This window comes from Heloderma suspectum, chromosome 2 (genome assembly GCF_057233095.1).
Source record: "Heloderma suspectum isolate Gila_16-S chromosome 2, 16-S_ref, whole genome shotgun sequence".
NCBI classification, from domain to species: Eukaryota; Metazoa; Chordata; class Lepidosauria; order Squamata; family Helodermatidae; genus Heloderma; species Heloderma suspectum.
The window spans coordinates 211,392,076-211,518,609 of NC_139459.1; the positions used below are offsets into that span (position 1 = coordinate 211,392,076).

The 126,534-nt window shown below is 43.1% G+C and overlaps 6 protein-coding genes across 22 annotated transcripts; 4 read left to right on the top strand and 2 right to left on the bottom strand.

The window, feature by feature from the left end:
- Positions 1–7,033: 7,033 nt before the first annotated feature.
- On the bottom strand, positions 7,034–15,414 carry CCDC137 (coiled-coil domain containing 137). 3 transcript variants are annotated; one of them, XR_014788205.1, is made up of 7 exons: positions 15,272–15,414; positions 13,677–13,807; positions 12,859–13,054; positions 11,740–11,822; positions 8,818–8,897; positions 7,701–8,517; positions 7,034–7,191 (listed from the first exon to the last, which is right to left on the bottom strand). XR_014788205.1 is itself a non-coding variant. In XM_084837584.1 (6 exons), exons 1-6 carry the CDS (start codon positions 15,340–15,342, stop codon positions 8,305–8,307), a joined length of 774 nt encoding a protein of 257 aa, XP_084693710.1. In that variant the 5' UTR covers positions 15,343–15,414; the 3' UTR covers positions 7,034–8,304. The 3 variants fall into 3 exon arrangements, 1 of the variants encoding a protein (XP_084693710.1); XR_014788204.1 differs by having other exon boundaries at positions 7,034–7,143; positions 7,585–8,517; XM_084837584.1 differs by having other exon boundaries at positions 7,034–8,517.
- A 170-nt stretch (positions 15,415–15,584) lies between these two features.
- On the top strand, positions 15,585–19,267 carry OXLD1 (oxidoreductase like domain containing 1). The gene is made up of 2 exons (XM_084837588.1): positions 15,585–15,701; positions 16,433–19,267. Exons 1-2 carry the CDS (start codon positions 15,630–15,632, stop codon positions 16,883–16,885), a joined length of 525 nt encoding a protein of 174 aa, XP_084693714.1. The 5' UTR covers positions 15,585–15,629; the 3' UTR covers positions 16,886–19,267.
- PDE6G (phosphodiesterase 6G) lies at positions 16,431–35,901 on the top strand. 4 transcript variants are annotated; one of them, XR_014788209.1, is made up of 7 exons: positions 19,202–19,293; positions 21,552–21,665; positions 24,506–24,712; positions 27,513–27,553; positions 29,234–29,299; positions 33,875–34,014; positions 35,589–35,901. XR_014788209.1 is itself a non-coding variant. In XM_084837591.1 (5 exons), exons 3-5 carry the CDS (start codon positions 24,567–24,569, stop codon positions 29,308–29,310), a joined length of 264 nt encoding a protein of 87 aa, XP_084693717.1. In that variant the 5' UTR covers positions 16,431–16,512; positions 21,552–21,665; positions 24,506–24,566; the 3' UTR covers positions 29,311–29,567. The 4 variants fall into 4 exon arrangements, 3 of the variants coding, with proteins under 3 accessions (XP_084693717.1, XP_084693718.1, XP_084693716.1); XM_084837591.1 differs by lacking the exons at positions 19,202–19,293; positions 33,875–34,014; positions 35,589–35,901 and adding an exon at positions 16,431–16,512 and having other exon boundaries at positions 29,234–29,567; XM_084837592.1 differs by lacking the exons at positions 33,875–34,014; positions 35,589–35,901 and having other exon boundaries at positions 18,590–19,293; positions 29,234–29,567.
- On the bottom strand, positions 31,279–95,069 carry TSPAN10 (tetraspanin 10). 6 transcript variants are annotated; one of them, XM_084837586.1, is made up of 4 exons: positions 79,155–79,230; positions 38,948–39,007; positions 36,120–36,269; positions 31,279–32,715 (listed from the first exon to the last, which is right to left on the bottom strand). In XM_084837586.1, the coding sequence occupies exons 2-4, from the start codon at positions 38,971–38,973 to the stop codon at positions 32,346–32,348; spliced, it is 546 nt and encodes a 181-aa protein (XP_084693712.1). In that variant the 5' UTR covers positions 38,974–39,007; positions 79,155–79,230; the 3' UTR covers positions 31,279–32,345. The 6 variants fall into 6 exon arrangements, 3 of the variants coding, with proteins under 3 accessions (XP_084693712.1, XP_084693711.1, XP_084693713.1); XM_084837585.1 differs by lacking the exon at positions 79,155–79,230 and adding an exon at positions 44,158–44,245; XM_084837587.1 differs by lacking the exon at positions 79,155–79,230 and having other exon boundaries at positions 36,120–36,706; positions 38,948–38,998.
- Positions 44,437–111,997, top strand: NPLOC4 (NPL4 homolog, ubiquitin recognition factor). Of its 7 annotated transcripts, XM_084837580.1 has the most exons (20): positions 44,437–44,525; positions 46,651–46,741; positions 48,100–48,120; positions 49,953–50,091; positions 50,623–50,703; positions 52,799–52,911; positions 59,704–59,883; positions 62,572–62,620; positions 63,516–63,610; positions 64,452–64,575; positions 66,644–66,823; positions 74,549–74,635; positions 76,691–76,762; positions 79,181–79,307; positions 85,220–85,380; positions 103,182–103,253; positions 105,051–105,146; positions 106,449–106,565; positions 108,233–108,335; positions 108,832–111,438. In XM_084837580.1, the coding sequence occupies exons 7-20, from the start codon at positions 59,714–59,716 to the stop codon at positions 108,987–108,989; spliced, it is 1,611 nt and encodes a 536-aa protein (XP_084693706.1). In that variant the 5' UTR covers positions 44,437–44,525; positions 46,651–46,741; positions 48,100–48,120; positions 49,953–50,091; positions 50,623–50,703; positions 52,799–52,911; positions 59,704–59,713; the 3' UTR covers positions 108,990–111,438. The 7 variants fall into 7 exon arrangements, with proteins under 7 accessions (XP_084693706.1, XP_084693700.1, XP_084693705.1 ...); XM_084837574.1 differs by lacking the exon at positions 49,953–50,091; XM_084837579.1 differs by lacking the exon at positions 48,100–48,120.
- Positions 111,998–114,818: 2,821 nt separating this feature from the next.
- On the top strand, positions 114,819–119,874 carry LOC146353902 (uncharacterized). The gene is made up of 4 exons (XM_084837589.1): positions 114,819–114,895; positions 117,060–117,166; positions 118,145–118,274; positions 118,802–119,874. The coding sequence occupies exons 2-4, from the start codon at positions 117,067–117,069 to the stop codon at positions 119,085–119,087; spliced, it is 516 nt and encodes a 171-aa protein (XP_084693715.1). The 5' UTR covers positions 114,819–114,895; positions 117,060–117,066; the 3' UTR covers positions 119,088–119,874.
- The last annotated feature ends 6,660 nt before the right edge of the window (positions 119,875–126,534 follow it).

Genomic DNA, 126,534 nt, shown 5'->3' on the forward strand with positions numbered 1-126,534 from the left:
AAATGAAATTGTAATGAGTTGTACAATGCCTTGCACAAGCAAAATCCAAGTATTGGATCTGACACTTGTGTAAGGATGAAAATATGGTTTCTGCAAGAGGTAGAAGCTTTGCACTAGTGGAATGATACCATTGGATATAACTCCAGGTCTCTACGCTGGGTCTTTGAGACTCAGTTCCAAGAAACAGCAAATGAGGCGGTAAAGCTGTTTCCAGACTGTACCACTTTGAACAGCAGATGAGGTTCATAAGTGATTGTTTTCCATAGCAAAACAACCACCCTGCACATGAAAAGCTTACATGTCAGGGAGAAAGGGTGTTCTTTGTGAAGGTAATTGGGAGAGTGGGTATAGAAAAACATGCAACTGTGATCTCCCGCAGAGAATACCCCACATTCTAGAATATGACAGCTTCTCCAAACGTATGTATGCCTGGATTTCAAATTGGCCTTTCTCAATAAGCACTCTGTAGACAGCGTAGAGCAACCATCACAACTCAAATGTCACTTATTTTTGAAGTGTTGATTGGGCAGCTCTATCCATATGTCAGTTGTCTGTGATACCAGAAAAGAGAAAACAAACCTCATCTACCTTTCCATGCCACTTATCAATTTCATTAGACTCATGCTGATTTAAAAAAAAATAAAAATGGAGTTATACACCTCTTCCACAAGGTGAAAATCCATAAGAATTTCCATTCTTATATTGTACATGTTTTACATACACACAATCTCACAACAATCCTTACAGTGTTGTTCCAAACATGTCCTCAATCACAGCCTCAGTTTAAAAAGGGATAGGATTTGCACAGACTGAAAAGGGAGACAATACCTCCTCCTTGAAGAGAGCATAAGAGAAATTACACAGAACCACAGTCCAGTAAGCCAGACTGGAAAATAGCAAACAGGACACTTCCATGGCTTGTGCAAACAGAATCTAACTCAGAAACCCAATACTCAAACAAAACACATTAGGAAAACAGCTACTTTGAAAACCTCCTTTTCATATCCGCCCTAACCTCTTCGCTATTATCTCAGACAATGGAAGAACTAAAAAAGAACACCTTCAAATATTCAGGTCTAAGAAATTCTGCAGCTCGAACAATGCAGCAAAGAAGATGACATAACAAAGAAAAAACAACACCACATGTCCAGAAAACCTTGCTAAAATGTGTGAGATTCATCCTAAGCCTTAGGACAGAATGCATTGCTAAAATATAAGTGAATGATGCAGCCTCAGGATACATATGATGAACCACTTGTTTGAAACTACCTCTCCCATCTACAAAGTGGTTTTTGAACTACTGCCCCCTGCCCCGCCCCGCCGCCATCATTCATTCTGAAACTGGTACGATCACTTGAGTGGCTGCCCCAGCACCATTCCAGCATAATCCTGCTGTACTAATAGCAAACTCAATTCTCCAAGTACCAGTCTCGACAAAGCCAAAAAAACCCACATATGAGAGGGAGGTAACAGCAGGCTTAGGGGAATGCCATGATTTGCAAAAGTATAAAAAAATTAGTGGGGAAGCCCCAGGGGAGGGACCACCAAAACAGACAGATGAGGACTAAGCATGCTTAGTGGCGAAGAATGCAGACTGTTGGTTGAGGGGGAATGCCAGAAAACTGGGGGAGGGGAAATGGAGTATCCTGGGGGAAAAAGGCCAGGCTGGGTGGCTGGCTGGCACATTGAACAGAAGCACTCACACTGCAACATTTGGTTGCAGACCCCACTTGTTGGTTCTAAAGCAGAATTCTAAGGTTTTTACCAGAGACTTGCATATTCAGTTGCATCAACTATGAGTCATAGGTCCTACCACTCCTTTTAAAAAAATAAAAATAAAAAATATGCAGTATACAATAAAAAGCCTGAGCAATACAGTTAAAACAGAAACGTACACACAGATATAAAGCCGTATTTAACACCAGCACCACAAAGTGAGAGGTGGGGAGAACCTTTAAACTAGATACTAATCGACTACATTGATTAGTGATTAAAACATTTAGAGTTGAAAATTGTCAACAGCTGCCTGGGTTAGAACTGGAAACCCATGACTTTGTACATAGCTGCTCCTGTGTGATGAGCCAGCAGGCCAAAACATTTCCCTTGTCAGCAAAGGGTTCCTGGATATGAAGTAACTCTGCCCCCTGGCTCTCCCCACTAAGAAGGACTTTTTAAAAACAACACCATCCTCCTGTTCAGGATGGCTCCAACTCCCAGCTTGGCTTTCCAGCTCCTGGTCAATGGCTCATCTCCAAAACACACACACACACACACACACACACTTTGAAATCCCTGCTCTGTGGAAAACATATGTTCCAGTATCAACAAAAGAGGACCACTGTTCTTACATTTCAGCCTGTGCCTTCGCTCAGATGAACCACTGCAGGTAACTGGCCCATTTCTGACAACACTAGAGCCTTTATCAGCCATTTCTCGCTTGATGGAATTTTGGGAAATTGCCAGCACTTTGCAATCATGATTTTAGCTGCCACCAAAAGATTTATGATCAGATCTCTCTTCTCTTAACTCTGTACTCAATCATTTAATGTGGACACCATCACTACCATCCATTTGGTCAACCAGAAATTGTACCCCATCATTTTAAAAAGGCCATTTTAAGAATCCTCTCCTCCAGTACTTCAAAATGACAATGGTGCTAGATCCCATTCAACCTGTATGGTGGTAGATACAATCTATAGAGGGCTTTGTATAGTGCTTCTCAAAGGTTCAAAAGAAAAATGAAATGGTTACTTCGTATGCATTCTTCCAGGATCCTTCCTCATCCTTTGATGCTTTGATCTGGAGATCTTGAAAGACTGCATATTTTTGGTGACCATTTAATTGGCCTAGTAAAAGTATTACACTAATATGGCTTTTGGATTATTTTTTTTGTCATGGCCAGCAGAATTACTCTTGTTTTTTGTGTTACCTGGAAATAAGTCCCACAGAACTCAAGGGGACTTACTTCCAAGAAAACTTGAAAAGACAGCTCCTGAGGTATTTAAAGGGCACCCAGTGTGTATCGGAGTGTCTGAACCCACTTGCAGAAGTAATTTGCATGTGGGGAAAGTATCACGGAGATCACACATTTGGGGATATAAGTAGTGATGAATGGATTTTGTTAAATCCATTCTGTCTGTGTTTTGTGGGTTGCCAGGAGTATTTCATTCTGTCATCTGCTCAGTGACTGAGATTTTTTAAACCAGAATTTCATTCTACTTGCATTAATTCACATTAGCACAAGTGCATTAATGCACATTAATGCAACACACCCCCCCCCACACACACACACACAAACACACACAAAGTGGAAGAACGGTCCACAAGTCTAGTCTGCTGCAGAATCTGCAGGTCAAATTCATAGAAATCTGAACATCTGAATCCATTCCGGATTTCTCTGACATCGCTAGACATAAGGAATAAGGAATAAATAATAGACATAAGGAATAAATAGCATGCAACACACGTAATAACATAAACAATAAACATAAGGAATAAAATAGCATGCAACACACAGGGTCCTCCCTGCTGGGCCAGGCACACAATCCTCTCCCTCCAGCAGGGCAAGGGAAAGAGCAGTCAGCAGCAGCACAGTCAACTGCTTGGGGAAGGAGTAGAATGGGTACTACTAAGGACACATGTCTGCCCACTGCCCAAGTCTCTGGGAAAAGCCAGCATCTTCTCTGGTCTCTCCCCACCTTTCTGAATGAGCTTGCCACAGGGGAGCTGCTTCCAGTACCTTCTACCACCAGTGGGTCAGGTGTAGTTACATTTTGGAAAAATTAAATGCACTGGAACTTGTGGTGTCTCTTCTCTGGAGTGGCCATGAAGAATATCTGGCTGCCAGATGTCGGAAACAAGACACAGGCATCAAGTATGTTCTATTGCATTGTGATAGTCCGGGAAAGAGGACAACTTTAAAGGAAAGGCCCTTCAGGCAATCCTAGCAACCATATAAATTCAAGACGTTTCAGACACTGGCATTCACCAGGATTTTGTTTTGGGCTCCATATCAACACCCCCATATCAGCCTGCAGGAAGAGCAAAAGAAAGAGAACTGGCTGCATTGCTTTAAGGAGGAAGTGTGTCTGTCTGGGGTGAGGGGCAGGCGGAGTAAGAGAACAGTAAATGAAAGAGGTTCCTGAAAGCCAAAGTGTAGGAGAGCTGAAGAATAGATGCTAGGCTTGCTGACTTTTACTGGCCCTTTCAACAGCAGCTTGTGATAATGTTTATTCACCATACCTTACAAAACTTCAGCTGATTTCTATAGATCAGACTGCTGCTAAAGGCACAATAGCAAGCCAGGAAGTTTTCTTCTGGTCAGCTGGCAATCTCCTTGCCACCCTACTCCCCACCCATCCCCCCTGCAAGAGCTGCCCCACAAGCATGGCGTTTTGGGGATACTATCTCTGCAATTCTTTACATTTAGTTAGCCCCAAAGAAGGAGCAGAGAGGCAAATGTCTTCTATGCCATAGGAAGAAAAAACTACTGGAAGTACGTTCCAAAGCTGTTAGGGATGGGACAGATGTCCTTGGCTCAAGCTGCTTAGCTGGGGAGGGGGGTGGGTAATTAAAAACAATTTGAGCTTGTTTGCACAAATGATGACACTGTGGGTGTACTGTCCTCAATTAAGAGTGCTCGTAAGCACAGTTAGCTTCTGGGATGTACAGCCGACGTCTTCCTCTAGCATTACATAACCCCCATTGTGCTATGGGAGAACTCCCAGGAGAGAGTTCTGTATATTTTAACAGTAATGCTTTCATGTGGGGCATCAGCTCTATTCATCTGGAATAGTCAGAGCATTCCAGATATTCCAGTGCCTTCAAGTTTGATCCCCTTAGGATTAGCTAAACCTGCTGACTGCAGTAGTAAACTCAGAATATGCTGTAGGCTATAACAATATTTGTTCTTCAAACCTGGGGTAGACAATCCTACATTACTGTGAACAAGTACTCGAGATATGCCTTACTAAAGACAGTGGCTGGCCTAGCACTTGACCTTTTGAAAGTTAATCCATTGAAACTATGACTTCAAGGCAAGCCGAAGTCAGAGGATCAGAAATTGTTCAACTGATTTATATTCATGTACATCCAATATTTATTAGTAGGACAGCAAACTTTTAAGATGGCATAACATCCCTTTCAACGAAAGTTCTGCATGGGTCAAATACCCGTGCATTTTACTAACATAGCCCACTTAAAAGCATCATCTTAGCAATTTTGGATCTTGCTGTTCTTTGGAACAAGCTGAGCATCCATTCTTCTATTTTTAGCACAAAACATATTTTACAGTTGAATCTACTCCAGACATTGTGACACCATCTGGCAGTTATTCTACGACTGCTACCTTAGACATACTTCCTAGGGTGTCTGCTCCACTGAACACAGTGGGACTTACTTCCAAATAAGCATGTAAAGGAATGTGCTGTAAGGTTACATTGTTACGCATACTTACTCTCTAGCAAGTCCCACTGAAGTCAGTTGGACTTGCTTCCAAGTAAGCATGCTGCAAAGTAGATATAATCATGCCTCAAGGCGCTCACCTAGGTGAACACGACTGAATGAGATACATGCCTCTCTCTCATTTTTTCCCCCAAGTGGTCTTGCAGTATCTACAGTTTAGAAACCTCAAAGATAACCTGCAGAAAGCTAATGAAACAAAGTGAGCTCAGCAACAGGTAACTGAAAGCAGTGGTGGGTGGGGATTAGAGCAGAGTAAGTGCTTCAGGAGGGCATGTACCAGGAACCCAGAAAGCCTAGACCAATATTGCATGCTACACAGTTAAAGGTTTATGCATGGAATAACCTCTGAGCATCAAGCACTGAACCAGCAACTACAGCCCAATTCTACCTGACGTCTAGAAGATGCAGGGGGAATCTGTGTGAGTACCCAGAGATTCCACTATATTAACTTAAAGACAAAAAGAGCCTCAATGCAAACAAAGAACCTGCCAAGCCAAGGCGGTTCCCCATTGCTTGTGTGCACATCCTGCCACCTATTGACAAGTCTGTGCTACATGGTAGAAGATGTTGCTGCCACACTTTCCCACCCATCTTTCCTTTTAGGGTCATTAAAAAATCAGCCCAATTGTTTTTAATGCCATTCCTATTAAAAAAAAGTAAATTTAAACCAACTCCTGGCAGTGATTGAAGAGGATGGAAATCTTAAAGGAGCCAAAGAACAATATTGTATGCAAGGTAACTGCAGGGCCTTGGCACAGCGCAGTAAGGTCCATCATCATTTTTGTGCATAGAAGGCTTAAAACGTCACCCTACCATCGCAGTCACCTTCATGTACTGGCTCTTGCTTACTTCAGTTCTGACCAAGTACAATCGGGGCAGGATTTGGAAGGGGGAGAAGAAGGAAATAGCCATTGTTTTCCCTTCATAGCAGTGGTGGGCAACTTGCGGTCCTCCAGATCTTTTGGCCTACAGCTCCTATCATTCCTCACCATTAGCTGTGCTGGCTTGGGCTGATGGGAGTTGTAGGCCAAAACATTTGGACGGCTACAAGTTGCCCTTGATAGCCTCAGCCTTGAATCAAATGTTTTCAAAGCAAGGAACATGGCTTCCTTGTTGGGTTAAACACAGGTAAGCACCTCATGACAACAACCCAGGAAAGCCCCTGGGTTGTTTCTGAAAGCTGATTCAAAGTGGAAGTAGTGAGCAGGTGGCACAGCTCCTGTGTGGCCACACCAGTTCCTGGGTTGTTTAATCCAGGGACTGGCATTACTTGCAAACAGAGTCGATAGAAGGTTGAGTGTATTTTCCCACCTTGGAAATTCTGCCAAGAGAAGGCACTTCCAGATTTATCCCACGGGTATTCCTATCCCGGGAGACTCCCATCCAAACACAAATGTTGGCTGGTATCAAAGGGAGGCCTGGCTAAAGCTGCTCTGGAGCAATAGTTCATTTATTTTCAGTGGAGAAGAAATTCTTTTCCACTAGAACAGGAGAGCAGAGGAATGGGATGAGACATGCCCCCTAGCTGTAGGGAGAGCAGAGGTAACAGATCAGCCTGGAAGCAATATTTAATGCATTTATTTATTTATGTATTTGTTGTGGAAACGTGTTTGATCCATTTTTGCTCCAGAACTATGTAGCAGGCTGAACAGGGACAGAATAATGCCTTAGGGAGCAATCCTATGGCTGCTAGATGGCCACAGAATATGTTGTTTTCCGGGAACCGACCTCAGAGCCCGCGCTCCAAGGTCGGTTCCCGGAGAACTGACCTCCCCCCACTTCTGCACTGCCTCAGAGGCAACGCAGAACAGCCACATCCTCCGTGCTCGCAAGAGGAGCATGGTGTGGCCAGAAAGGGGCATGGCTGGGGGCGTTCTGGGACAGGGAGAGCGGAAATGCCTGTATGTCATAACCTATGTGTCGTACAGCAGCCTCCTTCCCCGTTCCCTCCTCCCGCGGCTACACAGCCACAATCAGCTGTCTAGCTGAAAAAGCAGGGCAGGAGGAGCACGGAAGGAATTATCCCCTTCATGCTTCTCCTGCCCTGCTTTGGATAGGCAGTTGCCTCCGAGTTCGGAGGCGGCCACCTATCTAGATAGGATTGCTCCCTTAAAGGATCACATTTCTTAAACAGAAGAGACTTAAGAGAATAATAGTATAATCTTGCATGAGACACTAGCAGGAGGGCTAATCATCCCAGCACATCTCTAGAGTCTTTGGTTTTGAAATTAAGGAACAATACTTTAAAAGGGGGGTCCAGCTTGAATAATTGTCTTCCCATCCACCTCAGCAAAATTATTTTTCAGTCCCTCGCATTCAGACTTTCTGTCTGTAAGCTGGAGGGGTAGGGTAGAAAAAAAAATGTGCAACTCAAAGAAATGCAAACCAGAATATCACATTTAACAGAAGAAAAGTCTCCCAACCACTATTCTAGCCATGGCAGAAAGGCTTCTAAGGAACACCAAAATGGACGTGAGATGGGGTGGGCTGACCACAAAGTAGCTTCCGTTCTTGAGCCCCAGAAACAGGAATGCTGATCCACTGCAGGAAGCAATCTTGGTGCTGCTAACATTGCTGGGGATGCAGGTCCAAAGCTGGGCCAAGAAAAATGCCTTGAAAAAGCCTCAGTTTCTAGGAGCAATGGACGTAGACCCGTAAACTACGCCACCTGTCCATCACACATGAAACAGGTTTATCTGCTTGCCCAGGTGGCCGGATAAACTCATCCAAAAGGGGACCATTTGAATGCATGACAAGACTTGGCTGCTGTTCTAAAACTTGGCTGCTGTTCTTGCACTAAAACAGCTGTGTTTTCTGGAAAAGCGGAAGCACTCGAACAACTCAGACTGGCTTCTTTAGTTTGTCCATAGCAAGTTGGCTCTCGATCAATAGCTGCTGCTTACGTTTCTTTATGTCCCGGTAGGCTTGGACAACCCGTTCTCTCTCCTCCTGCACGATCCTCTGGCGAGCCAGAGAAGCATGGACCACTTCCTGGGTGGAGGGTGTTCTACCAGAGCCCAAGAGAGACGTTAGCAGAAGCTGCCTCCGGCCAGCCTGGAACACAACAGAGAGACTGGCTGAAGCTAGAGAAGTTTGAAGAGGAAAGGGGTTATGGAGTGAATCCAGAATATGACCATCAGCAGAGAGCCAGCTTTAAGAACAGGGTCTCCAATACCCAAACTCTGGAAACAGCTTTATGTCAGTGGCCTCCCCTGAGTTTTGCTGCTAATCAAGGAAAATATTTCCAGGTCATATAGCAAGGGCCAAGGGCTTTGTTGTTCAGTCGTTCAGTCGAGGGCAGGCCACCATTAAACCTAGGAGACAGCAAGAACAATGCACAGCATAATTATTTACCGTGTCTTTGATGATGCTCTTCCTAGGTTTTGCTGTAAGGCTTGGGGGCTGTAAAGCAACTTCTCCAAACTTCACTGAGTCTGAAAGGAATGGGGAGGAGATAAAACTGCAAGTCAGATACTTGTGGAAATGGAAGCAGCTCTAAAATACACTCAACCTTCTCCTATCAACCCAGTTTGCACGTGATGCCAATTCCTGGATTAAACAACTTAGGAACTGGTGTAGCCACACGGGAGCTGTGCCTCCTGCTCACCTGCTCTCCACCTCCACTTTGAATCAGCTTTCAGAAACAGCCCAGGGGCATTCCTGGGTTGTTGTCGTCAGGTGCTTACCTGTTTTTAACCCAACAAGAAACCATGGCTTAAAACTCTGGGTGGTTCAACCCTAAAGAACCTGAAGTGCCAGGTTCGTACATAATGGCAACAGGCTAGGAAAGGGGAATGCTTGGGTTGCTTCCAAAAGAGGAAGCGGGTGAACTAGCAAGAGCCAGCATGCTCATTCGCACTCAAAAAGAACCCATTGCTTGTTAACCATTGGTTGTTTGATTGTGCAAACCATACTATGTCCCAGTATTTTAGCATTTTAGCTTTTTAATCTTTTAGCTCTGGTGTTTTAAATCTGTATTTTAAATCTCTGCATTGCTGCTAGGTTTTATTCTAGTTGTACTGTTACATTGTGGTTTTAAGCTTTTATACTTTATATTGTTTTATGCTGCACTTTATGGTTTTAATTTTTGTGAACTGCCCAGAGAGCTTCAACTATTGGGCAGTATAGAAATTGATTGATTGATTGATTGAATAAATAAATAAAATAAATAGCAAGCAGACTATCCACTCTGAGGTCCAGTCTAGAGTCCAACACAGACTTTTCCTTTTGTTGTGGCATGGCCTGGGCCAAACATTGTTCTAGTCTGCAAAGAAAGGGGCCAGGCTCAAAAACAGCTCCATCCTTTGTATATCATCACAATACACTGCAGCAGATACTAATGCTCCAATCCAAATGCACCAGGCCCTATCACAGGATTTGGCACAATGCAAGTATATAGCATGATAGCTTCCCTTCCAGCTATGATTTTTGTTACTTCACAGATGAAACACTTCAAGAACGGCAGTACTATCTTCAGAGGAGAAGCTGAAACCAGTATCCAACTGCCTCTTACAGATAGAGGCAGGTCAAGATTTGCCTTGTGGCAACTACCAGATTTGCTAAGAGTTTGACGTAGGGATGTCAGAGAAATCCACAACGGAACCAAATGAGTTTACGTTTTTATGACTCTGACCCATAGATTCTACAGGAGACTGGCTTTTCTCCTGTTGGGTGGATTCTGTGGACTTGCTTTTCTAACCTTCAGGAATTTTGCACAAATTTCGTTTGTGCAAAATACACTTTTTTTTTAAATGGCCAAAACGCACCTTTCCCCCATATGCTAAAGAATGAAAATGTGCATTTTGGGGGGATGTGTGCATTTGGGGGGTGATTTGACCATTTCTGCACGTGCAAATTTGCACAAATTCACATTAAAATCCAATTCTGTTGATGGGCAGACAACAGAATGGAAGGTGCCTGACAACCTGTGAAACATAGACGAATGGATTTTACACAATCCCTAGTTTGATAATGCAAATACTTTTGTTTTCTGAACCTGGCGCCCTCCAGAGGTGTTGGACTATAACTCTCACCATCCCCAGGGAATGATGGGAGTTGCAGTCCAACACCTCTGGAGGGCACCAGGTTGGGGCAGGCTGGTTTAACCCAGCCTTCCCCAAAGTTTGCACTTTGACATGGTACAGCAGATGGGCTACAGTGAAAGGGTGCCTCTATTCTTCCAACCTCATGCTACACCAGTGATGCGCAGGAAGGTGTTACTGTTTCACAGCGTGCACTGGTTGGAATACTCTCAAGTTGAGATAGCAGGGGGTGGGGGTTAAAAAACAAAAGCACAAAGAGCCAGAAATAATTTAGTTAAACTGTTTTCTGAACAGAGTACACAACAACCTCACTCGATAATGAGGAGTCCAATAAATCACATCATCCAAAGCCACTGTGTGCTAGAATTTTGACAGTTTTACCTGGTACGAGCCTCATTACACAAATTCTTAAGGAATTACAATGACTACTTGCTACTGGGCCCAATTCAAGGTGCTGATTATCACATTTAAAGCCCTAAATGGATTGGGGCCCATATTCCTGAAGTAATACCTCCTCCCATATCATCCTGCCAACGCATTAAGATATTCAGAACAGACCATTCTCCAAGTACCATCAGTGGGAGAAAAACATTATGCTTTTACAAAAGAGGCCTTCTTTTGTCATGGCACCTCAACTTTGGAATACCCTCCCAAGGGAGATAGCAATGGGTGCTAATCTTGCTTTAACACCAAATCAAAGTGTTACTGTTTACCAAGGCATTTTAAAATTTTAACTTTTTTAATTGATTGATTCGTTTATTTGTTTGCTGGTCGAATCATTTTTATGCCTCTTATAGTAAACAATGATAATAATACATTTAATTTGTCTTGTTATCGTGTTATGTACATGGCCCTAGGATCCCTTCTGGATGAAGGATGGTTTATACATTTCAAAAATAAACAAGCCACATACCGTAAAATCCACATTGTAATATAAGCTCATGCCCCTTCCCCTATATATGAAATTCTGATTATTCAGGTATTTGGGTTGCTCCAAATCAGTAGAAGGGTATTTGATTTTGGATGAGCTGCCACCCAAATCATAAAAAACACTTTCACAGCAGCACTTGGGAAAAGGGGCGGGGGGGACACATGAAGGAAGCATCCAGAAAGATGTGAGTATTTTAAACTATCTAGAGTTCCGTAGCAGAGTTTTGCATTGTTCTGGAACTGCAAAGAAGGTTGAATAGCCTACATTGAAGAATCGAATCACTGAGCAAAAAAAACCTCCTACCTTTGAGGAACTCCTTCTCCAGCATTGCCACTTTTTTCTCCTCTTTCTGCTTACGGATTTTGTTCAGCTTCTTCTGCTGAAATCTAGAGAGAGAGTTTTGTTGAAGAAAGGATACAACAAGAGTTGTACACTTGCATTTCAAGGGAGAAGAAAGGGAAAAGAATTAAGACCCCAACTAGAATGAAAAGGGATACAAAACACGTGCATATCATGTTATAAAAGACCCATCATGCCATTTAAACCCATTATTTGAGAGCACATTCCATTGAACTCGGTGGAAATAATTGCTGGCTAAACCTGCACAGGATCAGGCAGAGAATATACATTCCAGACCTGCCACTCCCAAACAAGTATACTGAGGTGGGTTGAGGAGGAGATGACCATCACACTTGCCGCTTCGCAACTTCCTTGGTCTCATGGGAGACCCACCTGAGCTTCTAGTATCTCCCCAGTATCTCAAATTTTCATATCTCAAATTTTGATAACTATATCCGCCACACTGCTCATTAGCTCTTGCTGACTGTTGGTTGCCTGTAAGTATGCCGAGGTACTTGAGCTCTTACCAAAACAAGACAGTCCCATGACATTTAGGGTTCCATGTTTTCTGTCTCCTTGTTTAAATCTTTCCTGCTTACCTGTCCACTATTTCTCATCCATTCTGGTGTTAGGGGCCTGAGACAAGATGGAGATTCCGTTGGTGTACCAACTACCCTGCTGCCTTGCCTGAGGTGCTCTCGGAAGTAGTGTTGAGGAATTCAAGGCTTTGAGCCTTGGGGGGGAATTACATCCACACCAACGATGGCCGATGGACATGGTAGGTGGGAATTATGGGAGCTGGCAATCCACCGCATCTGGAGGGCACCAGTTTTGGGAAGGCTAACCTAGACCTAAACATAGTGTTCAAGGCCACTTGCATTAATATACATACATATTCATTTACTATGGCATTAAATATACTAAACCTCTACTGTTAGGGAGGTTCTGCAACCATTCTCTGAATCCTCTTCCACCCACCAGCCAGATGAGGCTTCACTGTGTGAAGGCCTCATCTCAAGCGTCATGCTCTTGGACTACAGTGGCTCTCTTAGACAAATGTGGCACATTAATCCACAAGCTTACTCTCTTTTCTTCTGGGACTTCGCTTGGACTGGCTCTTCTTTCTCAGGCTCACGCTGCAGCTGGTTTTTGGTGAGGAACAGCACATGCTGCGTTTCCCGCTCCATCCGCCAGACATAGGAAGATTCCTCCTCCCCTTTTCGCCTCCTGAATTTCGGTACTGGTATGTCACCCTCCGGCCTAGGCTTCTGTTCACTCGCTGAGACAAAAGCATAAATTATTAGTCTTATTCTGCCCAGCAACATTCAGAGAGCTGAGAGGAGACAGAAAACCTCTAACCCCCTTCCCTCTTCAGCTTGGCTCTCTGCAGAACACTTGTCCCTAACTGAGAAAGCACATTGTCTATTTGGCAGTGGTCCAGGCTGGAGAAGTGCATCAAACCAGTTTTGGTGACCTGTGGGACACAAGTGAGTGTTACAACTTATCCAGCCACACTGGATTCCCCCGGGCCAAAAACATCATGGTTCTGTGCCTAGCTGGGAGGACTGGATAGCAATCAAATGTAGGATTAAATTACACTCGACTCCATTAACTTTCAGACTGCTAATGAACATATCTCTTATTATAGAACATCTTATAGCAGGTATTTGGTAACCCTCTGCCAAAAGTGTGTGACTGGACTGTTGTTTGTGATAGAGTGGTCTGTGTTATGGCAGCACGCTCTGTGCTGTTACTACTTGCCCATTCCTCCTGCCCCAGGCTTAATGACAACACAGAGCAGCAAAACTCTACAGAGGCATGTGTTTATGCATGTACTATTACAGCAGAGGGACAATCCATAATGCATATATCAAAGAACATGGGTGGGGACTGCTTTTTACCCGTTTTCTTTCTCTTCTTGCTCTTAGGGTTCTTCAATTCATCACGGCTCCTCATGATTTCCCGCAACCGATATGGAATTTCTTGCTCGTTCAGGCATTTAGGTTTTGAGTTGGTTTTCTTCTTCATTTGGCTGTGTTTTTTTTTTAAAAAAAGAAAGAGGGAGAAGTGTTGGCAAGGCCCTTCAGATTGTCTCAGCGAACACAACAGTTAGCATCAATTATAACTTCAATACGCTTTTTGCTAAAGTATCAGAAGTGCAGCCTGAATCTGTGTAGTGTGAAGGACCAGCTCCAATTATATGATTATTGCAACCTTCCCCAACCTGGCGCCCTCCAAATGTGTTGGACTACAACTCCCATCATCCCTGCTGGCTTGGGATAATGGTGTTGTAGTCCAATGCATCTGGAGGGTACCAGAGTGGAGAAGGCTGCATTAGAGTAACTGTCCATCATGCAGGCAGCCTGCAGACCACAATCTCCCCTCATACTTTCATAACTTGCTGGACACTAGAGTTTCAAGAATTACACCATGTGTACAGGGCAACTGCAGCAGCAGCACCAGCCACCCACATTACTCTCAACCACTTATGCAGCCACTCCAGTGTTTAAGGTGACAGATTATTTATTCAACAGCTTTACAACATAAGATGGGGGACTTGGACTGAGAAACAGTAGTGCGTCCACCACACTGCAACAAGCCTATTGCTAGGCTGATCACCTGAACCCAAATCTAAGCCCAACTCTGTGTGTATGGGCCTTGCACAGCCCCCTCCAAGCATCAAAGCACAATTTGGGGCACGAGCTTTTGTAATCTTACACCTCCTTCCAAGTGCAGCACTGGCATGCTTAGTGCCAAAAAATGCATGTTCAACTGCCATCTCTCTTAAAACCAAGTAACAGCACTTATCTCTGTACAGAAGGGAGTGTGAGAGGGAGTAGAATATGGTACCTAGATACTACTGCTTTCCTAACAATTTAAATACCCTTTTGGTGCTGCTTGTTCCTTACAGAGCTAATTGCAGATAAGGCTTGCAAGGCCCCATCTCTTTAATGGCTCTCGCACATTTAGCGGCTGCATGACCCACAAACACTGAAAAAGTTACGCTTTTCCCAGCATAGGGGTGCAGCAGTGGTGAAGAGTGCAAATGTTTTCTCCATTCTGCCTGCCTGAGGGGCAGGATAAGAGAAGCAAAGTGTTGCAATCCTGTCTACTGGGCAGTTTAGTATGGTCATCTTCTCTTACTTATCACGAGGATAAACTATGGGAGCCTCCTGAAGATCCCCAGAATCGGCTGGCCCACCCAGAAAAAGCTACAACCATCAGAAAGAGAAGGCGACCTAGTAAGGCAGGCAACGAGAGAGACCTGGGGCTCCGAATGAGGCTTGCGAGCCAGGAAATACTCAGCCGGAAGCTCACATCAACCACTGGGCAGCCTTAGGGAAGGCAATATTCTTTCTGCCTCCGCCCGACACCTGAGCTACGAGGAGGAGACTAACACTGGCCTACCTTACAGGGTGGTTGTAAGGATCACTGGGGCAGTGTACACGGAGCGCTTTGAAAGCCCTGACATATAATGAACGGGACGGGCACTGACCTACCACCGGCCGCAAGCCCCCTCCGCGCGGCAGCGGGCGCCGCCGGGGTCCGCGGTCTCGACTTGCCCATCGCTTCCCCAGGAGAGCAGCCAGGCGACAGCCACGCGCGGTTGCTCCACTCCCGCCCCACTCACGTCCCTCCAATGAGCCACGCGCTCTTTCCCCCGCTTCCGCTTGACGCCCCGTCAATTTCCCGGCCCAGAATCCCTTTCATTGGTTCGGTCGTTCGAGCTGGCTGAACACGCCTGCTTGTATCGGGATTACGTTTAGTCGGAACGGCTGCGCCTATTGGGTGAGGCGGGTGTCAGTCTTGGGGTGGAAGGGGAGAGGGGGCTGTTAGGGCAGCTTCTAGGGGAGATGCTGTTATTGGGCGCTGTCCGGTGTAGTCGAGGGCTGGTGGGGTCTCGGGGCACCACAGCCGCTGGGCAGGTGAGAGATGGAAGAGGGGAGAAGGTCAGAGGGCGAAGTGAGCTCAGACGCCGGGGTTAAGTGTCATGCTGGGAGAATCAAAAGATGCCCTCCAAGCGTGTTGGACTACACGTTCCATCATCCTCAGCCAATGCGGGGATGGTGGGTGGTGTAGTGAGTCACATCTGGAAGGCGCCAGGTTGGGGAAGGCAGCCAGTAGGAGAGGGGAATTGTCTTCACGGCTGGTTGTTGGGAAACAGGATACAGGACTAATCACTGAGAATGCCCTGTCTGCAGTGGCCACCAGCCTACTAGCCATCCAGAACTAGATCTTAAAGAGCAAGGGGGTACATATGGAAGAAAATACTCGTCAAAAGATGCCCCGAAAGCAAATGTCTGCTGAGGTCTGCCAAATTCAGAATCTTGGCCCTTTTAAATGGACTTTAGACAAACTTTTGATGTTTAATATGACTGATTGGTTTTATTTGGTTTTATTGGCTCCTGTTTAGTCTCTGCTCGCTGTTCTTTTTGATGGCTTTATTGTAATATTAAGTTGTTATTTTGTTGCTCTCCACCTTGAGAATTTTGTATTAAAATTACAAATGTCCAGAATAAATAAATGAAATCTAGCAGGCCAGATCCTGGGTTGCTTAGACTCTGGACCATGGGTTGGATATACTGGAAATAGAGAAGGGGGGTATAGAACATTTTTTATCAGTACTGAAATTTAATTCTGCTTTTGTTCTTGCTAGGAGTGCTTATATCTGTTCAGGCACCCCCAGGATAGTAGTACTACAGTTCCTTCACTCCTGGACAGATCCTGTCACAAGAGGTTAGTTAATATGTGGAAGCCACCTGCAGTGCTGATAGACAGTGGACAACGTGACATCCATGCAGATGCCCAGGGTACTAGTTCCCAAAATGCCACCTCCCTGATGGACAAAGAGTCTAGCTCTAAGGAGGAGGCTGCCTCTCCAAAGGACAAAGAGCCTCTTTTTGCCATACCGCCAACACTTCTCCCTCCCACAAATTGTTGCATGAGTGGATGCCACAACTGTGTGTGGATTGCTTACACTGAAGAGCTTCTGAAATATTACCAGGATGGTGGAGATCAGGCATTAGCAGCTGTGGAGAAACACATACAGGATGAGAATATAAAGATGATCTTAAAGATGGAAATCAGATTCCGCATGAAGAAAGACTGAAACTGTTTAGCTTGTGCAGCTACATACCTCACACATGGCCACAGCAGATTTTGAAGGAAAATACATTCTATTTATTTCTGGTCCTTTCTGAATAAGAAACTGCAGGTTTTTGAAATATTTATGAGTTCTAGAATTCTCAGACCTATTGGTGGGATACACTAATACGAGTCCATAATATTCTGCTTAAATTTAAACTACTGTGCTTAAAATGATGTGGCTCCTATGCTATATAACTTGTCAACTATATTTTGTTACTCGCATCATTTTGCCCTGCAGTATAGCTAGATCACATTGGCCTTGTGGATGGTATTGAATTGTAGGTAAGGAATCCTGATTTCAGCAGGGCAGCCAAGGCCAGGTGAACTCTTCCTGTGTCACACCTTTATTTATTACATTTATATCCTGATTTTCTTCCATAGAATTCAAGGCAGTGTAAATAGGATCCCCAGAAGATCTCCGGTCCAGGTATTGACCAAGTTGTTGTATAATGTGTCTTCAGACCACAGCCCTGGCTTTACCCATAAAGCCCTATAGCATTGGATGAGCCCTTAAAGATCAATTGGCCTCTTCCCCCTATCAGTAACTAAACCATGAAGGCTCCTGGGATTAAGGTACAGGTCACATTCATACACAGGTCAGTGCTATGAATAATAGATCACAGGAACATTTCTGTGCAGCAATCTAGTGTGCACTTACTTAAGAACATAGGAAGTGCCCTTATACTGAGTTAGACCTCTGGTTCATCTAGCACAGTTTTGTCAGCACTGAATGGCAGCTGCTCTCGAGGGTTTCAGGCAGGGGTCTTTCCCAGCCCTACCTTGAGATGCCAAGAATTGAATCTTCTACATGCAAAGCAGGTGCTCTACCACTGATCCACGACCCCTTTTACTTGGAGTAAGTCTCTTGAGCTCAGCAGAAGTTACTTCTGGGTAAACAAGCAGCGATCACACTCAGTAAGCCAGATACATGGTTCATTTAGCTAAATATCTTGTCTTTAGCAGCACTCCAGGTGAACGGACAGAAGCACAGGCTTCATGGTTGCCCTGGGACTGCGGAGCTGAAGGGAAACATACTCTGGGCTTTGTCACTAGCCATAAGACCACTGGAAGGTTGCATGCCCCGTCTCCCAGGAAGAACATCATGGCAAGGGGAAGACCAGCCTGGATTCATCCATCATCCTGTAAATGGGCAGCAGCAGGGTGCTCAATTCCTCCTTCCATGCTAGAAGGAATACAGTGCTCCAGCTACCAGACGGCCTGGGCCTGCAGACCTGAAAGGAGGTGCACTCTGGCCTCTGCCATCAGCCAGAAGACCAAAGGCCACTGTGAGGCTGCACTCCCTGCCTTCCAGGAAGAACATCATGGCAAGGGGGAGAACAACCTGGCCTCACCCATCGCCTAGTGAAAGAGGAGCTGCTGCGATGCATGCTTTCCTCACCGTTCCTTTCTCTTTTTGTGTCATGTCTATTTGATTATGAGGCTGCAGGGAAGGATTGTCTTATATTTTAATATCTATATAGCACGTAGAAAATGTTAAGTGCTTTTATAAGTAAATAATACCAATGATCACAAAAAGCAAAGGTAGCCATGCTTGGCCATAGGAAACATTCCAAAATCCGTATTAGGGCCATACCTTTATTAGGCCAACTGAAGATCACAGAATAGTATGCAGGCTTTCTCCAGAACACTTTCAGGAGAACTCAAAAGCTTGCACAATATTTTGTGAGCTTGGGATGTTCTAATAAAGATATTGCCTTAATAATGGAGTTTGGAATAATAACAATTTTGACGTACACTGTACACCACTTCCAGTTACTGGCTACATTGCTTTGTTTTGATATCTGGATGTAGCTATTGACTCTCATCTTTTGTCAGATCACGATTTGGGCACACTTGAGCATGAAATCTCATCCCCTGAATACCTTAGCTATTAGTTGTTGATGTTTCTCTTCCTTATAAATTGATTGGGTATCATTATTTATGTAGGGGCATCAGTGTACATGGCACTTTATACAGAAATATTTGTTTTATTTATATATTTATTAATATCCTGCCTTTCCTCTAAGGAGCTTACGGCGGATTAGATGATTTCCCCTCCCCCTCCCACATTTTATTCTCACCACAATCCTGTGAGGTAGGCTAGCCTGAGAAGGGTGACTGGCCCAAGCTTCCCCAGTGAGCTTTATAGCTGAGCAGGGATTTGAACCTGGGTCTCCCCAGTCATAATCTAGCACTACCTCTATACCACACTAGTCTCTGTCCTGAGGAACTTACAGTCTATTAGGAGTTTGTCTACTTCTTTCTGCACCCCTACATTACTTGTTTTGTTTTCCCTTCTGCACATTATTAATAATAAATCAATGATACTGCATTGATACAAAGCACTCTTCATCGATGGATTTCAAAGAGGTGAAAAGATGAACTGTATTTTTGATGTGCCTGGGGAGGAGGGGGTTTATAATGGCAGAGCACCAGTCAGTAGGATGATGATGGTATTTGTATAGTGCTTTATATATGGGAAGTTCAAAGCAGTAATCCTTACAGCTACCCATAGACTAGATCTGGGATAGGCTATAGAAGTGAGTGGCTGGGGACATCTGAGGCAAATTTTGCGCTCACTTCCAACAGTGCTGTCAATTGTAGCTCCTTTACTTTTTTCCATAGAAATGAAGGGCTTCTATTGATTTCTATGGGTGAAAGAGAACTTGCATCAAAAGTAGGGGTGGCCATGTATCCTACTTTACAGAGGACTGTTGTCTATTTGGAGATGTCCTCTGTTTGAAAGGCTGTCCAGTCTCAGTCCAGTTTAAAGATAAAGAACCATCAGAGGGGAGAAGAGGGAGGGGCCTTGAAGTTGCCCATCAACTGGACAGCAGACTGGGCAGGTTACGGGGTCACAGTCTTCCCCACTATAGTAAGATTTATTCTATTTCTCTTTAAATTAGAGTAATTATTTTTACATTTGCATCTGCATATATAAATTAGTATCTGCATATTGTATGCAGAGCTGTGCCCAATTTTGGTGATGTGCCACATAAGTGGCACCCTAACCAAAAGTGTGCATTTCCTCTAGGCCAAAAGGGATTGCATGCTTGAAACTCCAGTGTATCAAAAGACATATATTGAATTGGGATTTCTGTATAAGATGGTTGTTGGGGAAAAATGCCTGTTAATGTGACACATAGAGGAAGAGCCTGTAGAACTCTAGGCAGCAGTGGCTGCTGTTTATGGTTACCAACTAACCAGGAAAAAAACTGTCATGGCCTGCTCTTATACCTTTAGCAGCAGCCTGATGGGCAGAAATCAGCAGATAAAGCTTTTCTCGAAATGAACAGAAACGTGACTCCTATTAAAAGAACCAGCTGAAAAGCTGGGAATCCTAAGGAGGGGAAGTTTCCATTTGGCTGAGAATTCATCAAGGTCAAACTAACTAACAATAGCATTTTGTCATCTGTGAAATCCATGAACCCCCTTTCAAAGTGTGGAGAGAACATGTGCAAAATGTTGCATTTCCTCTGGTCTTTCCTAGAAAAGCAACGTGAATCACCCTTGTCCTCTGCCTGCCAGAACAATATCACTTGCTATCCCTTCCTAACCCCCTGCGCAGAAGCAGTTCTCAGACAGCCTAATCGCAGGTCACTTTAATGGAACTGCTGAACCTTCTGCTAATTACAGCTAGCTAGACTTTTGCAAATAGGATTAAGCTATGCTAGTTCTATGCTAAATCAGCCCAGGTGGCTTTATAAAGAAACCCTTCTAAAATTTTGCTTTGTGTTTAATTTGGTGCAATGGCATAAAACAGGGTACCAACATTAGTTGGTGGGAATGTTAAAAACCAAAAAGGAACACCAGAAATCTTTAATCCATTTTCCTATGTGGCGTTCCCGCAGGCAGCCCTTCGTATGTGAGCCTTCTTGCACAACGTGTTCAGATACACCTATCCTGTAAGCCAGGGCTGGGGAATGTGTGGCCCTCCAGATGTTTCACCCCAATTCCCACCATCGCTGACTATTGATTATACTGACTGGGGCTGATTGGAGTTAGAGTTCAACAACATTTGGAAGGCCCACAGCCCTGCTTTAAGGTTTCAGCTAAGGTTAACAACCTTTTTACCCTTTCCTATAGCTGTGCCTCTGACAGCAACTTCATGGACAGATATTTGCCAGTGAGTATGTTTATCTTCATGCTATGAAAAGCTCCATATGCCCATTTCTACACATCAAGCTGCTGTTAAAGGTGCAAACACAGGTCAGACTGCTTGCTTTAAAAAAAAAAAATCTGGTCAGAGGGCAAGACCACTAAGAATATGTTTGCCTTGTATTATCTCTTCCTCCCCAATGGGGGAAGAATGGTTTGCAAGCCATACAGAGTAAACTTAAAGGCGGCCCTTTTGCTTAGGAATAAGCCTACTAGTGTACTAGCATTGGGACCCATAGCTGCCTTGGGCCCCTGTAGCTTGCTATCTCCTGTCAAGTGACCACTGCTGTGGTAAACAGCTGGTGATTAAAGGGAAGTACTGTGTGCATCATCTTGCACCATTGTATGATGCCTCAAGAAGCCCTGCCTGCAGCCATAGCCTCCGACAATCATCCCAGTAGCTGGTTGTTGCAGACCTTTTTAGACAACCCCCTGCTTATTTCTTAGCCACCTCTTTCCCAACTAAATAGATGCACCGGAACTTGAAGTCTGGATTACTCTGCTAGGTGCTTCCAACTTTCTTGCACCGAGTCTTGCTGTTCCTGCCAAAACTGAATTGGATTATATCAGCAGTGCAGATATAGGTGAGTATAAAGTGAAGACACAGAGATAGGATTTACATTATTTTATTGCAACAGTGTTGGAGTAAGTAACAGAGTCTTGTGTCACATTAAAAATGAACAAATTTGGTATGACATAAGCTTTTGTGGGCTACAGTCCACTTCATCATTTGCACGAAGTGTTATTCTAAATTATCAGGTAAACCTAATTGGAAGGGGGGGGATTTCAAGTAGTGAGATCAAGAGGAAATATAAAAAGTACAGACAGTGACAATTATATTAATACATGTAGCGTGATAAAACCTGTTATCCCAGTTCAGGCTCCAGGTGATAGAATGGAACTTCCTGGTAAATTGTAATGCAGAAGTTTCATGCTTCAGTCTCCCTCTGTTCAAGAATGGACCTTTTGAATTCAGGAGTAGGGTGTCCTAGGAGGTTGAAATTTTCCCTCACTAGTTTTTGAATATTGCAGTTTCTGAATACTGCAAGTTACCCCCCTGGAAACTGGCATAAAAGTATTCAAACCTTCCAGAACCTCATAAGGCATACACAGTGACATGATGCTGTGGAAGTAATATTCTGTACTGGCTCTAGAGACAACGGAGGCAGATATTTTACCCTATCACAATAATGTTCAAAATGTTTCCCCTACATTTAGACCTCCAACCCCTTCCCCTACCCTGAACACACAAACCATAAACAATGTACCTATCATTGAGGATGACACTGGATTAAAAATAAGAGTTATAATCCTATTATGAGAGCTCAATAAATCTAACAACCCCTTTGAAGAGCTTCTGCAAGCTAGAGGTACACATGCTGGTAACTGTTAAGGCTTGCTACAGTGTTTCAAGGGAGTGCACCATCTGTATCTGGTAAGTAACAGCTTCTTTACGTTTTTATTTGGCTTATAGTCACCAAACTGTCCAGCCACCAGCCAGCTTCAGCTTTCATCTGGGCCCACTTGTGATTTGTTCCTTGAAATGCATATCCAGCTGTAGGAGGAGCCTCCGTGGGTGCAATGGAGTTGGGTTTTGCAAAAATATTTGCTTAGCCTTGGGATGTCTTAGGACAAGTCAATATCTCTCAGCCTAACCTTTCTCATAGGGTTGTTAGAATGAATGAGATCGATGCTGCAATGCTATGCAGATAGATCGATAGACAGACAGACAGACAGACAGACAGACTGGTCGAATTGAACTTGGTGGGACTTCCAAATAATATGTACCAGGATTAGGCTGCAAAAACTGTACAGCTTTTTGTAGTTTGACAATAGCTATTGTCAGCAATATATAACAAGGAAGTCAATGGATACTGGAGCATGGAAGTAGATGTGAAGGGTTAGACTAATTCTGCATAATTAAAAAAATAATGAAGTTAATTAATTTAAACATTTGAACCATCGCTCACATTTGATTTGAACCATGATCTTACAAAATGGCTTCATTTTTTAAAGTACTACAAGGAAACCATTCTCAAAACAGCAACTGAGCTGGCAAAGTCTTCTTTTTTTATGAAATATAATTCCCTGATCTATGTGATTCTAGTTGGAAGGTTTAACACTGCTGATGCTGGGAATTGCAGAGGTGATCTTATTTTGAAGGGAGATGCAGCAGTTTTCAGAGGAAACAAAAAGGAAGTCCTTCTCCCTCCCCAATGATAATCTTACAAGCAAGTGTAAATATTAGCAGAAGCGTTTTCAGGGTTGGAGGATATGGAGGAGAGAAAACCATTAATCAGATTAGCATTTATCAGTGTGTTTCAGGGTGAGCATAAGAAATGCTACACTGGATCAGACCAATGGTTGATTTATCCCCATGTCCTAACTCAGGGATGGGGAATGTGTGGCCCTCCAGATGTTGTTGGATTGCAGCTCCCAGCATCCCTCACCATTGGCTATGCTGGCTAGGGCTGCTGCCCAACTACATCTGGAGGGCCACATGTTCCCCACCCCTGTCCTAACTGGATAGGAGCCACTAACAAATTCAGGATTTCCCAAGACAGAGCCCTGGAGCTGCTGAGGGCATGTCTGCACCAAAGCAAATTCAGCCACTCATTCTGTCTGCATTGTGATGGTTGCTGCCCCATCCCCTCTCTGCACTGTAGTGTGCCAAGCATGCTGCCTTGCCAGGTGCATCTGTGCTCAGTCACAGGAGCAACCATGGGGCTCTCTGTGCAACATCATTCTTGTCTCCGTGTGCACTATTTGTCTCACTCCAATTTCAAGTGATGAAAGCTGGAATAGAAAGCATGAGTTGTCAGTACAACAGAAGAAGGCTTGCGAAAGGCCGTGCCTTGACATGGCCAAGTCATCCCCCGCTGATATTTCCTGAATCCCACCCCAAGTTGCTACTTTTGACTGGCTCCAAAAATTATAATCTGTATATTTTCAGATGGAAGAACTCGTCTTTCAGCATCAGCCCAAGTGTGCAGAGCCAGCCCAGCCCAGTCACATGAGCTAAAGCAAAGGAGTGTGTATTTGTACCTTAGAAAGTTGAAATGGCTGTAGCGGAGCAGTGGATTGGAGTGGTGATAGTGGGGAAAGTTTATCCCATGTACTAACCATTAGTTTACCATCTGCTCCTTAGTCTGTGAATGATGATGAACCCAAACCTGCATGTTTGGAGGTCTATAAAATGGTACACTCTAGTAAGAACTATTAGTAAGAACTAGAAGGGGAAAGCTCTATCCTGGGATCAAAAATGTGCCTCCTCCTAATCTAGAATTCTGGCTTCTCTAGTGATCTCCATTGATGACTGGAATATGTCCTCTGGGTGATGGGATCAGAGTTCAGCAGATCACATATTTTTTCTCTGCCCCGTGTTAGACTTGTGCTCTAATTATTTCTCTCTTCTTCATAACAGATTAAACCACAGGAATCCACAAGTTTGTGGGGGGCCAAGGTGGCATTCCTTCACCACAGCAATGAGCCTTGAACCTCCCAAGCCAGAGATCAAATCAGCCACCAGAGTGACTGGAGGGCCTGTCTCCCCCAGGAAAGGGCCACCCAAATTCAAGCAGAGGCAAACCAGGCAGTTCAAGAGCAAGCCACCGAAGAAGGGTATCCAAGGGTGAGAGATGAACTGTTGCTTGGGAGAGGAGGGTTGATTCCACTTTCCTCCAGAAGCAAATATAGGCTTCTTTATCCACCGGTGTTACAGCCACCTTCCCTACTGGTCCAGGAGCAGCTTTAAAGCCAACATTTTAGGCCCAGAACTCCGTACACCAAAGCCAGTTGTAGAAGACACCCCACTTCAGTTCTCCCCTCACACAATTAGAATCATGTGAGGGGGGAAAGTGGGGCTGTGCTCACTGGCCCCATCTCCATTGTTGCATCCCCTACCAGCTCTGCTTCTCCATTGTCCACATGTTGGGGCTGAAGATCTGAAGCAGGGAGCTTGGCTCGACAGCCATAGACTTCCTGTTGGATTTAGAATCCTCTTCAGACCTTCTCCCTTAAATCGTGCAATGGGGATGCAGTGGATGGGGTAGGGCCATCTTGAGTGTCCCTTCTCTCACCCTCATGCAATTGTAATCATGTGAAGGACTGAATGCCCCAATGGGGCTACACTTAGTCTGTAAACTGATGCGTGGGTCATGCATTTGGTTGGGTTTTCCCTGGCAAATCTGAGAAATATTCCTTTCTCCCCACCCCCATCCCACTGCAGCCCAAATGGCTCCAAATTTCCCTAGTATAGATTGCCCCAAGTGCAATAATTTTTAGGGATTTGGACAAACCGGGGCATAGGGTTGCCAAAAGTAAATGTGAAAATCTTCATGGTGGTAACTGCCATAAAAATGTCAGGTTGACAATCCATGGAGATGCAGTGCTCCATCTGATTCTACCAAGAGAGCCAGTGTGGTGTAGTGGCAAGAGTGTTGGACTAGGAGCTGGGAGATCCGGGTTCTAGTCCCCACTCGGCCATGGAAGCTCCCTGGGTGACTTTGGGCCAGTCACAGACTCTCAGCCCAACCCACCTCCCAGGGTTGTTGTTGTGAGGATAAGATGGAGAGGAGGAGGATAATGTAAGCCGCCTTGGGTTCCTTGTGAGAGGAAGAAAGGCGGGGTATAAATGCAATAAATAAATAAATAAATATTCCCAACATAACATTCTTTTTCCAGGAGAAGGCAAAGCTCTCAAGTTTGCAACCACACAGAACAGAATGATTTCTTACGAGTTAGCCTGCCAGCCTCCCATGTGAACCAGAAGGCTGGAGTGCTTACTCATGAATCAATCTGTTGGTTGGGAAGGCTCCATCCAGCTGTTGTAACACTCCTCTTTGCCAGCAAATCTGGCTGAGAAAGGTTCCTGTACAAGCAGTAAATCTGATCCCTCTCCATCAGTGAATCTACTCATTTGCTTACTTAAGAACAAATTTTCCTCATAAGAACATAAGAAGAGATGTACTGAATCAGAACAAAGGCCAATCTAGTCCAGCATTCTGTTTACACAGTGGCCAACCAGCTGCCCCAACCCCCCGTGCCCATGTTCCCCAGCAACTGGTACTGAGAGGCATACGACCTCTGATACTGGAGGTCATATACAGCCATCATGACTAGTAGCCATGGATAGCAGCCGTTCATAGCCTCATCCTCCTCGTAATGACTCTTCCATCATCATGGAGAAGTGCATTCCTTTTTAATATGGAACTCACTTTCCTACAACCAAACTCAGAAATGCAGCACTTATCAGTGATGTGGCACAAATTGTACCAAGTTATCCCAGAAAAACTGCTGCTGTAAAAACCCCTTTAGGCTCCAATTCTTACGTACACTTACATAAAAGTAATCCCTATTGAACTCAGTGGGATCTACTTCTAAATAAACATGCATAGGATTGGGCTGGAAGAGTCTGGCCATGTCTACACGGAATATATGTTTATCTCAGGTTGATGTGCATCTGGCAAGCCCCTGCACCAGGGGAAACAAGAGCTGCACCTTGAGGAAGGGTCATGGTTCAAAGGTAGAGCACATGCTCTGCGTACACAAGGTCCTAGGCTCAATCCCTGACATCTCCAGGTAGAGCTGTGGAAAATCCTGGAGAGCCACCACCAGCCAGTGTAGACAGTACTGAACTAGATGGACCAGTGATCAGACTCTGCATAAAGCAGCTTCCTATGGGTCTACAATGCACTCTAGTATTCATCTGTCTTGTGTGCTGGCATTGCAGCAGCTAGAAATCAATGTGGATGTAGCATGATGGCATGCTACAGTGCTTTTCTTTAGGTAGCAAGAGCACAACGTTTGAGAGTCCCAAGCATGGTCATAATTCTGTCACCATACAGCTGGCCCTCCCTGTTTCTTATTTAATTTGTGCATATGCATATTCTCAACATACACACGTCTTAAACTTTAAAAAAGAAATTAAGATATATATATTTAAGATATATGTTGTTTCTCTTTTGCTTTTACCCTGATTTTTTGGCTATATAATAAAATTAAAAATATGGGGGGGGTGCTGAAACCTAAGTGAGTATACCACACATTCCATTGGATAAAACTCTAAATACTGTATATAATAATAATCATTATAACTATTAGTATTACTAATGCAGCTAATTTTGTGTTAGGCACTGTAGAAATAATGCAAGTGTAGCATTTGCATTGTGTGTAGGTTGTGTTGCTCAAGGAGTCTGTGGTAACGTTGCCCACCTCCCTTTGGTGAGCATTGTGCCATGCATGAAGATTATTGCAACCAGTAGTTGACCTGAGACGTGGTAAGCTTTTGAATGGAAAAACAACCATTCCCCTTAAACCACCCACAGGGAGTTCCTTAAAGCGGTTATATTTCCACAGTTTGGAGTAATGATCCACAAATGATAAAAAGCCAAAAATTTAGAGGAATGCTTCCTCTCTCTCTTCCTCTGCAGATTTGGTGATGACATCCCTGGCATGGAAGGTTTGGGAACAGGTACGGAGGAATACTATTTATTTATTGTCAGCGTATGGATTTATCGCAATAACTGAAGATATGCTATGGCAAGCCTTAGTATAAGCAGGCTCCTTGCAGTTTACCCTACAGCCTGATCCAGCAGTTTTAGGCCTGGATCTTTGACATGATGCCATGCCTCTGTCTTCCCGACTGAAAGCATTCCTACTGCCAGTAGCTCTCCATTTGTGTCTGGCCTTTTCCATGTAGGTTTGGCAACATTTGATTTTTAAAATTCTGAATGCTTCTTGGGGCTGGAGTCTGGGGCAGGTGAGGGAGCAGGGCCACATGGAGAAATAGGTGTGAGAAGAACCCCCACAGCTGCCCCTGCCACATCACCACGTTGCACTGCTACTATCCATCTTTCCTTCCTCGGCTCAACAGAACTTATGAGGGAAGCTATGGAGAAATCACATCCATGCACCCTGCATTCTCACATGTAGCAGTGTGTAAAACAGTGGGCAAGGGCTGAGTTCAACAACCTGGCACTCTACTATGCATGGATGCAGTACATGGGGTGGTGGAGGAGTGGGGAACCTCTTTCAGCCTGTGGGACAAATTCAATTTTGGAAAAGCTGTCTAGGGAACCCCAGAGGGTCTGATTTAGCTCCCAAGTATGAGGTTCCCCACCTCTGCATTATATAGTTTAAGCATGTTTACTATGTGAAAATGAAGCTTCTTTTTACTCCCCCCACCCCAAAAAAGGTAGCTCCATTTATCCAGTATGTAAACAATGCATCCTCAGATCTTCAGGTACCTACTACACAGTAATCCTTTTGGACAGGAATACTAACCTAGAACAAGATAGAAATATGAGTATGAACATAGTTTTTAATAAATGTGTAATATTTTGTGAACAATGGAAACTAAAACACAGGCACTGTGTTGAACGTTATATTTTTATTTTACTTTATTTTGTCTTTTGCTATTATGTTTATAATATATATTGTACAAGTATATATGCTTGTTATTGAGCATATATGCAAATAGAAAGGTTTATATTGCTATATGCAAAACTTTTATTTAAAAGGCAACTGCCACAGGGGTTTAAAAATCATCCAAGCTGGTTTATTTCCTGGGGTGCTCCCAGACAGACAGCTCCTAGCACTACCAATCAAAAGGTGTTGTAGAATTATTCCATCTTTCCTTCCTTAATGGATTTTTTGTGGGAAGAAAAAAGACAGAAGAAACAGGATAGGGGTTTAAAAATGGAAGATATCATCTGCCCCCTCCCTGTTAAAATTCCATGAATGAAGCAGGGCGTTTGCAGAATAAAAGCCTCATCTGGAAGCACACCTGGTTTGTTGACAACCCAAGATCCATGTAACTGAAGGAGAATCTCTGTCCTCAGGGGTTTTGAGCAATTGGTAAAGAGCTGACCTCCCTTTTATAGCCATGCCAAAGCACTGCTCTGGCCATAGAGCCTATGGCCATAGCACATGCAGTGGTTGGTAGAGCAGCTGCAGTCAGGTGTCTCTTTCTCTCAACACCGCTACAAGACAGCTCAAGTGCTTACTTAAAATTAGCTCTGTTTATGATTTTTACACCCCCACAATTGCTCGCTCTAGCTTTTGGGGCAGATTCCACCTCTGGAGTGTGATAGCTTTTGGCAATAAGTATATATGGATTGCTTTGATACTAGCCCTTCTCTCTTTCTTTCAGATATCACTGTGATCTGCCCCTGGGAAGCTTTCAGCCACCTGGAGCTCCATGAGCTGGCACAATATGGTATCATCTAAACACACAGAGACCAGAAATGGGTCTGCATGTGTATGCTTTCCCTTCAGCAGCAGGACAGCTTCTGTGATCTTCCTTTTATCTATGGTCCTAGCTCTGCAAATTAATTATCCCCGTAATCATCAGCTCTTGTCTTCCAGCAATTGATAAAGCCAAATGAATAAACATTTGGCTTGACTTCATGCTATGGCAGCTTTGATTTAACTTTCCCCTCCTGCAGTAAAATTGAAAAAAAAAAAACCTATAAGCTCGAGAAGTGACATCTGAACATGTACAGTAGTTCCCCATTTTACTGTGACCATCTCTTCTTTCTTATCTGGGTCCTGCATGATAAGAGCTTTAAAGCCGTGGATGATCTCAAACAATGGAAACTATTGTAAGATTCCTTATTAAGATAAAACATAGAAGTGGGAGGGCAGAGAGGAAAGGTCAGGGAGACTGTAGTTGCAACAGGGAACTTTTAAGATTCAGAGGATGATAGGATGGGAATGCTGAAGTGGAAAGCAATAAGACTGAACATGTTAAGATGTCCCTACTGTGGATATAGGAGAGGAAATAGTTTCCATAGAAAGACCGTGGAATAGCCTCAATAATTTTTCAAAGTAGGTTGGATACGTTTTCATAAATGTGGTGGGGTTAATCATGTCTTTCTAGGACACATGTGGACTAGATGATACCTTGGGATTTTATCAAGCCCCATGGGTTTTTAAAAAACAAATAAAATTTCAGCTGCTCTCTAACAGAGCGACAGTGTAACCATCTAGATGTTTACTCAGAAATACATCCCACTGGATTCAATGGGGCTCACTTCCAGGTAAGTGAGCCTAAATTCTTCTCCATACAAATGTCATGTCAACATTAACTGGGATTTGGTGACCAATCCCAGCTAACTTCCAGTGCTCTTCTGGTATGGTGAACCTTCTCATCCTTCAGTGCCAGAGGAAGCCCAAGGGGAGAGGCAATGCATCTCTGTGTAAGAGACACCAGGAAGGGAAATATTCCAAAGTGCCACTGAATATGATCTATAATAATTGTTTATTCATGTGCTTTTTTTGCACATAGCGCCTCCGTCTCAGTTTTCCAGTGCATCTCTGTGTACCTTTTCCTTGCCTCCTCACATTGGACCTAGGGTGGAACAAGCCAAGCAACACTGGGGGAATGAGATCGCTCCCTCTCACTTATGCAGCCAAGCCTCTGCCCCCCTTTGCACTAACTTATCTCCTCAGAGCTAGCCTGGGCACAAAGGGGCAACCTGGGCTGCACCTGAATGAGCTTGCTTCCTGTAAGGCAAGCATACTGTGAAGGGAGATGGAGAGAAAAAAGACATCCTCTTACTCCCAGTGCAAGCTGTCCTCTGTCTCCCTTTGTGCCTGGCATTCTAGGAGCCTATAGGAGATGAAGATAAACACTGACTGCATTCTTCCCCTCTCTTCCACCCTGTTTTTGGGCTGTGATAGCTACAGGTCAAAGTGACAGGCACTTCCTCCATGTTCTTAAAAGGGCTGTTATTCTCCATAATGTCATTTTCCTTTCTGCTTTCAATACCAAGTGTTCCCTATGCAATTTGTTTCAAAACTACAGACAGTTCTGGGAGATGCAACCCTTTGGTAGCATGTCTAAGAAATACAGGACAGCAGTTTTGATTCCAGACAAGAGGGCAACCAACGCCTTTTAAATGGGGAAACTTTTAGTACTGTGTGCCACGAGTTATTGATTGGAGTGGCTAGAATAGGAAACTGAAAGGACTCAGGGAGCAGAGTCCATTGCTCTAATGTATAATTAATGAGAAGCAAAAAGCTATTATCAAATCAAGGAGAGCAGAGTTAGGGGACCAGCTCACCTCTTATGGCCAAAGAGCTAGCAAAGGACTGTTCATCCTCAAAGGGCTTGGCCTCCAAGAGTCAAAGAATGACACTCTGCTAAAGTTAAATACAAGTTGTTACTAGAACAGAATGAAACGTGATGAAGAAAGGAAGGTATATTTGTGCACTGTGGATACAGCTCTTCAATGCCTTCACACCAGTAAAAGTCAAAAGCCTGCCTCAACGTGCCAGTATAAAATACACTATCTTATTAGTGAAAAGGCATTCCTCAAAGCCCACTATAATATGTTTTCACTGCCCATTGTGCAGGCAGGGATGCACATAGGTAGAATTCCTCTGGGAGGTTGTTCCATAAGCTTTGCTTCCACTGTAGAGAAATGTAAGTTGGAGTAGTCGCTTTGGGAAGGTGGAGGAACACTGTCAATGGGCCAGTTCGCACTATCAAAAAGCCCACCATGGCTTATTATTTATTATTACTTAAGCCATGGGGGGTTGCGGTGCATGCCAGCAGCTATTTTGAATATTCAAGCCACAACTGTGGCTTGTCATGTCACCTGAACCCAGGGCCCATGGGTTATGCGACTGTTAAACATAACCCTAAAACAGGCCAAGAGTTCTGCAGGGGTTGTTTAACCCTCACATAGCCCATGGTCCCCAGGTCTGGATGATCCAATAACCTTGACTATTCAGGTTAGCGCCTGTAGGCACCTCAGCTCACTGTGGCTTAAATGAGCCACAACAAGCTGCTGCAATCACGCGAACCTGGCCATTCCTTCATCTTTTCCTGAAGCCAGTTCAAGGGTTGGAAGTTGTTCCCACACCCAACTCAGAAACTCACTTTGAAAAAGGGCTACAGAAAACCAGTTGCCGGATTTGTAGGGGAGCTGGCTAGGTATATCGCTTTCCCCCAGAAATGAATGCCAGGTCTTGACAAGCTGCTCTGCAACACTCTCTCTCTTTCTCCAGCCATACTTCGAAGCACTGAGTGAGGGTGTGTAGAAGAAAAAGATGGTACTGATGGAACAGGATACAGTTGGAGTGGAGCTGGGGAATGAGCTCCAGCAAGGGACAGTGGGAAGAATGAGAGAGAACCGGGCAAAAGCTAGAGAAATTAAAGTGTAAAGGGGCCCTCAGTCCTCCCTCCTACCCTGGGTATTAACTAATATAAGATAATAGGAGTTTCATAATACCCTGGATTTACAGTCTTCAGAAGATTATGAATAAAATCCCCTTTGTTTCTGGTGATAGGCGGATAAGTATGTTTGTTCCCTCCCACTGTAATACCGAGTCCTAGCAAAGGCAATGCCTGCTAGGAGCTTAGTGGCTAGTAATAAGCTCCCTACTTCAATCACAATCAGAAACACAAAATAGAAGGCAATTGCTCCTGCATGATTATGAAGCCATCTGCTCAGCTGGGGAACGCAGCCTCCAAGATAGATGGTGCTTTGGGCCACAAACTCCTCCAGGACCAGGGCACCAAAGCCACACTGGGAATTTGATATCGTGCCATTTTCCAGTGGATCCAGGCAGCAGGAAGCTGGAACACCACAGGCTTGCACACCTGGAGAACTGCAATTAAAATACCTGCAAGTTAACAACAGGAACAATAGTTTTACTTGCCAGTGCAGCACAAAATCCTGTCATTGCTAAGGTTCTTCCAACATCCACTTGTTTCTCCACACATACATGCAGAGGATCCCTATACAAAGAATGATGTCTCAGCTAGTAAGGCAAAGTCATGCATGGCTCCCTTTACTGCATTGGAACCTGTCCATGCGATGGGACCTGTCCATGCAAAAGGAAAACCCACATCTAGCACCTGGAGCTGCTTGCACAGTGATATCCATACATAATTGAGACTGTGCATGCATCGGCTACTGAGCTGACAGCATGGTCAGCTTCAACAGTGCTTGTTAGGACTCAGGCTGCAGCAGTTACAGAACCTGGGAACTGAGCTATCACAGCTGCAGATTAAAGTTGTGCACCACCAACCAGCTCAGGCCAAACGAGGCAACTGCAGTGAGACCAGAAGCACCAGCCAAGGAAGTGTCTTCTTAAAAAATGCACCAGAGCAGTTCACTGGTCACTCCTGTGTCACTGGTATGAGCAGCACAGAGACTATGCTCCTTGGGATGGCTACCCACTGTCTTGCGCCCAACTTGAAAACAGCCAGGCCTGGTAGTACCAATCATGTCCATGAGGTAGGAGGGGTTGTGGTGGTGGTCTGAATTCAGTCCCCTCCTTCTGTCGTTGAACAGGCGATTGCTACTGTTTAAACTGACCTTACTAATTATCTGTTCAGTGGGTACACACACAAATCCTATGCAAAGCTATTGAACCTGTTGGTGAAAATTGGTTATTCCTGCCTATGAATAAAAATGAGAATAAACTAATAAAGCAAGTTAGAAATTCTCCAGCGCTTCTCACAAATAAAGACAGCAAAACACCACAGTAAGCTATTATAAAGAAAAAAAACATTAAGGAGAGCAACGTTGGCAATGCAGACACCATACAAAAGATTTCCCCTAGCACTGGGTTTTTCTTGCACACATTGGGCCCAGTCCAGAGAAAAATGAGTCATGCTTACATTATTTGCAAGTAACTTATCCTAATTATTTTAGAATAGCTTTTTATCCTGCTATTGAGATTGGTTACTCATGGAAGTTTGCGGGTCCTTTAGATGACGTCGTTCACCTCCAGGGCATCTCCCGCACCAAATGACCTTTATTCCATTTTTTTAAAGATCGGAGATAATGAGCTATCAAATTACAGCGCTTCAGTTCTGTTTTGAGTTCCCTCATGAAAAGAGTAAAACTTGCAATAAGATGAGCTAGACCACAGCCCCATCTAGCAGCTGTATAATGAAACATATGGAAGACTCAGGTAAGGGGGAAAGGAAGGATGTATAAAGGGAGTCCATCCTGATCTTGCATTTAAAACGGAAGCAGAAAGCCCTGTTTTAAATGTGGGATTTTAAGGTGGTGTAGAGATGCTCTAACTTTCTGGATTGGGGCCTCTCAGGAAGATTCTGGTAGGAAATGAAATCAATTAGGCTTTAATCAGTCTAAAAGAAGAGCTAGCAAGAAGATAAATACAGATTAGTAGCCCAAAGAAATGTGGAGACAGTATTGGTGAACCATGATAGGAAATGGATTACATTACACTGGCCCTTTGGCCTTTATCTGGCTGACAGCAGGCAGATTTGAGCAGAACATCGGAATATTTCTACTACAGATATGGCTTCAACCATACAAAGTATTGCTAAAACAAAAATAGATGTTTTATTAGCAATTTTAATAGGGAGATGATGATTATTAATGTAATGGCATCAATGTATGTGTTGCTTTACAGCAGGAGTGGGCAACCTGTGGCCCTCCAAATCAGCTCCCATCAGCCCTAGCCAGCATAGCCAATGGTGAGGGGTGTTGGGAGTTGTAGATCAAAACATCTGGAGGGCTACAAGTTGCCCATCCCTGCTTTACAGAGAAACGTAAGGGGAAGGGGAACAGGTCTGTGCTACAAGGGAACTTACAATCTGAATTTCAACAATTGTGGAGATTAAAGTGGATATGAGGCAAAGGTAGATTAATAGCCCAATTCTATCCGTGTTTACTTAGAAATAAGTTTCAATGAGACACATCCTCTAGTAAGCAGTGGACCCAAGTATTTGTTGTTGTCTGTTGCTGACAAAGAGCTGTGAAGCAGTAGGTTGAGGGGTGGGGTGGAGATTTCAGTTGCAGAAACACTGGGGGATGGGGGTTGAATCCTTCCTCCACCTGCCCCCCTTTTCCCCGCAACTCTTCCCCCAGCTGCTTCTTTCTCAGCCAGTCTCAGAGATGAGAAATAAATCTAGATGGTGGACAAACAGCTTAAGGGCGCAATCCTATCGGGATTCCCGTCAGCCTCTGAACTCGAAGGCTGATGGGGATCCTATGCAGAGAGGGAGCAGCACAGAGACGATTTTCGCCTCCTCACTCCCCCCGCTTTGTATTTCAGCTAGACAGGTGTTTTCACCTGTTTAGCTGAGGTGACGGGGAGGGACAGAGGCTGGGGGAGGCTGGGGACAGCTGGTATCCCTGCTTCCCCAAACCCCTCCCCTCCCCTCCCCACCCACGGGAACTCCCCCATTCTCTCCTCTCCAAGGTTGCAATTGCAACCTTGGAGAGGCAGCTGACATGTTTATCTCCATGCTGGCTGCGAGGGGGAGGGGGTGGGGGAGTTCAGACTCCTGGGTCCAAGGCTGGAGCACTGTCTCTGACCTCAGATCCAGGAATCCTAAGAATCCTATGGCCCCCTCAGATGCTGTCTAGGGACCATAGGATTGCTCTCTAAGGGGAAGTGTGTATTTGACTGTCTCTCTCTTTATAAACTGACAGATGAAGAAAGGGTTCAGCACCTCCTCCTGCCTCTCTGCTGGAAATTTTATTGTATTGTATTTTTTTTAAATTAATTTCTAGACACTCCTCCCCCTGAATCCAATCCCCTACTGCTGCTTGGTGGTGACCTGTTTGGAAACATGGATCTCCTGCCATCATGTGCAGTATTGCAAGACTACAGCTGTACAGCACTCCTATTTTAAGCACGTTTACTTGTAAGAAAGTTCTACTCTAAGTCTACACAGGCTTGCTCCCATAATATTTAATCTATATTTGATAATTTAGCAGATTAAACACTGTTTGACCTGACAGCATTTTTGCATTCAACCTATAGTCAATTGTTATATTCTGGCTCTACAAAACCAAATAAAGTTTTTGTCTGATACCAAGAAGCAACCAGAGAATTGGTGATGAGTAGGATGTTTGGAGAGCTGGGCTCTGGGCATTGTCAGAGTGATAAGAGCATGTTGAATTATCAGCATTTCAGAGTTTCGAACAACTCCCATTCCAGAAATGTCTGTAATTAAGATCCACTATATCAGTGCTCTCCCATCCTTCGTAGTTAGTCACAGAACAGGGCAAGTGGTATACTCCAAGTAGGTTTGTACTCACAAATTTGTTTTCCAGTCTAGGTAAGACTCCACTCCACAGCACTGCAGGCCTGTCTGAATTTCATCCATAATGAATTGGAGATCTGGGTCATCCTGGTACCGTAGCACTGCCATCATGAGAGAATCTTGCAAGGAGGCCTTGATTTGGTGTCTTAGAGAAAAGAGAACAATTCCACCCAGAGCTTCCAAAATCACAAAGATGATGATTCCTCCAGTAAAAAGCTTCAGGAGGCAGGTGTTTTCAAAGAGAGCTCCTGTGCAGCCTAACAGAGACATACTACTAGCTGCTAGACCCACCAATAAAAAAAAGAGCATTGGGTCACTGCCCAAATAAGATATCCGCTCACTTGCCAGTGATTCTTTGTCAGAGAGACCCCAGATCCCTATGGCCAAAATGAGCAATCCCGTAATGGAGAATGTGAGGTTCCAAACAAAGGTCATATATTTAACACAGCAGCTAAGTGAGTCTAGAGGGTGATGAGAAGACTGATGGAGATGCCGTTGTCCGGTCTGCTTCGTAGGGCCACCAGTTTCTTCTTCTCTGCTGGGATTTTGAGGAGAGCCTTGTGTGTTAGATGGACAAAATACCTCAAGTTTGTCTGTCTGATCAACAGAGGAGAGAACCAGAAAGTGCAGATTGAGTGTCAGAGATTGGGAACGAAGTAAAAAAGGAAGGTACGGTATATCTTATTTCCTGTCTTGGAATATCCTGATGTACAACTGAAAACCCCTGGCACGAGGGTAGGGTACAGAGCAATGAGGAGGGTAGAGAAAAGTTTTTTGATAAACTTATAAAAATGGGAACATTCTGATGTTATGGCTGCGCTGCCATAATGTCAGTGAAGACTAATTCCTTTATGGCTCCACCTTAAATGAGCTGGAGGCACAAGCAAGGAATGGCCTGGTTTGCATATAACATTAACCCATGGTATGGGTTGTTGAATTCTGGGTTGTGATGTGTGAACGCAGCTGCGCTAATAAATAGATGTGCACCGCTTTGGCCTGAAGCCCAAACTCTGAGCTGAAGTGGGGTGCTTTGTGCCACTTCATGCCACTTCTGAGGCGGGGTGGAGGGGGCATGAAGCAGCATAAAGTGGGTTGGGTCACTCCAAAGCACTTCAGTGTGCTTTGGAGTGATCCGAAAGCCCAGCTGTACTGCCGCTGCCCAGCCCCTTACCTGGGCCCTCAGAACGCACACTGGAGCCGTCTTCTTGTTCCAGGGAGTCACCATTTTTTAAATGGCAACTCCCCATATTTCTGGAAATAGATCCTGTGCAAATGGCTGCTGTCAAGCACGCAACATTAATCGACATGGCAACTCCCTGGAAGAAGAAGACGGCTACTGGCATGCATCCCGAAGGCCCAGTTAAGGAGCTGGGTGCTCGCACAGCGGGGTTGTCTGGGGGGGACCAGGATTCAGCTATCCAAATCCCACTTCAGCTCCAGATGCGGAAGTGGGTCCCCCCCCGAATCTGCCCAAAGAGGACTGGCCCATCTCGGAAGCCCCAAACTGGCATCCAAGGCAGATCAGGGGGTCCCTGTACAGCCCTACTAATAAACCATGGCTTGTTAACCACAAACAACCCAGAAAGAGAACCGATGGTTTGTTGCTGGGTTATGAACTCTGGGTTGTTTAAACCATGGGTTGGTGTTATGCATGAACCCAGAACTGTGGGTTGTTTTGCCAGGTGTGTATGGGAAGACAATTTTGTAAGAGGCAGGGCCTCCACTGGTCTGGGTGTACCAAGTCTTGGCAATGGATGGTGGTAGAGTTCTAAGAGAAAAACCTGGTGAAGGAATATAGTGAGATATTTATTTTAAATATTTGTACCGCAGCTCTCAACAATGACTTCCAAGGTGGCTCATAACAAAAATTGAAACAGTATCTTTATAATAAAAACACAACTACAAAGATTAAAAGAAACGTTAAAATTAAGATAAAAACAGGAGCAAGGTTAAAGAAAAAACAGTTAAAAGCCTGGGTGAAGAGCAACATATTCAGCTAGGATGACATGAAAGATATATGAGCTGACTGGCCGTGGTGTGGGTTTTCTGGAAAATTTTGAATTGGGGAATTTTCCACTGCCCTAAACCAATAGAGATCTGATATTGGTGTTTATTTTAATTATGTTTAATAAACACAACTAAAAAAATCCTATGTCATGTTAATTTTACCCACTGTGCAATATCTGAAAAGTTTTTTTCCAATAGCCAAAAGCAGTTCAATTTAATTATTTGACTAGGGGGAGAAATCATTTGAGAGCACAGTGTGATTGAAATATCATACTCAAAAAAATCTAAAGCTTTTCCTGGAAATTATTTTTATTGGAATGTCTGAAATATATTAAGATATGACAACTCAGTAGCATACACTTTGCTTGCAATATTTAAATTTTAATAGCGTAATCCTATGCATATTTACTCAGAAGTAAGTCCAGCCTAGCTCAATGGGGCTTACTTTCTAGTATGGGTGTATAGGATTGTGGCCTGGGGGAAAAAATGGAAGACTGAAAACTGTTAACATACTAATCTTAGTGTGCCTGAAGAGCTGTGTATATAATATATGTGCTTCCTAGGGATAGTCACCTGAAAAAAAAGTTAATTATGAGTTAGATTTTAGATTCGACTAGTATTATATCCATTCCAGTTGCCCAATTTAATTACCTTCAGAAAATCATCCATCCCACATCACTGCTGAGAAGTCATGGGCAGGAGGCAAAATTATGAAGGATACTGATGGAAAGGACAAAGTGTATGTGATCGATTCAAAAGGAAAAAAGAGCAAACTTAGAAACAAAAACAACACACAATGCAAATCTTGACTATTACCTTTGGTAGCAAAGCTCTGGTTTCATCGTCTCCCATCTTGGAGCCCTGGAAGGACAGCCCCTGCAAGAAAATATTTTAAAATGTACTAAGTTTCTTTGTCATATTTCCCAGGCTGTAGTGTGATTCATTTGAAATAATTCTGCACTTCTCCTGGCTAACCAAGCAAGAAAGCTACTAACGTCATACAGGGGAGGGGAGCTTTAGGACAGACCCCCACAGTCATACTTATCATGTGAGAAATCACATTTCTTGGCTTAAAGAGTACAGCTTTGTCTTGCTTGCTCTGTGCATATCCAATAAGTAGTTGCTGGTTATATATCCATGATACCACACAACTGAATGCATTTCATAGCTATATATACTTCAAGAGTTACAAAGATATGGGTTGCTGCTGCATTATGGCCTTCTGTGACAGATAAATAACAAGAGGATTGGGTGTATCTTATTCTGAGTATTCACTGTGTTCTTATATGGACAGAAATCTAACTGTGTTCTTGGACAAGAGGCATACTGAACATCAGAAGAGCATTTTACACCAGAAGAGTGTGCAGAACTCCACATCTGTATTCCAGTGACCAAGGGCTGAATTCAGACCTAGGACTCTATAGGGGTTCAAATCCCAACTCAGCATTGAATTTGCTGAGTGACTTTAAGCAGGTTGCTAACTCTCAGCCTTGGTTTCCCATCTGTAAAATAGAAATACTAATGACCTACAACACTATTGTGTGAAGATCAGCATGGCGTCAAACGTTCCTTACTGGAAAGGCCCTATATTTATAATAATTAAACTGCCGATTGAATATGGAATGAATCTCTCCAAGGATATACTGCATTACTAGGAAGCAAGATAAGTCTTCCAAAATCCTCTCCTTAACCAGCAGGTCTACATGATTCAGGAGATTGTGAGGCAATGGATATAGTCCATTCTGATTGGCTCTCATTGCTGTGGCATATTACTAGTGATGGCTTTTTGGACATTTACCTAGAGAGCTCAGAAAGCACCTGCAGACATGTCAAAGAACATACACCAGAGCTTTCAGGTAAGCTGTCACCTACTTGCCCAGACCAGCCTACACAAACCCAAAATATTGAAAATGCTAATCTAGCAAATTTATTTGAAAGGGCTATTGAAACCGGTCAGATTATGGTACAAGTGTAATTTAACAGTGGGGATGCCTATATCAAAATCAAATGTTGAAGTTCATCAGGCAGGTTAGGGAAAACACACTGGATTCTGTGGTTCGAGTAAGACAACATATATGCAATGCTCCCTAGGATGGTTTGGAAGACTGGGAACAGGCTTATGATTTCCATCCTTCTGTCTCCCAAACGTATTCCCTCCTTCTTTTCCTAACCAAAGCTTGGTTAACCATTAACCTATTGCTCACAATAGTTTCCAGTGGGTTTGCTGACCATAGTTTAGAGAGGCAATCCTGGCCAATGCCAAATATAATTTGCCCTAATCAGATGCCACAGCAAATGATGGCTTCAGAGAACCAGAAAAGGGAAGAATAAATTGTTTCATGAAAGATGAGTGGAGAGGAAAAGGAAGGACTGCACAAGCCAGTCACATGTTTCTAATCTTCCAAACCATGCTTTCGGGAATCAGTGATCTGACATCTGAATTTAGCTGCATATATGTGCCTGTGGTACATGAGAGAGTGATGTAATTGGCATTATGTCTGATGGCTTTTTATATTCTCATACAAGGTGGAATTCTTAGGATTCTTATGGTGGCATCTTATGTACACTTAGGGCACAATCCTATGGGTTGCGCACCCTGGATACTCCTAAGCCCCCGAATTCGGAGGCTTACGAGTATCCTATGCAGAGAGGCAGGTGCTTCCCATGCTGCATTTTAGCTAGATGGGTGACTTTGCCTGTCTAGTGGAGGCTTCGGGGAGGGAAAGAAGCTGGGGCAGTGATAGGAAAAGGCATAAGCCAGTCGCCCTGTCCTCCTCCCCTCTCTGCCCCCAGGAATGCCTTCTTTCCCGTCTCCCTGCTCCATTTACCTAGCGTGGAGAGGCAGCTGGCAGGGTTCTCTCCATGCTAGCTATGAAGGGCAGGGGGCAGGGAGAACAGTTTCCTGGCTCTGAACTCAGAGCGCTGTCTTCAAGCGCAGAGCCAGAAAATGGAAAAATCCTGTGTCCCCCGATGCTGTCTAGGGGCATAGGATTGCTCCCTCTGGGTTGTATCCAATATTAATCTGACTTAAGTCCCATTCATTTTGATTTGTCTACTCTAAGTAGGATTAACATTGATACAACCTTTAAAGGAAACATTATTGAATTTAATGGGGGTCCCTTCCAAAGCAATATTTCAGCTCCCACTAGAACATTAATTCCAGTGACAAAATTAACATTGGTTTATACAAGGAGTTCTATCATCTCCTGCAGTGCAACACTTTTACCTTACTAACATAGCAGTTTCACCCATACCAAATAATCCAAATGTAAAACAATTCTACTTGGACAAATCATAGGTTCATTTTCCAAGACTGCAAAAGATATCTACAACAGAAATCAGAGCTACTATTTCTAATAAAAGTGTTTCTCAGTCTGCAGTGAGCAGCGCCAGCTCCAGGTTTTTGAGGGCCGTTGAGTAAAACACTGTCAGTAGGCTCCCTCCCCCGGTGAGCCTACCTTTGAGCAAGTAGGCAGTGGTATCTGCTCCTGCTCCTCATTTTATGTATGCATTTATTTGATTTGTACCCCACCTTTCTACCCCCCAAAATGGCACTCAAGGCAGTTTACAATCACAAATAAAACTTGATTAAGACAGTAATAAAAACAAATACATTAAAACACAATAACAACAGAATAAATTCTGCATCCAACCCAACAGACCCGCTTACATGCCAAAGCTTGAATAAAAAGGTTTTTGCCTGCCAGCAGAGGGACAGCAGAGAGCGAGAGAATCGACTTCCCTTGGCAGGCAGTTCCACAGCTGGGAAGAGGCCACTGAGAAAACCATCTTTCAGGTCACCACCAAACATGACTCTGAAGGTGGTGGTCTCAAAAAAAAGGACCTCTCCCAAAGATCTTAAGACTCAAGCAAGATCATATGGGAGGAGGTGGTTTTTTAGCTAGCCTGGTCACAAGCTGTATAGGGCTTTAGAGGTCATAACCAGCACTTTGAATTCTGCCTGGAAACAGACTGGTAGCCAGCCAGTAACAACGGAGGCACATGCTCCCTGTAACCACAGTCCGGCCACAGTATTCTCAACCAGTGGAAGTTTCTGAACAGTTTTTGAAGGCAGCCCCATGTAGAGCATGATCCAGTAGTCCAAATGGGATGTAACTAAGGCATGCATGACCATGGCCAAATCAGACATCTCTAGGAATGGGCACAGTTGCCACACTATCTTTAGCTGGGCAAATGCACTTCTGGCCACCACCGAAACCTGGACATCCAGGTGCAAGGCTGAGTCCAGGAGTACACCGAACCTGCAAGCATGAGCCTACAGGGAGGGTAAGCCCATCCAGCACAGGTTGAATCCCTGTTCCCTGATCTGCCTTTTGACTAACCAGGAGCACCTCTATCATGTTTAGATTAAGCTTCTATTTGTTTGCCCTCATCCAGTCTATTGTCAACATCAGACACTAGTTTAGAACTAGAACAGGTTCCTTGGATTGGGATGGAAAGGAGAGATAGGGCAGGTTCGCACATCACACTAAGCCACTCTGCGAATATATCATGGTGGCTGGTTGTTCGCTGAACAATCCACGGTACACCTGACAGACTATTGGGTTTGTTGTGGCTTGTTCTTCCCCTCCTTCCCCCTTAGTCCTCCAGCTGGCTCTGGAACGTATCCCAGGCGCCTTTGCAGCAGAACCCATCTTGTCTCCTTGTCCCAGCCCATTCCAATCACTACCCCTTTTCATTCCCGTTTTTTCGATGCCTCAAAAATGCACAAATGGAGTTGTAATTATTATTATTATTGCCAGTCTTTCACAAATGTGCACTTATGGCTGTTCACAATAATAATAATACAACCCCATCTGTGTATTTCTGTGGCACTGGGGAAAAAAGCTGGGGAACGAGTGATGGTCCTTCCAAAGTGCCATTTTGGCATCGGTGGAAAGGCAGTCACTGGTGAGGGGGCTGGAACAGTGGCACAGGGTGTGTGTGTGTGCCACTCTTGCCAAGTGGCTCTATAGTTGATCCTGGGAACCCATGACAAAACCGGTCTCCTGGGTTCAGATGACACAGCAACCCACAATGGGCATGAACAACCCCACATTAAGTCATGCGTTCTCTTGTTTGTGAATAATAATCCACCCCATGGAAAATGCACTGGGTTCAGAGGACATGACAACCTACCATGGCTGGCTGCCCATGATGGGCTGTTGTGTCATGTGAACCCAGACACAGAGTTGGGTGTCATCAGCATACTGGATACACTAAATCCCCAGACTCTGGAAATCTCTCCCGGCGGTTTTGTGTATATGTTAAATAGCATGGGGAAGATGGAATCCTGAGGGACACCACAAGCCAATGGCCACAACGTTAAACAGGAATCCCCCAGCACTACCTACTAAGATAACCCTTTAGCCCTACCACCACTGGTTGTCAGGGCCAGAGCAAGGTGAACAAGCATGTTGCAATGGTTAAGATGGGACGCAAGTCCAGGAGGCGTTGGTTAGTGGGCCCCTGCTGGGGTGTGGGCCCTCAGTAGGTGCCCCACCACACCTACCCTTGATACCAGTCCCAGCAGTGAGCAATTCTCAGAGAAGGGAACATAATGCATTGTGTTAGAGAGTAGCTTTCTTTCTCTCAGTGGATATTTTGGAGCAACTTTGTAGATACAATTCTTGGGAAGTACAGCTACCTTTAAACTGGCAAAAGCTCTGGCAAATAGCCGTGGCAGTACCAACTGAAATTAGGTAAAAGCAAAGTCTAAATATTTGGTTTTCATAAAATATGGCATGATTTTACTTTACATACAAACCAGGGATATACACAGGAATATTTGTCAAAGCCTTCCTTAGAATATGGGCAAGAGACGGGAAATATATGTTGTTATTATGAAGAACCATAAAGAAACCTCCAAGCAGTCAATGGATTCCACCTATACTTTTGTATCTAAAGTTAAAGGGGGGAAATGTACTGCCCTCTTATCAATAATTAGATTTACATTTGAAGTATTTTCTTTCTTTCTCTTTGGATTTGGGAAATTAATTTCAAAAAATGAAAACGGAAGCCGTTACCCCCTTGCTATTTCGTGAGAAATGTCGCTCTCTTTAGAGAAAAATTCCCAGCCGTTCTAACCGGAAAATTCCCCCCACAACCTCCGTGCGAGAGAGACCTTCGGGAGCAAGGGCCGAGCTCCGGCTAGGCGGAGCCGGCAGGCGGAGGGAGGAGGAGGAGGACAAGGAAGAAGCGGCGCCCTGTTCGGAGCCGGACCGTTTCTACCCGGAACCTTGTTGCCGCTACTTGCGCTACCGCACGGGCACGGTGACGCGGCAGTATTGGCGGCGCACGACGGCAGAGAGGGCGGGCGGTCAGGAGGCGGCGCCACCGGAGCCGGGGCAGGACGTGGGTCGGGAGCGGCCGCGAGGACATGGCGGAGACCATTGTAAGTTGGGCTTGAGAGAAAGGGAGGGGGACGGTCATGGGGCGACCCCCCCGGTGAGGCCTGTGAGGGAAGAAGAGGCGCCCCTTCCCCCTTCCCCCCTGTTCAGCGAGGGAGTGTGTCGCTTTATCTCCACCCGACCCGGTGTCTTTGTCATAGTGAGGGCGGCGGGGAGTCTAGACCGGCCCGCGCTTTATCGCTCCCCCTTTTACCGCGTGACTTCCGCGCCCCTTTTGGTTTCTGTAGCTTCCCCGAATGCCTCACCTTGGTGCTGACACGTCTGCCTTAGATGGCTTTTCTTTTCGGCCGTCTGGGCTTATTTTCCTCAAGCATCTCCATGCAGGTTTTATGAAGGAGGAAGAGGAAAGAGGCGATGTTTTCAACTGTTCAGGGGACAGATTGCCCTAAGACGGACAGCTCCTCCGTCCACCTTGTTCTTCCTGTGAAAGGGGGAGTTGGCGCTGAAGGCATCTCTCCCCCCCCCCCCCCCCGAGAGTTAACATACCGCTTTTCCATTCCACTTCCACCAAAGTGAGAAATGCTACTTCCGCCCAAGAGGGAAGACCACAAACTTACATTGGTTTAATAATAATTCCTTCTCCCAAGGGAATAGTGGGAGCTGCAGTTCGTGAGGAGGGGGGCTGGGGGCTGCTCACACATTCTCATCATACCACTAAACTACAGTTCCCATAATTCTTTGGAGAAGACCATGACACTTAAGCAAGAGTAGAACTTTTAGTGTGGATTTAGAGTTAGTCTCAGTAACCTCTCTCTTCCTCCCTGTCCTTGGGGCAGGGAGTATGTGGGCAGGGAGCAGACAAACCCAACATCTGATTATTAGAGTCAAAAGCTCATTGTAGCTTATAGTTTCTGTAACACCAGCAGCATTCCTGCCCGCTCCCCTTCAGTTTAGTTATTATATTATTTTGAAGCATTACAAGTAGCACTAAAACTGAATCTCTTCGAATCTAGGTTCAGTTTTAGTACTATTTGTAATGCTTCAAGATGGATGTGTTGATAGGATATTTGGGGCTCAGTCCTATTCAGATAGGCAGTCGCCTCCGAACTCAGAGGCGACCACCTATCCAAAGCAGGGCAGGAGAAGCACGGAGGGGATTGTTCCCTCTGCGTGTCTCCAGCCCTGGGAGGCTGCCATAGGACACATTGGATGTGTCGTACAGGTGTTTCCGCCCGCCCTGGAATGCCTTCTGGAATGCCCCTTTTTGGCCGCTCCGCTCTCCTCTTGTGAGCGCGGAGGACGGGGCTGTTCCGCACTGCCTCCAAGGCAGCACGGAAGTGGGGGGAGGTCAGTTCTCCAGGAACCGACCTCAGAGCGCAGTCTCCGGGGTCAGTTCCTGGAAAACAAGATAAGCTATGGCCGTCTAGCTGCTGTCTAGCAGCCATAGCATTGCTCCCTTGATTACCTGCCTGTAAGCCATTATGGCTTGTGTGTGTACAGGGGTGACTGGCACAAGTACAATATGGGGATACAAAGACATTGGGTGCTTAAACCTGTTTCAGAATTAGTGTAGTATTCTCTGTAGTGGCGATCAGCCTAGAGGCTATAATTTTAATTCACTGCCTGATGAGATCAGCACCCCTCGGTGTACTGTGATATACTAATTGAGTTGTTTTCCACTTTCAAGCTTTAGAAACATTGAATTTGTATGCCATCTGACAATATCCAGATAGGTTGGGTACAAGGCAGAAGGATATCCTTGGAGTAACTTATCTTAGAAAAGTCATAGGCATCCTTAGCTTAGCTCCAGCTGTAGAAAGTAAGGGGCTTATGCTCCTAACTGAAAAGGGTAGCTTAGTCCATGCTAGAATGTGTGAATACCCTAGCAGTTGCCTTATAGCAAGTGGTTTATGTGAAGAAGCCTTTACATTGTTTTTCCACATCTGTATTGCAGAGGTGGAAACTTCTCCATGCTCTTAATGTACAATGAGAAGGTTGACCTAAGGGACTTGTTGATGGGACTCACTAAAGATGTCAAGGATTGAACCTGGAACTTTCTCTGTATAAAGCATGTGCTCTACCACAGAGCTATAGCCCCCTCCCCTGTGACCCCTCCAACGTTTGGAAGATGTTTGAAAACTAACTGTATGTGCCATAATCTTCACCAAGGTTGGCTGTAGAATCCCTGTCCAAATGTCTGGAGACAGTGAGTGGCTGGATGGGGAGGAATAAGCTGAAGCTGAACCCTGACAAGACTGAGGTACTTTTGGTGGGAGACAAGAGGAGGTTGGGGGATGTTGACCTGGTGTTGAATGGGGTACGGCTACCCTTGAAAGACCAGGTCCGCAGCCTGGGGGTCATTTTAGACTCCCAGCTGTCCATGGAGGCTCAGATGTCAGCTGTGAGCTGGACAGCACTGTACCAACTCCATCTGATACGGCGGCTGCACCCCTACCTTCCCAACCATCTGCTCCCATCAGTAGTACATGCCCTGGTCTCCTCTCGTTTAGAGTACTGTAATGCGCTCTAAGTGGGGTTACCCTTGAAGATGGGTCGGAAGCTGCAGCTGGTACAGAACACGGCGGCTTGCCTGATTACAGGCAGCCGCTGGTGAGATCACATCACTCCAGTGCTGAAGGAGTTGCACTGGTTACCAGTTGTTTTCTGGGCCAAATTCAAGGTGTTGGTTTTGACCTTTAAAACCCTATATGGTTCCGGCCCAGCCTATCTTAAGGAGCGCCTCCAGCAACACCAGACAGGCCACTTAACAAGATCAGCCTTGGATGGCCTTCTCTCTGTCCCCTCAGCCAGGACAGCTAGGCTGGTGAGGACGAGGGAGAGGGCCTTCTCTGTGGTGGCCCCCACTCTGTGGAACTCCCTCCCTAGGGAACTCTGCCATGCCCCCTCTTTAATGAGCTTCCACGGCGAATTAAAAACGTGGTTGTTCAGGCAGGCATTCGGGGTGCGTTAGGGTATTTTTTATGATATTTTTAATGTAGAATTTTATTGTTTTAAGTGTTGTTGTACATCACCCAGAGTAGCTGGGTGACCAGCCAGATGGGCGATTAATCAATTTAATAGATAAATAAATAAATAAATAAATAAATAAATAAATAAATAAAAAGAGCTGTGAAAAAGCCATTTCTAAAGGTTGAATTACATATAGTAAGGCTACATCCCTCCCCAAAGCCCCCATAGTGCATATAGCTTAATACTGCACAGGTGGGAACAGTCAATCTAGAGAAACCACAGGCAACAGGCCTGGTGGGTAGCTACAAGAGACAGTATTCATAATTGGGATGCCAATGCTATTCCCTTCCTCAAAGGTGCCTTTGTTGCGGTATTTTCAGGCTTTTCAGGCTTAACAAAATTTTAGTACTTTTTAGATCTGTTGTGATATTATTCACTGCTGCTGTTTTTATTCTGCTTTAGATTTCATGTTCATGTTATATTTTTGTATTTTGTGGTTTTAATTTTTACATATAAACTGCCCTTGGAACTTTTTTTATTAGGTGGAATATAAATATTGAAAAATAAATGCATAAACTTGAAATGCTAGTTATTAAATTGTTGTGTCATTAGTACCCAAAATGCTCCCATGTCTTTTTTCTTTAACAGCCTGATCCTATGCATAGTAAGGTATGTATAGTTCTGCATAGGATTGGGCAGAACATGTTTTTATAAAGTTTAGCTTCCCATAGCTGATGTTAAAAAAAAATTGTTGGCGGTATTTTGTCTTTGTGATAGTATTGACCAGATGTGTCTGGGGTGCCATGTTGATAACGTTAATCAGCTATACCAATAAAAGAGGTAGAGCCTCATGCAGTCATAGCCTTCAGTTTCAGAAGCTAGGCTGTGGTGTGGCTTGAATGTAGTTGTAGTCAAACCTGTTTTTGGTAGAGTTGGATCAGCCGTTTTGATAATGGCTGAATGGAATTTAAGCACTACCCTTTAACCTGCTTTAGATGTAGATGTTCACGTGCTATTCTTTGTGCCAATCACATATCTACTTGATTGCTGATGTCTGATTCTGTTAACCAAGTTTTTTTTAGCAGAGCTTGGTCAAAATATTATTTATTCTTACATTTTTAAACTGTCCAATAACCACAATTCTCTGGCATACAGGTAAAATAGTTATCAATATGGGAGTACAAATTACAAGAACAACTGACAGATCAATAACATTTTGGAAAAATGTTCCTGTTTAACTTCTCTCAAAATTGTTAGTCAAGGCCTATCCAGAAAACAGGCTTGTTCTACTGCTTGTAAAGGTTTCAAACACATGTCACAGTTGCAAGGTTCTGGGTTACAAGTGACATCTAAGCAGGTTTCCTGGATGGTAGTGTCTGCTTTGGGGCTTCTACTGAAGCAGCAACTGCCAGCTATCTGCCCATTCACATCTGGAAATTGCAACCTTTCAATTTTCCTGTAGGTTTTTTTTTTTAACCTGTGCAGCAAGCATTTTTAAAGTATCTGTGTTTTAAAAGACATTTTGCCCACTTCAGTCACGTTGTGTTTATTACCATGATAAAAAGAGATCCAGTCTGAAGGTGATCCTTCAAATGGTAATGAATAGACCTATTACATAACATGTTGAAATTCACAGTGGTGTTCCTAGAGTGTGACATGGTCCTAGGATTCGTCATTCAGCTACCAGTCCAAGGTGGACTACAGTGAAGAGTTACATGGAGTCAGCACTTTGGGGCATTGTAAGAGAGAATGCTCAACAAATCCTATGCATGCTTAATCTTAAGTAAATTCTGCTGAATTCATGGGATTTACTCTAATCTTTGTGTATATAGGATTGTGCCATTGTCCAGTTGGATTTTGTTAGGAAATAGGAGCAAAGATTTGGAAACTAGAATGTTACATGATATTTCAGACCTAAAGTGTATGCCTCAGCTATATAGGTATAGTTAATACAACAAGTGAGATTAACCTTCATTTCTTGAGTGTTTCCATTCTTGAATTTCATAAAGTGTGAAGTTGCAAGAAGATGCTTAATTCTTTTCTTGCCCTCTATGTATGAAAGCTCCATCAACTTTCATTCTTAAGTATCACTGACTTTGCCTAAACATTTGGAACTTTTCTAAGACAGCATTCACAATCTTTCTAGTATATAAAGTGCTCCACAATTTTTATTTAAAACACAGGCAAAATGAGGAATAATACTAATGTGTACATTATATCTTTAAAGAGGAGTTACATGGCCACAATCCTATACATTTATAGGTTTATGAATTCCTTTACTTTAATGTCCTCTAGTTTAATGCATTTCGTTTTTGCCTTTTAAAATTCCCCCTGAGATGATATAGTGCAGTGTAACAAAATAGGACTTGGCAACAGACAGTCTAATTCTGGTGGCAATAACATTTAGGGCTGACCTTCGTCTGTACATTGGCTCCAAATATGAAATCCGGGCAGTATTTTTATCTTCCTGTAATACTTCTCTGCTTGCTTTTTTTCTGCAGGTGTGCTAGAATGTTGCAGTAACAGCTTTAAAGTGCTAGACCTTTTCATACACCTCAGAAGTGCAAGACAAGTTAGTTACCGATTCAAGGCCAAGCTCACCTTCCTATGGAGGGTTTTCACTAACTGCTGTTTTCCAGAGTAAATAGCTGCCTTCCTTTTCCATCTCAGAGTTTGCTCCATTGTTTTATGACCCACCAGACTGATGTGACTTAACTCACTTTATTGAATATGGATGTCCATTTTCTATTAAAGTGAGAGGTGCTGGCAGTTAATGATACAACCTGATTAAATTGTTTCTACTATCTGAAAGCTCATGAGTTTTTGTGATGAGCCTGTATATAATCATGCTTTTTGTGATTTGTAAACTCAAAGGCTCAGTCAGTTAAAAAAAAAAAAAAGATCTTCCAAGTACCCCAAATATTGTGTGTTTTAAATCTTTCATAGTTTAAAAATAATAATGTTAAACTAGGCTCTTAATTCCACTTCTCCTCCTGCCAGTTGTATATTCTTGAACTTAATTTTTTTTACTGAAGTTATTTTTATGTTAAGGGTTACTGGCTGCAATTATACTGGTTTTGTTTCTTGCACTCCAATACCAGCTCTCTGTTTGGCCTTTTTGTCTCAAAAGTCAAAATTTGATGAGCTGTGTGAATTTCTGTTGTCTAACAGATAATCCGTGTCCAGTCACCAGAGGGAGTGAAACGTATTACAGCAACAAAACGGGAAACTGCTGCGACATTTCTGAAAAAGGTATTCTGGCTTGGCATTCTTTGGTGTTCTCCTAGGACAGCAACAGAGGTGCACCTCCTGTTGGTCAGAACACCGTTGATTTGTGAATCTTCACTTTAGGATTTGGCTGGATTTACACAGAAGCTTTCTGTGATGATGATTTAACATAATTAGAAGGGAGTGGCGTTGGCTATGCGATTCAGCACACATTAAGACAGGATGCTAATCTCTCCAAAATTAAACTGCAATTCCCTTTTGTTACAAACCCACATTTGACACCTTCATCCAAGCCTAACCCTAACTCACTATGACATGTCACAGGTGCTGTTTGTCTCACAGGGGTATTTTAAACTTTGAATGGGAAAAGGTCAGGCATGGTGATTCAGTACACCTAGCACACACAAGCTGCACAGGGAGTGTGGTTGTCTCCATGCTGATTGGTGTTGAGACTTTCATAGGTTTGGTATGGGTGGCCATAATACAAAACAATGACTGTAGTGCAAAATTGTCGTGTTAGTTGGTACCTCTTCCATAGTTTAGTAGCCATGAAAAAAAAGCTGTCTTATGCAGCCTAAGGCTGCAGTTCTGTGCATGTATACTAAGCACTGAGTCATATTGAATTCAGTGGAATTTACTTCTGAGCTAGCATTATTTAGGATAATGTCCAATTGAGTAGAACAAACGGGAATACTAACTTACACAAAGGAGATGCAAGCAGACAATAAGAGCATTTTGAGGAGCATATTGCTAACAACGAGGCCAACAATAAAGAATTATTTAAATATATCAAGCAGGAAACCAGCTAGGGAGGCAGTTGGACTGTTGGATGACAACGGAGTTAAAAGAGTACTAAAGGAGGATAAGGAGATTGTGGAGAAGCTATTATCAATATATATATATTGGCTGCTTTTTTCTCTTTTTTTTTAACTTAAAAGTACCCAAAATGGTGTACAGCATAAAACGCAAATAGCAGTAGTTCAATTTTTAAACACCACACTACTATAAAATGAATGCTCAATTTAAACTTCATAAAAGCAGCCTAAAATCACAATATAAGCATAGCCTAAAATTGCAATATAACTGTAACTAAAAATAGAAGTAATTCAATTTTTCACATACAGGACCCCACAACAGCCTACCTCAGAATGCAAGGAAGGCCTTACAATTGACAAGGATCCAAAAATGCCACTGGCAACTACGTTTTTGCTCTAATGAGTGCACAGAGTCAGAGAGCGTCCCCGCCCTTATTCTATGCCTGAAGATGTGAAAGGACTCTCCCTTATGCCTCAATGACTTCAGAAGCACAGGAGAATGGCAGTGGCTCCCCTTGATTCTGCACTGAACCTCAGAGATTATTGGAAAGCCATAGGACTTCTTGCTGCATTCTGAGTATCTGAAGCTTCGTGCAGTGGGGATGAACTTCCTCTTCTCAGCTGTAGAGGAGAGCAGGGGCTCCCCCCTCCTCCGAGTTATGCTAGCTTTTGAGCTCAGCATAATGTTGGAAGTCCCTGTCTCTTCCCTCTGGAAGGGAGGCAGCGTCATTGTGACATCAAATGTTTGCTGCCTACCAAGGCCAGCTATGAGTTGTTGATCCCTGCCAATAGAGGAAGCTCCTTTTATGAAAGGTGGCCAGGTTATCTCTGTTGAGAGTGAATTCCATAAAGTGCCTGCTCACATTTTTCAAACTAGAACTGCTGATTTGGATGACTGTTCAATTTTTCAGCTCTACCCTGTCAGCTCTAATGAGACTTTACGTGGATTTGGGAATTTTAAAATAAGGGTGGACCATGGGATTACATGCTTCCTCCTTTCTGGAGTGTGAATTGTCCCCCACAATGGAGCTTGATTATGGTGAACCATTGGCATTGGCAGCAACGTTAATCACTTGCAAGTCTAATTAAGGTTTCTGCTTAATTTGTAAGATTCACCCATACAAGATCTTGTTCATTTATATGTATTGTCTTATAGATTCTTTGAGTATTCATCTCTGATCTCTTGCACTTTTGTGTAATTAACTACGTCTACATTAAATATTTACAGCATAAATTCCATATAGTCTGGTATGTTTATTCCTGCAGCACAAGTTCCAGATGTTATCTCCTCTTTTCTTTTCTAGGTTGCAAAAGAATTTGGCTTCAGAAATAATGGTTTTTCTGTGTACATCAATAGAAACAGGACTGGTGAGATCACATCTTCTCCCAATAAGTCACTCAACTTATTAAAAATCAAGTAAGTACTCAAGAAAAGACATGGAGTCACTGTTGGACTGAAGTACGTTCTGTTTCTGTTTTGGCAATCCTGCCTATCATTTCTTGACAGTGCCTGTCCGATAATGGAACAGAAATATCTGCTGCAGCATTCCTGTATATTATCGTCTATCCTATTTATGTCTATGGGTGCAATTGAAGCAGATTCCATTGGTTTGTGATGTTATAGAAATATGGGCTACTTAGCAGCCTCTTATAATAGCTTACAAATTGAAGTTTATTGGCCATAAAAATGGCTTAATCCATTCTGGGTTTGTTGGAACATTGTAAGTTAACTTGCCATTTCAGTGCTATTAGCAATTCCAAAATTGCTTGGAATTCAGTTGTTTAGTGTACATAGATGATCATGAGTCAAGTCAGATCATAAGTCAAGATCATAAGTCAGCAGAGCAAAATTCTGTCGGTCAGCCATCTTAGAATAAAGTGGATCCTAGAGCAACTTTTAATGATGATACTGGTCTAGTACTAATTCTCCAGTGCTCTCAGAACCTTTTTTTGAAGGTATGTAACTGCAAATGGAGGAAGCTTTCCAGAAAGCTTTTTAGGGCACAATTATATGCATGTTTAGCCAGAAAAAAAGTCCTACAACTCCCAGCATGTCCCAGCCAGCCAGTTGTAGGACTTTTTTCTGGCTAAACCTGCATAGGATTGCACCCTTAATCTCCTTGAAATGTTATTAATCTCAGTTTTTACTTTTGTAGCAGGTTGCCCTCTTCTTTAAAAAAAACCTTTCTTCATTAAAATTCTCTTTCTGCTTTTCCTGCAGCAAAGAGGCAAAGCCATGGGAGGAGTTGGTAATGTTCAGCCTTTTAAGTAGGAAGACAGTAGGAACATTGGGCAAACTAATGCGTTTGAGGAACAACTTATTTAAAGCTCACCTAAAAACCATTTAATCCAGGGGTGCATGGGCCACACGCATTCCATCAAAGCCTTAGATGTTGCCTCCCATGGGTGCCCTAAAACCCACACACCCCTGCTGCCACTGAATGCCACTTGATGATTTCACACCTAGTGATTTTCCTTCCACTGTTGCGTCTCTCCCAGCTCCCAGTGATCCTGCTTCCAAAATGACTGTTTTCCCTCTGCTAGTAGTGGTGGAGAAACAGCAATCTTAGTGGCGGTTGCTGGGATATGGGAGAGCTTCTCACACACACACACACACGCACACACTATCAATTGCTAGATTTGAGTGGGCAGGAAGGGGACATTTAAACCTCCCCATATCTGCACACTGAGGGGTGTGTATGGGGAAGAGTGTGTGTGTGTGTGTGTGTGTGTACACGTGTGTATACATGTGCGGACATGGAATAATGGGCTCAAGTTACAGGAAGCCAGATTCCAGCTGAACATCAGGAAACATCCTGACTGTTGGAGCAATACGACAGTGGATCCAATTACCTAGGGAGGTAGTGGGCTGTCCCACACTGGAGGCATTCAAGGTGAGGCTGGACAGCCATCTGTCGGGGATGCTCTGACTTGGATTCCTGCATTGAGCAGAGGGTTGGACTCGATGGTCTTGTAGGCCCCTTCCAACCCTATTATTCTATGATTCTATGATCTGTGACTTCCATGTGATACCACATGTGGCCCCAGGGGCAAAAAAGGTTGTGTACCCTTATTTAATCTATATAGAAGCATTTGCAATCTTGGTGTGTCAGAGCTGAAGTGTCACACAAATGTTCTTGGCGATAGCATCTGGTGCTCAGCGGAGTATATATCTCTGGAGTAACTATGTTTTAAAGAGTTTTTCCTGGTTATAATGCTGCTGTGCTTTCTCTGTCATACGTTTTTAAAAGCGCTATCCTGTGCTCTCTTAGCAGAGCCTCCCATGTCAGAGGCTTCACTCCTTCCTGTGCTATGTCATCAAGAGCCAACAGGGAGGAAGTGTGGAGGGAGGTGTGGTTTCTTGTATTCTTTGTCCACGGACAGAGAAAAAAATAATTCCCTCCTATTGGCTTGAAAACCAGGCTATAAAGAGAAAAATATTACTGCCTTCTGTTAAGGATTGGCAGATGATGCAGTCTTTTATTTATTTAGGAAATTTAAGCTCCCCTTCAACACAGGCTCCTGGGATGGTTTACAGTTTAGAAAAAATGTTTCCCAGGGTCTGGAGTGTGATCAGGGGCTGAAAGACCTCTAGATCCTTTGTATCAACTACTTCTCCCTCCCCACCCACTGGCACACCCTCAATGCCCCTATTTCCCCCTCACCCATCGGGTTGGAGTTCTGACCTTGTGGAGCAGGGATGCACAACTTGTAGCCCTTCAGATGTTTTGGTCTACAACTCCCATCATCCCTCACCATTGGGTATGTTGGTTTGGGCTGATGGGAATTCTAGGCCCAAGTATCTGGAGGGCCAGAAGTTGCCCGCCCTTGTTGCAGAGGGAGCCGTGGAAATCACTGTGGTGGCTGGGAGAGGCCAGGAGGGGGCCATTAGAAAAAACTCTGAGGTTGGAGCTTTTTCTAAGAACTCAGAGGGGGGTTTGCAATCAATCCTGTGGCCTCAGGGATGCTGTCTGCATACCATAGGATTGTTCTCTAAGTGTATTTTATTATATATTATCTCTTGTTAGCCTCTAAGGAAAACCAGGATATAAAGAGAAATATGTTATTGCCTTCTCTTAAGGACTGGTAGATGACACAGCATTTATTTAAGAAATTTAAGCTCCCCTTCAACATAGGCTCCCAAGGAGACTTATAGTTTTTTTAAAAAAAAGAATAATACAATAAATTCTACAATAACATATAACAAAATACAGGAAGTGCAGCAACCATACAACAAACTAGGCTAGATGATAGATAAACAACAATTAATCAACTATTGTACATACTGAAATGCCTGAGTGCAAAAAAAGGAGAAAAAACCCTTCATTTGACACAGAAAAGACACTGGAGTGGGCACTAGGCAAGCTTCTCTGGGCAGGTCATTCCAAATGCAAGGTGCCAGGACCAAGAATTCATCCTTTCTGGTCACAATCTATAAGGGCCCCATAATTTTGGAAGCAACTGGCTGATAAAACATGAAGCAGAAAGCAGAGGATGATATAAACTCAGACAGTATACAGGGTATGCATATACATAACATATATTTGCTTCCTTCCTCAAAGAAGGCTTCCTTCAGAAAATGGAAGTCTTGCCCAAACGATGAGAACAAAAGGGAGCACAAACGTGCACAAAAGAGATGCAAGCAGTCAATAAGAGCATTTTGAGGAGCATTTTGCTAACAACATCAAGGCCAACAATAAAGAATTATTTAAATATATCAGAAGCAGGAACCCAGCTAGGGAGGCAGTTCGACCATTGGATGACAATGGAGTTAAAAGAGTACTAAAGGAGGATAAGGAGATTGTGGAGAAGCGGAATGAATTCTTTTCATCTGTCTTCACTGCAGAAGATATAGGACAAGATACATGTGCCTGAACTGATGTTTTCAGGAAGGGAGTCTGAGGAACTGAAGCGGTGACAAAAGATGAGGTTCTCAACCTTATTGACAAACTGAAAGTTAATAAATCACCAGGCCCAGATAGTATCTATCCTAGAGTTCTTAAAGACCTCAAATGTGAAATTGCTGACCTTCTAACAAAATTATGTAACATGTCCTTAAGATCATCCTCTGTCCCAGAGGACTGGAGATGGTCAATTTAACACCAGTTTTTAAAAGGGGGCCCAGGGGGGATCAGGGAAATTACAGGCTGGTTAGCTTAATATCTGTTCCCGGTAAATTGTTTGAAAGCATTATTAAAGATAAAATTAGAAAGCCTATAGAAGGACAAGCCCTGCTGAAAAAGAATAAACATGTCTTCCGCAATGCTAATTCATGTCTCGCCAACCTTTTAGAGTTCTTTGAGAGTGTCAATAAACATATGGACACAGGTGATCCAGTAGACATTGTTTACTTGGATTTCCAAAAGGCCTTTGATAAAGTTTCTCATCAAAGACTCCTGAGCAAGCTTAGCAGTCATGGAATAAGAGGAGAGGTCCTGTTATGGATCAGTAACTGGTTAAAGAACACAAAGCAGAGAGAAGGAATAAATGGTAAATTCTCCCAATGGAGGGATGTAGGCAGTGGGGTCCCACACGGATCTGTATTGGGACCAATGCTTTTCATCTTGTTCATAAATGATCTGGAATTAGGAGTGAGCAGTAAGGTGACCAGGTTTGCTGATGACACCAAATTATTTAGAGTGGCTAAAACAAAAAGGGATTGCGAAGAGCTCCAAAAGGATCTCTCCAAACTGGGAGGATGGGCATCAAAATGGCATATGTGGTTCAACGTAACCAAGTGTAAAGTGATGCTTGTTGAGGCAAAAAATCCCAACTTCACATATATGCTGATGGGATCTGAGCTAGCAGTGACTGACCAAGAAAAAGATCTTGGGGTTGTGGTGGACGACTTGATGAATATATTGTCCCAGTGTGTGGCTACTGTGAAAAAGGCAAATTCCATGTTAGGCATAATTAGGAAAGGAATCAAAAATAAAACTGCCAATATCATACTCCCATTATACAAATCTATGGTGCAACCACACTGGGAATAATGTGTGCAGTTCTGGTCATCACATCTAAAACAGGATATTGTAGAGTTGGAAAAAGTGCAACTAAAATGATCAAGCGGCTGGAGCAATGCCCCTGTGAGGAAAGGTTACAAAATCTGGGATTGTTTAGCTTAAGAAAAAGTGAATAAGAGGAGACACGATAGAGGTCTACAGAATTATGCATGGAGTGGAAAAAGTGGATAAGGAGACATTTTTCTCCCTATCTCATAATCCTAGAATCCAGGGTCATCCCATGAAGCTGATTGATGGTTGATTCATGACCGATAAATGGTCATTTCTTCTTCACCCAGTCAGTCCATAGTTAAACTATGGAATTTACTTTCCCAAGATTTGGATGGCTTTGAAAGGGGATTGGATAAATTCATGGAGGATACGGCTATGAATGGCTACTAGTCCTGAAGGCTGTATGCTACCTCCAGTATCAGAGGCAGTATGGTTATGTGCACCAGTTACTGGGAAACATGGGCAGGAGGGAGCTGTTGCACTCATGTCCTCAGTTGTGGGTTTTCCATGGGCAGCTGGTTGGCCACTGTGTGAACAGAATGCTGGACTAGATGGGCCTTGGTCTGATCCAGCACGGCTCTTCTTATGTTCTATCTGATTGTTCAGTATATCTTTCAGGATGAAGAATGAGTTGTCTTCTCAACATTTTTATTGTGACTTTGGTTCAGTTCCTTATTCTGCTACTATTTTTGTAACTTTGGGAAAGTCTACTTTCTTGTTTTGTTTTTCATTTAGAATAACACTCCTGTTCCTCACACAGTGTTTGGCATACTGTGGTTTCCTGTGGGTGATAAAATATATACACACAATTATAGTAGTTTTCTACTTCTTGCATTTGTGACTTTCCACCAAGGATGTGTCTGCCCACAGATACATTGCTGGATCGCTACCAGGGAATATCTGCATTTTCTCCAGTACCAAAGAGAAGAGACTAGAATCAGTTGCACGTTTTTTTCAGTCTGGAACTTCAGATATCTTTCTGCAGGTCTCTAGCTGTGATGAAATGAAGGAATATGCAGGCAATTTATTGTTTTGTGTATTTAAAATATGTATGTACTGCTATTCATCAAAGTGCCATAGCATTTTTCAGCAATTAATGTAACAATAAAACCAGCATTAGCATACAATGGGGCAGGACGATGGTTAATTCTGAAGGATTGACTGAAACAAACAAACAAACAACCTTTGTCTATGAAAAGCCCACAGGGAAGAGAATATTCCATCTTCCATTGGATGGGAGTTCTGTTTAGGAGCAGGCGACTCATTGGCTCCTCTGCCAGCCTTTAGTGTTACTATTATGAGAAAAAAAGTTAGCCTTGGTGGAGTAGGTTGCTCATCAGCTCCCTGGTGAATCAGCCTTGCCTCCATCTGCTGATCTTGGCAGCCTGCGGATAATCGTAGACAAGGAAGAGAAAGAAAAGGTGCAGTTAAGTACTGGAACCTGGAAACCCTTCATTCTTTCCTTGGCATCTCTGTTCTTCCTGTCCTTAATGGGGAGGGAGGTGGGAGTGCCTCTAATACGCAAGATAAGACAAAATCTGAATTACATTACAATGTTGGCTCACCTTGGAAAATGATATTTCAGAGAAATTCATTTAAAAAGCACCAGCTTTAATTGCCAAAAGATAGAAGGAAGTGAAGCAAAGAAACAAGATTCTTGAAGGCTGCAGTCCTTTGCAAAGTTAGCTGGAAATATGCTCCACTGAACACAGAGGGACTTGCTTCTGAGTAAACATGCCCAGGATTGCTCAAACTGGTACAGACTAAAGCTTGGATCTAGAGTTCCCTTGAGCAGAACTCTGCTCACAGGACGCTCCCCCTGGAGGAAGGGGGTCTGTGCTTTTAACCAATTCCTCCTGCAACCCTTTGAAAAGCTCTGGAAGGTTGGGGACCCTCCAGAATAGTGTGGCAAATGGTGCAGGGAGCTGCAAGGGGACAGGTGAATTTGCAAAAATTGTCTCCCCCCTTATTCCAGCAGGAGCCTCTGCTGGATCTGAGTCCCTTCCGTAAATGAAAGGGATACTCTGGATACAACACATAATGTAAAATGATAATGCTGTACAGTTAACACTCTTGTAGAGTATGAAAGGTTCATCTGTGTAGTTGGGAATTAAACACTGAGACATTTAGATGTGGTATCTAATTATGAAATTGATATTCTGTAACAGGTCTCATATTTTTGTCTCCTCCTGTAGACATGGAGATATGCTGTTTCTCTTTCCATCAAGCCCAGCAGGTTCTTCCTCTGAGAACATGGATATTTCGGTTTCTCAAGGAATGCGTCAACTGGGTGTTCCCCAGGTGGTAGAAGATGACATTGACCAGTATCTAATAAAACAAGATGGGAAGATTTACAGAAACAGAGACCAGCAACTGTAAATATCATTGTGCTGTATCTAGACTCTGAGAATTGCTGTTCCATAAAGTTTGTCATAGGTTTTTTTCCCCTTATGTATGGGGGTTTGCTATTTATAACCCCGTTCCCTCCCTATTACCCACCCCCAAATGTAACAAACATCAATAATATAAACCCATGCGGTTTATCTTTCAGCAGTCACTCTTTTCCTCATCCTGGGGGCAAACGGATCACATTGAAAGGAGTGAAATTAAAGGATATCTGGGCATGCTTCAAGGTTTCTTGGTGAGGGACAGAACTCAGAGAAGATTTTTTTTTTAATGAAGAGAATTGCTCCATTGACCTCTAGAACAGATAGTGAATGTAGTGGTAGGGACCTCCCTGGGAAAGCCAGCCTTCCACTTTGAGAACTATTGTGATAGGGTTTCCACCTCTCTCTCTAGTACAGTCCAAGCTGTAAAGTAGTAACTCATGCCACAGAGGCTGTATCACTAATAAGTTCTGAATAATATGCTCAGTATCCCAGATGCCGTTTCTGAAATTCTCACCAAAAAGCAATTGCAGAAGGACTGTGTAAACCTAGACTTAAAAACAAACAAACCCCTCTTCCAGTCCTTGTTCAGCAAAGAATGTTAATAGCCACTCTGTTTTTACCTGCCATTGAAGAGGTCTGATTAGCATTGGCTTATTTGGTCCCAAACTATTTATGGCTTTGTAGCATGAAATAACATCTTGAAATGTATTAGCCAGTGTCAAGCATATCATGAAATATGCTTGTTGCTTATTAGTCATCCATTTGTTTCCATGTGGTATCTTAGTTCAGCAACTTGGCTTATGCATGCATGCATGCATGCATGCATGCATATATATATATATATATATATATATATATATTTCTAGATGTAACAGGCATAAATAACTGCAGCAAAGTCTGAGTTCCATATGGAACAACTCTCCCTTTAGCCAAATGGCAATTGGCCATGAGGGCCAGAAGGCAACACAGTACAGGCTTGATTTGCTACCAGTACATAGAGCTGTTCAGTCAGTTTCAATGCTATTCTCACCAACAAAGCTACTGTTCCCCCCCGAAATTACTGATGTCTGCCTGCCTGCCTGATATGCTCAATGAAAAGCACAGTAGATCCTGAACTTATGGATGGATTTTCCCCAAATAAAAGACAGAAATAATTAGCAAATCACATGTAATATTAACAGGTATCCTATAATTCCAGTTGTGCAGGTATAGCCAGTTACCCTTATCCAAAAGTATTAGTATTTGGGGGTACAATGGGGTGACTGGGCTTGCTGGTAGAATTCAATGCCCTTTTAATTAGAGTTGCTTTGAAGGTTCATGTTTCTATATGTGAGTCATGAAAAACAATAAACTCAATTACAGAATGGCTACATGTAAACTTAGTTGTAGGGACAATGGAATTGATTATATAAAAAGCTGTGGCAGTGAAATCCAGTGAATAGAGCAGCAGGCACCATGATTCTGGAGTCTTTGCCTGTATTTTTTCTCCTGAATCTTTGTGCCTCTTCTTATCCTTCTTTGACTTGAAATAGCCTCATACCTGCAGAGATGTAGGAAGTTTTAATATCTCTCAATTATGTTGAGACTCTAGCACAGAGTTGCTCTTGATAATCAGATTTTCCCATGCTGGAAGCTTTAAAGAAAGTTGAAACATACAAGTCTCATGAGGTGTATGGAAAATATCCTTGTGTCTGGGGAAGTTGTGTTGTGACCACCTGATGGCCACTTGTTCACTGTAACAATCAGTTTTAAGAGTAGAGCCCCTATTAATAGTAACTTCCAAGAGCGTCTGACATAAACTTTAAAAATACATGGTTCATCTTAAAATTTAATAGCTCCACTTTGCCCCTTCATATGGCGTTTCATGTGCTGGAATCAATGCTTCAGTGAATATCAAAAGGCGGAAGCCTTTGAATAGTGAAGTATTGTTAAGATTCTTCAAAACAGCAATTCAATTATAAAAATTGTGCTTATGAAACCATCAAAGGCAAAACTTTTTACTCTTTTTTTTAGAAGTTAAGTCTAACTTTTACTACATGTATTCCAAGAGAATAAGAGCACAGTCCTATTCCTGTTGAGACAGAAAAAACTCCTACAACTCCCAACATTCTCGGCTGGGGAATGCTGGGAGCTGTAGGAGGTTTTTTTCTGTCTAAACAGGCATAGGATTGCGCCCTAAAGGTATTATGTTGTTGCTAAGATCAGTGACAAATAAAAGAAGAAACCAACAGTGGGGCAAAATAATAATTGTAAGCAAGTTATTACAAGTGGGTGTTAAGAAAATAAAGCTTTATTACATTATGCACTGCCTCCTGTGTTCCTTATGCTTAGGCAGTTGGTATTGGAATAATGCTGCACTGGACCTTTCCTACAAAAGCAACCACCCACCTGTATATTGCAGAAACAAACAAACCCTTTTGTGTCTTAATTCAACTCCCTGCATAATTGGAGTTTCAGATATCTAGGGGTAAATTTAAAGCTAGTTGGCACAGTAATTTAACTAGTAGATTTAGACTTCATCAACATATATATTTTTACAAATCTGATTTGCTGGTGATGACAGATTATTTTCCAGGAACCAAATTTGTTAACTCTGTAAAGATGTATAACACAAAGTGCTTTTCTATTGCTGCTAGTGAACGTGGCTGCTAACTTTTGTTTCTCTTCACACAGATGTCGACATGGCCCCCTGGGTAAATGTGTGCACTGTGTACCACTAGAGGTAAGGAGTTAAGCCAAGGCTGTTAGTACTTTACTCATTCAAAATGTTTTCCCTATGCATGTAGTTGCTTTAATGGAAGCAACTGAGAGGATGTTGCTGAAATGTTAATGAGTTCTGTCTATGCTGATAATGACTAAAGAGACTATACAAGTCCCTTGGATATATCTGACTGGATAGTATCTGGATTTATCAGGCTTCTGTCATCTATTTTTCTGCAATAGTGGTTTTAACAAGATACATTGCTCAGGCAAATATATGTGCATTTTGTACCTCCCACTTGCATTGTGTATGTTCTTACCCTTCTTAGAGCTGCATCTCAAAGCCACTTAGGGCGCAATCCTGTGCATGTTTAGACACAGCTGGGAAATGCTGGGAATGGTAGTACTGTTTCTGTCTAAATATGCATAAGATGCATAGGGCTTTTTTCTGTCTAAATACACTCAGGATTATGCCCTCATTGTTTATTTTTACATTCTGGATTGTTTTTATTAATGAATTTGTGCAGTAAGGATCCTCTGATAGTCCTTCTCAGTTGTGCAGATTCTTTGGATAGATAACCTGTCTCAGAGTTCGCCAGCTATGTTTGATCAGTTAGCCTTTAGCTCTGCCAGTTAAAAAAACCAGAAGAATATTATACTCATGAGGCAGGTTGGGTTTCTGAAGCCATTTTGAGCTAGGCTACAACTCCGTACTGTGTGAGGGGGGCATGAGAAAGAGCCCCACTATTACTGTCAAGTAATAACTGCTGTGGAAAAATAGCACAAAGCTTCCTAATTGTTTCCATATTGAATGCCAGCAAAAAGTTCAGACTAAAACATCCATTTGTTCAGTGATCAGTGTATTATCAAGCAGGTGTCTGACCTGGTTTTCCTTTGTGTATGTGGGTTTTTGGCAGCCTTTTGATGAAGATTATTTAAACCATCTGGAACCTCCTGTGAAGCATATGTCATTCCATGCCTACATCAGGAAACTGACCGGAGGCGCAGACAAGTAAGAAACTTGCACCATTTTTGCAGGGGAATCTCATTATAGATGATAAAATAAAATGTGAAAAATTGGAAGACTATTTATAGGGCAAAACTAATTCAATTCAAACAGAGGCAAGATAGTAACTTTAAAGCCAGCTTTGTAGATGGGAGGAAAGATTGAGAACATAATTGTTATTTTCCTCCCTTGAGCCACAGCTCCTAACCCTTCCCCACTCCCTAAATGAGGCCCACAGATTGATGCAGTTAGCAGCATTTTGTGAAGGAGGCGGTAGCATTTATTTAAGCTAAGGATTTGTCATCTCATCAGTGTATTGCAAAACCAGAAGCCTCTCCTTTATTATAGTAGCCTGGAAGTATAATTCTTCCTCTCTTTGCATTAGAAGAGTGTGCTGAACATCATTACATATATGTGCATAACCTTTTTGGTGCTTTTCCATAACAAGGACATCGTATAGAAAAGTGTGTGTGAAAAATAGATCACATTCTAAACATCTTATTGTCTTCACATTGTAAAAAAAAAAAAAAGCAGCTTTAGAAGCTTTAGTTGATGTTGATCTTTCCCACATTAACTAAGGTTTCTGTGCAGCTAAGTCCAGTTTAAGTGTTAGCAAAAATGTCAGATATACAGTTAACACCAATTTAAATGAGAGTCAGGCTTGCTTCTAGATTACATTGCTACTTTTGGCCCCATGTTTACACTGTGGGCTGCGACAAGTACTAGAGCCCCGTAGCCTGATGAAATATTGTGATGTGATGTCTGCAATACACTGCTTGATATAGGCGTTTCTTCTGCATTTTTTGAAAATACCAAGACATTTAGCATGTTCTTCCTTTCTGTTTAGGGGGAAGTTTGTTGCCCTTGAAAATATTAGCTGCAAGATTAAATCTGGATGTGAGGGACACCCCCCATGGCCAGAAGGCATTTGTACCAAGTGCCAGCCAAGTGCAATCACACTCAACAGGCAGGTAAGATGAGCACCAGCCACTATGGAGACATTATCCTAAGGACAGCAGAGGTATGCTTTACTTCTGCTGTTTCCATCTGGAAGGGAATGGCCAGCTTGAGTTTGGGAGTTTTCCCTCTGGCAGTTGCTTGGTAAACAACTGTTGGGTTAGCTTTTACCCAAGAAGATGTAGAAATATGCTTGTCTAGAAGTTTCCTCATAAACTGGAGGACATCTGCTTTGGCCATGATGTAAGAGTGCAATTTTCAATGGATTTAAGACCCACCTGCTCAGATTTCTATGGTATAGTATCAAAGGATTATGGGATTATAAAGCAGAGTAACTGGTTAGTGAAAGGGGATCCTGGGTGTTGTTTTCTTAGATTTACTGTAAGGCACACTGACTGTGTTTGGACATAATGCCAAACTATGGTTTAGGGTTACATAAACGAGCCTCAGGCTTGGTGAGCTCTCCCTTCTTCCTTGATGCTGCTGCAAAGAGGAGACAAAAATTTCACTTCCATTTTCAGCTAACTGCAGCTATTCATTGACCTGGTTCACACAATCAAAATACCCGACTGTGGGTTATTTAAGCCACAGTGGGCTGCAACGTGTGCCAGGAGGGTTTTGAATATTCAAGCCATGGCTTGTTGTGTCGTGTGAACCTAGGGACCATGGGTTATGCTAGGGTTAAACAACCCTTGATTAACCCATGGTCTGCTGCTGGGTTCTGCAAGGGTTGTTTAATCCTTGTATAACCATGGTCCCTGGGTTTGGATGACACAACAACTTGTGGCCAGGGCTTGAGTTTTCAAAATGGCCACCAACACATACTGCAGCTCACCATGGCTTAAATAAGCCATGATAGGCTGTTTGAACTGGTGCACTGACTCGGTTTTCATATCACAACAAGCCACCATGGGTTAATTAACTTTTGGGGCCACTGCAGTGTGTGCTGCCTGCTATTTTGAATATGCAAGCCCCAGCTGATGGTTGTCGTGGCTTGTCATGTTGTGTGAGCCCAGGTGGTGGGTGTTGTGTTAGGGTTAAACAACCCTCGCATGACCCATGGTCTGTTCCAGGGTTTTGCAAGGGTTGTTTAACCGTCACACAACCTCTACTGCCTGGGTTTGTATGACACAACAAACTATGGTAGCCCATGGTGGCTTGTTGTGACATGTAAACTGGCTCATAGATTGGGTTCATACATGACAACCCATACTCAAGGTTGAGTATGGGTTGTTGAACCACAGGTGGCTGTGTTGTGTGAACCCAGCCATGCTAACAAACCATGGTTTGTTAATCACGAACAATCTACGGCTCACAAACCATCAACAAACCGTAGGTTCTCTTCATGGGTTGTTTGTGGTCAAAAACCATGGTTTGTTAGCGCAGCTGGGTTCACACAACTCAACAACCCATAGTTCAAGAACAATCCAGACCAGGACTGCAGGGTGGGTTAAAGTTCCCCTACCACCCATGCTTTGATCCCAATCTGAGTGCTTTGGCTATTGGGTGGTATGGAAAAGTAATAAAGATGGATCCCCTGTGGGCAGTTTGCACTGCAGAAAGAGGTCCCACTGAAATGAAAGAGGTCTCTTTTTGCAATGAAAAATCCTGATGTGGGAGCTTTGATTGTGTGGGGGATAGACAGTGCCTTTATACTGAGGTGCCTTCTTATGAAATGTGTGTCTGTTGGAGCCAGAAATTCTGGCTTTGAGGCTCGGACCCCCATCTCTGCCTTGTCCTTGTCCTTGGATGCCTGGGGAAGTTACTTGTCTTCTAGCCTTGCCTATTTGCCTTTTTGTGAAAAAGGTGGTCTGTTATAATAGTAAATTTTTTGATTGGCCACACCCTTATGGCACCCATTTTGTGAACGTGCACACAACAGTTCCTCAAAATTTAACATGTGCCCATGGGCTCAAAAATGTTGGGCACCTCTGCTATAGAGGGTGAAGTGGTATGAGCTTGTGAAAAAAATTGAGTTAGGTGGCAAGCTAAAATTGATGCAGCTTTTGTGACTCTATTAAACTTTATTGGTCCTTATCAGGGCCTTCACTTGATACACTACTATGCTTTTTCATATGGCAGAAATACAGGCATGTGGATAACATCATGTTTGAGAACCATACAATTGCAGATCGCTTCTTGGACTTCTGGAGAAAAACAGGAAACCAGCATTTTGGATACTTATATGGGAGATATACAGAGCACAAAGACATCCCTCTGGGTATCCGAGCTGAAGTTGCTGCCATCTATGAACCTCCACAGGTAACAGATTCTGTGTTCTAAAATGTCTTGGCTTGCTCTATTTAAAAAGGTGCTTGGGAAACAAAATATTCATTTGCACTTTCTGACAGTGGAGTAAAACCGTCTGTGTAAAGCATTTTTCATCATTATCTTGTTTTATGGTGGGGAAGCCTTGCCATAAACAGTGCATGTGTCAACTGAGGGGGAAGAGACTGCAACTGATTTCAGCCTGACCCAATGCATGTTTACATGGAAGTAAGTCCCCTCCCCTCACCCCCAATCAGCCTGTTCTGTTCACAGCAGTTGCAACTGTCTTTGTAAATAATTTGTCTTGTTTTCTCTGGCAGCAGCTTCTCTCAACAAGTGGGATTCTTTACAAGATAGTTGCAGTAGTTGGAGACTGAACAGATTGAGAGTGGGGGAAGGCATAATAGCAGCTTCTCCTTTTGCCTCCTTGGCAGAGCACAAGGTGGTAGTAAAGGTAAAAAACAGGCTGTGATCCTGTGGACAGTTATATTGGAGTAAGCCTCATAGAAATCAGTGGGACTTAATTCTGAGTAAATATGCAGTTCACCAGCCAGAACAATGGCTGCATGCCTCTAGTCATTTGTGATGTTAATGCAGCCTCATAGGAACACTGGAAGTGTAACATTTTATTCAGTTTCATTGTTGTCTTTATTTGAATTTTGTATATCGCCTCGAGCAAGCCGAGTAGTAGTTCATAAATACGTCAGAATAAACAAACATTCCAATACAAAGTATGGTAATTCAAAGATCAAGCATTAAATCCTGTCAGATAAAAATATTTTTTAATTTGTACAAGTTCAAGAGTTTTTTTTCATCACGATTGTAGCGACTGAAAACTTAGCAGTTAAGCTGAATTTAGATAGTTAACAGGAACGTCAACTCACTGTTCTTTGCAGAGATGGAGCATGACAGCCTCATTTAGGTTGATTTAGGCATTACAAATAAGCAACAATAAAATGATACACAAGTGCCTTGTGCATCTTCCTTTTATGTTTGTTATATAATTTACAAGCAAAGAATCATGCTTATCATAGAATAGTAGGGCTGGAAGGAGCCTATAAGACCATCGAGTCCAATCCCCACTATGGGAGAGATGATATGAGTTGCCATTTTGCAAGTTACACAGGAAGCATGAAAAGTAGAAGTGAATCTTTCATGTAACTGTTTTGAGCTTTCAACTGTTAGAGTCTGGGAACACTCACTCTTGGAAACTAAGTACTGGGTTTAATGGATGCCCAAAAGAACAGTGCTTATAAGTAAGAACATTTTCCAGTGATTTCTTGAAGTGATCATGTGCATTCAGTAGAATTATTTTGTGTTGAAGCTGCTTTTTATAATTTACCCCCTAAACCCCAGGGATACGATATTTCCATCATCTTCCTGTTTTGTAAATATAAGTGGGAGCCTGCAAGTAATTGCTGAGATGAGGTGGAGGGGTGAAGAAAGGACACATACAAAGGAATAATGAATTCCTTGCCCTTCTGCTCCTTTGCCCTCTTCTCAGCAGGCTTAACATCCCCTACCTACTCCAAGACAATGAGAGAAGAGACTAGGCTCAGAGAGCTTGCTGTGAGCACAGCCCCTCACACACAGAATCACTTGGTGCTCAATGTCCTTCACCCTAAGGTGATGATGGTGGTGCTGGTGGGGGGAGGTGTTGCGGGGGGAGGAATTAGGCTCAGAAAGTTGGCACAGGTCACATTTACTTAAAGACCCAACCAACCCCCCAATTATTGGTTTTGAAGATGAGGTCAAATGAGTGTGTTCAGCTGACTTAGATACCTGAGCCAATTGCTCCCTCTTCCTCCAGTATGCTGCCCTCCGCTAACGCAGATCATCCCTTGTGGCATGAGGAAAGTATGCATGCACAATCCTTGTGGTTTTTCAGGGGGCAGTGGGCAACAGTCCAATCCCTATTTTTTTTTTATTAAAAAAAAATCCTTCCCTGCCATGTCCCTCCCCTTGTTAGACACAGACACAGAAGGTTACCAGATAGGTACTTATGATGTGGTGCTGTGAGCCTGGAAGTTCCTGGTTCAAAACTCCTGAGCCATAAACGTACACATTAGCTCAAAGCAAATCATGGTGTATTGGCCTGAGCCTCCCAACCTGCCATGACCCAGTGGTTTAACTGTGAGTTGTTTAACCTATATAGTTAACCTATTGTGTCCGGGTTCGGTTGTCATATAGCAAGACCCGATCGGGGGTTGAATATTCAAAAAGGCTGCAGAATGCACCCAGCACACAATTTGCCACCATTGTATTTTGCAGCCAAACCCACAGTTTTCCACCGTTATGTGCAGAGAGCCTGTATTTGGTGGTGAGAATGCTTGTCTACTTTGCAGAGTTGTTATAAAGGTTATGGAGAAAATGTCTGCGAAATGCCTGGAATATTTGAAATATGCTAAATAAATGCTGTGTATTATATAAAGTGAAGTGTATGGGCTGTTTCATACAACTTAGGTTTGCTCGTCTGCGGACTTTCAGTGGTGAGACACAGCCAGTCCCGCCAGTTCTCTGATAGGTGTATCTGTATGACACGTATTTCCAAACGACTGTTTGTCACATTCATACTTCGCATTTTTTAGGTGTGGTGTACACATAAGCATGTAAAACGTAAAGAGTCTCTGTGTGTTTCTGGGATGTGTGGTGTTAAAACGTATAGCTACAAGCTTCAATCGGATAGGAATTTTGGTTGAAGCTGTAAGATTATATTAAGTCACTAGGTGGCACTAGTCACTGAATCGTATATCTGGAAGATACTGCTGAATATGATTGAGATGAATGTTAAGGAAAATTACAACTTTAGACTTTATAGTAATTGTTACACTGGAAATTGTTAGTAGAAATTTTATAGAGATTCATACATTTATAGATCAAGTTAAGAAAGGATATGGAGGTCTGGTTGGACCAGTGGTCCATAAACATTAGCTTGGCTTATTAGCTGAACCCGTTATTAATGACTGACTCCAGCCTCACCCTTTCCTGAGTCCTGTGACATTTGCAGAGGACTCAGGGAATGGTGTTTGTCCCTGGAGCTGGACTTTGCAGAAGGCGCAAGCAGCACCTTGCTGCTGCTGCCTCTTTCAGAAGTCCAATGGGAATTTCTTTTACATCAGGGGTGGGCAACTTGTGGCCCTCCAAATGTTTCAGCCTACAGCTCCCATCACCCCTAGCCAGTATAGCCCATGGTGAGAGATTATGGAAGTTGTGGGCCAAAACATCTGGAGGGCAATAGTTTGCCCACCACTGCTCTGCATAGAATGATGGTGTGGGGGGGAGGGTGGAAGGGGAGACAGGTATTTTCTCCTGTAACCAGCTGTGTATCACTGCTGCTGCCTCCTCCAAAAAACAAATAGAATGGGAGCGAAACTATGCCTTCTTCTGCCCCATCCCTGACTCTCTATGGAGAAAATTAAGGGTTTCTTGCCTTTCCCATTGGGACTTTGCAGGAGGTGCTAGTGGCGCTTTCTGCAAAAACCCAACTTGCAGAATAGAAGCCATCTTTCTTTTCTTCCTCGTTCTTGGAGGAAAGGAAAGGTGGCTTTGCGCCAATGAGTTAGCCTTTTGCAGAAGGCTCAAGTGGTACCTTGCTGCTACTTCCTGCAAAAACTGAATAGGAAAGGAAGGAGACTATCCCTTTTCTCCAACCTGAAGAAAAGGGTAAGTGGTATTTTGCAGGAAATGGCACTAAGTCACTGTTGATGTCTTTTTGCAAAAGCCAATTGCAAGGGAGAGAGCACCTTTTCCTTCTTAAAGCAGTGAGGCTGCTTAATGGGACTGGCCGTTTTGACCATGATACTCCAGTTTTATGTCAAGTGCTGTGGTTGCTAGTCACTTTCCAGGCCTGATTCAAAGAGTTGGTGTTGACTTTTAAAGTCCTAAATGGCTTAGGACCAATCTACCTGAAGGTGCACCTTCTCCTGTATGTTCTTCCCTAATTAAGATTGTCTTTGGAGGCTCTCCTCTGGGTGCCACCACCCACAATGTTGCCATGGATGGCTACCAGAGGAAGAGCCTTCCTTGTAGTGGCCCTCTGTCTGTGGAATGCCCTTCCAAGGGAGATCCACCTGGCATCCTCACTATATATGTTTAGATGCCAAGTTAAGACCTTCCTCTTTAAGCAGGCATTTAACCTTTAATTTGTTGCTTTATAAATTTTACTGCTAGCTCCTCAATGTTTTTAATATATTTTAATGTTTTTAATGTTTACTATTGTATTATTTTAATACTTGTACTGTTATATTATTTCTAATTATTTAGTTTTGTTTTTGTTGTTGTTGATTTTATGATTGTAAACTGCCCCAAGGGCATTTGCCAGTTGGGCAGTATACAAACCTAATAAACAAATTAAATAAATAAATAAAAGGAAACTTAATCAGAAATTGGGATGTTCACCAGATGGGGAAGGGGCACTCATCACTGGTAAGGAGGCACATAGATTTATGTAATCCTGGGTTGGACAGCCTCTTGTAATTCAGACTGATGTACTGCATTAAACTTAACTAAATGGTTAAACGTTTGCTTTAGAAAGGCACCTCTAGATTTGAACGTTGCAAATAATGGAGAGTTGTGACAATCTTAGCAACATCTTTAATGGTTGAACAATCACCCTTGTTGTTGCTCCTCCTCCTGTACATATCTACCCCTACCTTAAGGTCAGCCATGGAAGCCCTTCTCCAAGTACCTTCTCATTGCAACAATAGAGAGGGGTGTGTGTGTGCGTGTGTGTGTGTGTGTCTGTTCTGAAATGCATTCTCACTTGGTGCCCACATTGCTATCTTTTTGGTGAAGACTTTCCTGTTCTCTCAGACTTTTAAAATATTTTAGTAGTTTTAGTTCTATTATTTTAGTCCCTGCAATGTGGCTTTAACTCTTATAACTGATGGTCATTTTAGGTTTTGTATTCATATTATATTTTATGCTGTGTTGGCCATGTTAGCTTTATATTATTGATTGTTTTTATTGGGATTTCATTTGTAGATTGTGTTATGTTTTAAATTGTACAGTGCCTAGATAAATTTATTTGAGGTGTTTAATAAATAACATAAATTATAATTATTAAAAATACTTTCATTTATTTGTCTAGTTGTAAATTTGAAACATATAGCATTTTCCACCATGCATCTTCAATATAGTTACAAAAAAACAAGTTACAAGTATTAAATCATAGGCCAATATTTTTCAAAGCACTTATTAGTGTATCAGACTGTGATCCCTCTTAATTTGAGGGAAGTGGACAGTCTATTGTCCTATGATCTATTTTGTGTTCTCTCTCTCTCTCGCTCTCTCTCTCTAAAAAGGCATCCCCTCACAGGTTGGCCTTGGAAATATTGAGAGCTCGAACTGAAATGTGTGGGAGAGTCTCCTGCAGGTTTTGTCCAGTATGTTTAGTCATTGGTTGGTTCCTGCTTGCTTGTATATAAAATGTATGAGTGTTAGTAGGTGTCCTGGGACATGCAGACAGTAATATTTCAGTGGTAAGATTCATGAGTTTCTGTTAAGTTGCAAAGTAAACTTACATCAGCTCCCTTAAATCCTCTGCACACCATGAAGTTAAGTGTTGATGCTTTTGATCTCTTGCCAATTTGTGTGTTTTGATATTGAGTCATGATGTTGTGCATAGAAATCATCATGCAGCAGTGCTAGAGGGTGTGTCCTCTGGTTTCTTGGCTCCTGATTTATCAGAGCTACTCTGAAGCCTCTTCAGTCCAAGATAAATAGGTAGTGCCTACAGTTTGCCTCAAGATTTGGGAATGGCAAATGTACTGTTACTACAACCCTAAGAATAAAAAAAATATTGTGTTTGGGATTGATGCAAGTCATATTGCTGTGATTGGTAAGAGGCACAGTGTTCCTTGCCATCCTTGCAAGCTTTCAGTATCTCTGCTGGAGTTGCCAAAGTGGATGACAGTAACTTTTAGTGGACAGTAGAACTAAAAAGACCTTGATCTGGTTCAGCCATATTCTTAGACCTTAAGTGAGATGCTGCCCCAGTTAATGCATCTATTTCCCCAAATCTTAGGATGGTAGATGCAGTGGTGTAAAAACAATCAATATTGCCAGTCGCAACTAGTTGCAAGTTCTTCCTTTGTGAGAGAGAGAACAGTAGGCAAGGGCAAAGACAGCTTCTGTCCAGTATAACTAAGGCCTGGTCTCCGTGTGCAATGGAATGGGATGGTGGAGTTCTGAGACAGTAGGAGGGATAGTATCAATTCGAAATGCAGGTGGAGTATAACATTTTTTTAATGTTTCCCTGAATTATAAAAAAATAACCTCTGAAAGTAGAAAACCGCCACAACAAGTTGCAGGCCGGGCTTCCTCCCTGTTAAGCTAATTATTTACTTGTGGATGTTTTTCACATGGGGAAGCATTCAAAACAAGTTTCCCCTACCATGCAATCTGAAGTGGATAGGCTATCTCATTCTGCTGCATGCGTAGACCAGGCCTTACATATTGTGATCACCCCTCCTTTTTTACTCAGCATACGGAGTGGAAATCTGCCTCTCAAAGCATATTTGATTTATATTCCACAGTCCAGGGCAGCCATCCTGAACCTTGTGCCCTCCAGACATGTTGCACTACAATCCTCATAATCCCAACCAGTATGGCTAATGGTTGTGCTGGCTGGGGATGATGGAAGTTGTAGTCCAACGTATCTGGAGTGCACCAAGTTCAGGATGGCTTCCCGGGACTGTGGAATATAAGTCCAGTGAGAAGCCTGAGAACTCTTGAGATTAATTCCTGAGCACTTTCCCATATTTTATGCTTCTGTTTGGTGCAAAATTTGGCCGTGATGATTGCTTGAATATGAAGATGTGCATGACTGTTTGTTTTTATAACTTGTGTAAGTAAATTAATTATTTATGATGATAATGATCAGTAGTGTTAAATTTGCCTATCAGAAGTTTATTAAGATTTTTCATTATAACAATAAATAAATAATAATAGAAATGAATGATAATTAGAATTAGAACAAAAACCTAGTTTTGAGAAACAGATATGTCATCCCATTGGGTGGTACAAAAATATTGGGAAGAAAAGAGACTTCCTCCTGTTTTCAGTCAGATGAGCAGGAAGGTAAGGACAATATAGAAGATGCAAGAGCAGAGGTGGGAAGAACAGGCTGGGGGCAGGTAAGAAATCAGTAGATCAAAGGCAAATGGGCAGAAGGTTGAGGGTCAGTTTGCTTAACTTAAAAGTTGATTGACATCTTGCCATACCGTTATGTTCAACCACCATAAAGCTATTCCTGGGAGCCCTGTATGTTTGGCACTGTTTTTGTGTTGTGTGAGGAATCCAGTCTTCAAAACTGTGATGACTAGGGTAAAATTGGCAATGTTATGAGACTTTATATAATTGCCAAGTAACAAAGTTTGTATGTGGCTTGTAATGGGTTTTGTTTTAAAATGCCTCATTTCTGCCTTGCACTAGAGGATTTCAAAGCTATTGGAAAGTGTAAGCTTCTTGACAGTAATGGCTGATTCCAGTAGGAAAGCATAGCACATTGGTGGTTCTAAATAAATATTAAATAGACACAGTAGTAAATAGCCACCTTCTGGGTCGTGCATGTTAGTGTAACTACAGTGAATGGGACAGTGCAGCTTGTCAATTCCCATGGCTTATTGTTGTTGAAAATGAAAATGTCGTTTTCTCAGGATGCTAAATATCCACCCCTATTTACAAACTGATCCTCCATTATCTTTCTCTTCTTTTCAGATTGGTACACAAAACAGTCTGGAGCTCCTGGAAGACTCAAAAGCAGAGATTGTGGATGAGATTGCTGCCAAGCTTGGCCTGCGGAAGGTATCAGACCATATTTGGGCCAGCAGATCTGGCAAAATCCTCTGTGTTGGGCTGGAAGGTGTCTTACTGGGTGTCTGTTAAATCACAGTTGGCAAATATTTGGGGTCTAGTTCATTGGAACCTAATAATAGTAACTTTTGGGCATTCAGGCTGGATTTGAGGTTTTGTGACCTATGCAGTCCTTCTTGTTGTCTTGCGCTGCACAGGACTGGCTGACCAGCCATGCTACACTGTCTGAAAGACCAGTAGCCTCCGACGGGTAGTCTGTAGTCCTAGAGGTTAGCTGAAATGCCATAGGAGATTATAGGAAGCAAACAATGGGTAGTATCCAGTAGGTACCGTGCATGTGTGGCCAGCCCTGTCGGGCCCCACACGCCCCGCCCCGCCAGGCCAGGTTCGTGCATGACCATGATGTAGCACTTCCAGGCGCAAGCCCTGACGGAACAAAGACACCCTTCCAGAAACCAGCATTTTTGTTCACGTTGGGGCTTGCCCCCAGGAGTGCTATATCGCAGCCATGCATGGGGCTGGGCACGTGCAGACTGGGGCCAGTGGGGCTGGGTGTGTGCGAACAGGCCCCTATTGGATATTACCCCTTGTCTGCAAGTCAGTGGATGCCCACACACCCTCTTGGTGATTATATCCCACTGTTGTTCAGTTCTTTGCATTATCTTGTTTATGTTGCTCTTACATAGTAAGGATTCCAGTCCCTTTGTGTGTACATATGTGTACATGAGCTTTTCATGGTACATCTGACAAGATACAGTTTGACTTGAGTATTCAGAACTAACAGCATTGCGGACTGGTGTAATTAAAGCATGCCAGTTTTACCAGTGGCACAAAGAAATTATAGATGTGTTCACATTCACAAATCTCTTTGAATTCCTCAATCTGCTCATCAGGCTCCTGCATTTCAGCTGTTTGTTATGAGAGCAGGTGAAGTAGGAATCTTTGCCAAGCACACCGCCTGAGCCAAGTTTCTCTGATAGAACTGGGGTAGAGCAGATTATACCTCTTGGATCTTGATTTTCCCTTATATGCAAACTGTCAATGATTTAATAGATGCATTAATTCTGGAACGATGCAGATGCCTCTCAGATCCATACTTAAATTTTCTTACCTGTATGAGAGCATTGCTTGTGTTGCCAAAATAGAGGAATAAAATACACTGATTTTTTTTCTCTAAAGGTTGAATGTATTCAAGCCTCAGGTGAATGAGTCACATAAGGCAGAATTTTCATTAATCTGGCCTTTCCTAATCTTGTGCCTTCTAGATGTGTTGGACTTTATGTCCCATTATCCCCAGCCAGCATGGAAATTCATGCTTGGGGTGATGGGAGTTGTTGTCCAACACATCTAGAGGGGCACCAGGTTGGGGGAGTTTGGTTTATGTAGACATAGGTGTCTAAGCCCCAGAACATTTTGGTTTTGTTTGAATCTAGTCTTCCTTTTACTCTAGCTAAGGCTATTTTGCTATAAAAATGTCCACTAGTCACTTCATATCTGAACACACACCTGTGTTAGCGTGTTGCAAGCATAATAGCATTTTCTGGACAAGTACTAGAAGGTTGAGCTAAATATAGGAAAGTATTTGAATATGCACCTACATTTCAAAAAGGTTTGGGGGGAATTATTTCAGCATGATCAAAAGGGATTCAGGAAAGATGAGATTTGAGTGGGAAAATGTTCCCTTTTTGATTAACGATCATAGAAACATAAGATCTTGAGAGCAGTTGTATGAACTGTTCCTGACTATGCAGTGTGAACAGAGAAAAGTAAATGTCTTTTTGTGGGAAGGGGGAGAAGGAGGAGCCCTGCGGTCTCCAAATCTTTCCATGACAGGACATAAAGCTGCAGGTTTTACCAGCTGGCTCCTCAAATGTGCAAATTGTATTCAAATGAGATCTGCACACCTACGGAGTAATTTTCTTCAGGCTGCTGTTGAGCAGGCTTTCTCAAAGAGATTCATGCAGCCACGAACATTTTGTACCAGTAGGGAAAGGGCACCGTTAAAAAAATGAGGTAGAAAAATAAAAACAAGCATTATGTTTTAAGGTTGGCTGGATATTCACGGATCTGGTCTCAGAGGACACGCGGAAGGGGACTGTCCGGTATAGCCGGAACAAGGTAAGAAGTAAGCATTTTGGGTCCTTGCCCTCTTGTATTTGCTATTTTTATTGCATCATATATGCAGGCTTTGCCAGACAAAATACCTCTGGAGGAAATAATGTGTGTGAACTTAAGTCTTGCTGTTAAGCAGGGATGGGCCACATGCAGCCCCCCAAGGCTTTCCCTGTGGCCCCCAAAATGGGCCCTGGGGTGCTGCAGAATTGCTGCAAAATTTCTGATGCTCTTAACCAGTGTGGCTTTTGGTTCCTACCAGTGCAGCTGTAACCCTCTTTGTAAGCCAGCAGCAGCTCCAGCAACCTTCTCTCTCCCCCACCCTCCCCCAGGTACAAGAAGTGGTCACCGCCAATTCTGTCAGTATTCCGTGCTTCTCTTTCTCCTGCCACCCCTTGTATTAAGTGTGGCTGCAGTGGCTGCCACCACTGGTTTTGGGCTACTTCCCTTGGCTCCTCAGTCATTCAGTGCCGCTTTTCTCCTCTCCTAATCACCCCCGACCCACTCCCACCCCTGGGGGAAATTGCTGATTTTCCACAATAAAAAGTACCTTTTACAACCAAACAAAAAGTGGCTGGTGATCTCCCTTGCTCTCCTTCTCACAGGAAGCCTGTGGGAGACGCTCTGTGCTTTCAGAGGGCTCTATGCTGCAGGGAGACGCTCTGTTACCATCCTGCACCATAGAGCTGCTTGCATCCATAGAGGTGCTGGTGCTCAAATGGATGAGCTATGATTCTCCAAAGTGACTAGATGACAAAGCAGGTGGACCAAGGATTGGGGATGGTGAAATAAAATGGAAGTTAAAGAAAATAAAAAGGAAAGGGAAAGTGTACAACAATAAAAGGTAAACAAACTGGACATTAAGTAAATAAATTATTTGTTGTTGTTGTTCTGTCACAGCCTACCCCCTTTGCTCTAGCCCTGCCCTCTTTTGGACATGCTGCCCCCAGCCGGTTGTCCAACATCAAAGTGGCCCCTACCCAAAGGAAGCTGCCCACCCCTACTGCATTCTTTTAAGAATGCATCTTGTTTATAATAAATTGAATCATTCATGGGTTCAGTCAGGGAGAATTTGGAGGAGCCATGAATTGCTTGGGATGGAGTTCTGTATGGCTGGGAGTGGAATGGTTTGAAAATCCTTCTAGATGCTTAGATACATGGCAAAGGTGCACTACAAAGTTATGACATCGTATTACCCTTTTCCTTAAGGAGGACTTCCCTAATATTCATCTTGCTTTAAAAAAAAAAGCTTCCAGCTCTGTGAACACCTTAACAATGCTTTGTAACTTGTTCTGGTGTCCAGCTAAACTTATGGAAATTCTTCTATATACCTTCCTTAATCTTTCAATGCAGGCCTGCTCCCACAGCTGCGGTTACAGAAAGCAGGCTCTTACTCTGCAGTTTGTTTCTATCTAGCACATAACAGTGTTCCACAGACCTGAAAACAGTGTTCCCTTCTACCGACTAATGTCTGTCTAGCTCTCTACCTATCCTTCTGCATCCTATTTTTGGACCCTTTATCGCATTTGCTGTCCTATCCTGAACCTTCTACAATTTTATAGTGAATTCTTCCAACTAGACGCTATTCTGTGTCTATAACTGAACAGCATAGACTAGTTGTCTCCTTCATCCACTTCTACCACGATGAAACTGAGAAAGATTCAGCCAGAGTCTAAAACCACCTGCATTCCACCAATGAAGTACACCGCATTGCATTCTTCATTTTATAGATGAAGCGCACATCGGTGAAATTAACCTTTTCTGAGAAAGTCATTGACTAAGTTATCCCTCAGCCCTAGTTTTGCCACCTTCCATTCTTTACATCTACCAGATGTGAGTAGGCAGGCAATATAAAGGCCTTAGGCCATATGTACAGGATTCTTCCCCCACCCCAAGGATTTGGACTCTTGCTAGATTCCAGGCAAACTTCCGTGAATCTTGAAAACAAATTTTTGAGTTGTCATGGTTCTGGAGCAAGAACATAAACCTTAGTCATAAAGGTTCAGCAACCAGAAGTCAAATAAATAGGCCTGATTTATTTGTCATTTTTAAAATCTTATTTCCGAGCTTGATTTCCCCAGTATGCTAGGAATTGCTTGCTGAAACTAAAACTACACACAGCAGAGAACTTGGTTATACAGCAACTTCTTTAATCTGATGCTTCCATTATTCTATCAGGAAATGATGGAGATGCACAGATGGCATCATAATGCGGCGATGTGAACTAGTGGTTTGTGCAAATCTCAACTGCACATTTTCACATCATCCAGTGCTCTGTGTCATCTTTTTCCAACATCATTGCTTGTGCTGGACCTTGAAGTTACCAGTCCATGGTTCTTTTTAGAAAGAACTACTGGTTTCCTGAAATGCAGTTAAGTGCAGTGGATCTGTCTCTTACCAGTCTTGTCTTCTCACCCTCTTTAGGATGCGTATTTCCTAAGCGCAGAAGAGTGCATCACAGCTGGGCATTTTCAGAATCAGCAACCAAATATATGCCGCCTGTCTCCAGATGGTCACTTTGGATCCAAGTTTGTCACTGTTGTGGCTACAGGTAAAAATAAAATAAAATTGCAGCCTTTTTCTCAGTTGCCTAAGGAGCGCCCCCCCCCCCGCCCCGGAATTAAAAAAAAAAGGTAACAACCCATGGTTAACGAACTGTGGGTGGTCAGGAATGAGTGAGTGTACTGGCTCCTGACCACTCTCCCACTTCCGCTTCGCTAAACAACCCAGGCTCGTGGCCCTGGGTTGTTCAGCAAAGTGGAAATGAGCAAGTGGTTGGGAATCCGCATACTTGCGTGCTCCCAAACAACCCATGGTTCGTTAACCATGGTGTTTGATAGTCTGAACCGGGTCAGTGATTCAGTTCAGGTGTCTCTGTTGGCTCCTCCTCCTTTCTCACATATAAATTCTCTCCTCCCTTTCCTGGTTTCTTTTTGGGGTTTCCCCCAGGACCATCTCTCAGTTGGGCATACTGTGGTTAGGACTAACCAGGTATTAGGGCAGTTAGCACGTAATGGCAGCATTTGGCAGGAAATCGTGGGTCAATTAATTAACCCACAATTTGCAGGGATGTGCACTGTGCACAAGCCGCTTCCAGTTTGCAGGTACAAATGCCCCATTAGTGGGCTGCTAGTGTGACGTCCAAACCCAGACATTGTTGGTTATTCGTGCACTAAACACCCCAAAGTTAACCTAAGAACAAACCATGGATTAACATTGGGTTCTTTCACCCACAAATAACCCAAAGAGACTGTTCTCACATAATGACAACTCATTAGTTTAAAAACCAGTGGGCTGTTATAGACGACTCATGATCGGCTCCTTTGTAGGTTGTGCAGGGTGATGTCCAAATCCAGATTGCTGGGTTGTTTAGGGGCTAAACAACCCAGTGGTTAACCCAGCAACAAACCATGGGTTAACTGCGGGGTTGTTTATCCCCTAAACAGCCCAGCAGTCCGGGTTTGGACGTCACACTGCACAACCTATGAAGGAGCCAATCATGAGTTGTGCTGTAAAGAGGAAGAGGCAGGTGCAGGGGAGGCAGTGCGCCTGCTTGTGCATAACAAGCCATCAGTTTTTAAACTGATGGGTTGTTGTTACATGCAAGCTAGCTCATACGGTCCAGGTTTGGACATCACGCTAACAACCTTCGTAGGTTGTTGCTGCAAACCAGGAGTGGCTCGTGCACAGCATGCATCAGTGCAAATCATTGGTTAATTAATCCAGGATTTGCTGCCATAATGTGCCAACCAGGTCATTATCTCCAAGCTATAATTTGAAACCATGGCTTGTATGGGTTTGCAAGACGTGGTTTGGAGGTAATTCAGATGTCGTGGCAAAATACAAAGTTATGCAAACAAGGAAAGGAAGGGGGAAATCAGCATGTGGGAGAGGAGGAAGGGAGTGCACAAGCCCATAGTACATTCCTGTTTCTCCAAATCATGGTTTGGAGGTTCAGGAATGTGACATCTAAACTGAGCCTATAAAAGCTAAATCAGTGGATTATGATTATATTTTAATAACCTTGGCTTTGAACTGCTTACAGTCTGGTTTTGCTAGATGAGGAGAAACTGCTGAATGGTAGACCAGCTGCTGGCATGTTAATGAAAATCTGTGATCACAGGCCATGAAGGTTGATTATTCATTCAACAATTGGAGCAAACTGTTCAAGACTTTTAACAGAAATGACATTCCTTTGGGTCCTCAGTTGAAGAGGGAACCCCCCAAAAGAACACACAACAGCCACAAAACCCCACTGTAATAACATTGAGATTAGTTACTCAGAAAATCCTTTTTAGGCCAAGTGTACCTAGTACCAAGGTTTAGTATCTTGAAACCTTCAAGTTGAATACAGCATTATGGCTTGGATCCTGAGTTTCTCCTCCATTCATGTAAGGGGAGGGAGCAATTTTGGCTAACTCTGCTCGTCTGCATACCCCCCCCAATCCTGCACTATTCTCAACCCCGAAGGAAGTGAGAACCAAAAAGGTGCGGGGAGCTGCAGGGGAAAGGAGAAGCCCTTCCCTCTGCAGAACAAAATTCTGTTCCATTCACAGAAGAAAATGGTCTAAGCTCATAACTTCTTAAATTCATGTCTTGTCAGTAGCTGCACATTTCCTTTAATCTTATAATTATTTCGTGGTTTCTATCAACACGGCCTTTGACTCACCTTCGCAGTAGTTCCATTCCAATAGTATATATAGTGAATATGTTTATGGAATAGGAATTTGAATGTGACTTGCCAAGTAAACAAAAACATGAGTTCCTGTACTTATAGTCCTTTACTGAGGGTTCTTAGCTTTTTTGTGCTCTGGTTTGGGGGTTCTCTGAGAAGAATTTGAACAAATAGCTTCCTCCAGCTGCTGCCTTCATGGCATCTGGGTTAGAGATGCAAAATAGTTACGCAAGCAAGGATGTTTAAAAAAATTACAAGGAGAAGGGGGGCAAAGGAAGGAATTATTTGACCTTTGTTGTCCCGCACGTATTCCTGCTGAAGCTCAGCATTGTCCTGCCCCCTTTCTTTACTGTATGGGTTAAAGGTTGGCTAATGGGCCTTGGGATGTGGAAGGTGCTGCTTTGTTAGTGTAGAATGAAATGAAGGACCCCAGCTCTCTCATGATGCATGTTTTCCTTTTAGGGCCAATTTACAACACCTCTTTCCCTTGATGTAATCTAGATTACATAATGTACAATCTGACACAATGCTGACCTGTGTCACTAGATGGCTGCCAGTGACTGAGTGAAAAATATAACTCAACTTGTAGATTTGACAGCTACTGCACTATGTTTCTAGTATTTATTTACTATTTATTTAATAGATTGATATACCTCTTCCCATATTTAAAAATATCTCTTAAGTGGTTTACAGGAAAATTAAATACATTAAAATACATAATAATTGCGAAAACATTTATATAAAATATTAATACAAATATTAAAATCAATATAAACTATAATTACCAACAAACTGGGCAGCATACTCACTTAGGGAAGGCCTGGGTAAAGAAATGGGTCTTCAATTGGTGCCTAAAGCATGCTACAGTTTGTGCCTCCCAAATACCAGCAGGGAGATCATTCCATAAGGTGGGTGCCACCACAGAGAAGGCCTGCTTCTGAGTTGCTGCGGGATGGCAACCTGCAGGTCATGGTACAACCAGCAAGCCCTCCTCCGATTATCTTAATGATTACACCATTTTGTATTGGGGAAGATGGTAGGTAACCTGGTCCTAAACTGTTCAGGGCTTTCTATGCCAATAGCAAGACAGCACATATCTGTGGGCCCATCTGATAGCCACATGTTGCAAAAATCTACTGCAGACTTTGAGGGCTCTCAGTAATAGAAGCTCTCTCCGCAAGATGAGGATGAAATCACTTTCAGATGGAGTTGTGCTCCCTCAGACTTCGTTCTTGACTCGGTAGCTAATAGGTAACTAGAGCAGTTGGGTCAACACTGGTGTAATACATGCATGGCCAGGTGCTCCACTCAGCATCCTGGCTGCCACTTTCTGCACCAGCTGCAACTGCCAGACCAAACATGAGGGTAACTCCACATAAAGCACATTGCAATAATCTAAACATGAGGTTACCAATGCATGGCCTACAGTGGCCAGGCTATCCCTGTCCAGGAAAGGGCATAGCTGACATACCAACCTGAGTTGGTAATAGGCACTCCTTGCCACAGAAGCCACTTGGGCCTCTAGTGACAGTGATGAGAGCACCCCCAAACTATGTATCCTTTCTGATCTAGAACTGTAGTTTTCAGAAGTAGTTATGTAACTCATATTCTGCTTTGCAAAATATATCGGCCCCAAGAAGCTAAGGTATAAAATGAATATATCCATTTACCTGTAGTCTATGAAATTAAAAGCGAGTTCATCCTCCTCCTGTGGAAAGAGCTTCCATTACTAAGAACCCTCAGAGTTTGCAGTAGATTTTTGCAACATGTGTCTACCACATGGGCACATAGGTACGTGTTGCAGAAGTAAAAGCTTACGTTCAAACTATCATTCTGTACTAAGGTCAGTACTTTGTTTTCAAGAAGCATTTTTCCATGGCTTAGAGTTTCTGTTAAAGTAATGAATAAAGCATGAATTTGTAGCAATTTTAATTAAATACTGAATCACTATGTTTGTATTGCTACCTTATCCTGAGCACCAAGATATAAACTTTCCTGAGGGCTTTAAAACAGCAGGTTTCTGTAAACCCTGTCCCAATGTGATTGGTGTTGCCCTACAACTTCCCTCTTAAATCCTTTAAAACTTAGATTGCAAGTTACAAATTGTTCAGCTGACAGAGAGAGGAGGCAATAGTTAGGCTGATTGAATTTTCATGTATTTGCTTGTCCTTTAATTTTTGTGAGCTTTTGCTGAGCTGAGAATGGAAGCTTGAGGCTAGAAAATTGCCTTTTGGAACATTTCATTTGAAACAACATGTTTCCCCTGTTAAATCATCCTCTTGTGTGAGTCTTTAAACACTTGGTTTCCATTATGCCTATAAAATAAATGTATGTATATGATTTGCAGAATTAAAATATAATATCCCTTGATATCTTCAGTCTTTGAAAATGGCATCCCTTTCCTATTTACAGGCACTCAGTTTTCTTTGACATCGTATCTCTAACGTATAACCTGCTGATGCTTACGCTACTCAAATTAACAACACTGATTGTGTCACCTGTGCAAAGAGCCATCTATAAATAGTCACTAATTTAATTTGTGTCGTGCTTGTCCCTATCTATTCACTGCTGAATAAGGGAACAAAGTGCTATGTCTGTACATGTAACTGAAGTTGCCACTGAATTAACAAGGGAATTTGAATAGTTAGAAATCGGGCCTGCTTCTTGGTGCGATGAGATAAATGCAGGGAGGTTTGGAGGATGGCAGCAAAGGAGAGAGCCTTCTCAGCGGTAGCCCCCCAAATGTGGAGTGCTCTCCTCAGTGAGGCCTACCGGGCACCAACATTGTCATCTTTTTAGTGCAGGTAAAGACTTTTGTCTATTCTCAGGCATCTGATGAGTGGTTTAATGTATCTGTCGAATTGTTTATGCCTGTCACTGATGTTTTATTTGTTTTGTGGGGTGGTTGTATTTTAATTGATAATTGTAGCTGTTTTAAATTTTGTATGTTTTAATTCTGTAGTAAGGTGTCTTGAGTCTTTTTTTTAAGAAAGGCGTCTAAGAAATTTAATAAATAATACTAATGGGCAGGTTTGTTCCCTTTTTCTCACAGTTAATCAAGGGTGCCTGTTTGCTTGTTGTGCTTTCCATCAATCATTTTTTTGTTTTGGGGACAAATATTTTAAATAAAACATTTAGGGGTAGTGTGCATATATGTACAAAACAGCTCCCAACTAATCCCTGAAGCAACTTGGCATTCATTCCTTTGCTTAGGTGTGTTTACAGTCGGAAAACTATTAAACAGTATTGTGCTTTTAAAAAACATTTGTAAATGTCTGTCTGATTCTGGTTAGGGGTGTGCTGAAGAGGTTCCAGAGGAGGCGTTGGAAGTGATTACTGTATACACAGTGTTCAGTCCTACATGTACAAGAAAAGTCTACACCACAGTCTGAAAATCGCAAGGAAACAGTCTTAATAGCTACTATTTAGTATTGTGAGAATGGCAGAAGCCTAATAAACTATTTATAAAACCATGTAAGGGAGAAAGTACATGTGGCCTGTACATTATATCCAGTGATTTATGTCATTTAAAAAAATCTCCTTTGTGTGGATGTTTCCTTTGGGAAGTAGTGTATTCAACTTTGAACTATTTAAGCCAAGGCAGACTCTGAAGAAGACTGCTGTATCTGAGATGGAAGCTCTGGGTTTGATGCAGAGTTTCTTACTGAAATCATCTGCTCTTACTCATAAGTTCAGTGACATGTTATTATAGCAATTTCAAGTATGATACAAATTATGTCCATCCACCGTCTCCTTCTTTAGTTATTTAAAGGTATCTTCTTTTCCAGGGGGTCCTGATAACCAAGTCCACTTTGAGGGCTACCAAGTATCCAACCAGTGCATGGCTCTGGTGCGTGATGAGTGCTTGTTACCATGCCGTGATGCTCCAGAACTTGGCTATGCAAAGGAATCCAGCAGTGAACAATATGTGCCCGATGTGTTCTATAAGGCAAGTGTTGGTAACCTTGATCTCCATTGGCATATGGCCCCTGCCTGCCTCAGAGTATAGCAATAAGGAAGGTGGTGTGCTTTTCACTCTGTGCTTTTCCATATAGGAATAAAGAACAGTTGCAAGCCGTGGGCTAGCACTTACCCAGTATTTAAGGGCCAGAGTTCCCTTTTGGCCCAGTGAGGGTGAAGTAGTCCTCATCTAGAAGGGTCTCATTAACTGTTGGAAGCCTATAGTAAGGGTTTCTTAAAGTAACAGATGTGGTTGCCATTTTATGCTCACTCTCTGGGTTAAGGTAGCACAGCCTTCTGTTCTGGTCTCTACATGGGCAGCAGACCTTCTGGCTTTCCTCCTCCCTGGCTTTGGAAAGGCTCTGTCTGGCCTACCCCATGCATTGGAAGATGTTGCCACTGAGCTGTCTGCAGCCTACACTAACACAGTTGGCCTGTGTCATTCATAGTGATGCTACTTAGTGTTGGGATGCCTATTTCTGGAGAACCATTAAGTTAGAATTCCTAATCATGAGTGTAACTCTGCCAAGACACCGTTGTTCTTTTTGCTGTTGTCTCTGTCAAGTCCCCAGCAAAACCTCTCAATCTGGAAATTGAGGAGGTTGTCAGAGGGGCGTAACAGTAAGCTATGTGACTGAAGATAAATTGGAGCATGCATACTTGTACGCACAGCCTTCAAACAGTACTTCAGCAATATGTATGGAAATACACATTTGCAATACTTTCTTCTATAAGTCCAATTTCCCCTTCCCTAAAAGTCCTCCTGTCATTCTCCAGACCCTGCTTAGCTTTGAGGTATGTGGTGTATGACTCTGTGCTTCCTGGCAAGCCCTCTAAATTAATGATACCTCTTGTGTTTGGCAGTGGTTGTCACTCCTCAGTTGACTTTTAATCCCTACCTAATGTATTCTTTTTCCTTTGCCCAATTACGCTTAGGTGAGATGTTCAGCGAAGCAAAATGATGCAGCTGTAAAAGCTGCAGGTTTCTGACAGCCAGTAAGAATAGTTTTTGTTGTCTGGAATATGTTTATAAGATGCCTGGTAAGCAGCATAAATTGCTGCAGAATGCAAAGTAACAAAATGGAAAACAAGGATTTTGAGAGCCCCAAGTCAGAGGGTGAGGGGTGTGTGGTCATGGTGGGGAGGGGGACTGGGTGGGGGTCTGTGAGTAGAAAACTATGCAAGAAAAGGCATTGATCGATCCAGAAGATAAGACTCCAGTGAGGTTACAGATAATTCCTTTGTTTTGTTACTACAAGCGATCATCATTTTTCTTGCCTCGTTATGAAAATTTCCAACGTGTCTGTCTTGTATGTTATGGTTCAAAGAATAGAAAATTGGAGATATTCTTTCAGTATTTCATATGTGTATGCACATTTTTTAAATCAGAAAATTTGAAGCAGACTGTAAAATTCAGTGATAGAAATTGTTTTTTTTTTTTTAGAATAATGCTTTTTTGTACTCTCAACTAAACACTCTCCTCAAGATGTCAACATTTGACTAATAATTAGTATGTGCAGCTGACATTAATGCACAAAGTGTTCTTGATGATGCAGCAGAAGTACTGTTATTCTAGAATGGGTGCTTACAGAGGCCTCAACTATCAGTCTCATTTATGTTTACTTGTGTGATAGGTTTTATTTAGACATTACAACCCTGTGATTGTTTACAAAAATTTCTTCATTTAAAATATTTATTTTTATATTAGAATATTTCTAGGCTGCCTCTAAGGGCAAAAGCCCTCCCAAGGCATCTTAAACAATAAAAACCTCATACAATAAAACCCTATAGCAATGATAAAACAGCCAAAATTAATAAAATCAACAAGCACATCTAGCCCAGATGGTAATAGAATCTAAAACACAATTGCAGCTAAAAACCCAGAACAGTCCACTGAGACATACTGTGGAGAAGGCCAGAGAAAACAAGTAAGTCTTCCAGGCCTTCGTAAAAGCTTCCAATGATGGGACCTGATGGACCCTCAATGGCAACTCATTCCAGGGATGTGGAGCCACTGCAGAAAAGGCCCTCTGTTGTTTTTTGCTTACTTAACTGCACTCAAAGGTGGGCAAATGAGAAGGGCCTTGGTTGCTGATCTTAAAGTGCAGGTAAGCTGATAAGCTATCAGGAAGGCTGAGCGCCGAAGAATCGATGCTTTCAAACTGTGGTGCTGGAGAAGACTCTTACGAGTCCCCTGGACTGCAAGGAGGTCAAATCAGTCCATCCTAAAGGAAATCAACCCTGAGTGCTCATTGGAAGGACAGATACTGAAGCTGAAGCTCAAATATTTTGGCCACCTAATGCGAAGAGAAAACTCCCTGGAAAAGACCCTGATGCTGGGAAAGATTGAAGGCAAAAGGAGAAGGGGACGGCAGAGGATGAGATGGCTAGATAGCATCACGGATGCAATGAATATGGACTTGAGCACACTCCGGGAGAGAGCGCAGGACAGGAAGGCCTGGCGTGCTAAGGTCCATGGGGTCACGAAGAGTCGGACACGACTGAACAACAACAACAACAAGCTGATAAGGGTGAAGGTAGCCCTTCAAGTAACTTGGTTCCAAACTGTTTAAAGCTTTAATGGTCAAAACTAGCACTTTAAAGTGGGCTTAGAAATGCATTGGTAATTGGTGCATTTAGTGCAGTATAGGTGTCATATGATCTGACCATCTCACCCCCACCAACACTCGGGTGGCCACATTCTGCACCAGCTGATATTTCCAAACTATCTTCAAAGGCAGCCCCATATATAGCATATTACAGTAGTCCAGCCTGGATATCACAGGTGCATGGATAACTAAGGCAAGGTCTGTCCTCTCCGGATAGGGTTGCACCTGGAATACCAGTCTAAGCTAGTAAAACACATTCCTGGACACTGCAGCCACCTGAGTTTCCCCAGGAACCTCAGAGTCTAGGAGGACTCCCAAACTACATACTTGGTCTTTCAGGGGTCCTACACCTTGATCAGTTGTAAACCTCGATCAAGAGTAGTTGGCTTCCCAACCCACAGTACCTCAGTCTTGTCTGGATTGAGTCTCGGCTTGTTCACCCTCATCCACCACAAAACAGCCTCCAGACATTGATTCAAGAGTTCCACAGCCTTTCTGGGATGTATAGATGGAAATGCGAGGTAGAGCTGAGTATCGTCTGCATACTGATGACACTTCAGCCCAAACTTACTGGTGATTTCCCTCAGTAATTTCATGTAGATGTTAAAAAGCATGTGAAACAGAATGAACATTGCAGCACTGTACAGACTGATGGCCATGGGGTGGAACAGAAGTCACCCAGCAACATCTTCTGAGACCACTCCCCAACCCAGATATGCCATCCAGAAGGATACCATGGCCGATGGTATTGAAAGCCACAGAGAGGTCCAGAAGAATGGGGTTGCACTCCCCCCATCCATTCCCCAGTCCGTGTAAGTCGTTAACCTGGGCGACTGGAGTTGTTTTTGTCCAATAACTAGGTCTGAAACTGGATTGGAATGGATCTAAATAGTCAATATCATTCAACACTGTCTGGAGTTGAGAAGCCACCACATGCTCCAGCACCTTTCCCAAGAATGGCAGATTTGACACTGGGCAGTAGTTATCCAAAACCATCAGATCTAAATTTGGTTTCTTTGGTAGGGTCCTGACTACTCTTTGCTTCAAAGCTGTATGGATCTCACCATCCTTCAAATGCAGGAATCCAAGTCAAAGTATCCCTGACAGATGGCGGTCCAGCTTCACCTTGAATGCCTCCAGTGTGGGAGAGCCCACCACCTCCCTAGGTGACTGGTTTCATTGTCGTCTTGCTCTAACAATCAGGAAGTGTTTCCTGATGGTCGGCCGGAATCTGGCTTCCTGTAACTTGTGCCCATTCCTCTGTGTCCTGCACTCTGGGGTAATTGAGAAGAGATCCTGGTCTTCCTCTCGGTGACAACCTTTCAAGTACTTGAAGAGCGTTATCATATGTCCCCTCAGTCTTCTCAAGGCTAAACATGCCCAGGGCTCTCCTCATAGGGCCTTGTTTCCAGTCCCCTGATCATCTCCTCTGAGCCCTCTCCAGCTTGTCTGCATCCTTCTTAAAGTATTGTGCCCAGAACTGGACACAGGACTCCAGATGAGGCCTAACCAGTGCTGAGTAGAGGGGAACTAGTACTTCATGTGATTTGGAAGCTATACTACTATTAATGCAGCCCAAAATAGCATTTGCTTTTTTTGCAACCACATCACATTGTTGGCTCATATTCAGCTTGTGATCTACAGCAATTCCAAGATCCTTCTCACTTGTAATGTTGTTGAGCCAAGTATCTCCCATCTTGTAAATGTGCATTTAGTTTCTTTTACCTAGGTGCAGAACTTGGCATTTATCCCTATTAAATTTCATTCTGTTTTCAGCCCAGTGCTCCAGCCTATTGAATTTTCACTCAGTGATCAAGTCAATTTGAATTGATCATGGAGACTTTTTTAATCTGGTGTGCTTAGAAATGCTATATTGTGACATTCCAGATAGTTATTTAAACATTGCTTTGGCCACATTCTAAGTCACAGGAATAAATCTTGCTGTTACTGCTTTCCTCCTAAGTGCCTTTTTAACTGCATTGGGAATGGAATGTCATGTGAGAATGTCAAATGCATCAATGTCAGATGCATTTGGCTATTCGCCCTTGTTCCTTAATATTTCTCATTTTACCCATCATTAAAAGCTGTAGAATGCTGTCGAGCCAGGTGGCCCACACAGTTTCTTTCCCATGCAGACCTCCAGATCCCATCATGTTGTGCTTCACATCTCAGGTCACTGTAGAGAAACACAGCGCTATCCATACTTCTGTTTCTCAGAACTCTTTCTGGGTCTATTAAGAATGAGCCAGAAATCAAACCAGTGACTTTACTAGATAAACCTTTAGGTTACTGCAGATGTTTTTATAAAAGGACCTATGATTGTCCTTTCCAACAAGTACTTCAGATTCACAAACTGTTCTGGCACATGTAGTAATCCTGTGCATTTGAAGTTGTAGTTTTTCTTCTCCCATCTTTTACTTTTGCAACATTGTTAAATTCCTGGGAAGCATACTAAACTCTGTGTCTGAAGTGCCATTTTGGTCTTGGATAATATGAAAGACTTGGCATTAGAAAATACCTTATCACTGATTGTGAGAGTGCAAGATTCTGGAAGGATCACCACATTGTTTTGATGCTAGAGCGTTCCTGGTAGATGTTGGTCTTGTTGGAATATAAAACAGGTTAACAGTGTAAAACCTCACTAATCTAGTATCATCTTGCTTATTTTATTTGGCTAATGATAACTTCAGTGATACTTCAGTTCCAGTAAAATAGGGGAGCATTATTGTCTATGGTTTTATGACTGCTATGTTTAAGTAGTGGCCACGATTGGTGGTCACCTTCACAGAGGGTCCAGACACAAGAGAGCTGCATCAATTTGCAGGAAAACCCCCCCAAGAAGAAAACATCCAAAGTTTCTATGAAAAATAGCTTTCTTTTCTGAAGCTAATCCAATACGTTGTGAGCATTTCATTCCATCATAAAACACAGGTTATATTCCTTTGTGTTTGATTTCTTATCTTCACATCAGGAACATATAATACTGGATCACCCATACTTGGAGATGGAGGAACTTATTTTGGCTCAGGTTACAGATTTAGATAAGAGAGACTGCTGTCATGCAATGTTTGTTCTTAACATGACTAGAACAGGAAGGAGTGAATGAGCTACTTAGACTAAATTATTTATTGGGGTAAAAGGCTTTCAAAGTCTGGTCTCTTGGCAGCCTTCTACTACAAACCTGCACAACTACGCTTCTACAAAATAAGGGAAGATTTGCATTGGAGAGTCTTGGAGTACAGTATATATAGGTTACACTCACATGAAAGAGCTTTTAGAAATTTGTTGGATATGCCCCAAGAAGTTGATGTTTTTGTAATGTAGGGTACATTTATCTCACAACGTTAGCAGCAGTTTAAATATAGCAGAAGCTATTGAACCCCTGTGTTGTCTAGCTGGGCAGGAGAACAGATGCTCTTTAAGCTCCTACAGTCAGAGAAAAGGTGATGTATGTAGAATTACAGAGACCTGAAGCTGTGCTTATACAAAGCTTGCTCATTGCATAACGTATATAGTTCTGGTATGTTTCTTTATTTTTGGAAAACAGTTTCTAAATGAGTATTGCTGCACAAATAGAAGCCCATATTGGGATCAAAGCCACACAGCTGAGAAAAATTGCTGAGAGCATTACTGGCTGCAGGGCCTCAATGAGTGAAGAGGTGCTTTAAAGGGCAAATACCAAGCCTGTTCTCTTTCTATCCGTGTGAGTTTGTGTCAGTGCGTGTTTGTGGAACTGGGCTGGAGGCTGTTGCACCCATGACAGAATGTTTCAGGCATTGCTGGTTCCCATAAGAACACACATGATTCACCCATGTTTTAAATATCACAAAAACAGGAAAACCACAACAGCACCAGGTTTGCCCCAGCTTTATGAATCCAAGCATATTTCTGAGGCCTTTGGCAGTGCAAGTCCTTTATGTCTTTACCACTCTCTTTATTTTGGCTCCTTAAAAACCAGGTCAGCATTGATGGCAAGGCTGTTAACTGCATCTAGCTGCTCAAATCCAACTCGTATAAAGGCCTGGAGGCTTAACCTAGTGTGAAAATTAGGAGTTTTTAGAACTAGAATGAAAGTACTCTGTTTAAAAGTTGCTTGCACTGTAGCAAATGAACTCCCTGAGTAAGTTTCTGGAACAGAGGGTCTGTTTCATTATCACAGTAAGATAGGCTTTATATAAAAGTCATGTAACCAGCACCTAAGTCTAAGCAACCTTTAAAACATTTCTTTTTTTAGCTGTGTATATACAGGCAGAGTATTTGTGACTTCAACTAACACCAGGAACACTAGTGTTAGGTTAACGTTTTAACAAGAGAAACAGCTAATTTCCTTGAATTTAGAAAGCTTGGGTATGCAGGGTGAGAGTAGAAGACGTTTCCTTCCTATTTCTACCAGTCTTTTCTATTCACTTCTTATTTAAGCTAAGAATGTATCTTGCCCTTGTGGGACTGATAGTCTCAATAAGAGAATTTCCAGACTGGATAATATCCTGTGTTCATTTATAGCCCTCTATCAAGTATACACCAGAGGCTGACAAGAGGTTTTAAGAGTAAAAAAGAATATCTGTAACAGGCAAATGTTGTTTAACCTACATTTAGCATAACACTAAATTGTCTATGAATTTTAGTTGTCCTTTCCAAAATATATTGGCATTAGTTATCATAGCATGGTTGGATGAAGTCACTGGAAGTTGTGAGTACAGAACACCCCTAAAATTTGGCATATATGCCCATTTACGTTTATAGTGAGCAGTTCTCTATTTTTGTGTTTCTGGGTGTTACAAGCACCTCCTCTTCTTCCTGAAGTAGTATTCAGCTAGTCTGCCAAGTTTGACTTTCCATTATCTAGCTGTCATCTTATTGGGCACCCCTGTGAGTCTCCGGCTGCGATGTACTCTTGAAGTTGGTTGCTGCACTGCAGGACTCCAGCTCTAGACTTATTTCATGGATGTCTCAACATTCCATCAAATGCAGCATGCCAAAGGAAAAAAATTCCAAAGGGGATCTGAATTTTATGGATCCTTTGAAGCATTCAAAGTAGCTGAGGTTTAGTGCTTTTGCAGGACTCTGTTCCCTTGATGACTTTAGAAAAATACCTATGATCTTAGCACCAATGCAAAGATGTCATCTTTTGCACTGAGTTATGTTTTTATTGATGTTCTAATGTCTAGGAAATTGCTTTGGGTTACTAAAAGATGAAAGACACTTGATGTCACTTGTGCTATAAAGGGACCTTTGCCCCTTGTAAAGGTTTTTAAAACTAAAAACCAGGTAAAGTTTTTGCATTTGGGCTATTGCTTCAGCCTCATATGGAATGCTAGTCTGAAGAATTGCCAGCTACTAGATTTTCGTTTCAGCACAAAGTCTGGTATATAAGGTTTCATCCTGTTAAATTATTCCAGCGGTAATACTGGAGGGCCAGCCACTCTTTTATTAAGAGCTAATTGGAATTGCTGTCCTAATTTTCTTCTCAACCAATGTTCCTGAGTGTTGCTGAGTTACAAGCACTTCATATGTAAAAACGCTTTTATTCCGTCTGGGGATACACTGAGAATGGTGATGCTCTGTTGATGTTGCTCAGGGATAGGGATATGAGGTACCAAGTACAAAGCTTCATTGCAAGAATCATTGAGAGTGCTCAGGGTTCCTGTGGTTCAGCAAATTTTGTAGTGCTATTCAGACCCCTTCTCTCCTCCCACAACAGGTATTGTAAAGCAATGCAGGGTTTGTTATGCCAGGTCACTGATGGATCCAGCTTTTGCCTAACACCTGCCATGAAAGTTCTCATCAGCTGTTTCAGTGCTCACTGTGCCTTTTGGATTAAAAAAAATCTACTTTCTAGCTCCAACTAACCTTTAGTTCTTTTTTTCTATAGCTATTGTCGTCGTCCCCCATCCCCTTCCTATGGCTCCAGTCTCAAACCCTGTATACTCTTCATTACTCTCCTGTATATTTTCTATTTCACATTCAATTTTTAAGTGGAAACCAGAAAAATACCCAATACTTGACTATCAATTAGCTCAGTGCAGGAATGGGGGTATTTTATTCCCCATATTTATTCTCAGTTTAGCATGTCTCTCTTGCAGTAGAATGGCCCTGCTGACTCATCTTCAGTTTGTCATTCACATACCTGTCTGTTAATTCGGGGCTGTTTGACTTCAGAACCTACACTAAGTTGGTTTTAAATGCCCCAGTGGTTAACCAAGCTAAGTCCAAACAGGAAAACATTACCACAGACCAAAAAGTAAATGGAAATCTATTTAATGCTTTATTTAAGAAAACTACAAAATTAAAGAAAGTAAAGGAAGTTGCATGGTGGTTATATGAGCTTTAGAAACTTTCTTTGTTATTACAGGGAAAGAGAATGTTACAAATATGAGGTTAACCAAAAGAATTAACAATTAGCAATTGAGCTGGCACAACAGATGTAGCTAGTGAGATAACTTGAGCTTCTAACATTGTTATGACTCCTCCTCCTTAGCCTCCTGCTTACTACTTGTGGTTTAACGTTAACTAAAACATGCTAAAAATGGTTAACTCTCCCTTTTACTTTGTCCTGCATATTACTTGAGTATAAAAAGCTAAGCTAAAACATTACTGAGTTCCTCGTAGCATGTGAAAAATTTATTTAGTTAAAGGTAGAAGCTAGAGTGAAAGGAAAAACCAAAGACTTGGAAATAATTTTAAGTCCCAAGCTCGGAAATCATTCTAAGTCCTAACTTCAGAAGGTGAAGGGCGAAAACTATTTGCAAGTTCTAAAGTCTAAGAGTCTAAAGAGGTCCATAGTTACCCAAATCCTTGGATCCAATGGTCCAGATAAGATCAGAGGCGAGGCAGCAAAAGAGCAAAGTGAAGCAGCAGAAGAAAAGAGATCTCATTACCTGTGCTTTTATACACTTGTTCTGGTCAAAGGTGGGGGCCTCAATGAGTGATGAGACAACCATCTTCCAATCAAAAATAGGGTACGTGAGTGGTTAGACCACCTCTTCACCAATTAGAAGTGAGTTGTCTGTCCCCAACAATCTCATGTTTTATGCCCACATATTTTGGGAACATCTCCGGCATTACCACTAATGGGTTAATTTGAATCTTCCTAAGATGTGGCTAAAAGCTTACCATCTGGGCATGTTATCTTGACTGACATATTTCTCCCTGGTACATCTTCTTTGAATTCACAGTCATCTTTCGTCATATCTACCCCAACACCTCCTCCCAGTTGTTGCTCGTGCTCAGTGCTATGGCTCCCCCTGTCCAACTAGAGTCTATTAAGAACATTTTCTCATCAGACAGAATGATGGCATCATAAAATCCTTGTCTGGAAGCACTCGCAGTCAGTCTCTTACAAAGGAGTATCCAGGAGCCCTTGTGCTGCTAATGCAAAATGTTGAAAATAATTTATTTAAACCACTGAAAATTGTGGTGTGTGTGTTACCTACATTCTAGATTGAATGTTTTTAGAATACACTGCTTGCATTTATTTTAGTTTTCTTTCTTCTTAACTATATGAGAGCTACAAAGTGTATTTAAATAAAAGCTAAAATCGCCATGTAGTCACACAAACCATGGCAGCTTTCAACAGAGATGTCATAACTGGTGGCATTTTTCCTCCCTTATCTAGGTTAAGTTTTGTTTTTGTTTTTTGTTTACAGTCTAGTCTTCCAGTTTGTATTACTTTCGAATTTTAATCCTCCCTATCAGAATCTTAGTAATAGTTAGTCCCTGTTTTATGTTCTCTCCAAACTTGGTTAAACTATTTCTGCCTTTTTATCAAAGAACTGGACAGAACAGCATCATGTCAACATTTTAATTTGAGCTAAAAATTTCACCATAGTGTGTTGCAGCAGTGACACATGCAAATTCAGCGTTGGGTATATTAGGAAAATAAATAAAACAGCAAGTACCATAATGCCATTATATTAATCCTCACAATATGTAATCACCATATTAAGGGAGCAATCCTATCAAGATAGGCGGCCGCCTCTGACTGCCTATCCAAAGCAGGGCAGGAGAAACAAGGAGGGGATAGTTCCCTCCGCTCTCCTACAGCCCTGCTTTCAGCTAGACAGCCGATTGCGGCTGTGTAGCCGTGGGAGCATGGAGTGGGGAAGGAGGCTGCTGTACGACACATAGGATGCTGCTGTACGACACATTTCCACCCACCCCGGAATGCCCCCAGCCACACCCCTTTTCAGTCGCTCTGCGCTCCTCTTGTGAGCACAGAGGATGGGGCTGTTCCGCGCTGCCTCTGAGGCTGCACGGATTGGGGGGGAGGTCGGTTCTCTGGGAACCTACCTCAGAGTGCGGGCTCCGAGGTCAGTTCCCGGAAAACACCATATCCTATGGCCGTCTAGTCTAGCGGCTATAGGATTGCTCCCTCCATGTATTGCCATGGAATGTTGCATTGACAGTTTAGCTTTCAAAAATGGATTAGACAAAGTCATAGATGGTAATAAAAATAATCTATAGCAGTTAAGAACTAAACACTGCTCAAAAACTGAAAGGTTACAAGCCCTGGCCACAAGCTCACAATGTAATATAATTAAATTCAAATATAGGTCCAAGATAGGTCTGTTAATAGGTATTAGCTATGTTAGCAGAATGGCATCTCTGATTACCATATGCTGGCGACAAAACAGTGAGGCAGCAGTCACCATCAAGTGCCCCTTGTGAGCTACCAAAGGCGTTTGCCTATTATAGATGAAATGCTGGGCAAGATGAACTTTGTTCTGTTCCAGCAAGGCAAGTTTTTCATGTTGCAGCCTCAGATCAAAGCAAGTACTGTTGCTATCGTCTAATCTCTAGATCTTAATTATTTTATCATACAAGGTTTAATCTCCTGACAATGTGTTTTCGGAGAGCATTCCTTTTTTCTCCACCCTCCCCCGCCAATAGTCTTTAATGCATGAGTGTTACTGTCAGAGTTTGCCAAGGTCTTAATCACAGACACATCCTGGATGTTCAGAGATTTCTTGTCTTGGCTTGTTGGCAGGAGGATATTCTCCTGTAGCAGCTGCCTGCTGTCATACACTCCTTTTTCACATATGCTAATAACCAGACATTAGCTCTCTTTATATATAATTTTTGAACTGATTCTGCGTGCATACTTTGCCTGTGATTAAATAATCTAAGCTCTGCATGTCCAGAAGAATCTATAAAATTGCCTACTGCAGAATAGATTTAAAATAGACTTAAAATAGATTTAAAAAATAAAACCTAGTAAGTTTCTTGCTTTGTCTTTATTAGTTCTTTCCACCACACTGTTCTACCTAAATTGAGGCAGTAGACGTGAGGTTTAGGATGGTGTCAAACCAAATATTGAGTGGGGAATCTATAGCTGTCCATCTTACTTCTACCATTCTTCCACTCCTTGCTTGTTTTCCAGGGCCAAAAGATCCTTTAAGAGGCAGAAATATTCCATCAGCTAATTGAAAAAAGAGTCAAAGACTAACTACTGAACTTGTATGAGAGTTCTCCTTCAAACTGGGGTGAAATTTGAATTTTCTCCCTGCTGAAATATTCAGATGTGGTTGAAAAGCTTTATGCAAGAGCTCAAGGGCCACTTCTTTCGTTTACAGAAACAAAGCAGGAGTGGATGTGCTTATGTCAGAATAACCCCCATATAAGTGGTGCCATCTGTGATAGCAAAACATCTCTGATAGTAAAACCACTGTTTCCCTCCTGAAAAAAATGGTGTATTTTTTTATACCAGCACTCTGCACACATCATTTTATCTTGTTCCCTTGGGATAAGTATTTGAATGTTCCCTTCCATGTGCATTCCATCCCACCAGAGCTGCAGGTTTGGGCTTATTGACTTTGAATTTATGGTTTTACTTGTAGAACCATATCCCTGTTACATGTGACCCATTTTTTTCAAGAGAGGAGAAGCAATCCCATGAGGTGGGATCATGGTATAGCTAGGTTCATCTTTTGCTGGAATAAATTAGCAGCTAAGGTGAACATGGTAACTGAGTGTGCACATTTGCACAATGCACAATTGCACATATTCACCATAAAAATAAAAAGTCTCGGTAGTGCCTCGCATGATACTACTTTGTTATCTTTTTTGTGTCAAGTAAAAACGTTTCTCTTCTCTCAGGCTTTTTAGGTCCTTTTATGTATTTTAAGTATTTTAAACACTTAGTTGATCTGTAATCTGCATCCTGTTGTTTTTAGTTCTAAAGTGCTTTCCCCCCCTAAACTTAGCTACTGTATTGTATTGTGTTTGATTACTGTAAATCATCCTGGAACCAAATGATGAAGGATGGTTTAAAAATCTCTTAAATAAATGCAAATAATGGAAGAGAATGGGCAGAACAAGGGTCAGGCAAATTCAGTACGAGGCTTCTGTCCATAGGAATTTTTCAAACATTTGTATGCCCTTTAATGAGACAAAGCTTTTTCATTGCAGTGGGGAGGAAAGGACATAGAGTGCAAACACAGATGAATCCCAACATGCAGCATGGACTGCACTAGCTCCCTTTGCAAATATCTATTACAGACCGTATTGAATATGGCTTGGATGCAGCATAAAGTTCCTCTATTCCAGTGGAATGAAAGGCAGTCTTGTTGGTTTGCCGATCTCTTAATTTCACAGCAAACCTTGCTCACCAATTTAGTTCATAGCAGCTTTAACAATCTAAAGTGGCTTCTATATGAAGCCAAAGAACAACAGTCTCCTGTACCTGTTCAAACCTTGCGCTTGTACTTTGATGGAAAAGTCACTTCCTACCAGTTTGAAACCAGAAGTGTTTCTATTTTCAGAACAAAATATGTTTTAAAAATGTGTTAATTACAGCCAAATCTTCCCCCGTGCCTAGTATGGTTGTTTCTTTTGCTGCTTGAGTGTTGTCCATCTCTCATATAGATTGAACTTCTCCACGCTGTTCTTTATGTGGAGTCACTGCTGGTCAGAAACTATATGGCATTCCATGGTGCTGAGAATCCAAAGCTACAGTAACACAACATTATATGCAAACACCATGATCACTTTCAAACTGGTAATGAAGTAATTGTTTCCCTAGCAGGCTCCCAGCTTGAAGTTTGCTAAGGCTTTTAACAGTGTAATTGTCTAATAAAACAGTGCAAGTGGGGCGGGGGGGGGCAGTAGGGAGAATCATGGGTACCTTCCTCTTTTTGAGGGTCAAGGTTCACAGTTACTACTTGTGGTGGGGAGAGGGAAGCTTCTATTTGATAGGAACCAAATTAGTTAATATCTTTAGGTTTTAGTAACTAGAATTTTTTTTAAAAGGCATTTAACATGGAAATCCCCAGAGGGAAAGATGAAAGTGAACAGGTGCTGTAAAAAATGTTTCTGCATATTAGAACTTAATTGGATTTGAAGATTAATTCCAGATGGGCTAATTACATGGGTGGTATGGCAAGTTCTTTCTTGAGTGGGCAAGTCTGCAAGTTGGTTTCATTGGATTTGCTTTTGCTTTTTGCAGTCTTGTCAAGATTAAGGGCATGCCTGCACAATAGCCACTTATGAGCTGCTGGATCTAGTGGATAACCAGAAGCCTGAGGAGTGTCATTAAGCAAGGCAGATACCTCTTTTTCCCATGACACCATACCTAATGAGGGGGATCAGCATGAGATGAAATCCTGTGGAGGACTGTGAGGATTGTCTGCCCTGTGTAAATGCATCTGATTCCCCAAATAAGTGCTGTGAAGACATGGCCATAAAAAGAAATTGGCTTTTAAGCCACTAAATCCCATCAGAAAAAAGTATTTCCTTCTCCTGCTGGAGCTCAGCATATCTAAAGGCACAAGCCCCTGGGCTTGTTGCTGCACACATCACTATACCAAACAAGCTGTCTTCTTTGAGAAATGAGAAGTGTCTATGAGAATTTGTCTGTAATGAACATTTCTTTGAAAGAATGCCTAAGGGCCCTACTGGCTTATCATGTTTTGGGCAGGTGTCTGATTGGACATGCCATGGATTTTCCTTCAGAGGGAGAGGTCGGTGATAATTAATAATATGCTGTGTGTTTCCAGTCTATACAAACAGCTGCTTCTTTCCTATGAAGCCCAGGAGTGGTACACTAGTCATCTTACAAATAAACTAGAATGATAAAACCTGGCATGTTTATAATTCTTTGAAAACTAGTAATGGGGAAAATAAGTTGTTGGATTTTTTTATTGGAACTAGGTAAAAATCCATTGAAGACCACCAAACTTCATATCATTACAGTTGAAATGCAAACTTTGGTGAATCTGGCAAAGCATTTTTGCATTGCCCCAAAACTAGAGGCACAGCCCCCTGAGTTTGGGGAAATTGTTACTTTAATAGATTTTCATCAGAATTTGCATGAGGTAGAGAGGAGCTTCAGCACCAGGGAACACTAAGGGTAAAATGAGATTTGAACCTGCAGCCTTCAGGTTTTCAATCGTGACTAGGGATTTATGAGAAATTCCTTTTGGTTCATTTTTTATCAGGATTTTAGCCAGTTCACACCTTCTGGACCAAATTCGAGCTTGCAGTGTGATTCACAGATCCAAAAAATGCATTCTACAGCATGGGTACATTTGAAAAATGCACATAAAGATGCATACCTTTGAAAAATGTGCACAAATACACTTTAATCAATGGGAGAAGAATGCATACATTTCAAAGATGTGTACAATTGTGTACATTTGGAAAAATACGCACACATTTTCATGCAAAAAGGAAAAAACAAAGCTCACAATCTAATATGGACTCGGTTCGGAATGAATGATGGCATTTGGAGAATATTGGCAAGCTCAAGTTTTGCTGATCAAGACATCCCTAATCATGACTAGGCTACTTCTTGGAGTGCTGATTAGCAGGGCTCATCAGAAGTGTGCAACTTATGGCTTCACTTTCCCCTCTAACCACTTGTAATGTTGTGTGTGTGTGTGTGTGTGTGTTTCTCCTCTTGTTCTCCTGACAGTAAATCAAACATGCAGATTGGCAGCAGTGTCCGAGTCCATGTCCTTGGGATCTGCCTCATCGCCACATTTGCTTTTGAAAGCTTAGCGAATGTAAACGTTTATGCAAGCTCTCTGATTGGAAATTACAAATGTATAATTTATATAGGTCTGAGTGAATGATTTATATCCTGTTAAGTGGTGATTTAGGTGGCAAATGCAACTCCCACTTGCAGAATCTTTAATGAAAGTGTCTGGTTTTTATGAATTTATTTCTGAAGCAGTGTTTGAGCTCGGTGTGTTTGACATAAATCAGATCTAATTGTCACTTTGTGATTAATGAACATATGCTAGCCATCCACCCCCTCCCCATAATAGAACTTGCATTCAGTTCATCTGACAAAGTGAAACAAGTTTAGGCTTCAGCAGATTCTGTACCTTCTCTAGGCCTCTGATGCAAGAAAGGTTGGTAGGATTGCTTATTGTTTTCCCTCTTTTTCTGATGCTGCAGAACAATGTGAAACTGAGACGAAACTGAAGGCTTAGTTTTTGGGGTCAACAGGTGATGTGTCAGAGTGACTGTTGAGTTGCTCAGCTCTTCAGATACGAAGGCAACACAGCCCGGTGTTAGGCTGCTAGATAATCTCTTCTCCTTACCACTTCCTTTATGTGTGGCCTTGAACTACTTGTTTAGTTTCTCTGGACCTTATGAAGGATACAATAACACTGTTAGGCCTCTTGAGGGATTGACCAGCATCATGCAGGGAGTGTAACGCCCATAACTATGTGGCCTTTCGGAACGGTGAGTCTTTCTTCCTTTTGGGCTGGGTGAGTGAACTGGAGCCCGAGCAAAGCTGGGCAGGGAAGAGACATTTCCACATTGGACACCACAGAGAGCCCCTTTCATTGAAGTGCTCCTCCACCTTGTGCTCCACGTGTGTGGAAATTTCCTTGCTTGCCCCTTAGAGTTTGCAGGAGCGCGGTGAAGTCTTTCCTGCAGTCCAGCATCTTCGAACAAATGCCTGCTTACTCTTCTGTAATCTGCAAGCATAAAGGGAGAAGGGAAATTCCCAGTGGTCTCAAATTCTCAGCCATAGTGCGTCTGACAAATTTTTCCTCTTGACCAAGGACTAAACTAGACCTGACCAGGCAGCCATCTTTCACATCTGTCTCATTCATGTGTAAACCAGGGTGTGGGTTTGCTTTTAACTGGAAAACAGGCATGCTGATGAAGTGAGGGGAACATTCTTCGTGTGCAGTCATTCAGGTTCTTTTTTCCTTGCCTTGCTCACTTCCAGTCTTGTAGCTGAGCTGTGAGAAAAGTGCCTGAAGTAAACAAGGGTGAAGAGATAAGGCAGGGCAGAGTTCAGGTCCTCTCACCCACATGCCCCTTTTATGTTAAAAATAAGACCCTTTCCCTCCTTTCTATACGTGAGTAAGACAAACGCATGAATAATAAATGTGGCCGTCCCCATCACACTTTGTTTGGCCTGAAGAAAATGTGTGGCTGCTATGAATCATGTGAACTAAGCTTTAAGTTTCAGCTAGGTATTGGAATAGTTTAGGGAAAAAATATAATCTGTACAGGTGTGGGAGGGTCCCACGTTGTATATAAAGCATGTGATTGACAGTACAGTTGGTTGTACAATGTGGTGTGGAATGAGTCCTTAAAGGCCAGTTTGGAGATGTGAACCAGCAGGTCCCTGCAGCCCTCCAGAGCATCCCTGCCTTTTATATGGGAGGCTGCAAAAATTGCTACTGCAATCATAGAAATGGCTGCAGGCCATTTCATGCTGATACTTCTCCATGCTGCCTCATACACAAGGAGGCATTGGCTGGGATGGAAAAAGCAGTTGGTTTGCATTTGTGTAAATCGCTGTACGAGAGGCTAGCAGCTGGACAGTGCCATTGTCTAAAGCTAGTCCAAACCACTGTCAGAGATGGATTACTGTCCTGAGAGGCCATCTCTGTTACCCCATATGGGGATCAACTTAAATATGGCTTGCTATCATTCCTGCATTTTAGTTAATAATACGTATATTTAGTTATTTATTGACAAAAAAAATCCATATACTGCAAAACTGTGCCATAGATGCATCTACTGCATGGATGAGCTGACCTCTGTTTTGTGTAGTCTCTTTTTTAAAAAAGTGGAATCTCCACGTGACCTACTAGGAATTGACCAGTGGCCCACTGGTGGCCTCTGATCTACCTTTTGCCCATTCCTGATCTACTGCTCTTTAGTAATTCTGTCTTAATCATTCTGTCTAACCAGTTGACTACTGTTGTTTCAGGATATAGACAAATTTGGCAATGAGATCACCCAGCTAGCTCGTCCTCTCCCTGTTGAGTACCTAATCATAGATGTAAGTATCCATTGTGCTTATCTTTTACTTTTGCAGAGTGAAATAGAAATGGGCAAAATTCATCCCAAGGTTGAACTTGGAATTTCCACCATGTTCTCTACTTTGCCCTTCTTCCCCTTATTAGAAACCTAAATATTAGCAAGCAACTCATAACTTGTTGGTTGCAGTTTTCTTTTGGGCCAGCAGTGGTGGTGTGAAATCTTGGGAAAGCATTTAGCTTCCTTGTTAGGCACTGCTCAAAGCACCTTACTGCTCTTATGAAATTACGTTTATCCATTAGACAAGTAGAAACTGTCACCCCCACAGAGATGCTGGCGATTACATCACCAGGAACATGTTAGCAAGTGTCTACTGTACCTTTCAGCAGAGTGATTACATAGCCTGCTGCTTACAGCGACTGAGCCAGATGCAGCTTGACCACCTGTGGCATGCCCGTTGCCATTTAGCAGGGCCTTCCACTTGGGTAAGAGCGCCCAGCTGCCTCATTTCTGGTGTGAAGTAAGGATGTGTATGTGGATGGTATCTCCCTGCATATCTGATACCTGATGATCTTTGTTAGTAAACATTGCCACAGTGCTTGGATTTAGCATCAAAATGAAAGGAGGGGGGCATTTTACAGGATGGAAGAGTATGACACAGAGATGATCCATCAGCTCAAGACAGGGTGGCACTAGTAGTGGCACCAGTTTGTAGCAGCCTGTACTACAGGCTGTAGACTTTCACTTGCTCCTCCTCCTTGTCCATGTATTTGTGTTGCTGCTCAGAGCTGAATTTGGTTATGGGATTTAAAGTCTGATTCATGCAGTGAGATATTGCCTTTTGCAACAGTGGTGGCCATTGTGTGGCGCCTGCAGAATTCCTGCTTCAATTGACAGCCCAGAAACACATTTATTACCCAAGCAGCAAAGGCATCTGTTTTGGGACTACCTGGGGTATAATTAAGATGAAGACAGATTGACAGAACATGCACTTAGGAGGCGTCTAAAAAGAGATAAAACTGAATTTTTGAAGCCTTTCTCTACCATCCTTCTAGAGGTTTTTTTAATTATTCTCTTATAACTTGAGCTATTTCTGCACCTTTGGTGTTGGTTACAGAATGTGCTGATCCCTGATTGAACAGCCTTTTGTTAGTCAGGTTTCCCACTCCATAGAATCTCAGTTGGGATATGACAACCCTCCACTTTCAAATACAGTAGCCTGTAATATTGGTCTGCCTTGGGCAACTTGTGTGAGATCAACAAGCATGGCCCTCACTCTGTTGAGAGCGTAGCGATGCACCTCACATTAGCAAAGTTTACAAGCTCTCCAGAAGAAGTCTTTGTCTTAATTTTATTATAGTAATGCTTCTTAAAATATGCTGTGTTACTTTATTGGGGGAAGGGCAGTGGGAGTTGAACTCCTGAAGGTTTCAGCCTTAGCAATATTGGCAGTGCCTGTATCAGGAAGCAGGCCTACTCTTGATCAACCCATGCAAGCCTCCATCATTCCTGAATAAGCCTAGCTGTTTGAAATGAAATTCCTTGTTGTGATCTGCTTGTTTAGCCATGCATGCTGAAGTATCTCCTTGGGAAAAGAGGTGGGAGTAAGATAAAATATGTGTAAATGTGAAAAGCCTTGAAGCTTCACTTCATGGTCTAAGTTTCTGACCTTCCCAGCTGGGTCTCTGAATCCTTGAGCTATTGAAGGCACTCAACTGAGGCCTGTATCTGCCACACATCTGGCCTTTGCCTTATTCCTTGCAATGCCTGAGTTATGCCAGTTGTCACCTGAATCTTCCCCCCCCTTTTTTTTTTAAAGATTACTACCACGTTCCCTAAAGATCCAGTTTACACATTTTCTATTTCTCAAAATCCATTCCCTATTGAGAATCGTGATGTGCTGGGAGAAACTCAGGTAAGTATTGAATAGTAGTGGGAGGGCAGGGGCAGAGGGTAGGACCCTTCACAATAGAATTGACTTAAATTTTAGTATGTAAAGATCATAGGACATTGTACAAAAAAATGGGATGGTTGCAGATGCTAAGTAGTCTAAAAATCTCTTATTTGTAACACCCTGTTGTTAGTTCTTCTGCCAAATTTGTGTGTGAGAGGAGCAGTTCTGAGGGGGCAAATTGCACATAATGATATAAAGTAGCACTCTTACTGTGAAGTATGGGCATCAGAAGTCAGAACAAAGTTTGCACTGAAGACTATAAGGGAAACACTTTAAGCACTGGGGTACATATTCTCACTTTTCTTCAGAGAAGTGTTGAATTTGTGTCCCAGTAATAGCTCTTCCGAATGCACATACATGTTGGTATGTGTGTGTGCCTTCAGCTTTACTGTTGCCTATTACTGCTTGAATAAAAGGATACCTGCATTATATGACTGAAGACAAGCATGAACATTGTGAAGACAAGAGCATGCTTGGAGACGAGCCAAGTCTGACTTGTCTTTTCTATTTCTGCTTGCTCAAGTTCAGCATGTGTCTGTGTGGATGTTGAAGAACTACTGGGTCTAGAAACAATTTAGCCTAGCTCGGCTTTTCACTCCAGTTACCCTGGCAACTCCTTTTAGCCAGTAAAGTCTACAGATAAAGCCTCATGCTTGAGATGTCCTTAAACCTTTGGTCCGAAGCACTGGCTCTGTCCATAACTATCTTTGTGACCTGTTCTAAAGCATCTGTTAGCCACTTGAAGAGGAATACTAAGTTAGGTGCCCACAAAAGCTGCTTTATCTAAACTTTCCCAGGTGCTCTGTGCTTTCATAGCCCAGAGAGAACACCACATTTAGTACAGAAAGGACTTTCAAGTCTATTCTGTTTGGGTTGAGACTGTCATAGGAGTGTGAAAAGCCAGCATCTTTTCCCCAGAGCGTTACCTAAACTTGTTCTGAATTGACACCTGGTTGGTAGAACCCAGACTGTGTCTGTCATTTGTTCATTCCTGATACTAAGAATTTTGGTGCTGTTCCATAACCCCTTGTTGGCCTGGCTACAACAGAATATATAGAATTAATGTCTACCTTGGAAATGTGTCCCAGTAGAGCTTCATTTACCAGAGTGATCCAGTAGTGTCTGAACGATATGAATAGACAATAGTGCTATCCATACTAGTAAATGGCAAGTGATGCTGGGGATTGGCAAATGTGGGTGTAATTAACCTTTTCAGAGATCATAAGAATTCTGAAATATTTACCTTCTTCACAATTTTTGCAGGACTTTCACAGTCTGGCTACATATTTGTCCCAAAATACCTCCTCTGTGTTCCTTGACATCATCTCTGATTTCCATCTGCTCCTCTTCTTGGTCACCAATGAAGTTATGCCTTTAAGGGTATGTAACGAGAAGGAAGTTACTCTGGAGGCTGATATGAAAGCTTGCAAAGAGAGAGCTGCTAAGCAGCTCTGGCCTCCAAATATAATACCTTGCAGGCCTGGAGAGAAGGTTAGCCTTCTGTTAGTTTGGGAAAGCCTTTTCTCAGACTCCAGGGTCTGCTCTGCTTTCAAAGGTGCCTCTTCAAGGTTGGTATCAAAGATGCTCAGAAGGTTTTAGTTTTGGCAGTTTCAGCTCAGTCGTTGTATTGTTTGGAGGAGTAAGCTGGTAGTGTTTGCATCGGTATGTTCTCAGACTAGATGGAGCCAACTTGAATGCTTCGTTAACAACTGGAAATGTTTTTAAATTCTCTGGATCAGACATTCCTGTTGTAAACGATCGCAAGATCAGTCACCCAATCTCACTGAGGCCAGCAACTTCCTGTGTTGCATCTCCCCTTACGCCTACGCCCTCTTTTATTGGCTTGACAGCTGGAGCATAGCTGCACACGAAGCTGATTATAACATCTGTAACTTTTTTCCTCTGTTACAAAAAAAAATACACGCTAAGAGGAAAAAACCAACCAGGCCATGTGTTTTCTAGAGGGTTTGAGAACTGCAAACAAACAACATGTGTAGAACAGCTGGGCTGCCAGTAGGCAACTGGAGATCAGGGCCAATCAAATTTACTGCACGTTACCTTGTTGCTTGGTTGTGTATTTTTCCCTTATATATAAGGTGTGGAGAAAGGTATGAAACCAGTAAAAAAATAAAAGCACTTCTCATTTTCATTGTCTTTGGTCTCTTGAGGTCAGTTTGCAGTTTCTGAATTGGGTTGAGGTATTAGTGATGGCTAGACACATGGTACATATATGTACCCAAAAGTCTGGGTGTAGACACTGCGCATTTTCATCCAGTACATTTCAGAACTTGTCTGTAGTGCCCTCTGCTGTCTGAAGCACAAGATACTCCCTTCAGCAAAGTTGTCTTAGTACAGCCATGCAATTTTCACTTGCATGTGGCAGGTAATAGTAGCCACTGAATGAGCAAGTGGGAGACAGAAACTATATCTTGCCTGCCCATCCATCTACTGCCATTCATGCACTCTTCCCCCCACACCTATCATGGGTGCTCTCCTGGCTGTTTGGAAGAGTTCATGCTGACAGTTCTTTCCCCACCAAAATACAGCTCAGTCCCACATTGGCTGTGTGCATGGTACTCTGGCCAGTAGCCCTTCAAGGTGGGTGGAGATGTACGTGAAGTGACGATAGCACTGCAGATTATTTCTGGGTTCAAAACTGCTGTGCAGGGGTGTTTTGGATATGTGTGCAGCTCCTCTTGTTCTTGCTTTATAGGGTTGCTGGCCCTTTAAGCTGGAAGGGAGACAAAAAACAAATCTGAGATGGCACTGTGCTGTTTTTAGAGGTTGAAAACTGATGTGTATCTTAACTGCCAGTCCTGGCTTTCAAATGGCCTGGTGGAGAGTGGAGCCTGCTTAGTGGATTGTAATTTATTATTTGCAAGACTACCTTACTATAAAGTGGCTAATTATATTACTAACCACTACTGTCAGTGGGGGAGAAGACAGCAGCTCTAGAGGAAAGGGATTCTTCCTGAAGATCATTCACTGTTTCACATTCCCTAAAGGTAAATGGGATTTGCTCTGCTGAGACGTACCATCTCTTTCAGGATAGCATCAGCTTGTTGCTGGAGGCAGTAAGGACCCGGAATGAGGAGCTTGCACAGACTTGGAAGAAATCTGAGCAATGGGCCACCATCGAGCAGCTTTGCAGTATGTCTTATGCCTTTTCTCTTTGATGCTGAGATTGAGACATGTCAATGCAGAGATGCTAGATTGCTTTGGTTTACCTACCTCAGATTGCCTCATGTTGGAATTTGGATTTTAAGCTCCCTCCAGCACTTAGGGGGACAGCTCAATAGGAGGAGAGAGGGGATGAATGTTTCTCCAGTGATGGCAGTTTATCTGGCCAAATAAAGAATCATTGGTGAAGCACTTTGCTGGCAAGGATGTCACACTTGTACAGGGATAACAAAGTGGGCTGCACTAGCACTGGGGGGAAAAGTGAAGGAACTCACAAATTATACAGTTGTGGAAATTTGTGCATTTGGATAAGGCCGTACAGAGGCAGGGGGAATGTGGCTGATTATATAAAGCAGGTTCTGCATTAATTATAGCAATCTACCATTTTCTTCAGTGTTACCAAGTGAGAGTCCCCCTGCTTGTTGGAGCCTTTGTAACCCTCTTTTGATGTATTTTCTCTTTTCAGGCACAGTTGGTGTTCAGCTACCGGGACTCCAAGAATATGGTGCCATGGGTGGCTCCACACATGCAGCAACCTCTTCCATGTGGGCCTGTCAGCACTGCACCTTCATGAACCAGCCAGGCACAGACCATTGCGAGATGTGCAGCCTACCACGTAGCTAGGCCCCACGTGGCTTGGCATTCGGGGCGGCCATTGCAGACCAACTGGCAGAAATACAGAGGCAAACCCTTAGCCAGGCAGAACTGTTCTTCCTCCTGGGATGATGCACCATGAGGGGCGGGGCAGAACGGGCAAGGGGCGGGAGTGACCCATAAGACGGGCACTCAGTGCCGTTCAGGGGGTGGCAGCTTGCAGCTGGAACTGGATATCCCAGTGGGAGAAGATGACACAGCCCCCCCGCCCAGCGCTGCTGCCTTGTCTTTTCTTTGCTCTCAGTATTGTAGAAAGCCAGAGGTCATGTTTCCCTTGAGCTGCAGTCGCAGGGGTGGCTCATCAGCTCTGTGGGCACATGGCAGTGTGGCCATGCCTCCCAGTTAGCTTGCATGCCACAAGCTTTCCCCAGCCTTAAGCCAGTCAGTGAGGCTAGGCAGCAGTGTTGAAGGGAAGGATTTGGTTCCCCAGGGCTAGCTTGCCTGATGTTGTTCTCTTGACATGTTTTGCATTTAACCCCAGAGCTGCTGGGTCACTGGTGCCTGAGCCATTTCAGCCTACCCTCTAATTATAGTTTTGAAATTGACTGACCTTCAATGACAGAACATACAGTGGCTTTAGAGCCACAGGCTAAACCCCAGAGCACCTTGGCACTAAAAGGAGGAGAGAGCATCCTTCTCAACTTGGTAAGGATGTCTCTGGTTCCTGTTGACCCATTTCCTGTCCAGCTCAGCCATAATGGCAGCAAATTAAAGAGCTCTGTCAGTAGTCATTCCTTGGTGCTTCTCATCTAGGGCCAAGCAACAGGGAGGATCATTCTCCCTCAAATCAGTTAGTAGGGAACAGATGGCTTTCTGGTCTGAAAGCAGAAACCATCTTGGCAACATCATCCTGGCTGTGTCAGGGTTGGGCAGACAGTTGCTTGCCCCAGATCTCCATATGCGATGTTCCCGTTACATTTAAAGCTGTTCCCTGGTATCAGTAGTCCCTTATGCTTATTAGTGACTTGAATATCATCCCAGCAGGGCAAAGCTAAATGGGGCATTTGTTGGCATCTTGGAGCTTTGTCTTACTCCACCATGATCAAGACGTATTGCAGCTGAGGCACCAGAAATTCTCTTGCCTCAAGAGCAGTAATCTTCCTACTGTTCACATAACCACATCTTAGCCATGCCCTCAGACTCCTTATTTCTTCTAATGTGTGAGCAACTGCTTTCACACCTGTCCAGAGATGCTTTCATTATCCAAAAATTCCCAGCATCTCTGCCAGCAGTGTTATTAGTTATGGCACATTTTGTTCTTGCCATAGTAGTTCTGACAACTAGCCTGTTGTCACCCAGGCAAATTCATCAACTTCATTATACAGAAATAAGGCATTCGTGTCATCTGTTGGGTTATGTGGACAGCAGGCATCCTGTTTCCATGGTATATCTTTTTAGGTGCTCACCACAGCAAATTGTGCCTCCACCCCAGCTACCAGTTTTCATTATGGGCTTGGAGGCCTGGCTCCCAGACAGCTGCCATGAGGGATGTGATCTCTACCTTCCATGGCAGAAATATCGGGCTTTGTCCATCAAGTGTTTGAAAACACTTCATCTGGCCCTAGTTATTGCTGACAGGACATGTGACTCTTCTTTCCTGGGTTTGCGTTTTGACTAGATTTCTCTAGCTCACTGGGCTGTAGCCGCTCTTGCTATTCCTCTTCGTTCTATGGGTTGCAGAGGTATGTGTTTGGTTTGGACTGGAGTTAACTGAATAACAGCCCTGCAAATAAAAATCTATTACAAGCATATGAAATAACAGCCTCCTGATCCGTTTGTTATTTCCCCACCTTGCCCCCAATGTCTGCTTCTCTCACATCCATTTTGAACTTGTGCAACTCTTGGGTTACAGATCTTTCTCCAGACAAGACTTTGGGTATTCTTCGGGTTGGATTATATATGATGATCCAACCGCCCTACTTCAAATGCCAGTAGTCCTGTCCATGCCTCCCCGCTAAAATGCTTGCTATGTACCTTGGTCGATATAGGAGGGCAAACAAATCATGGAATTTCAGCAGCACTTCCCGCTGAAGATGATCCAGTTTTGTCTAGAGAAAGATCTGGTAATCCTAGGCAAAGTTTTGGTAGCCCATCTCTTCAGAACTCTGGGAAGTGAGGAATTTTACCTTTAGCTAGGTGTGTATGGAGCTGCTATAGATGAATTGTGGCATAAGAACTCACTCTAGTAGTTGTGTAATGGGAGCTCAGAATGATCCCTGTAAAAGCATTTTTCAAACCAGATAACCTTTTCTTGGTGCCCACACAGCACTGTCTTGGCTTTCTTGGTGCCCTCACCCTGTTTCGGTGCCCATACAGCAAAGCGGCAATAAAATATTACAAATAGTAAAAGAAATTGTTTCTCAATTCCTCAAGCTTTCACCTTATGATTTATTAGACCCCCAGACAATAAAGGAACTTTGCATCTATTTGTCTGGTCTCAGCTTCTACCTTCTCCAGTCACCCGCAAGACAGAGAGTGTTCCCTGATGCTGGCCACTTGGGATTTGCATAGAGCCTCCAAATACTGTTCTTCCCTTCCTCTGTTTTCCCAGTTCTTGTGACAATTGGGAATACTGACTGCAGAAACAGTTGAATATGTTGCTGCTTTTTTCCAACATACATTTTTATGTTAATGGCCACAATGAATTATTACAATGAAATAATCCTGCACAGGCAGAAATCTTGGGTTCTCGCCTCCCATTTTACAAAAAGAACAATTTAGGAGTCCATCTTTGAATTATAGAAGAGCTCGAGGCATCTTTCTAAAAGAAATGTTAAAGAAGTGTATGTTCTTGACACAACTTCGATTTGTTTTGTAGCATGGACAGGAAATGAAAATAATCCTTCCTAGCATATTCTACAGGTCAATTTATATATTCAGCAGAATCAAGTTGAAAAGATTTTCCTAGATGGTGTCAGTTCAGGCTGCAGCTGGAAGATTGTATTTTGAATGTTTCCCATTAAAACATAGCATACCACACCCTCCCTGACATGCTAGTTTTGTGGGTGCAGAAAGAAGAGTTCAGTCTAGGCTTCTGACTTCCTAGTTTTCAACCTAAGTGAGTGTGATTTGAAATGTGCGGCACTTCGTTGACAACCTGAAAAGTTGTACCACACGATTTTGCTGAATTGGTTGTTTAGCATTTATGTAGTCATGCGGGAGAGGGGCCAAACTATGAATTGTAATCAGTGTTTGTCTTATTTAGCGTAGACTCATTGAAATGAATGGGACTTAGCTTAGCTGTGATTAATGTAAGTCCCATTCATTTCAATGGATCTGCTGCAAGAATAGGCAATTTTGAGAGGGCCTGTGGGCACATTTGGCAATTTGAAAAACTGTTCTGGGCACCACCACAAAATGGGCATGCTACAGATGAAGGCATCAGCCTGCAGCCACCTGCCATCTTCCTTTCCTAAGAATGTCTCTGAACCCCACATGTGGGCTAGGGGCATTCATGGGAAAAGATGGGAGCAGCGAGAGACCCTCACTTTGCTTTGAAGCAGTCTTTCTGTGAAGCTTTGACACCTGCAAGGTCCTGCGGCATTTGAGAATTGCCTTCCTTGCTGTATGCATGTTGACTGGCTTTGAGGGCGATCACCCTGCTTTAAGCTTCTGTTGCAGTAAAATTCCCCCAAGCAAGGTACTGGGAAGCTGCTTCTGCCATTACCGCTGATCAGTGCCTGTTTTCTAGGACAAAGTGTGGCAATGCCCTAATCTGTGTAAGAGTTCTACCAAGATCACATTCTTAGATGGGGAAGGGTCTTAATGCTGGCAGGGCCCCAGCAATAATGCATACCCAGAGTTTTAAATCAGGAGTGGGCAACTTGTGGCCCTCCCGATGTTGGACTGCAGCTCCCGTCATCTGTTAGCATTGGCTATGCTGGTTAGGGCTGATGGGAGTTGTAGGCTAAAACATCTGGAGGGTCACAAGTTGTCCACCCCTGCTTTAAACCATCTTGTCACCTTCACAATGTGGGATTGACATGTGGCAGATAAGGAAATTACATGAGAATGAGATGACCTAATCTCTGCCTGTTACAGGAGGCTAATATCCATGACAGCAGGATGTCTGGACTATCCAGCAGAGGATTAACTTGATTGTTGAAGTAGGAAGAAACTTTCTTAAAACTGGTCTTGAAATCCCATGTATTGGTTGGTCATTTGCACTCAACAAGATACAGACCAAACAATCAGCCTCCCCCTCCTCTGAAAGACCAAGCCATGAACCAATCTACATAGCTTCAGCTTAACTTCAGATGTCCCTTTCTGACAGACTGTTTTTTGAGGGATTCACTCATGAGTACCTTGTCATGCCTGCTGTGGGCATGTCAGGAATGTATTGTGGGTACTTGCTGCTGCAATCAAGTCTTTGTCAGGGCCACTTTAGCACCTACAAATCTTTTTGTGTCTGTGGGTACATTTAGCATTTTGAGTGACATGGATCCTCTCACAAAATGGCTGCCAAGACAGTGCCTTGCCTCTTCATAAAATCACTGCCATAACGGGCATGGCCAGTCACAAAACACTCATTTCCAAGGAGGCAAACTGGTGAGACTTAAAGAAAAGGAAGTTGTCCAAGAATCTAATACAAGGCAAAGGGGAGGTCTGAATTTCAACTCTTGAATTCAAATAAAGATGGTGCTGGAGGGCCGCACTTTGCTTTGCAACTTGCCAGCCTTCCATTTTTTTAAAAAAGGTAATTTTAAAAAGTCCTCTGAAATAAATCAGGAGCAGCTGGGAGCCTGGTGGGGCCCAAGAGAGGTGTCTGTGGGCACACTGGTGTCCATGGGCAATATATTGGGATCCCAGGACTAGCATCTAATCTGCCATTTGGACTAGCAGATACTGTCAAAGGGACTGGCAAATGTCCCTATATGGCTTGCTGGTGTGAGGTGTACTGCATCAGTACCTGTCACTTGAAAAGTCCAGTGGTGTAGTGGAACCAGGGCTCACAGGGCCCTGTGCTGGCACTTTTTGATTAGCACGGATGCTGAGGTTATCTGCCACCCCCTTCAGGCTTCCCTGTTCCCTCTGTGCTTAGCTGCAGTCCAGGAACTAGGGGTGGTGGAGGAGGCGGAAATTAAGTTCCCAGCAATGATATATCACTCCCTGTTGTAATGCAATGTATTTTGGGGTGATTTGGTCTTGAATGGGCAATTACGACCCATTTTGCTTAACAAAAGACCTGTTCCTGGTGGAGATGAAAACTACTAAAATGGGTTTATTGATATGGCCTGGCTGAATTTTGGGACTCTCCTTGGGGGCGTGGCTATGAGGGCTGTCATGATGAGCACCTGCACTTCAGAATTTACCACTCCCCCACTGGAAATACACTGGGGGGGGAGCATTTCCACCACAAGGCAGCTGGCCCACTTGGTATTGTTCTTCCCTATCCAGAAATATTTAAGAGAGGCAAGGCAAAGCCTTTTTTCCTTGAACAATCTTTCCCCCTTCCATCCTAAAGAAAGTAAGTGCTGGAAAAGGGTAGTTTCCTTGTCCTAGCCCTTAGCATAAACCGAGACCATAGCCCAGTTGTGCAGCGCGGGCTGGATTTCAAAGCTTTCTTTTAGCACATCAAACGGGCAGAGGAGTTCCTATGTCCTGAATTGTACTTCTGCGTTCTTTGGGAGGTGCCCTGCTGTCCTGCAAGCATCCACCCACCCCTTTGAGGGAAATAAGCCACAGCTTGCAAGGCCTCCCCATAGTCCAAAAGGATCTGTTTGTAATTAGAAGGCTGCTGTGTGGCTTGGCAGGATTCCAGGACAGCATGTTATAAGTCGAAGAAGGGAGGCAGGTCTTGGCCAGAGAGAGGAGAAAGGCCGAGATGTGAAAGAGCAGCGGCTACATCTTGTCACCCCAGGATCTCCACTCAGCAGGTAGGAAAGCATTTTGGTTTTTTGAACCCTTTTCTCTACAGGTTTTAAACCTAGGTTTGAGCACTGGTGACAAGGCTAGAGCTACTTTGGGAGAGCTTTCCCATTCTCCAAAGGGGTTGCAGTGTTTGTAGGGTACCATTTACTACTGCCAAAACCTCCTTTTTGGAAATCCTGCGCTGGAGGGTCACCTGTTGGGGCCCACTGGGTTCCTCTTGTGTCTCTGCGCTCATTTTGGCTCCTGCTGTGGTCCTGATGTCTTTGAGTGGAGATAACTAAACGGAGGCGAGGCCAGCCCTACCATTAGACAGTGGATGCTGGGGGACAAAACAGGGATAGGCATCAGAGGACAGAGCTCTGTGTGCCATGCAGCCTGCCATCCACCCCCTAAACTAGCTTGCTGCCCTCAGGTGCGGTGGAGGATGTTATCCTGTTGCAATCACTGAAGTAACTTTCAGCTGCCAGTCCCCCCAGTTTCTGGATATGGAATAGGAAGGGGTGTGTGCTGTCTGATATTTTGCCTCAGGCAGCAAAGTGTCTTGGGTTGGCCCTGAATAGAGGAGCCAAGAGACATGGGGCCAGGGACGGAAACAGTACACACAGGTCCTGAGTGATGAGAACCTGTAGTGGGCTACCATTTTGGCTCTTAGCCTCTCATCTGAGCAGTTACTATGAAACATGGCCAAAATGGAGCTGACAAGCAGAAATGAGTGTCTCCAGTCCTGAGAGATGGCAGCAGGTTTTTTTTTTTAACTTGTCTTTTTTTTTTTTAAGGAAAGATGCTTCATGTGTTAGAATGTAATGGTGGGCCACTCTCCACACCAGAACAGGGGAGAGGGTAGGCTACATGCTGATTGATGCAAAGAAAATGAAGGATGAGCAAAGGTTTTCTCAACTATAGATGAAAAGCAACCAGAGTATCCAAGTGGGCTATCAGGCTATGCAGGGAATGTTGTTGGGCAGGTCAAAGTGAAGAGGATCTCTGCTTGTTGACCCTAAGGCTACGCATTAGATCATCTGCTTTGCTGTTGTGTTATGGTAGAATGAATGGGTATGTCCCATGTCTCCTGTCTGCTGCCAGTTCTTCACAACTCCGTTTCCACTGCAAAGACTTAATAAAAACTTAGCTGCCTGCTCAGCCATCCAGCCTTACTCTTTCTGTCTCCCCATCTCTTACAAACATAGCACAATATTGCAAGGTTGAATGACATTCACGTGGGCACACATGGAAGCAGTGTCTTGCTCAGGCCACCTCAGCACGTTCCCAGCTTGCTGGGATTTGATGTGTGAATGGATACCATTTGAATGTGACATTGCAGAGAACCAGGGAGACCCTCTTCCCTTTGGTACAAAGAGCTTGTGACCATCCCAGCTGGAAAGAAGTCCCTATGGGAACTGTCAAGGGGTGTCCTGCCTCAACTAAGTTCAGCGCTTTATTATGCAAACACAATACCAATTGCAACAGAGAAGTCAAAGCAAGCCAATAGTCAAGCACAGTTTACCAGGCAAACATGGATTTTTCAGAGAGAAATCAAGAGACATAGCCAAGGTCAAACACACAGGATGTTAGTCAAGTATAATCAGGGTTCCAAGAAGCAGCAACAAGTCAATAACACAGAGGTCCAAAAATGAGCCAAGGTCAGAATACATGATACAGGAGCTGCAGCAATGGGGTTGTTTCCAGCAAAAGCTAGACTGAGCATGCAGGCTTATGTTACCAGAGCCTCCTGAGCCCCACCCAAGGCTCAGCTGCAGTACATTACAAAACTTGCTCCTGAGTTCCCTCCTCTTGAGGAGTCCTTCTTTGGAGATAGGTGCTTTCTTATAGGAGCCCTCCTGATTTGCCTCTTAAGGCAACAACGCTTTCTGGGACTGTGTTGTTGTTCAGTCTCTGACTGATGTGGAACTCTCCTCCTGTGGGGATGGATCTGTAGTCCTCTCCTCTGAAGGCCCAGGCTCCCCCAGGTCTCCTGATATGGGTGGTTCCATGGCATCATTCAGCTCTGGGAACTCTAGCTCTTTGGAGAAGGAGGACTCCTCCAGCAGGGGTATGACAACAGGCAGGGATGGAGGAGAGGAGGGGGACTATTGGTTGAACTAGGTGGGAGAGAGATCATATTGGGGGACAGGATGCTCCCCTAATTAATTTTTCCTTCTCACTCCACAGAGGCATCATGAGGCAGATATTCTCCCTGCTGCTTTTTGTGGCAATCAACTGTGCTGCTAAACCCAAGCAGCAGCAAGCAGACTCAGAATGGGACTACAGATCGGATGGTAACATGTCACAAATTGTTGTGTACCTCACCAGAAAGTGGACTGATGTCGTGGGCAGCTCAGGAAACTTGTCTCTAGTTTTGTTTTGTGTGTGCGTGTGTGTCTGTGTGTGAGAGAGTTTTGCAACTTGTCAGATATGACCATATTCCTAAGGTCTCTGCCACCTGGGTTATGCAAAGGATAAAGCTAAACTTCTAGAATTCGCAGGTTTTTCTAGCCGTCCATTGCACAGTGAGCGTACATTTGGTTTTTACCTTGGCTCATTGTAAAAGCCCACTTTTCATGGTGGTTGCTGACATGAAACTCAGATTACCCACCCTTCCAATACCTTCAGATGTCTTTTACAATTGTGAACAGAGCATCATCAGACTTCTTTTTCCAAATTCCCCATCCTTCAGAGCTTTAGGTCACCTGTGAGCACTTTTCCCCATTCCCCTCTCCTGTCACTATGGATATACTTGCAGGAAGACAGGCATTCCATTTTAGGAAATATAAAGGTCCTAAAAATGAATGTTTAAAGAATGGCAGATCTGTATATTCCCCATCCCCCTGGGATATGCTAACTTGCCATCAAACATAGTAGCACCTCCATTATTAATGTGACTTCACTTTCTCAACGTGTGTGTATATAAATATCTAGATATAGATATATGTATGTGTGTGGTATAATGCAGTAGCATTGTTCTTACTAAGCTTATCCATTTTGAACCCATGTGAAAAGGGTGGGCTACAAAGTTTTTAAAAATGCAGTTTATAAGCCTACTTTATTTTAATGTCATCTGTCTTAGGTGTGGTTTTTGTTTGCAGTTACCTTGACAAGTGATTATAGTTCTAACTTAATGTAAATAGTGGGAAAGTGCTCCCTCTCCACCTAGGAAATTAAATGGCAGTGCTGTAGCTTAGGGAAGCATGTGTGTTTTTTGATATTGCTGCTTTATATTGTCCCCCGCTCCCACGTATTTCTCTCCTCTCTTCCAGCTGAAAAGGTCAACATGAAGGGATGTGCCAATCTCACCATTGTCCTGGACAACTGGAAATTTGCTATCATGACTCAAATCAAGAATCTTCTCCTCCATGATCACCAGACTGTGTTGCCTGACTACGGAAGGTGAGTGGGGACGGGGGCAGAGAGTGGAATGGGCTTCTGGTGTGACTTGGTAAGGCTAGAGCAGATCTGCACAACTTGAGATCTGCTAGGAGCACATGGCAGCCTAGCAGGCGCTCAATAAACAAACCCGTGTTTGCGGTCAGTCTGGGATGTTCATGGCTGATAGGCTGTACTCCTTTTTGTGGGTTATACATTGTACAGACAGTCTGATTGGCTGAATCTGTCTCCAATCTGCGTGTTACCCTGTGGGGGAAGCTCCTGGTAAGTCAACACTTGTTTGGATGACTAGTTTTGGGGCGGCCAACCTGTAAGTGTGTAAGCCCATTCTGCCTGGATATTCCCCATACAGTTTGGTGGGTATGGGAGGATGTTGGCTTTGCTTGAGCTGTGAATCTTACCAGGATGCTTCTCCCTTTAAATATTGTGGGTTGTCGTAAAGGTGGTACTCCTTGCTTTGGATGAAAGCCTGACCATGTGTAGGCCACTATAGAATAATTTTTTTACAACCTTCCTTGCTTTTTTTCTAGGATCAAACCCCTTTCTGATGCTCTTGATGACCTGTACAAAGAATTCAATGCCCTCAAGGAACGGCTTGGAGAACTGACCACCCGCTTTGATGGAGTGGAATCTTTTGTTGATGAGATGAACAAAGGCCAGAGCCAGCCTCCTGCTAAGACTCCCATCAGGGTCACCCAACCAGAGGCCGAGAAAGCAGCTGTTCCCTTGCCAGCCAAGCGTCGGAGAGTCTTAATCCGGAATGGGAGGAAGCTCACAGAGCCTCTGACAGATGGAACACAACAGAAACTGTTCTGAAGTGGTCCCTTGTTGGTCCCAGAGTGTTGTGGACCTTCATGATTGCTGTAGAAGCCAAATGCGTCTATCTATCTGTTTCCCTGTCTTTTCCCCTAAAATACTATTTCTGAAGAGGATTACAGTGTGAAAGACCTAGGTCCAAGAACCAGATAGGAGCCCTTCCTTGGCTAGTGGGTCTGGGGCCATAACTTCAGTATGTTCTAGTGTGCAAAGGCACGATCAGGATGGATTCCAGGGACTGTGAATTGCAGCAACACGGTTCCTTTGAGTAGGTGCTGCACAAGGGGGAGTTTGAGTCTCAAAATGGCCCGTTCCTTCAAATACTCATGCACCACTTGACCTGATCGGAAAGATGAACACTTGCCCTGAACTGCCAAAGAAGCAAGCACATATTCCACCATGTACTCCCTTCCTCTCAGTAATATCAGAATCTTATGGGTCTCAAGAAACATTACGTTCTGTGCTTTGCAAATTTCCAATTTCATGGAACTTTCTGGGGTGGAAGTACGTACTTGTGTCCCATCTGCACAAATTGTAGTGGCTACAGCATTAATATCAACTGGTCAGTCAAGCAATGTTGAAGAAAGTGTTAACTATTGCACATGTATCTGTTAATTCCTCACAGCTGTAGACTACATAATACCCTATACATTCTATTATAGGAAGTAGAACTGCATAGATCTTCAGTGTGCATTGTCCCATGTAGGATGCTAATGCATTGGTTCTTTTATAGATGCTGTGCATGTGGAGTTTCATTTTAAACATTAAAATATACAGCCTCTAGAAATCTTTGATGCATTTATTTATTACATTTCTATACTGCCCAATAGGTGAAGCTGTCTGGACGGTTCACAAAAATTAAAACCACTAAGTACAGAATAAAAACAGTATTAAAATATAAAAGCTTAAAACTACAGTGTAAAAATACAACCAGAATAAAACCTAGCATGTACCTGATTAATAATCACAGCTGTTTCCCTGTATGCTAGTGGAGGCAAATGAAGGCAGTAGATAAATAGAAATCAAACTGTGCCTGTGGATACTGCAAAAGAAATTCTGAATGCAGAATCCAAATTAGTTTTTCGTGTGTGTGTGTGTGTGTGAGAGAGAGAGAGAGAGAGAGAGAGAGATTAGTCTCCATCTCCCCTGATAAACCAGAGATACTCAAGTTTTGCTATTACGTGTAACTATTAGAAATTATATTTTTCATAGGTCTAAGTTTTATTAGAGTGACAAACAAAATAAAAGCACACACAAGTTGTACATGGCTACTGCTGTAGAAAATGCATGTGAAGGTGTGTATGTATATGTGTATTACACTCTGGCAGCAAATTTGTGGGCAAAGAATGTGAAAGTCTCAATTATTTTATGCCTGAATGGCACCTTGACTGGAAACGTAAGTCATTGCTTGAAAGTGACTTGAATGAGGCAACTGGATCCCCTGACTGCTATTTGCTGATGAGCCTGCCCTGGTTCCTGGAATGTTAATTAAAAAAAAAAATTCCACCTCCACCCAAGGTCACGAGAAAGCAAGCAGAGTGAATTGTACATGGAAAAAGGATCTTCATTCTTTCCCCACTTGCTTTATAAGCCAAGGCCTTTGCTTGAAAATGGGGAATGTCAGGCCAAATTGCCACATAGCCAAATATCACAGATAATCTTGAGCCAGATTATGAGTAACTGAGTTTTATATAATACCATTCCCCTGAGAGCTATCAGGCACTCCCCTTTTTTGACATTATGCATGGTTGATGGGCACTTACACATTGTGTGTCTATCCTACCTCCTGTGGCCCTATCATAGGGCCAATACTCTAGTGTTTTGGTGATAATAACGTTGAGAACAATTGCCACTTTTTAAAATCAGTCTATCGGTTTTAAATTGCTTCCAGGCACAGGCTTTTTCCAAATGTCAGGAACATGGATCCAGCACACCAGCTAATACCCCTAAGCCACAAAACTATCAGCACAATCCTATACATCTTTACTCAAAAGTAAGGGGATCTCTATACCTCAAGTTTATTGCGCATTCATGGTTGTTTACTCACTGAATTGTGCGGGCCCATTACATGACGTCGTTGTTGTCCAGTCGTTATTCCACTATTTCCTTCCCTCCCACCTATCCTGTTTTCCTCAAACGGAAAAAATGGGGTATTTTTCCAGATATGCGCAAATGGAGCGCCATGTCCTCCCTGTGTATATCTCCCCTAGCATGAATGAAGCACTGAGTGCGGTTGTTGGGGGCGTGGTCATGTGTCCAAGGTGGTGATGAAGGCCTAATGGGCCTTCCCGCGCCTGAGCCATTTTGGCTCCTCACCATTTTCAGCCTGCCTGTTCAAAACAGAGCAGCAGAGCATGGTGGTGGGGGGTGGCAGAGCGGAGGAGCAGCAGAGGAGCGAGCAGCAGGGACTGGCTAAAAGTATGGAAGAAGGAGGCAGGGCCCCGGGGAAATGGGGAGGGGGAGGCTGTCCACGTGTCAGTCCCCATCCACCAGTAATGTGCAAGGGGAGGGAAAGGGGCAGGAACCCAGGAGCAAGTATCGCTGAACCTGGAGCATGTGTGATGCCTCTTCGCAGAAACATAAAGCTATGGGAACGGCCGTCTACAGAGAAGGAAGCGCATGTAAAGAGAATTAGTTGTGATCCTGCATTTAAAACAGACGTGGAAAGCTCTGCTTTAAATGTAGGATTTTAGGCTGGTGTAGAAATCCCCCAAGTCACAGTGTGTTCAATGGTGCTTACTTCTTAGTGTGTTTAGGATTGGGGCACTAGCCATTCCCTGAGCTTGACTAGTGCTGGTTCAAATGGCAACCTCAGCTATGGCTGGCTCAGCATGGGTGACACAGCCACTTAAGGTCTGGATTACAGCTCGTAGCTGAACTACTAAATAGGAAGGGGAAAAGCAGTACTGGCTGGAAAGAGGATTCTAAGGATCAATTATCTTGGAGCATTTCATCTGTGGACTTCCTGCAAGAGATTGACAAATCAATGTTGTCACTCCTGAAATACCTTCAGAGAGACTCTTAAAACCTAGAAAAAGTTTAACCGTCAGTCAAAATCATAGGGCTGAAATTAAATGGTAAGATTCAGCTCTCCCCGTCACAACAGTAGAGTCTTCAGTCCTTGGGACATGAAAGGTGTTTGTCCTCCAAGCTATATTTCAGTTATTCTCTTATTTCAAACTATGTTCGCAAAGTTCTCTACTTCCTTTTTCTTGTTGTCAAACTTTCAGAAACTCTTCTAGGGAGGTCAAACTTTTTCCAAACTGTACAGCTAAGTTCAGCAGGGTTTAGGAAATTGTTCCCCATGTCCCAATGGAACATGTAGCTTTTGGGGGCAAAATTCATGAAGGGCTTGCTTTGTTGTAAACAGCTTTCACAAGTACCCAAATTCAGCTCCCACCACCACACCCTACAAGAGTTAGAGTTGCAGGGGACTCTTTTGGGATCTCAACCAGGAATATTTGGCAATAAATTTCTGTGTCTGTAATTAAAAAAAAAAAACTTCTAAAAAAAATACCTGAAATATAGAAAGGGAAATCTACCAATTCTCATCTAGTAAGTTGTTTTGCTGATGATCCTACAGGTAGTAGTCACAACCTACCAGTAGTTTGTATAAAAATGAAGTACCAATATAATCTTTCTACAAGTGTACTTATGTTAACTAAGAGAGCAATCCTATGGCTGCTAGACAGCTGCTAGACGGCCATAGGATATGTTGTCAGTTCCTGGAAAACGAACCTAATCCCATGTCCACAGTGCCTTGGAGGCAGCACAGAGAAGCCCTGTCCTCTGCGCTCGGAAGAGGAGTGCCGAGTGGCTGAAAAGGGCTGGGGGCGTTCCGGGGTGGGGAGAGTGGAACTGCATGTATGACACATCCTATGTGTCATACAGCAGCCTCCTCTCCTGCTCCCCCCCCCCCCCGGCTAGACAGCCTAAATCAGCTGTCTAAGCAGAAAAAGCAGGGCAGGAGAGGCGCGGAGGGAACGATCCCCCCATGCATCTCCTGCCTTGCTTTGGATAGGCGGTCGCCTCCGAGTTCGGAGGTGTCCACCTATCTAGCTAGGATTGCGTCCATAAAAGCTTTTGTTAGAGGCTTCTCCAAAAGGTTTTCTCCAAAAACCTAAGACAATGCAAAAGCACAAAATAACCAACCATCTTCATCACGTAGTGACAGATATATCTAGAAGTCTCCTATTTGTGCAGTGATACTCTTTTCCAACAGCACAAGAGGCGACTCTACACATGGACATCACCAGATGGTCAATATCGAAATCGGATTGATTATGTACTTTGCAGCCAAAGATGGAGAAGCTCTATACAGTCAGTAAAAACAAGACCTGGAGCTGACTGTGGCTCAGATCATGAGCTTCTAATTGCAAAATTTCTGCTTAAATTGAATAATGTAGGGAAAACCACCAAACCATTCAGGTATGACCTAAATCATATCCCTTACGAATATACAGTGGAGGTGAGGAATAGATTTAAGGGATTAGCCCTGATAGACAGAGTGCCTGAGGAACTATGGATGGAGGTCCATAATATTGTTCAGGAGGCAGCAACTCCATCCATCCCAAAGAAAAAGAAATGCAAGAAAGCCAAGTGGCTGTCTGAGGAGGCTTGTAGCTGAAGAAAGAAGGGAAGTGAAAAGCAAGGGAGAAAAGGGAAGATATACCCAACTGAATGCAGATTTCCAGAGAATAGCAAGGAGAGACAAGAAGGCCTTCTTAAATGAACAATGCAAAGAAATCGAAGCAAACAATAGAATGGGAAAGACTAGAGATCTTTTCAAGAAAACTGGAGATCTCAAGGGAACGTTTTGTGCAAAGACGGGCATGATAAAGGACAAAGAAGGCAGGGACCTCACAGAAGCAGATGAGATTAAGAAGAGGTGGAAAGAATACACAGAAGAACTATACAGGAAAGATCTTAATGCCCCTGATAGCCATGATAGTGCAGTCACTGAACTTGAGCCGGACATCCTAGAGAGTGAAATCAAGTGGGCCTTAGGAAGCATTACTAACAACAAAGCTAGCGGAGATGACACTATTCCAGCTGAGCTATTTAAGATCCTAAAAGATGATGCTGTTAAAGTGCTGCACTCAATATGCCAACAAATTTGGAACACTCAGCAATGGCCACAAGACTGGAAAAGGTCAGTTTACATTCCAAAGAAGAGCAATGCCAAAGAGTGTTCACACTACCGCACAATTGCGCTCATTTCACATGCCAGCAAGGTTATGCTCAAAATCCTACAAGCTAAGCTTCAGCAGTATGTGAACCGAGAACTACCGTAAGTACAAGCGGGGTTTCGAAGAGGCAGAAGAACTAGAGATCAAATCGCCAACATTCGCTGCATCATGGAGAAAGCAAGAGAATTCCAGAAAAACGTCTAATTCTGCTTCATTGACTACACTAAAGCCTTTGATTGTGTGGATCACAACGAACTGTGGCAAATTCTTAAAGAGATGGGAGTACCAGACCACCTTACCTGTCTCCTGAGAAACCTGTATGAGGGTCAAGAAGCAACAGTAAGAACCGGACATGGAACAACCGATTGGTTCAAAATTGGGAAAGGAGTACAACAGGCTGCATATTGTCGCTCTGCTTATTTAATTTATATGCAGAGTACATCATGAGAAATGCCGAGTTGGATGAATCACAGGTTGGAATTAAGATTGCCGGGAGAATTACCAACCACCTCATATACGCAGACAATACCACCCTAATGGCAGAAAGCGAAGAGGATCTAAAGAGCCTCTTGTGGAGGGTGAAAGTGGAGAGTGCAAAAGCTGGTTTGAAACTCAAAATTAAAAAAACTAAGATCATGGCATCTGGCCCATCACTTCCTGCCATACAGAAGGGGAAGAAATGGAAGCAGTGACAGATTTTATTTTCTTGGGCTCCAAGATCACCGCAGACGGTGACTGTAGCCATGAAATTCAAAGACGCTTGCTCCTTGGGAGGAAAGCTATGGCAAACCTAGACAGCATAGTAAGAAGCAGAGACATCACCTTGCCGACAAAGGTCCGTCTAATCAAAGCTATGGTTTTCCCAGTAGCAACGTATGGCTGTGAAAGCTGGACTGTAAGGAAGGCTGAGCGCCAAAGAATTGATGCTTTCGAACTGTGGTGCTGGAGAAGACTCTTACGAGTCCCCTGGACTGCAAGGAGGTCAAATCAGTCCATCCTAAAGGAAATCAACCCTGAGTGCTCATTGGAAGGACAGATACTGAAGCTGAAGCTCAAATATTTTGGCCACCTAATGCGAAAACTCTCTGGAAAAGACCCTGATGCTGGCAAAGATTGAAGGCAAAAGGAGAAGGGGACGGCAGAGGATGAAATGGCTAGATAGCATCACTGATGCAATGAATATGGACTTGAGCACGCTCCGGGAGACAGCGCAGGACAGGAAGGCCTGGCGTGCTGTGGTCCATGGGGTCACGAAGAGACGCACACGACTGAACGACTGAACAACAACACAGCTGCAACTTATAGTCTTTCAAAAGCTGATTGGCAAAATCCAGGCATGAGTGGTTCTGTGGTTTCTCATACACTTTTTCCTCTAAATATGTATGCATGTTTTCAACAAGACTGTAGTCTAATTGTTGCCCTTGTCATTGATAACTTTTCTTATTATAAATTCCTTTGATTTTTGTATTTCCATATGAAAAGGCCCCAAATGTACACAGCTACTGAATTCACATCTAATCTGCACACTTCAAGTGTGCAATTGTGTGGAGGATAGTGCAGGTGAGGTCAAAACAAAATACTAAAATTTAAGGAATATTGAGGACAAAAGGTGGATAATGGATAGAGGTGAACTATAGCAGGGACTTCAATGAGTGGGTTCTGTGCTGAAGAGAGAAACCAGTTTCTTGCAAGACCCTCTTGATTCAATAGTTCTACGTTTTTGTCTCAACACTTATTCTTTGAAGGTCTTATACTCCATACTTTGCAAGGATGGCTCTGTCCCAGCACAGGCAGCAATGCCATCTACTGGTTCTGCTGCATCATAACAGTTTTGCTTAAAAAAAAAAATACAAAGAATCCGTGGCACCAGCTGCCCATACAATTTTATTATTTATATATTAATATGTAAGACACTTAGATAAAATATTGATATTTACATTCCTATACTGCCCTACCGCCAAAACTCACTGGGGAGTTCACAAAAAACAAAATCTTAATCAGTTAAATGTACATATATAATGTTGCTTCAACGCTGTGCAAACCCCACGTCTGCAAGCTTCTTGCTGAAGCTCTGAAATGTGGGGTTCTACCCGACAGACTATTAGGCAGCTGTGTGTGTGTGTGTGAGAGAGTGAGAGTGAGAGTGAGAGAGAGAGAGAGAGAGAGAGAGAGAGAGAGACTTGCAGGATCAGCACAAGGCTCTATCGGGCCCAGTACCCTGTTTCCAACGGCGGCCAGCCAGAGGCCTCTGGGAAGCT

What these genes read in the sequence shown, in the direction of transcription:
- CCDC137 (XM_084837584.1), bottom strand. Translation starts at nt 15,342, where the DNA reads ATGGGCAAGTCGAGACCGCGGACCCCGGCGGCGCCCGCTGCCGCGCGG. An exon ending in CAAGAAGAGAAAGAAAACGG is followed by an intron (nt 13,055 to 13,676) that starts GTAAAAAGCAGT and finishes CTTTTGTCTCAG; the next exon opens with CGAGTGAACAGAAGCCTAGG. An exon ending in AAGTCCCAGAAGAAAAGAGA is followed by an intron (nt 11,823 to 12,858) that starts GTAAGCTTGTGG and finishes CTCTCTCTCTAG; the next exon opens with ATTTCAGCAGAAGAAGCTGA.
- OXLD1 (XM_084837588.1), top strand. Translation starts at nt 15,630, where the DNA reads ATGCTGTTATTGGGCGCTGTCCGGTGTAGTCGAGGGCTGGTGGGGTCT. An exon ending in GCACCACAGCCGCTGGGCAG is followed by an intron (nt 15,702 to 16,432) that starts GTGAGAGATGGA and finishes TGTTCTTGCTAG; the next exon opens with GAGTGCTTATATCTGTTCAG.
- PDE6G (XM_084837590.1), top strand. Translation starts at nt 24,567, where the DNA reads ATGAGCCTTGAACCTCCCAAGCCAGAGATCAAATCAGCCACCAGAGTG. An exon ending in CCGAAGAAGGGTATCCAAGG is followed by an intron (nt 24,713 to 27,512) that starts GTGAGAGATGAA and finishes CTTCCTCTGCAG; the next exon opens with ATTTGGTGATGACATCCCTG. An exon ending in CATGGAAGGTTTGGGAACAG is followed by an intron (nt 27,554 to 29,233) that starts GTACGGAGGAAT and finishes TCTTTCTTTCAG; the next exon opens with ATATCACTGTGATCTGCCCC.
- TSPAN10 (XM_084837587.1), bottom strand. Translation starts at nt 38,983, where the DNA reads ATGGGAGACGATGAAACCAGAGCTTTGCTACCAAAG. An exon ending in CCAGAGCTTTGCTACCAAAG is followed by an intron (nt 36,707 to 38,947) that starts GTAATAGTCAAG and finishes GACAAACTTGAG; the next exon opens with GTATTTTGTCCATCTAACAC. An exon ending in CTAGACTGGAAAACAAATTT is followed by an intron (nt 32,716 to 36,119) that starts GTGAGTACAAAC and finishes GTTAACTTGCAG; the next exon opens with GTATTTTAATTGCAGTTCTC.
- NPLOC4 (XM_084837574.1), top strand. Translation starts at nt 46,700, where the DNA reads ATGGGGAGGAATAAGCTGAAGCTGAACCCTGACAAGACTGAG. An exon ending in CCATCTATGAACCTCCACAG is followed by an intron (nt 66,824 to 74,548) that starts GTAACAGATTCT and finishes TCTTCTTTTCAG; the next exon opens with ATTGGTACACAAAACAGTCT. An exon ending in CACCATCGAGCAGCTTTGCA is followed by an intron (nt 108,336 to 108,831) that starts GTATGTCTTATG and finishes TTCTCTTTTCAG; the next exon opens with GCACAGTTGGTGTTCAGCTA.
- LOC146353902 (XM_084837589.1), top strand. Translation starts at nt 117,067, where the DNA reads ATGAGGCAGATATTCTCCCTGCTGCTTTTTGTGGCAATCAACTGTGCT. An exon ending in ATGGGACTACAGATCGGATG is followed by an intron (nt 117,167 to 118,144) that starts GTAACATGTCAC and finishes CCTCTCTTCCAG; the next exon opens with CTGAAAAGGTCAACATGAAG. An exon ending in GTGTTGCCTGACTACGGAAG is followed by an intron (nt 118,275 to 118,801) that starts GTGAGTGGGGAC and finishes CTTTTTTTCTAG; the next exon opens with GATCAAACCCCTTTCTGATG.